This window comes from Leptosomus discolor, chromosome 9, assembly GCF_034619465.1.
Source record: "Leptosomus discolor isolate bLepDis1 chromosome 9, bLepDis1.hap2, whole genome shotgun sequence".
NCBI lineage: Eukaryota > Metazoa > Chordata > Aves > Leptosomiformes > Leptosomidae > Leptosomus > Leptosomus discolor.
The window spans coordinates 847,318-986,903 of NC_141399.1; the positions used below are offsets into that span (position 1 = coordinate 847,318).

General features: G+C 51.5%; 2 protein-coding genes across 3 annotated transcripts; both read left to right on the forward strand.

Annotated features, from left to right (window-relative positions):
* The first annotated feature begins 4,683 nt into the window (after nucleotides 1-4,683).
* SRGAP3 (SLIT-ROBO Rho GTPase activating protein 3) lies at nucleotides 4,684-50,238 on the forward strand. 2 transcript variants are annotated; one of them, XM_086470344.1, is made up of 19 exons: nucleotides 4,684-4,740; nucleotides 10,446-10,631; nucleotides 12,112-12,240; nucleotides 24,413-24,634; nucleotides 25,133-25,234; nucleotides 25,478-25,675; nucleotides 27,002-27,086; nucleotides 29,458-29,485; nucleotides 32,702-32,804; nucleotides 35,479-35,539; nucleotides 35,950-36,027; nucleotides 37,139-37,273; nucleotides 40,732-40,837; nucleotides 41,131-41,358; nucleotides 42,834-42,913; nucleotides 45,827-46,007; nucleotides 46,599-46,748; nucleotides 47,116-47,443; nucleotides 49,822-50,238. In XM_086470344.1, exons 1-19 carry the CDS (start codon nucleotides 4,699-4,701, stop codon nucleotides 50,236-50,238), a joined length of 2,859 nt encoding a protein of 952 aa, XP_086326470.1. In that variant the 5' UTR covers nucleotides 4,684-4,698. The 2 variants fall into 2 exon arrangements, with proteins under 2 accessions (XP_086326470.1, XP_086326471.1); XM_086470345.1 differs by lacking the exon at nucleotides 32,702-32,804 and adding an exon at nucleotides 34,794-34,824.
* A 34,972-nt stretch (nucleotides 50,239-85,210) lies between these two features.
* RAD18 (RAD18 E3 ubiquitin protein ligase) lies at nucleotides 85,211-139,142 on the forward strand. The gene is made up of 13 exons (XM_086470232.1): nucleotides 85,211-85,270; nucleotides 85,756-85,837; nucleotides 89,927-89,988; nucleotides 91,421-91,491; nucleotides 99,752-100,107; nucleotides 102,179-102,278; nucleotides 104,259-104,443; nucleotides 108,236-108,312; nucleotides 108,992-109,052; nucleotides 116,186-116,320; nucleotides 119,591-119,747; nucleotides 130,947-131,009; nucleotides 138,903-139,142. The coding sequence occupies exons 1-13, from the start codon at nucleotides 85,211-85,213 to the stop codon at nucleotides 139,006-139,008; spliced, it is 1,515 nt and encodes a 504-aa protein (XP_086326358.1). The 3' UTR covers nucleotides 139,009-139,142.
* Nucleotides 139,143-139,586: the final 444 nt, after the last annotated feature.

Sequence of the window (139,586 nt, forward strand, 5' to 3'; positions counted from 1 at the left end):
GATGCAGTTCGGAGTGGCTCCGAGTGGCTTTGTTTCGGTGGTGGCTCAGCCTGCAGCTCCTCCGCGCAGCCTCCCCTGGTGTCACACGTGGCTTGAAAGGTGGGTGGTTTGGGTGGGGGGTACAGAGCTGCAGGATCTCCGGGGTGAAAATTGGGTTTGACTCTCCAGCACTCCCTGGTTCGTCAGCACAGCTGCCACCGGGACTGGCTCTGGAGGTGGGCTGGGGTTTGAGGGATTTCCCCTGCTCGCTGCCAGCCCTTGACGCTGACACTGAGGTGGGTGTGCGAAGGTGAGCTTGGGAGCGTGTGGCCTCTGTGGTATTGTCTCCTCTTTCCCAGCAGAAGCTTTCCTGGGAAATGTAGGACCTGGAGAAGGAGTGCTGCTCCCTTGGGTGAGGAGTGGTGTCCCATCAGCGAGTACTGCGGAGCTGCGCAGAGATTTAAGGGCATCGTGGGGACCTGCAGGCCGGTTGGGGAGCTCTGCAGGCCGTGCAGGGCACCAGTGTCCTCTCGCCGAGCATCCCTGGCCTGCAGCTCAGCCTGTGCCATTGAAATGAACAGCCGGCCCCCCCGCCTGCTCCGGCAGACAAGCCCTGCTAACGAGGGGAGCGAAGGAAGAAAACTCAATCGGGGTAATTCCCCTGGAGCTTCCAGTGTGAGTCACGTCCCTGGCGCAGGAGGAGATCATCGAGGCGAGTGTGTTAATGTTGCTAATGGGCAGGCAATAAATGGAGATGCTGAGGTATGTTGCTGTGCAGATCCGACTTGCTCTGTTGTCAGAGTGAGCCTCCGTCACCATGGGATCTCACTGCACGTCCTCCTGGTAGAGGTGAGCTCTGGGTGAGGGGCACCCCGCCGGCCCCCTTGGCCAGGCACCGGGTGTTTTGTCCCCTTCTTACCTCCTGCTGTGGCAGAAGGAAAGCAGTTTGCTGCTGCTTCTAAGTATGGAATACAGGAAATTATACGTTTGAGAGAGAGCATCGCGATGTCCAAAATAACCGTGCTGAGTTATTCCCCAGCGTGTGATTTAATTACGTTCCGTGGCAGTGAATTTAATTATGCCCCATACTGCAGTGTCCTGGATGGAGATTTAATGAAGAAGTGGTGTCTGTCTGGAAGGGAGTTCTTTTCTTTGTCTTTGAAATAAACATTCTGCGTTGCCAGTAGTCCATGTTGCTTCTTCCCCATACTTTGTCTGCAGCAGCAGGAATTTTAATAAACCTGCTAAACTGAAGCTATCCCAGCCAGCAACTGTGTTTTTTAGTAGGAACGGAAGGCGCGAAGCAAGCGGCTAAATTGGAATTTGGGTTTTGCGGATGGTACCAGGGAATTGGAATGACGCTTTGGCATTGTTCCCTGTAGAGACAGAAATGTAACTTCTCTGTTACAAAAAGGGGAGGCAGCAGGCTCGGGGGAGAGGCGAGTCCTTCAGCTTCTTGCCTGCCTGCGTTTGGAAGAGGCTCCAGCATCAGGAGGTTGGACGCTGCCCTCTTGGATGCTGGGAGACTTTTAATGATGCCAGAGGCCACTTTGGTCTCCAGCAACGGGATGGAGAGTGGTATAATGTCTGTGAGCAAACGGGTGTTCAAATGCAGTACCCACCTGTGGTGCCCCCCGGCCAGCGTGACTCATGGGAACGACACCACACACTGCTGACAGCCGAGCCGTTTTCGGTTGCTCTATTGAGGAGTCTGAAATTAGGTTTGAAAATCACGGCTTTGTGGGCTTCGCCGCCGCCGCACAGGAGACCCGGGGCAGAGGCAAGAGCTGCAGCTGGCTTCGGGCCGTTGCTCCTGCCGCAGGCCCGTCCTCCTCCGTCCGCTTTGGGAAGGCTCGGTTCGGGGCTCGCGCTTCCACTCGCGCAGCAGGGCCCGCTGGAGGGTTATGTGGGACTGAACTCCTGCGGGCTTGGGGCCTCTGGGGTCTGAGACCCCCAGTTGTAGACGCTGGCTTGAATGACTCGTGTTCTGGATGGAATGGGGGGGAGGTGTGCACGCTTTTAGCAGCTCTGTTGCTTATTAGCAGCTACAGTGAGATTTCTGAGACCAGCTAGTGACTGCTGGTGTTGGCGGGGAGAGGAGAGGGACTGGGGTTCCCAGCAGACGAGGCTTCCAGATGGCGGGGGGTGCTTAGCACCTTCTGGTAACTGCCATCTTCTTGGCACCTCGCACACGTCGGGGCGGGAGCAGCGTGCATCAGTCATGCTTCTGAAGATGGGAGTCCTCCAAATGCCCTGGTGCTAATTCACAGATAAACGATCATTACTGGATATTCACTGAATGCGGGGTCATTTTACTCTTTAGATCTCGTGCTTCACTCTTTGCACTCAATTCTAACTTAGTTACTAACCTCAGGTTAAACTTTTCAAGTATGTAAGTTGTCCACTTAACTTTGATTGGAAGATCTTTCTGTGTTGTGGGCTTCTTTAGCCACCCGACGGGATGTTGTTTTCCCTGACTGCACAAAAATGCATGGAGTTATTTGAGGAAATCGGAAAGAAACTCCTCGGGTTTCTGGTTTGGGATTTTTTTTTTTTTTTTTCCCAGGGGGTGTCTATACTTAGTTTAAACACATCTTCAAGCTGTAATAAGCGTTTCCTAGCCAGGAAGATTCTGCAGAGAGATTTGGGGTGTAATTACAAGGGAGGCAGGAAAGCCTAGTAGCGCCCAACCGCTGGATTTCTGAGTAGGAGCTGACTTGATCCGCAGCCAGGCTGAAACGTTCAGCAGCTCCCCGAGTTGTGGCCTCTGCCATGACGTGCCGTGTTCGTGCTGTAGGAGGTGGGCGACTGGATCTGCTTCATCCTGCCTGGTGAGGAACATGGAAATACAAACTGATAACAGGGTTTCAGGAGACAAGGGGGCGGAGGGAGGAAGGTGTCCTGAGTTTCTGCCCTCGCAGGGAGCCTTCTCTGACGCTGGCTGAGCTTCGGCTGTTGCGGCTGTGAAATGTGAAACTGTGTTAGATAACTGCGGTGCAGCTATTTCGTAATAAAATGTCCTTTTTGAGAGAGACTTTGCTTCACTCTGGTCCGATTAGTGAAAATGAGCTACTGAAGAGAAATTGGGGAGGGTGGGTCGTGGTCAAGGTAAGCCTAAAACCAGCCATGCTGGGCAGGGAAGCCCTAATGGTGTTTGTTCTGAGATCTCACAGTTGATTGGGAATTCCAAGTCCAGCAGCAAGTGTCTTTAATGAATCTCTCAAATCAAGGTAGATGGACAGGTGATACTGTGTGACTGAAAAATGCAAATCTAGGCAATTTGTGTCCCCACAACTGTTTATTGTGTGATTTAAGCTATTCAGGGGAGTTAATGTAGCATTGACACACAGCCAGCTCGATACGGAGAATGCAACAGCCCATCCAGTAACACAGGTTTTGCTGAAGAAGGGGTGAAGTCAAGCCATGAAACGCTCCTGGCTATGGAGCAGGCCCAGCTATTGCGCCAGCCTTAACATGAAACAAGTCCCCAAAAGGAGGGGGGGGCATTCTGTGTTAGATCCGCACAGTGAGGTGGCGGGGGGCTAGAGGTAAACAGTGCCAGCGGAGGGGTGAGGCGGTGTGGTCTGTAGCTCTGGGTTCATCCCTGTGTGTTCGCAGGGTGAAGCAAGCTAATCATGTGATGTCCCTCATCGTGGTCTCTGAAACCCGGGCTGGGTGATCCATGGGCAAACATCGACCTCAAACGAAAATGCAACAATTCTGAAATAGCATGAGGATTTGCTGCACTGTGTGTGTTCGTGTTTGTAATCACACGTTTTATTTCGTTAAGGATTTGTAGAAAATTAAAGGAAATCAAAATGCCAGTTTACTTTGAAACTTCACTGTCACAAGCAGATTGGAAGAGGCGGCCATCTGTATTTTGGTTGTAATGTTTAGAAGTGGAAAAAACAGAGCCCAGATGTGGATTGGCAGCCCTGCTGATGCTGTCTCTTCAGCTCCCAGAGCAGGAAGGGTATTAGACAGGATTTCTGACGTGGTGTAAATGAGGCCCCTGGGGCATTTCTCGTGCTGCAGGGTTGTTCTGCTTTTAAAAATAATATCTAGAATTAAAATGTACATGGTTTTGTTAAGTCCACTGCAGAGCAAAGAACGGCAAGTCTCGTGTTCGGCAGGGGGGCCAGGAGCGGGCAGATCTCCGAGGGGCCGGAGGTGTTTCAGACGGGCACTACCCAAAGCCAGTTGTGCTGCCGAGGTCCCCCTGCCCCACGGTCAGCTGGGAGGAGGACAGAAGAACCCAGTAGGCGTGAGAGGGGTTGCTGTGGTTTTGTTCTCTGTGGGGTGGGTGTGAAAGCCTTTGCTGGGGATGAACAGGATGCGCTTGGGCACAGGGGTGGAAGGGCTGGGAACAAGCACTGCTGGCTCTGTCAGGGTCAGGTTGGTCGCTTGGCTTAAGAGAGAACAACTCGCTGCTTCCCTGTCGACCAGCTCGCCAGTGTCCCCAGACTCTGTTCCTTCTGCTGGTGCCACGATGCCCCATACCAGTACTTGGGCAGCACTGGAGACCTTCCGTATACCTTTGGTCAGCTTGTCAGGGAAAAAACCCATCACCTCATTTCTTCTTTGTGTAGCATTTGGAAGTCGTGCAGTTTTGCTTTTCCCTCCAAAATTTGTTTTCCTTTCAGCAATGCACGCTGTGAGCGTAACTGAGTCTCCACTCTTCTTCTTTTTGTCTTCCAGAGTAAAGAGATTGGCTTACAGATGCATGAAGAGCTCCTGAAAGTCACCAACGAGCTTTACACAGTGAGTGATGACCTGACCCTACCCATGTCGAGGCTGTGCAGCCCGGGGCGCGCAGGCAGCGTCATTCGTTTGAACAAAACGTCCGTTCGGCGTTTCAGCGGCTCGAGGAGGCTCGCTCTCCCTCCTGCCGTCCTGCGGTGCAGCCTGTTCGTTCCTCTGGCGTCGGTTAGAGACGTTTCACTCCTTGCTGGCTTTGCCGGCGGCAGGGAGGACTTCCCAGAAGCCCTGCCGTGGAGGGGCTCTGCGGCCGCGTCGGGCAGGGGATCACGCCACGTAACCGCTTCCCTTAAGCGGAAGCGGAGGTGTTTGGGGTGTGACCCGGTGCCATCCCCGGTGTCCGTGGTGCTCTCGCCTGCCGGGCCTTCCACACCGTTGCCTTTAGGCCTGTTGCAGTTTTCACTCGGCTGGTGCTTCCTGCCGGGCGTTAATGGCTCCGAAGTCATGCTCCGACTGTGCCGGTTTGAGGCTGAGACCTGACCTGCTCGCGTGAGTCTGGTGGCCTGTGGCTGTCTGCCGAGCGTGGCTGTCTGCTGAGGAGTGCGTAAAACTTTTAGCTGGTGTGTGCTGGGCTTCGTGCGCCTGCTCCAGGGAGCCTGTGCCGCGGAGCCGCCTGTGCCTCCAGGGGAAGTCGTACGCTGTCGGTCAGGGCGCTGCTCTTCAAGCAGGTTTTCATAGTAGGGCAGTAAAAGTATTTGTGTTGCTTCTGTCTCTTGCCCTGTAGCGACTGGGCTTTTTTCAATTTTATTTGTGGTTTAGGATCAACAAAGCCAATAAAGTCTGTCTTGTGTTGGAAAATTGAGGTGATAGATTTGCTTTCTTTGGTTGTATCTGTTACTGGTACATAAATAACACTGCAGTAGGTGTATTCCTAAACAATCATTTTATTCCATCTTTTTGAAAAATAGGCCTAAACAACAGAGCATGAATGATACTATTTGAAATTTCAGCCATAAATCTTCTCTTAACAGGTTTGTTTCTGCGTTGGTTGTTGAAGGATTCCGTTTTTGTGGGACCTGCAGTGTGGGTGGACAGCCAGGTTGGATTAAAAAGCCTGTGTGAGATTTGAGAGTGCATTGTTGGTGGCTGAATGTCACAAGCTGTGTTCATGGTGGTGACTTAAGATTAATTACAGCAGCAGCATGACAGATGCAAGACAAGGGAAGAATAACAAGGGCTGGGCTGGCCCTAATAGCTGTGGACCAGTGTACTTGGAACCCAAACACGGGACAGGAGCATCACTTGAGGGACAGGGTTAGGTCAGTTTGAGGATCAGACGTGTCCTGAGGTCTGAAGCGTGTGCATTTGGCCAAGGAAGAGTGTAGGGAGTAATTTTGTTCCTGCTGAGCCTGTGGCAAAACTCATCTTTGCTGGAGCTGAGATTGCCCCCACATGCTGAGCAGAATGTGTTTGAATGGTGAAACAGACTGGAACGGCTGGAAGAGCTTCGTGTTTTCTTTGAACTGACCTTGCTGCTCCGATAACAAACCCACTGTGTCATCCAGCTGGGAAGGAGCAGGGAAGACATGCTTATTTCCGGAACGACGACGAAACATGAAGAAAAAGCGGGTCCTGTTGGGCAAACAAGATCATCTTCAATCTGTTCGGTGCAAACCAGCTCCCCTCCAGTCAGTAGCTTTCTGTCCTTGAGACGCCGGTTGCAGGTTGGTCCAGTGTGTGGTGGTGTTCTGGGACGTCTTCAGGACGGAGCCGGAGGTGGCATGGTCCTTGCAAGAAGCCTCACACTTGGTAACTGTGGCTGCTGACAAAATCAGATGCAGAATGAGGACCCTTGGCTCGAAGGACACCAAGCTGCTGCTTGTGACATGTCATTCGTCTGCCCTCAACGCAAGGGAGTCGTTTATCTTGCCTGTGGCCAAGGCCTGTATCCGCGGCACATCTGTGCCCTGGTTAGGCTGCTTTTCAAGCTTGTTGGAGGGTACTCTGTGCGCTGTGTGGAAACTATGTAATTTTTCACAGGCTTCTCAGGCATTCACTGTCTCAAACTTAAGCCAAAATAAGTAAATTGATTTTAATTCAGCCCTGTTGCTGTTCTGATGCAAGTCACCCTGTGGACTGTCTGTGTGGAAAGAACGAAACCCAAAACCCACGCTGATTTTAATGAAAAAGGAAGTAGACAACTCTCATTCTGAAGTAGCCGTTTCTTGTGAACAGTTGTGCACAGAAATAATTTAGCTGTGAATGAAAGCCAGCTTCATTCTCTTGATTCCTGCCTGCAGACTCCAGCAGACAGATGCCAAGCTGGAGCCCGTAAAGGTCGGAGGTTCTTTGTTCCTCTGCTCCCAGGTCCCTTTCTGCGTTGTATGCATTCCTGTCTGAAGAAGCCAGGGCAGAATATTAGGGTATGAGAAACAGTGACCCCAGAGCACTGTTCCGGGCGCGTTTTCTGTCAGCTCTGGCGATGATGTGCGATTGGGTGCGTGGCACCAACAGCGGGCTGTTTGATGGGCGGGCTGTTTGCCGTGACGCAGGGACGTAGCTACAGCCGAAGGCAGCGCCTTGAAGTCCCTGGAAGTTCTGTGATGTGAACCAGCGCGATTCTTTGTCACACAGCGTTATGGAAGAGGATTAATAACTGTCAAATGAATTGTACTAATTGGAATAATTACCTACAGATACGTTACCCAGGTTAAACATAATAATAGTAGCCACCATCCCCTGCGTAGCAGGACATGAATTGGCTGGAGGAAGCTTTCCTTGCCACCGGCAGCGCTGCGGCGGGGAGGCCGTACCTCCATGGTTAGCGGGTGTTTTCCAAGAGCGCCGCGCTGCAGAAATCCTTGACTGCATCCCGCAGTAGAAGCGCGTTGACACGTTGCTCTGTGTCACGCCGTAGAGATGCTCTGAAAGGAACGGGCTTGCTTTCCTGCTTCCTTGAGAGCCCAGGGAGATGGAGGTCAGTGTCTGTTGGCCCGATGGACGCGTCCCTTTCTCCGGCCTTACGCGATGGGTGTCCCTTAGGTTGTGCCACAGGCTGCATCCAAAGGGGAGGGGGCTGGGGTCTTTGTCAGGCTTTCACCTATGGCCATGCTCATCCCCGCTTTGCCCTGTGCCCTGGGCTTCTGTTTTGGTCTCCTCGGCTTCAGGAGGGCTGAGCCTGTGCTTAGCACGGGTCACCCAGTTTCTGATCTGGCTCCTCCGCTGGGTCAGAACCTTGAACGAGCTGATTAGCAATACAAAGCACTTCTAGCTGAAGACAGCAAACAGTGCCGTTTCTGGCTGGTATTTTGGCAATGGCCTTTATCCAGAACGTGTTATTAGTATTGGAAAACACAACTTGCGTTGTTAAATAACTAATGAACATTGGAACATATTTTTCTCCCTCCTCTGCAGCTAATTGACTTATTTGCAGAAAAGATCCCAGGGACGCAGCTGTGGCAGTTTTTCTTTATGACACAACAGTGTAGGACAGGGACAGCGTGACTCGCTTGCAGGCGCTGAGGAGGCACGAGGGAATTGCGGATCAAAGGGCTGACTGCTGCAGTGCAGGCAGTCCCCATTCAAAACTAAGGCAGATATTACACAGGAATCTCCCCTGAATTTCCAAGCACGAGCTGTGTGGCCTGGCAGCTGATGAGGAATACAGTTGGCACAGCGACCTGTTTAAGGCATCTGGTTCAGCAGCGTGGGTGCTGAGGTCTGGGGGGAAATCTTTTAATGGCTTCAGGTCCTTCGTGCTTTGGTGAAGAGGCTTTTGGAGGCGTCTTAAGCCTTGTTCCCACGTTACCTTTTCAGGTTCAAGCAGGGAGAAAACAGGGAGGAGGAAAAAGGGCCTTCGTTAAGGAGAGTTTCTCTGTTTCTTACCAAATAAGTCAGTAAGAGCCTGTGCAAGGGTACTGGACTGCAGTGGGGCCCGGACCCCCATGCTGCGCTCTGCGGTGGAGTCCTGCCTCGCGCTCCGGCTGCTGGTGTCCCCCTCGCAGCCGTGGGAGTCAGTGGGGTCCCGCAGCGTGTCCCCAGGCCTGCGGCAGAGCAGCGTAGCTGTGGGGGAACAGAGACAACTGATGAATTGTGCTGAAGTTTTTCTGGTTAGGTGACTGTCTCACAACCTTTAGATTTCACACAAATCATGCGATTTGGACTGCTATTTAATTGTTGGGCTTTCCTGTTGTGTTAGGGCCTCTCTGGGTGCTGGAGAAACCTCTCTCATGACTGCCTGACCACGCTGAAGCACAGGACTTTTCTTTTTGACTTTCCCCCGAGTTTTTCACAAAAAGATGGAGACAGTGAAGATGAGGAGGGCTCAACGAAGCCCTCTAGCCTTTTTCCTTAGGAAAAAAACCCAGAAATTGTGTTTTGTGTGTGTCCTATGACATTCACTGGAGAAACTGCAGTTTGAAATACACGGCTCGAATCTGTGTTAGGGTTTGCAGATTTTTCAGTAAAGCCTCTCAGAAGCAAGGCACAAACCTCTGCTTACTGTTCCTTGAGTTGCCTAATATTGTATCTCCCAGCGATGGCACATTTGTGCAGGCTTTGAGGCGGCATTTGGAGCTCGTGTGCAGCTGACGTTTGTGCTTGGCAAGAGGAGACATCATATGTTTCAGCCTAACCTTGTCCAAGTTAAACACTCCTGGTTCCTGCTGACAACCGCAGCTGAGGAAGACTCTATTTTCTTCATTAAGGCTTGTGCGAAGTTACTCGGCTTTTGTAGGTTCCTGTTCCTTTTTAACCCGGGGGCCTCGAGGCCAGCCTGTCCCGGTGCTGTTGCGGTGGTGCCCAGGCACTCTGTGAGAGACTGATCCGCAGCGAGAAGTCAGGCAGCTCGAGCCTTGTCAAGGCAATGTGAAATAAACCATCCAGATCCTGGAGGGAGATGATAAAAAGGGACAACGTGACTGCAGGCATAAAGAGAGAGGAGCAGATGTGTTCCTCTTGCCAGCTCCATTAAAATGATCGTAATGTGCCCTTTGGGCTTTTGTATCTGAAAGGAAAGGCTGTGGTAGAAGTTTTGCCTGCAGGAGTTTCTCTGGCAGTACATCAGCATCATCTATCCAGACTCACTGATGGCGATCTTGAATTTAAAGGATCAGCATTGTCTGTCCACAGCCACTGATGGCGATCTTGGATGTAAAGGACTAGGTGTTGCTCAGTCCGCCCTGGCGCTGGCTGCTTACCAGCAGCAGCAAGAGGAGAATTAAGTGGTGATAGGAGACAGACTCCATTGCTGCTTGGAAATTGCAGCTCCTCCACCTGCAAGACGGGATCTGCTGTCAGGATGGTAGAGCCGGGGTTAAGTTGATGGGTCGGCTTAGCAAGTTCATGTGTAGGAACAGAGGGGTTGGGTCAAAAGTGACTTCAGGTTGCCTTTGGCTTCCTCACAGTCTCTCGTCACGGAGACCCTTATCCCAGCGGCAAAGCAGGGGAAGTTGTTTCTTGTTTCCCTGTAGGAAGACAGGCGGTGCTCTTCGAACATGGGTGTGTGCTGGAGGCGCATCTCGGCCTGTCCCTGCGTTACCCGTGGGGGTAACGGTTCTTACACCAGCTCTGTGCCATTTCAAAATAGAGCCAGTGATGGGGTAACTTCATGGGCTTTTCCTTCCCGCCTTGTTCCTTCATGCCATGGAGGCCTCAGACAGCCCTGGCACGGCTGAGAGTGCTCCGCGCTGCCCGTGGCTGCCACGTCTCATGCTCTGGTGCTCTGTGTGGCCCTGGGGCAGGTGGCTCACAAACTTCTGTTTCCTCAGGTGATGAAGACCTACCACATGTATCACGCAGAAAGCATCAGCGCTGAGAGCAAGCTGAAGGAGGCAGAGAAGCAGGAGGAGAAGCAGTTCAACAAGTCGGGGGACATCAGCGTGAACCTGCTGCGGCACGAGGACAGGCCTCAGCGGCGGAGCTCCGTCAAGAAGATTGAGAAGATGAAGGAAAAGGTGGGTGAGAAGGAGGGACAGAGGAGCCAGGCTGGGGTTGGCGCTGCCTGCGGGCAGGAGGGTTTGGCTCCAGCCCTCTCCTTGTCCATGCAGCCGTCCCCGTGTCCCTGGGAAGGGGTTGGGGAGGATGGCAACTCGCGTGTTTTGCTGAAGGGCAGTCTGAGGGGCCACAAGGAGTCTCTTTAAAGCTTGCTGTCTGCGGAGGGGTGCCAAAACCAGCTGCTAGCGAGGATTTGACCCAAAGTTGGGCTGGCATTGCTCAGGAAACAACGGGGACGGGGGGACATTGGGCAGTGCGGCCTCGGAGGGGGTGGTAGACCCACGTGGGAGCCACATGGCCACCCGTGCCGTCTTGCAGGCTGGCTCTCTGGAGGGGGGGCTGGGAAGGGCGGCTGGAGGGGCCTTGGAGGCTGATGGCTCTGAGGGCACATGGTGGAGACGGGCGGTGGGAGGCGCTGGTACACCAGCGGCTGGGCTGGGGGCCGGGGGTCTCGGCGGGGGCGTCACCGTGCCCTGGCTGGGACCCGAGAGGCTGCGCTGAACAGGGAGGAGGGCAGCACACTGGTGTGTCTGGCTTGGCACGGGGCCCTGCCATGGGGGCTGCGGTTTGGTCATGACTTACTGCTTTAAAAAGGTGCTTTTAACAGTGAACCACAGCTGTCCCGGGGTTCCTTCAGTCAGGGAGTCATGGCAGGCAAAAAAACGGTGGGATATGCAAAATAAGAGTGTTCCTTCCTCCACAGACTGTCTGGGAGTTAAAGTGTAGCACTTAGTTGGCTTTGCTAGTCAAAACACTTCACTCTATTCCAGCTTCAGCCAATCCCCCCAGATCTCAATATCTCCAAAACTGTAATTTTTCTGTTAATTTTGGAGAAAAAGCAATAGCTTTCCCAGCCAGGACACGTTTGCTTACACGTTGGCCCAGCACTGGGACATTGTCTAGCAGCATGCTTCTCTGAAGGCTTAATCTTTTGTACTAAACCTTTAGACTAGTGATCTGCCTGAGCAAATGCCCCAGATCTGAGCACATCTGCTTTCCTACAGAGTTTTGAATTCTGGATCCTGTTCTAAATTTTGTAGCTTGGGCCTCTGGGCCAGATTCCGCTGTGATACAGCTGCATAAATCTGGAGCAAGTCCAAATGTATGTCAGCGTATCTGGGAGAAAATTTGGCCCTGTAATTCCGATTGGCGCCAAAACCTCCACGAATGCACAGATAAAGGAGGAGCAGCTGTGCTCGGGATGCACTGGGAACATCTGAGCAGAGTGCGCTCGTTGCGTGCTGGCTGACGGTGCCAGGGATGTTCGGATGTGATCTCCTCCGTCCTGGCGAGGGTGCCTGTTTTTATACCTGATACCAGATTTTATTAATTAACACATCACACCCAGGCTGCAGGGTGCTGGGGGGCCCTGCAGCAAGAGAAGCTGTGAAAGCAGCATCCTATTTGTGCGCTGACACTCACTCCATTTTGCTTTTTCAGAGACAAGCCAAATATTCTGAAAACAAGCTGAAGTGTACTAAAGCCAGGAACGACTACCTGCTGAACCTGGCAGCCACCAACGCGGCTGTCAGTAAATACTACATCCACGACGTCTCTGACCTCATTGATGTAAGTGCTTCCTCCCCCTGCCTGCATCCTGCCCGTTTTCTACCGATAAGCTCTCGGCCAAATCTTCAGCATGGTTTGATCCTTAAATGCACTCTCATGTTGTGGTCATGAGGGGGTATTTGTTGGGGCTTTAAAATAACGCTTGACTGGGGACTGAAAATGTGCTGTAAATTTGGATTCGTTTTGTTTCTCCCCGTGGTCCTCCCAGCTGCATTTGACTTTCCCCCCAGATGATGTGGGTCTATATGTGCAGAGCTAGAGCTGCCATTATAGGGGAGCCAGAATGGTTTGGGTGGGAAGGGATTACTGCTCTAAAGATCATCTAGTCCAGCCCCATGCCATGATCTTTCACTGGATCAGGTTGCTCGAAGCCCCGTCTGACCTGACTTTGAACACTTCCCGTCATGGGGCATCCACAACTTCTCTGAGCAACGCTCAGAGTCAGCCTTCTCTGAATTTTGTGGTGGCCACGTGATCACAAAGTAGTTGGTTCGTATTGATGCCGCGTACAAACTTCTTTCATCAGCGCCTGGGAAAAAAGATGGAGTTTTTCATTTTAACTGCAGGATATGAGCCAGCCTGAACCGAAGGCTTTCCTGAGTGCGTAAGCCGGGGGGTCTGGGTCGAACTGGATGGTTCAGGCACGTCTAATACGTAGTGACAAACTAGAAGCTGCTTGGATGCTTTCTGCACCTTTCGTGCTGTATCACCGACAACCTGCTGAGGTCTGGTGGCCGGTGCACGTCGGCTCTGCCCTCAGAACCGTGCAGGTGTGGTGCTCTGCTCCACGTCAAAGCGACGGCTTCGTCTGCTGTGGCTTCCACACAGCAGGGTGTCCTGCAGCTGGAGCTTCTCCAAGTCCAGAGAATTTGCCTTGGGGCCAGCCAGGTGGGCCTGAGGTTTCCTCCTGGCCCATCGATGAGTCTGCATTTGAAACTCTTACGAAGATCAGACACGTCCTTGTTCTTGTTGTTGGAACAAGAGGGGTTTTTTACTTTCTGCTACATGCATCTGGAGTTTCTATCAGTGTGAGCAGGCACTTTGCCACTTTGGTGGCCGTTCAGCACATGTGGAAGTGCTTTCCTGCCTAGGGAAGGCGCCTGCTGAGTTGTATCCGAAGTGCTCGTTGCATGAAATAGCCTCAGGGCAGGAGCTGCTGAAGCAGGTTTTGTAGCGATGGCAGGAATTGACCGCGTGTTTGTATTGGCGACTCCTATGGACTGCTCTTAAATGATGGGGGAGAAGGGATTTCCATCTCTTCTTTTAACAGGCATCATCACAGTGGTGTGGATGGCACGATGCAGAGTTTCTTCCTGCTAGAGTTGCTTCAATGAACACATGAATAACTGATCTATAAGTGCCAACTTAGTCTTCTGGCTTCATCATTGCCTAAATATGTAACTTTAAAATGTGCTGGAGTGTTTATCTCCTTTACTAACCCACTAACATATATTTATTCTTCTAAGCATTAATTAAAGTAAGTCTGATGCAAACCCCCTGGTGATGTCAAGATTTTGAGATACGATAAAAGATTCTTAGCATGTCCTTTTTGTTCTCTTTATTAGTTAAGATGTATTTAGCCATATTAGAAAACTAATAACTTGGTCATGGAGATGTTTGAACGGCAAGGTGTGATGACATCTTGATTTATCTGTGGCATTTCTGCTTTTGTTGTGTATATTCTCATTAATTTTTTTTTTTTTAGCAAGAATGACTTATTTTCCTGGAGTTATAGGGATTTGGATTTCCTGGAGAGTGGCCGAGTTTAATTTTAGTTCTGGCTTTTTATGTTATTCCTCCCAACTTTATTTCCTTCCTGACACTTCCACTGGAGTCAGCAGATGGCTTTTCTTCCTCACTCCAGGAATCCCTTCAGGGGACTTTAGCTAAAGCATCTTCAACTCTGTGCAGCTGAACTCCCCTAATGATCTGTTCTGTTCACCAAAGAAAACAAAATATTAGATGTGCGAGCTGCACACGAGTGTCCTAGTTTTAAATCCCCAAAGGAAGAGCAGTTTATTTGAGCGCTCTTGTACAAATTCAATGCATTTTGCACGAGCATGGCAAGAAGGGTTTCAGCGCGCCCCAGAAGGGGTTCCTGTCCACTGTATCCCGCTGGTGCTGGAAGTGGTTGAAAGAAAAGGCAGCCAGCAGAGCCAGCAGCGCCGGGCTTTCTGTAGGTGTGTGATCCATGGAAAGGAAAACGCAGAACCAGATATTTTTAGGTGTAGTTTTGGAGTTGGTATTTTAATCTTGGCGTGTTTAACAGCAGTAAGACGACGGTGCCTTTCGCTCTCAGGAGCGACAGTGCTGTTTGCGAGCACCGGGTCTGGGCCATGGCAGTGCCCAGGACGCGGGTCCTCCGCCCCCAGGGGCAGCCCCCTCGTTTCATGAGACGCAGCAGAGGGGCTCCGGGCAGAGAAGGTGAATTTTGCCCTCGATGGAGCGCCAGCAGAGCCCTTGGCTGCAGCCGCGTGAGCGGAGCGGGGCGATGCAGGGCCCGGGTGTCTGTGGGGGGAGCGGGTCTGCAGGAGGAGGGTGAGCGCAGAGGGGCCTCACGGTAGGAACAGAGTTTTGGCTCAGCCCCAAACCTGCCTGGCCATGCTTTAACAGGATCCTAGCCGTGTCCGTGTATTGCAGTTATGCAAATTCTCCCGGCTCCTCCACGGCTCGCCAAGGGGGATGATTAGCGATGTGCGGGCTGTCTTTCCAGGACATGGGAGGGGTGATGGGGGGCTCTCGCACACCCTTCGTATCAAGCACCAATTGCCACGTGCAGTTGTTGGATTGGTACGCAAACCTGAACCGTCAGGGTGCTGGAGCAGCTAATTTAGCAGCGTTTCCCCCAAATCCCAGATGGCTCAGTGTCATCTATTAGGCACAGCCTTGACATTTCTTGTGCCCTCGGCGTCACCGCGGAGTGGTGACTTTTATAACAAAGCCGTCCTGCTAATCTCCTGCTCTGGCGAGAAAGAAGGTCCCAGCTGCTCTGGGAGAGGGGGAGAGTCCTCCCAGGGCTGCGGTTTTAATGAGAAATGTAAAACTCGATCAGAGGAGCCGTGAAGTGGCACAGAGCGTGTCTGTGCCTCCCTCTGTCTCCAGTGGCGTTTTTGTTTTGGCCTTTAGAAAGGAAGAGGAGAATATAGAGACAGATCAAATTAGACTTGGACTTAAGGCACACTGTTGTGCCTCTTCCCTCGAAAGAAGCGTGTGTTTCTATTATAACGCCCGGGTTCGTCTCTCATTTCTCTCATTAACTATGTGACCAAGTTAATCTCTTTGGCCATGTATGTGAAGTGGAGATAAAGCTACTTATCCATCCCTCTGGAGTTCTGTGTGAAATGGCTGCAAAATATTTTGAAGTGGTCACATGAAAGATGTCACTAGATTTAGCAGAGTGAAATGTAAAGGTCGGTGTCGATATGTACTGAGCCACCAAAACTTGTTCAGCCTCCTGTAAATCACTTTGAAAGAGCAGCTTGCTTCTCTGTGGATCAGCGTGTTTGCCATATCAGAGGCAACAAGCAAGTAAAGGAGGGGAATTCTGGAGGAATTTAATAGTACACATTACCGCCAAATTGTTCAATTGTTCTGTCCCTAGAAAACTTAGCTGATGGCATTGTCGTTTCTCACATGGTCAGGTGATGCTTAGTCAAGTGAGGAAACAGAAACAGCAGTCAAAATTGTTATGCCAAAAATCTACAGCTGGCTCCACTAATCTCACAGTAAAGCTCTATGTTTTGCAGCAGCGTCAAGAGAGTAGAGGCCAGAAAATATAATATATCTTTAAAGAAAAAATGAGTTAAAAAGGGAATAGAGCAAAGCCCGTAAGGAGAGCTGTTTGTTTCCAGCTAGCACTGGGTACTGCGGAGGACCAGGAGTTAGGCTGCTGTTACCTGGCAAGTAATGGCAGCCGAGCTGGGATGCTCAGGTTTTACTCTGGGGTTTGCTGCTTGCTCGGGTGAGGCACGTGGTCCCGTCCTGTGGGACTGGCTGCGCTGGGCTGTATTTGGTGTGCAGGGCTCAGCCCCCTGAATCAGAGGGAGACTCAGAGGCGCTGAAGCCACAGACCAGTCTATTAGGATCTATTTGTAGGCTTCTCCTGCAGCTCGTGTCATCGTTGTTCCCATCAGTGGCTAATTGCTGGGGCACGTCTGTGCCTGCAGAGCCAGCGCCGGCAGCAGCTTGGCTCTGAGCGGCGCTTTCCTCGGGTGATTGCACGGGACGTTCCCCCCACCTGGGTAGCTCTGCGTGATGCCACTGCCTTTGACGGAGAGATACTGATTTATACAAGCAGAGGGTCTCTTCTGAGGGGTGGCTCTGTTGTTTGAAGCAAATTTTCCAGCATAAAGAGCCTTTCGGTTCCCAAGGGCACAGAGGTTCCTTCCACGCTGTCCTTCGAGCGGGCTTTCTGCCGGATCCCAGGCTCCTGGCAGCCCCAAGAGCTGGGTGTGCTTGTCGTGGGAACTCCACGCAAAGCATCACCGTCACCGCGCCGCCGTGCAGAGCAGCATCTTAGCTCCAGACTCGCCTTCTCCCGGGGAGCAGGGCCTGCGCGGCAGCTTACCGTGCTGCCGGCTGCCGCTGGGAGATCTGGCTTCAGGGCGTTTCAGGTAAAGCCAACAGTGCAGCAATAAAGAGAACAAACAGCTTCCGTCAGGAGGAGCTGGGCTGTCTCGGGAGGCTCGGCGCTCTTTGCCGCGTGGCTGCTGGGTCCCTGTCAGCCGGGTTCCCGCAGAGGCGGCAGTTTGGGATGCCACCGGCAGCCCACGGCACCCAGGCTGGTCGGCTCTCCCTGCTGCCGGGAGGGAGCTCTGGGAAATAGAAAATAGGTGTTTTCAGGAGGTGCTGTCACTGACTTGGCTGTGAGGCGAGGAGCTGGGGGTACCACGCAGCCTCCTGAGTGCAAGTGCTTTGCGGCGGGAGGCTGCAGCGGGTGCCAGCGACTGTCCGTGCTGCTCGGTGGCACCCCGGTACGTGAGCAGGGGATGCAGGGCTCGCGGGGTGCCCTGGTCCTGGGGTGCCCTGAGTCGGTGAAGAACAAAAACCTCAGCTGGTTGCAGAGTTAACCCTCGAGCTTTAACGGTGGCTGCAGCAAAACATGCCTGAGCTTGCGGAGAGCCCCAGGCGGCGCGGCGGTCCTGGCGTGTGGGTTGCCGGGGCAGGGCAGAGGTTGTCAGGGGAAATGGATGATAAAACCAGAAGTATCCATGTGCCATTAAAAGCTTCATGCATTTTAAAAGAATAAATGGAAGGAAAAGGATTAGATTTGTATGATATTTTTGAACACAGAACTTCTGTGGATGAAGAGAGGAGGGGAAAGAGATGCATTTGCATGATTTCCTTTGAGAAACTTGGCATAATTTTTTCATACACCAGTACCCAGTTTAGTAAACTTGTATTACTCTTCTTCTGTGTTCAGGTTGTTAATAATAGCTACCCGTTTGTAAGCAGGAACCATGAATCATCATACTCTAATAACTAAGCTGTTCTTAGGATGCTGTATTAAACTGAAAGAATCCAAGCAATACACATTTCTTGAATTTTGCCTGTCCTGGCTTTAGTAATATGGCAGAACTACATTTTTTGCCAGTGTTGGCACCTAGTAAACAATTTATTCCTCACGTGGATACCACAGGCATTGGAATTGGCTTGCTAAATTAATTAAGCACATGTGCTGATTGTTTTATGATTTAGAAGTGTCATGCAGTCTGTGAATTGTACTGCCTGAGGACTGTGATCAATCTTTGTCTGATAGACCTTGTTAGCTTGGGAGAAAAAGATCAACAGTATTTCCTTTAGAGAAAATAATTTCTTCTTGATACTCGGGGCTGCTTTTCTCAGTAGCTTGAAAGAATAGCCTTGAGGTCTTAATGTCCTTTAAAAGATTAATTTACCAATGCATTCATCTTAAAAACAAACCCAAACCAACGCCCTAAACAAACAAACAAAACCCCTGATCCCCAAAAACTCAAACCACCAAACTCCCAACAAACCCATTAAAAAGCCCTAAGGAAATACACGTGGGAGAGGGAGTTGCTATAGAGAGACTAAGGGGCAAAATAAAATGTAGGTTAAAAATCCTCCAGAAAGAATCCTACTCCGGGGACCATAGAGTTAGTTAACTATAGCTAAATTCAAAAAGGACTACATAATATTTGGCTCTGTAGTACTTATAGTTAAGGAACCTTTGATTAGGATTAATCCAATCTCATGCTTCAGGGCGTGAGTTGATTACTGTGAGGGTCAGGGAGGATCCTGTCCTTCCCCTGCTGTATCCGCACATCGTTCCCTGTTTGGCTGAAAATAAACCAGTTGTTCAGGAGTTTTTGTGTCTGGGTTGCTGCCTCAGGCAAAACTCTGAACTCGATGGACCAAGAGCATTCCTTTGGAAGAGATGTAGCTGTGAGCACTGCAAGCCAGGCCGTGGTGCGCACGGGGGACCCGGCCCTCAGTTCAGGAGACGCTTTGCAAACGTGTCCTTGTCAACGGGTGCAGGAGAACGCCAGCCTGGCAGCGTACATCACATCCCCTCGGCCTTACGGCATGGCCTTCCCGATGCCTGGCCTCGCACCGCAGGTAGCCCCCCGTTTGGCGCGTTAGGGCAGCCTACGTACCCTGCTGTAACGGCAGGCGCCGTCTGGCTGTCAGTCAGATACAGGGACCCCGGGAGGGAATCCAGGGCGGTTTGGTCCCGCGCTGTCAGGCGCGCGGGTCGCACCCTCGCGGTGCCGACGTCTGGAGCGTGAGGCCGGCGTTGGCATTTTGTGGGCAGAGGAAGGATTTTGCCGGGTGGTGCTGGGCTGCAGCACGCCTCTGCGTGGCGAGGGGACCTGCGTCCCGGTTGGTTTCGGGCTCCCTCAGCACCCTCTTCGTTTGGCAGAGGAGCTGCTCGTTGGGTCCGCATAGGCCTCAGATTGCTGAGGCTTAGAAGATGGGGTCAGTCTGGGGGATATTGCCTTTGTATTTGAAATAGCGCGCTTTCTAGGGCTGCACCCGCTTTCCAACGCGGAGAAGTTGAGCAACCCTCGAAGCCTCCGGGGCGCGGCGGGGTGCGCGCCTCCCTTGCTGCGCCGCCTCGTCTCAGCGCGGCTGCGCGCCGCGGCATCCCCGATAGCCGGCTCCTGCCAGTGTCAGACTGGCTGGGGAATACTGGGGGTAACAGATGTCAAAGGGAGACAGCCCTCGCCTTCATTTGCTTCTTCCCGTCTTTCCTGAGCAATTATTTGTGGCTGCTGATGCGTCTCAGCCCTTTCTGCTTTCTCCTGGTGTGGTTTAATTTCCTTTGCTGCCTGGATCCATCTCACAGCGTGCAGAGCCTGTTTGTTGTGGTGGGGTGTTGCTTTTTTACAAGCTTTTATCATGCCTCGCCTGGAATTCCTTTTGTAACAGGGTTTGTTTTGACACGGTTTTGCTTTGAGGGAAGCGCAGAGGCTGCAGGCTGCGAAGGTGTGACTGTTTTGTTTTCTGCATATTTAGTTCTTAGCAGATAAATATTCTCCATAAAAATGAATGAGAACAGCAGCAGTTTGTATTCTCTTTGAACATTCCTCCTAAGATCTGAAGATACTTTCAGGCAGGAGTTGGGCTCTCACGTAGTACTCGGCATTGGCATGGCCAAGCGTAAACATTATCCTGGTGAAACGTTATTTGGTGCTTTGCGACGGACGCAGCAAATATCATTTACCTCTTTAACCAGTGAGGAAGGGAGACAGATGCGTCAGCAGTTTGGAAAGCATTTCGTTCTCTCTGAGCCCAGTACTGTTGCGGCCTCGGCTGTGTAACAACCCTCAGCAGTTCTGCAGAGCTCCGTCACTCGCATTAAACCCCATCACGTTCCTCCGGACCCGCCAGCTGCCGTCCTCGCTGCTGTCGCCTCTCTTGTGAAAGCGGCGTCCAGCTCGTGGGGCTTGGAGCAGCTGGCATGGGGCATCGGGGGACTGCTGCCAGCCTGCCCGGACGAGGGCGAACGAGCCGCAGAGCTGTGCCGGGACGTCTGCCTGTCCCCTGGGGACGGCACAGGGCTCTGCCTGCCGCTGAGGAGCGACTGAAGGTCCCTGCTGAGCGCGGGGTGGTTTGGGCTCCTGTACGTTCCACCCGCTGGATATCGCTTTGTTCTTAGGATGCTGCTCGTTTACCTGTCCCGGTGCAGTTTGGTGCCTCGGTTGTGAGCAGCGGCACGGCTCGCCTACCGCCCAGCGGTTTGGACCCTCCCAGATTCTCACAAGAGATCACCCCTGGCACGGCAGCGTGACCGAGTGCCGGGGCAGAGCTGGCTCTCCCTTAGCTGCCTGATTGGGGTTGCCCGAGGGCGGACGTTGAGATGCTCGTACAGGAGACTCGGTGGCTTTCCTTCTGGCTTTGGGTGAACCTTCTAATACCTGTTTCTGCTCCTGTGTGTCTGAAATGGGGTGACTGGCACTGGGGTTAATGGCCAGCAGTGGTCTTGTGCAGCCCTCAGCCCCTCCTCTGGTGCAGCTCTGTGGGGGGCGGTGGGAGACACACACACGTAGTTGGCTGCTTCCACGGCGTTTAGGCCAAAACCAGCTTGCTTGAGCTCCGGGGTGTCAGTTTATTTCTTAAGTTGAACACTGTAATATTTCCACCCCTTGCAGGGGTGTTACCAGACTTAATGAATTAATAGGCGAAGAGCTTTGAGCTCTCCAGATGAAAGGCGCTGCAGAAGGGCTAAGGATTATTATTTGTGGTTCTAATTTATGTTCCATCAAAGGGATGAGAGGGGTGAGAAAATGCCGTTTGTTCTGGAGCCGGGAGCAGGGGTTTGAAGTATTTTTTTCTTTTTCTTTCTTTCTTTTCCTTTTCCCCTCCCCTTTGTGTGTTTCTCTGGGAATTTTGTGGAAGTCCCTGCTCTGCCTTTTCTTCTCTGGGCAGCAGCGTGTGAAGCAGCCAGCACAGCGCTAATCACCAGAGGTGTCAAGGGCCGTGGCGTGTTAGGAAGGCGCCTGCCCTGGTTTTCGGTAGCAACCGATCTCTGGGCGTTGCAAATAACTGCTGGCTTCAACGCGAGTTCAGCATTAAAGGAAAGGGAATGTTTCACGTGGAATTTTTTCTCAAAAGCACCTGGCAATACCCTGAGCCCCGTCTCCTCGGGTTCTGCGGCATTCAGGAGTTTTCCTTTGCAATACCTCGGTTTTGTGTGCTTCGGGAGTTCCCGCCCTTGAACAGTGGCAGATATTTTCTCCTGGTGTTATTTCCTTGCATTCAAGGAGCAATAATTTCCAAGGGGATGGGAGGATGGCAGCGAGGGGATGGGAGGTGTGCTGGGAAACGCACACAGTCCTGTTTTTGGGGCGCAGAACAGTGGTCGGCTGGTCGTGGCGGGAGAGCTGGTCCCCCTCCAGCGTTGGCGCGGGGCTCTCGGCCTGAACCCTGCTCTGCCTGTGTCGCAGCCCCTTGGCAATGGCTTGCTGCCTGCCCGCGCCCACACGAGCGGGCTGCGGGGGCCAGTCCACGCTCACGGTCCGAGCGCAGAGCTCGCCTCTCGTCCCCCGAGGCTGGGAGCTGCCCGGGGCACTGCTGCTCCCACAGCCGGCCCCGCGGGGTGCTCAGGGTGCACCCCGAAACACGGCCCAGAAGAGCAGGGCGGCTGCGGTGCTGCGTCGTCCTGACTCCTCCGTTCCTGTGTGCCACCTCGGAGCGATTGTACAGGCATTGATGCTAAAACTGTCTCGCGGGAGGCACTGGCAGCTGTGGAAACCTGGAATGAGGTTTTGCCCCGAGCGGTGAATAGAATTTTGCCCCCATACCTCGTTTTTTGTGTCGCTTGCTGGTTTATGGAGGCAGAGCTATACCAGCCCTGAACTGCCTGTGTTTTCAGCTGATAAGATTAGAAGCTAAATAGAAACGGGATAAATGGTGGGTTATGACCATTTGATAGTTCCTGCAGAAATCCTCATTATTACGTGTGTGGTTTCACTGCTTGGAAAGCCTGGATGGGGACAGGCAGGCTGCGCTCCTGTATCTGCGAGCGGGAATCGGCCTGTTGTGGGTTTACTGCTGCCTTCAGCACAGACTAAACCAGATACAGCTCTGCGTGTGACTTGATCTGAGCTGAGGGTTGTCTCTTCAGATCGACAGGAGGCATGAGATGACTTCTTTGGTTGGAGCTGCTTGTGACACCAGCTGAGTTTTCATATTTCACTTCAGGTTTATCAATACTGACATTCTGATGCAGAATCACTTTTTGTGCCTTTCTGCATCAGTTCAGTAATGCCTGTGGATGCTGTAGAGCTGGGGAAGGTGCCTCTGAAATGCCAGCTCCCAACAGGGAGTTCTGCCACTGTGGAAAAAAGTTGGTCTTGTTTTGGGTTATTGAGATGACATTAGCGATCTTTTCTTCTCTTTTCCATAGCTTTTTGTGCCATGCTGGTCATCCTGGCAGTGGTTTTGGTGGGGCTACACTGGGGTTGAAGCTGGCTTACTGCACACGTGTCCGTGCTGTGCTGGGGTGGTTTTGGATGTAGCTCAGACAGCGAGGACTTCCCACTCGTTCTCTAATCTGTGTGGCAGCAAAGCATCTTAGCTCCTGTAATACAAACTGTCCTGTGGTAGTTTTTGTGTAGTAAGAGTGATTCACTGACAATGGTGAGTTTGGTGCTACGTGCCACGGGAGGTATTTCTCACAGGGAACCTCTGTTTCTCCTACGGAGGTGTCCCTGTCACCCACAGCCCTCCTGCGCCTGGGTGTATCTGCCGATTGCGGCCCTTGTGCGCAGTGGTACCTCAGCAGCTTCAGACGGCGAGTGTGCCCCTGCCGGCCGGGTGTGCCCCTGCCGACCGCCTGTGCTGGCCCGGGTGTGCCCCTGCCGGCCGGGTGTGCCGTGCCGTGCCCCACAGCTGTACCCGTGCTGTGCCAGGAGACAGGGATGTGTGCACTGGGGGCATGTGATTACGGAACTCCTCACCGAGGATAAAGCCATGGTTACCCAGCTTCACGCCCTCTGTCAGGAGCTCCAGCCCCCTCTTACGTCCCAGCGTTGGACCGCAGACCTTCTGTTTCCCTGCACCCTTCTCGCAGCCCCACGAGCGTGGCTCGGGCTCGTGTGTTGCGCTGCTCCTGCTTCCAGCAGCCTCTCTGTCTCGCCTTTCCTCGCGGAACAAGATCTGTTGACCTCCAGCTTTTGGATGCTTTGGTTCCTGCCCGTGCCCTCCGCTCCCGGGGCCGCCTGCTCGCAGCAGAGGCAGCCGGTCGGAGTCGAGCCCTGTGGAGGTTTGCGCGGTCCCAGCGCTCCCGTTGGGCACTGGGAGGAGGGTTGCTAAGAGTTGCTTTTTGCTCAGCTGTGATTAAGTGTTCATAGCAGCAAATCCCTATGCTGTTGCTGTACTTAACATGCCAAACTCAATTATATTGAAAAGAGAGTTTAAAAACAGGCTTTTGTCTAACGTACAGTATTTTGGCAGCAATTAGCTCCAAGTTTTATCATTTATCCCCAAGGTGAACATGAGAATGATCAGTTATGCATGAGAAGCTGCTCCGTTGTGAGGGAGGAAGGAAGCTTCCTAGTGAGGATAAAAGGGCTTGCACATACTGCAGGGCACACTTTTCAGTGCTGCCTTGCTTTAATGTCCGTCTGTATTTGGTAACTCTGGGAAGTGGTTTCCTTGTGTAAATGGTGCTTGCAGGGCAGCTCACAAGGCGAGGAGGACAGTGCTGGGGACAAGCAGTGGCAACAGGCCCTCTGGCCGCTTCTTTCCTGGGGGCCTCTGTGGGGCACAGGTTTTGCCATTGGTGGGGCTGCTGTGGTCATGCTGGCCCTGGGGCTGAGCAGGTAGCCAGAGAGAACCGTGCTTTTGGACGTTTGTTTGTTGGGTTTGTGTTTTCTTTTTTTTTCCCCCTCTGTCCTGTCTGGGAAGATTCCATGCCCATCCCAGCGAAAGGAAGGGTGTGAAACCCCGGTGCCATGGCGAGGGTCCAGCGCAGGGTCACAGTACTGTCTGGCTGCTTGTTCCCTGGTGCCTCTGCTCCTTCAGTCCTCTTTCCCTCTTGTCTGTTCAAATGGTATTGCGGTATGCTGTTAAATATACCCCGGGACGACAGGGCTGGTGTTCTCTGGGGCAGACAGTGCGTTTTGGGGCGTTTAATGTACACGTGACCCTCCAGAGCAAGGGTGGGAGTGTTTCTGTGACCAGACCCTTCCTCGATGTTTCTCAGTGCTGTGATCTGGGATTCCACGCCAGCCTCGCTCGGACCTTCAGGACGTACCTGTCTGCCGAGTACAACCTGGAAACCTCCCGCCACGAGGGCCTGGACATCATCGAGAATGCTGTGGACAACCTGGATGCGCGGAGCGACAAGCACACCATCATGGACATGTGCAACCAGGTCTTCTGCCCTCCGCTGAAGTTCGAGTTCCAGCCTCACATGGGGGATGAGGTAGCGTACTCGCCCGAGGGGCTGCAGAGCTGCCTCGCAGCCTGGCCTGGGCTGGCGTCCTCCTCTTTGTAACCGTCGCTGTTAAATTATTCCTGACTCCTTACCCCTCTGTGCTGTCTTCACACGCTGCCATTTGTGTTTCCTTCCCTAATGAGACACTTGGCTCGTTAGGGCTCCTCCTTTCAGTCTGCTTCTTGCGCTGTGTATCCCCCAATTAGGAAGCCTGTGGTTTGATTCTCAGCTGAACGGCCCAACAAATTTGTGAAGTGGAGCTTTGATTTACCTGCTGTAATTGGAAGACTTCAGAGTGCAGCTTTCAAATGCTGGGTGGAAAATGCTTTGTGCTGGCCTGGGTCCAGGGCACTGCTGATTAGAAACTGGGTGATGGGGCTTGTGGGTGCTGTAGAGAATCCTTTAGGGATTTAAATGCCTATGTCTGGTCAGTGCACGGCCCACTGAATGCTCTCCTGTCTCTCTCTGGCCCCGCTCCTGCCTCAGGTGTGTCAGGTCAGCGCCCAGCAGCCTGTGCAGACCGAGTTGCTGATGCGGTACCACCAGCTGCAGTCACGACTGGCCACCCTCAAGATAGAGAACGAAGAGGTAAGAACTTGCTCTGAGTCTCGTAGGCAGCGTTGCTGAGCCTTTTGCCTGTTAGGTAGGGGGTTTCCTGGTGTGCTCCAGTGAGGAGTCCTCCCAGTGACAGTGCTGAGAGCTCCCACTGACTGCAGCTGGCACGAGAGCAGGCCCAGTACTTAGGAGCTGCCTGTTGGCCAGTTGTTTTGGCACAAGAGTTGTCACTTTCCCTGTCTGCTTCAAAACCGTGCTGTCTGCTCTTTCCGATAGGTACGAAAAACTCTGGATGCCACAATGCAGACTTTGCAGGACATGCTGACGGTGGAAGATTTTGATGTTTCAGATGCCTTCCAGCATAGTCGCTCCACTGAGTCGGTCAAATCAGCTGCATCAGAGACCTACATGAGTAAAATAAACATCGCCAAAAGGAGAGCCAACCAGCAGGAAACCGAAATGTTCTATTTTACAGTGAGTCTCATCTCATGCGATACAGGACACAAAGCATTAATTGCTAGGGCCGAGTCCCTTTTCAAGTGCTCATTAGTGAAGAGCAAGAACCAATTCAGTCTCTTTAAGTATTTGTCTTCTGTCTGATTGGGGTTGGAATGTGTTTCTCAGTGGCAGGGTAGGGCATAGGGACTGACAATCCAGTGTCTGCCTTGTTCTTCTTTTTGAAGGAACAACTGGAGCAACTGGTTGTGACCAAGGGCTCCGTAGGAATGGCTCAGAGCAGGGCAGCAGGCTCCAGCCAGCCTCACACTGTCACCCTTCGGTGGCAGTTCCTGGAGGCCTTTACAGTTTTCAGCCATCAGCCGAGCCTTCCTTTTCTCCCTACGCAGCTTAAATCTGCCCTTGGCCCATGGGTAAATGAATGGTCGTGGGCCTCTCGTGCAGGGTGCAGGAGGGAGCTGCGGCTTTGCGGCGCCCCGCTGTTGGGCGCGTGCTGGGTGGAGGCAGCTGTGCCCGGCCTCCCCTGCAGCCTCCGTCCGGGGCTTCAGGCAGATCCAAGGTTCTCTGTTTTAGTACCTGAAACGTGAGTTACAGGCCATCGGTTCAGCAGAAGTAGCCCTCCTTTGAGCACAGTCAGCAGGCTAGAGTTGATAGCATCTTGTGATACATTACATACACATAGAAAAGTGCCACTTTCTCTTAACAGTAGCATATTCCAGTTTGGGGGGAACTTAGGTCATTTTCATACTTTTTGCAAGAATTTGGTCTTTCCCATTCTCTGTCTTTCATTTTTTCATTTTCCATCCCTGTCTCCCACACTCCTCTGTAAAACTGCTTGCTCCGGAGCGTTGCCGGGTGTCAGAGTCCCCCGGTGAATTGAGGGGCCGTGCTGCGCCGTTGGTGTCGCCCAGCGCATTCGGCGTCTGACGGTCCCTGACCTGGGAGGGTCTCACGCGCTGGGAGTTCTCGCTCTGCATCGCTCGCTCGCACAAAGGCAAAGCGCCTGGCAGCGCAGGAAAGCCTCTTTGATTTTCCAGGCCGTTCCCAGCAGCCTGACAAAAGGAGGCTGCTTTGAACTCTTTTCTTGGGACCTCCTTGCGTTCCCAGGCAGGAGGTGCAGCACCAAGGAGACCGGGCTAATAAGATCATCAGGACTGCGGCTGGAGCAGCGAGAAGTGATTAGATTGTGCTCAGCCCTGCGGCGCGCCTGATGTCTGGTTTGTCAGAGCCTGTCAGCCTCGCCGAGCCCCCTCCAGCAGCCCCCCAGGCAAAAGCATACATCAGATACGGACTCTTTTTGCCAAGAGGCCTAAACCACCTTGTTTGCTTTATTTTTAATTCCAGAAATTTAAAGAGTATTTGAATGGCAGCAACCTTATCACGAAGCTCCAGGCTAAACATGACTTGCTGAAGCAGACTCTTGGAGAAGGTGAGTCGCGGGGTTAGGTCGAGGGAGAAACCTCCCATCGCATGAGATGATTTCAAACCAGTCGTCATCTTTCAGTCTTTCCTGCTGTCTGTGTTTTCCTGAGTGACTGATGGCTTCTGTGGTTGGCTGCTGACTTTAACCAGCGACACGCAAAATCGTTATTTCCCTGGAATAGTGCTCTTTTCCCACCTTTTTTGGGGAGCGCACACAGAGAAATTGTTTGACTCTTACACTGTGCGCCAAAGCGCGGTGTGACTTCTCCAGCAGCAAAGAGGTTCCCACCCACTCCAACCCTCTGCCTTTTTCCTTTCTCTCCCCCTTCTTCCCTGCTCAGTGCAGCCCTGAACACACGTGTTTTCTTGCCCTCGGTGCTGCGCTGCTGTATTACGGATTTGGCAGCCGCCCTGCTGGTTTGATAGGCCCCTTGCCCCCCTGGCCATGGGTTTGTGACTTGCTTTAAACCAGCACTGTGAAGTTGTCCTTGTGTTTAAAACTAACTTTCCATGTGACCCCGGGTAACTTCACACACGTGCAAACGGGCTTCGTACAACAGAGGGGCAGTAACTTCTGAGGGAGGCAGGAGCGAGGGGCTCCAGGTGGGATCTGCCACTGCTGGAGTAGCGATGTGGGACCATGTCCCTGGGAGAAGATTTTAGCTCTTTTAAAGGGTTTTAAAAATTGCATTATTTCCTGTGTAAAGAAGATGGAGATGAGTTTAGTGTCCTGATTTTCCAACAGGAGAGAGTATATTTAAATTAAAATATGCAAATAGTCCATGGTTGTGTTTTAACAATAGAAAAATTGGACTACTCATCTCGGAGTCAAAAGAAAAAAAGAAGAGAATAGCTTTTTGTGGGCTATTTTGCCAAACATATTTTCTCTGCAAAATTTATTTAGCTTTAAAATTGACCTTCTGGTTAGATGCTGGGTTATGTTCCGTGTGGTGAACACTGAGCCAAGTCGAGGCACCAGACTAAGCCCGAGGAAGGCTGCAGGGGAGATAGGAGGGCTCCATTAGCCTGTTTCTTTTCCCGGGAGTTTCAGTACTCCCGGTGGCTGCCTTAACCCCTTGTCACCCTGCGTAGCAGGTCGGTGGCAGCCCTTCTGCACCCTCGCCCTGGCAGCGGTTGTGCCAGGCTCGGGGGTTACCGCTGCCAGGCAGGGCTCCCAGCTGCTGGGTCTGAGTTCAGGCCTTGGCACGGGCGAGGGGGCTGGAGCGTGCCGTTCACTGAAACCAGACCCCCCCTAAGCCTTCCCGGAGAGCGCAGATCTTGGGAAGAAAAGAGCTGTTTAACGATTCCTCTGGATTGGTGCAAGAAGTGATGAATCCGTTGAAGATTAATTTGGTCTCCATCCTGGTCTCTCACACAAGAGCCATCCTAATGCCGTACTTGGGAGGAAGAGTGCAGGGTCAGGCATTTTAGTTCTCTAGAGCTGTGCATAAAGCAGCCCTGGAAGATTTTCACATGAAAGCTTTCTGAATTTCTCCCAGGCCATGGGATCATCCTGCTCTGTGGGCGTTCAGCAAATATTTAGCCCAGAAATGCCAAATGCTGTGTTTCAGCATGAGCTGATTCTCATTAGGAAGAAGTCTGGGTTTGCAAAACACTCATCTCTCTTCTTTTTCAGTGAGGAGTTGGCTGCAAGCTTGCTTTCCGCAGGTGCCAAGGGAGAGCAGGAAGGAGGCATGTGCAGCCAAATGCTTCCTTTTATGTGTTGTAGAAAAAGGAAGAATAAATCAGCATTCCTGGCCTTGGGAGAAAGACACAAATGGCATGTGAAATTAGTTTAGGTTTTTTCAGTGGATTGACAAATACTTTAAAAAGTGAACACATCTTATCAGTGGTGATATGCTGTTGTTTATATGCAATCCAGGCACTAAAAATACACGAAGGGAATGAGAATATTGACAGCCAGAATAGAGTCTGCCTGCTGGTGATTCGATGGGCTGTTATCTCTCAGGATTCTCATCAGACTGTCCCTGTCCTGCTTGGGCTGGGCCCCTCCCCAGCTGGTGTAAATGAGCACTTCTTGCCGAGGGCTGCAGTGCATCTGGGTATCGACGAGATGGGCTTCCTATCGCAGACAAACCTTTTAAGCTCAGTGGGAACTGAAAATGCTTTCCCTCTCTTGTGGCTGAGTCTTGGATTTCTAATGTGCCACTTAGTGGCGGGGGCTTGTACAGCGACCAGCTCGGCATCTCCCCAGCCCGCGGGGTCCTCGGGCGAGTTCAGCTGCTTTTGCCAGAAGCCGTTAGCTCGGGGCTTACAGACCCAGAAGTGAGTGTGCGAGTGCCTGTGCAAGTGTGTTTGCGCCGTCCTTCGGTGGTGACTGACGTCGAGAGATGATGGAAACTTGTGTTTCTTCGCAGGTGAGAGAGCCGAATGCGGAACAACCAGGTGAGCGTTTTCTTCCACTTCATCCGCTTTGGGAAGGGCTCGCTCCGGCAGGAGGGGGGTGGCCGTGGGAAGGGCGCTTTGCTTTGCTACTGATACAGCTTGGCAGGGTTCGGATTTAACCATCTTCCAGCCACCCTGTGCTGGCGGGCCGGGAGGGCGGGTAGTCCCGTGCTCCCCACATCGCTGCCCTGCTTCTCAGCTGCGTTGCCTGAAGTGGATTAATTAGGGTGGTGACAAACAGGCCCTTGTTCTTGCTGCAGTGTGATTTCTGGCTGAGTGGCGCTGAAGTGCCTGGAGGTGCTGTGTCAGGACAACGCGGTGCAGGGCCTTGTAGCGTAGCTGAGGTTGGGTTGTGTTCAGACAGCGCAACACAAGGGTGCCCGCCCGCTCCCTACCGTCCCTTTCACTTGAGGTCTTTGATACGTCCCTGAGAGCCTCTCCCAGCTCTGGTTGCTTTGCCTAGGAATGCTGAGCATTCACAGACTTCCATCCCGCTACAGCAGGAGATAGTGCTGGGGGTGAATGTAAGAGGGAGGAGGCTTTGATCTGTGTCCAGTCCATAAAGCATCTGCACAGAGTGCTGGTGGCTTGCTATGAGTGTGCTGGTTTCCTCACAGTAAGACACGAGCCAGCAAAGCCTCCAAACATCTCCCCAGAGCGTGTACAACTGCTCTCTGTGTTATCTTTTTACAACCCTGTTTCAGTGTTTAATAACATTTGTAATACCAGCGGAAACCCCTGACCATGTTAGAAATGCTGAAGCAGGTGGTGGCGCCTGGGCTGCCTTTGCAGGCAGGAAGGAGGCTGCCTGAGCAGCGGGCAGCGGGGCGGCAGGGTGCCTTGCTCCCTCGCCTTCTGGCTGGAGTGGGGGACACGCTGGTGCCAGGCTGAGTGGCGTCAGGGCTGGGCACCCACAGGGGCTGCAGTGCAGGGCAGTGAGGTGCCGTCAGGACACAGAGGGGCCTCCCCTGCCTCGCACACTTGCGCCCAAGTGCTCCCAGGAGCTGCCCTTGGCCGTGCTCCCCGGTCCCCTCTGGATCATCCGTCACGGCTGCTGCTCCCCTGCTGCCGTCGCTGCCTCTCCCTGCGGGTCCCCAGGGAGCTGCCCCACAGCACCCAGAGGCCTCGGTGCCCCAGGTGTGTTTGCAGGCTGGTGGGGGCTACAGAGAGCCCGTGGGGCGAGCTCCGGTCCTTGGGGTGTCCCAGGCAGGGCTGTCTGCTGAGCCGGTCAAGGAAAGCACACCCGAGCGGCTGGGTGAAATCACAGGGAGGGTTGGTCTCTGTTTATCAGGAGTGGGTGCCCGCGGGTGGTGGTGTCCAGGCCGAGGCAGGAATAACAGCCTCCTCCCTGAGGGGCGATGGCACGACTCCCTGCTGCTTCTCTTTCCTTTTGGTTCAGCAGTTGCTTGTGCTTCACAAGGGAAAACAAATGAGACAATGTCCTCCTTGTGCGAGGGAGGGCTGTGAGTGCAGCAGAACAACCTTCCCAGCAGGTAGAGCCGGGGCCGGGCACCCCCGGGCTGAGGAGGTTACGCGGCAGCAAACAGCACCGGGTCTCTAGTCTGCAGCGCGGGGCCGAGAGTCGGGCGGGCGCCTGAATGGACAGCAGTCGTTTCTGCTCCTCAGTTGAAGGAGGGGTTAGGAGCTACAGGAGTGTAGAGTCAGACTGCTTAATTAAAGGCATCTGATTAAGGAACCAGCAGATCACAACGGTCACCTTTGCATCGTAGCTCTCTGTACATTGTACGTGTCCATTCGGCTCTGCGCTGTGAGAACTTTTGCTTGAAGGCTCCTAGCACTCGTGTTTGTTGGCAGTTGTGTTCTCTCCTCCACAGACGTCAGTATAGCCTGGGGGTGGAGGACAGCTCAGAAATTGGTTAGAGATGTTGTGCTGTTTTTCTCCCTTGTCTAGATGTAGGCACTTCGCTGTTAATGTCCTTCACTGTCAGGAGAAATCAAACTGTGAATAGCGTATGAAGGAGCCCTCCAACGTCCTGATCGCTGCACTAAAATAAGTACCATGTTTCCACGGGCTCGTTTCCAGAAGCAATAGGTGTCTCTGGCACTTGCTGAAGTCAACAGGGTCTTCAGGGTCTGTTCCCTTGACTGATGAGGACCCTCAGTCACCAGCTAGTAGGGGTAGGGTCATGCCACCTGCTGATGCACAGGCCTACCTTTTCTGTTCTTACAGAGGTGCTGGTGGGTTTGCTCATCTGTGTTGACTGGGCTCACCTGTTTGTTTGGTGGTTTGAATCTTAGGAGTGCCTGGCAGAAAGGTGAGAGACCATTCCCATCCCTGTGAATGTCTCTCAGACAGAAAGTGCCTGCAGGGAGGCGGAGGTGTTCCCGCTTTCTGCCTATGAGCACCTTACTACTGTCTGGCTTGAATGAAGCAAGGTCTGCACGAAGAGCATTCCTGATCGCCCCTTGTTCACTCAAGCTGTGGTTGTTGGTATAGCTACTGCTCTGTCGCTGACTGATTTCTGGAGATGCCTGGTTTTTACAGGAGGAACGAGGACTCCTCAGGAGGCCTGTAGCACTACCTGGTTAGGTTGCTGCATGTGGCTGCAGCTGAGGTTAGAGCCTCTCTGATAGGGAAACAGTGGGAGATTACAGGGATGGAAAGTAATGGGTGGGCTGGCTTATTGCTGTTAAATGTTTCTGTTCTCAAGGTTCATTTGAATTTATGACTTAAACATTGTGGTCTTGACCCTGACTTGAAATTCTGTGTGCAGTGTATAGTGAACAGCTCTGGTTTTGCTCCGGGCTGCCTACAGGTTAGCTCTGCTGCCCGTTCCGACCCCTGCCAGCTGCACCCGGGCTCAGCCTGGCCTTTGGGACCGCCAGAAGCGAGGCTGTCGTGGCACTGGCTCCAGAATGGGTTAGCCAAGTTAGTGCCAGGGTAGCCTGACCCAAGCTGCTGGAAGGGGCTTTGCGCTGGGGGCACGATGCGCTGTGCACGACGTGGAGGTGTGGAGCCGATCTCTTTGCAGGTCCCCCGGCTCCCGGTGGAGCGGTGTCTGTGGGGGGACGCAGCAGGGGGGGACGCTGAAGCGTGAGCAGCTGCAGAGTGCGTGGAGCCACGTGTCGAGTCCTCACGGAGGGGGTTTTCTGTTTGATTTATTTCTTACTCTCAGTCATAACCTTTGAGATCTCACCCTGTCATTGCATTTATGTTGGTGTTTTGTTGATTTATTTTGTTCCATTTTCTCCCAGGCCCCCATGTCTTCCCCCTAAGCCACAGAAAATGAGGAGACCTAGGCCTCTCTCAGTCTATAATCATAAACTCTTTAACGGCAATATGGAAACGTTCATTAAGGTACTCGCTGGCTGACAGTAAGAGTTTATGAACGCTGTGAATGTAATGGTGGCTTTCCTGTCCTAACTGCCGGCTGCTTTCTGACCTTGGTGGGGTCTCTCCGCTCCACCCTGCACCCAGTTGACGTGGCCAGCGCCCGCTTTGCCTCGGTGACGATTTCTCTCCATAGCTGTCCTTGCCCCTCGTGCGTTCCTTGCGTTACCCCTCCCATCGCTGCCTGCGTGCCCCAGGGCGAGGGTAGCAGTGAGGACCCCCATGGCTGGTGGCCGTTGGCCATGCTGGCCAGCTGTGCGGCACGAGGCGCTCTTGGCTGAGCGTCCCTGTCATCTGGTGCTGCTTCCACCCGTCCTGGGAAGGAAGATCAGATGGCAAGGACGCCCCAACACCTTCAGAGGACCAACAGATCCCCCCCATCCCTTGTTCCATGCATTTTTGGTGGTTGTCTCCCCCCGTGGCTGAGGAGAAAGATAAAAAGACTTGTAAGCTCCCAGAAAGTGTCTTCCAGTTGTAAGGACTGGCAGCCTTGAGTTGAAATACTGTGCATATGGGTGGCTGCGTAGGAGGGCAGATGTGCTGTCCTCATCCTTAAAATATATAGATGATAACCAGCCCAGCTGGCTCGTCTCGGTGCCAGCTGCTGACGGGTGGCTGGTGCCATCTCGTGCCGCTGGGTACGTACTGGGAGTCGGAAGGCCCCTTCCCGCAGCGCGCAGAGGAGGGTTAACCTGCAAGGAGCCGTGTCAGCGCGGAGCTGTGAGCCTCTCCCGTGGGAGGCTGTTACCCCTGGACATGCCGGGAGAGGAGACGCTGCAGCTCGCGCGCTGGCTGTGACCCACGCTGCTGCCCGTCCCTCCTCGGCCGGGGCCGGGGCCGGGGCTCCAGGCTCGGCTTCCAGCGTTGGAGCGAGGTGATTCCTACACGGCTGCTGAGTGGTGTCCTCCAAACCATCGCTGATGGCGTGCAGCCTTCATAAATGTGGGCCAGAGGCTTCGTTTGAGCTGGGGTGAACTCAGGTGAACTCAGTTGATACTAGTGCAGTCCCGATGGAAGGGGGCATTTGGTGCTGCTTGTCCCAGAAAATTACCCAGAAGGAGAATTCAAGGAGAAAAACGAAGAGATGCGGATGTGGGATTTGTCCCAACGGGTACCTTCAGCTGTCTAGCTGCTGATCCTCCAAAATCCATCACTTTGCCATCACCTGGCTGCTGGAAGGATTTCCAAAGGAAGCGATGCTGTTCCAGTTGCTCAGAAGGTTTAATCCTGCGCTGAAGAAAGCTTTAGTGAAGACACTGTGGGAAGCAGCAGTGACAAACTGTTGGATTAGGTGCACTAATAGGCATTGTCCGGCTCCGATTTATTCTCTTCGGCTCTTCTAGCGCAGCCGTAGGCCTGAGGGCAGTGTTTATAAACAGCGCGCTGCCGCAAGTAATACACAGGCCCGCCTGACAAAGCCGGTAATCGCTTTAATACTTGTAATTATTCCTTACTTAAACTGGTTTTTAAAAACTTAATGCTCATTAAAGTCCAGCCTGTTCAGCACTGTGGAGGAGGAATTATCTGCAGAGGAAATCTGTCTGAGGGGACGGGTGTCCTGTGCCAGCGGAGGCTCCTCGGGGGATGGTGCCGTGCTGCTGGGGTTCTCCTTGAGGCTGGGGGCTGCTGCCCGGTGCCCCCGATGCGCGGCGCCTCTCCCCGGAGCCTCGCCCGGGCAGGGGCTGGCCCTGTCCTCGGGCTCCTGCGAGTGCCGCGGGTTCAGGGAGGGAGGAAATCCGAGAGGCTCTTTGTGCCGGTCGCTGAGGCTGGGGTGCAGCGTGCCAAACGGGGTGTGGGAGGGAGGGTGGGCAGCCTGAAGGCCTGGGTTGGACCTTGCTAAGCTGCCATTGCATTTGAGCGTTCATGGCCTCCGAAAGAGATGCTTGCCTCTAACCGAACTTATCCTTGCTTAATCTCTTCTTTTTTTCCCACTCTGCTGCTTTTTTGTGTTCTCAGAGGAAGGAGGAATGCGCGAACGAGAAATCAGGTATTTGCTGGAGGCCCGTCTACGAGACGGAGTAAATTAACCAGAGAGATGCAACTATACTGGAAACAACCACCAAATAAAGCCCCTAAGGAAAATAAATGTCCACTTAAGCAGTCGGGCATGGCTCACGTTCCCCCCTGAGCTCCTTCCACGAGGGGTCTGGAGAGAAGCAGCTTTGCAACAAAAGCCAAAGCTCGCTGCAGGTTCAGACGCAGGCAGCTCGTTTCATACACTGCGCTGTTTGGGGTTTTTTAGCATCTGCTGACAGTGGCTGTTTCTTTAGGTGGAAGTGTTGTTGTAAGCTCTGTTACTGGAAGCTTATTTCATCAGACAGGTACAGCACAAGTTTTGTTTCGGCTCAGCTTTACACCTCTGAAATGGAATAGCTGTGATCCCATTGCATCGGTCCCCTGTCTCAACCAGACAGCGAGCAGCAGTCTTGCACACCCTTTTTGTGCATAATTGACTGCACATAGTATACTCAGCACTCTTTGATGGCTTGATGTGCGTAACGCCTCCTTTTCTTGCCTGTCCTCTTACTAAACTCAATGGCACTGCTCTTCAAATCTCTATTTTTGCAATCTGTAACACGTTTTCTGTGCTTTGTTGTCAATAAACCAGTAATTTTTTACTTTTGCCTTTTGTTTCATGAAGGATTCGGGACAGGCTATTCCCCTTGTAGTGGAAAGCTGCATTCGGTACATCAATTTGTACGGTAAGTCAATTCCGTAATGTCACAGAAACTTTCTGCAGAGGGAATGAAGGACTTGTAGTTAGCGATGAAATACAGTCGGGATGCCGGCAGCCCTTGCTGCGTGGGCTCAGGTTGTAATTGCAGTGGCATTGGCTGTGCTGTAGCGTTGGGTGACTGGCAGATATTTAGGTCTTGTTAACACTTACCCAGGTTAAACTGTTTGCTCAGGCCCAGGCCAGCGGGACCCCTTCCAGCGCTTTGACATGGGGGGCCTTGATTGGAGAACAGAAGCAGAAATGAATTGCAGCAGGCTGTCCCCTTCTCGATTTGAGCCTTTGCGGGTGCATCAACTCCTAGTTCCTGCTGTTCTTTACCAGAAAGTACTGTGTAACCGTTCCAGAAATCTTTCCTAAGACGTTGTTCTTTTCCAGGCCTTCAGCAGCAGGGCATTTTCAGAGTCCCTGGCTCCCAGGTGGAAGTGAACGACATCAAGAATTCGTTCGAAAGAGGTGTGTGGCCAGGGTGTGCAGCTGTAGCTGGGATGCCGTGTCCGAGCAGAGATGGTTGGTGGGAGTTTGTGTGCGCTGGGTGCATTAGGCATCGTGTAAAGCCTGTGCTAAAGGCCTTCCTGCTACGGGACACGAGGAGGTTTTGTCCCCTTCTAGGTATCTCAGTGTTGTATCTCCAGCAGTGGTGAAGAGTCGCTTAGGGAAGGAGTGTGAGAAGTAGGGGCAGGTGCAGAGATATTTTCCAGAGTCATTAATTAGGAGCATGAGAGCCATGAAACAGTTTGTTGGGGATCCATTTTCCTCCTTCCTGCAGCAGTTTGTCAAGGGAGGAGCAGCGTTGCCACGTGTACCTGGTGGCAGTGTTGGTCCTGGCGTTGCCCGTGATTCTGTTAAGAAAATCCCATCGAAGGCGCAAGGCCGGCGAGACTGGGCAGAGCAATCCTGTGGTCACCGAGTGAAGGTGAAGCTGTGAAAGGGACAGTCTAGACGGGGTTAATGGCCTCCACGGCATTAATCTTTGAGCAGCATTGGAAGGATCAGAGTGAAGGTGGCCAGGCCAATGAATAAGGCGGTGGTGGGATTGTCAAAGGCTGGAGGATTTGCACATCCAATTTGAGAGGAATCAGCATCCAAATCCCTTAGGTTTTGAAAGCCCTTATAGGTTTAAGTCATACGATGCTATCCAGAACCATTCAGTCTATTCCAGAGGCATAATTGCATCCTCCAGCCAAGCCTGTCGTCTCCGGCTTTCACCCACCACCATTCAGATCTTCTCCACTCTCTGGGCTGCTGCCATAAATGCAAAAATGCACTGGGCTGAAAACTGTGAAGGAGAAACGATTAATGACGTCTTCAGGAAGGGCTTAGGATCTCCACGGTGAACTGGGTTTTTGTAGGTGGGGCTGTAGCATGTCTCGGCACGATGCTGTGTAACAGAGTACCTTGTTACACTCTCCTCTTGCTGGCAAAATGCGCAGCGTTGCCCTTGCACACACAGGAGGGTTTTCTGAGCTGCGGGAAATTTGGGGTTTCCACTGAGTTAGGAAAAAACACTTGCTGTGTTAATCCAACTTGACAGTAATGCTGGAAGTAAAAACTCTTCTCTGGGCAGGTGAAGATCCCCTTGCTGATGACCAAAACGAACGTGACATTAATTCGGTGGCTGGAGTCTTGAAGCTGTATTTCCGAGGACTGGAAAACCCCCTCTTTCCTAAGGAAAGGTTTCAAGATTTGATCTCTACTATAAGTAAGTACACGTGGCAGCTCCTCTCAGAGAAGAAGGTGGGACAAGAGAAGCCATAAACAGGGAGCAAGTACACCTGAGTTTTGCAAACAGCGGCTTGTGCTGCAGGAAGGGCTCTAGGCCTGCAATGGACGTTGTTGGGTAAAGGCATTAAGAGCGTGCATCGGTAGCGCTGGAGGTGAGGGAGAGGTAAAACACCTTACTATAGCTCTTAAAATCTTCCTAGCCTCATGAGGGTCGGCAGAGAGTCATCTCCAAGCTCAGGCCCGCGGGCTGCAGGTGCAGCAAGCCCGTGTACACGTTTGAGGGTTGCGCGTGGGGCCGTTAGTTGCTGGACCGGGGGCGGCTGCTGCCCGGCCCGCACAGATCTCCCTGGGTAGCGGCGGTTCCCGTGCCTGCCCCTCGCGTGTCGTGCAGCCGTGGCTCCTGGGACCCAAGGGGGTTTTGCTTTAGCTCAGTGTCTTCTGAAGGTGGATGGCTCCTGGCTACTCGCAAAGCTTCTCTGACCCTTGAGTCCGCGGGCTTGGCTTCAAGTCTCACTCCATCAGCTGTTCTCCAGGTCTTTGCTATGTGCATTTCTCGTCCCAAGGGAAACCAGAAAGTGCTTTGGGCTGTGAGCAGAGGGAGAAGCTGAGGGGTTTTAACCAGGCAGGTCTGGGCTTGCTGTCAGGGAGAGCCTGGCTGCTTCTTGTTCTGTCCTCAGTCCTCCTCCCAGCTCCACTTGTTCCTCTGCAACTGAAGAAACAGGTATCCCAGCTGGGGTTCATTTCAGTGCCTTGTAGTGATGACATTTATTTGTTGGCAAGTCATGGAAATCACTCCCCTGGGGGAAAGGAAGGAGAGAATGAATTTGATGTTTCAGAGATGATGGAGGAGTCTGTTGTGTGCTTTGGCTTTATTTTATGGGAGAGGTGTCGGGGTTGTTGGGGGTTCGAGTGTCGCAGTACGTGGGTAGCTTCAGAGGGACTGGCTGGTGGATGTGTGCTGAAGTCCTTCGTTTGGCTTGCGCTGCTCATGGCTCCTTCCCCCCTTCTTAATTTGCGTAACTGCTGGAGATTTAGTGATGTCAAGAAAGACAGATGATGTCTGGAGGGGGGTGACGCAGGGATGGGCTTGTTCCAGAAGGAGAAGAATGTGCTCCTGTTTTTCAAGAACAGAGCAGTTGTTCTACATGGGAGCTTTAGGAAAGCTGCTGTTCCCTTTCAGTTGCGATGTGTAAAACAGCACAGCACACCTGTAACACGGCAAACAGAGGAAGCTGTTTCTGCACCAGTTTTGTGCCCCAGAACAGGGGTTTTTCAGCCTGGCTTGTGGCCCTGGCCCCAGCTGCCCTCCCCAAGGGGCTTGCAGCAGGCAGAGCAGGGAGCCTGAGAGGGCACAGCCCACAGAGAAGTCCCCTTTGGCGCCGGGAAATGTCCCTGGTGCTCAGTGTCGTGACTGTGTGCTTGCAGACAGGCTTGTGCTTTGAAACCACCCTCAATTCATGCCAATTTGCACAATTTATTAAGCCTCTTGGAGTTTTTTGTTGCAAATGTCATCTGGTTAATTTTCTGGATAGTGTTCTCCTCTCTTTATTTTTTCTCATTTTAGCGAGAATCTTCCTGTTCCTCATCTTCCCTTTCTTTTCCTACTGCTGTTGCTACCTTTCAACTAAGGATAGATTTTTAAATTAATTGAAGTGCCTCGTTCCCAGTAATAATCTGACCTGAAGTGCATCTGATTTCCTGCCAGATAAATACAGGCTGTGTGACAGGCGTCCCGGCCTTAGCAGGCTGCAGAAACCCTCTTCCTCTGAGAGCCGTGGCTCGGTCAGCCGCCACCCGCGCTGTGGGGCGTGCGGTCTCGTCTTGTAGTTCCGTCGGGAAGGCGGAACGCAGCCGGGCGGTTTGGGGGGGCTCTGCCCCGCCGGGCATCACCCGGGCACCTGCGCTCCCCCGGTGCCCGCGCGGCTGGGCTGGGCTGCGCTGGTGCAGCAGGGCCTCAGCGGGATGGGGAGGCCGGGCTTGCTGGCGGCAGGTGAAAGGTTGTTTTTTCCTTTTGCTCGTGGGGACTGAGAGCTTACGTGGAAGCGTTTCCCAAATGCACATGAGGAACAGAAGGATAGAAAAGGCACTTCGCAAAGGTTCGTTCAGGGGCGTGCCTGTACTGCAGAGTGATTGATGATTACTCCACTAATTCCTGTGAATTACAGCCAGTTGAAACATTTTGCAAAGTGAAGAGAGGCAAGTGCTTCAGGACAATTTGTTCCTCTGGGTTTCAGAACAGATACCTATTGTAGGTTTTTATCCAGCTTTTATTTATTTGATTTTTTTTTTTGTTGTTAGAAACATCCTCTTAAGTAAAACCAAACTGAGGAAATAGAGAGCCCAGTAAGCAGTAACAGGGAACAAATGCATTCCTCAAAAGGAAGAATTTCCAAAATGAAATATTGTAAAGATTTCCATCTTTGTACTGAAGCCAAATTTTGCTCAGCACTCTGAACAAATGGCAGCCCAGCTACGTGTTGTCAGGGAATTTTATTCTGATTAGCAAATGTCAAAGTTGGAGCCAGCAGAGTGAAGTAAGCATCTCTTCCGTGCGTCTGAGGCTGGCTGCTCTCCGGGAGGCTCTGGTGCTCTCTGTCTGCCTTCTGCGAAGTAGAAGCCACGGGGCTGTCTGTCTGCACGCTGTGCTGAGCAGATACTACCTGGAAAGGCAGTCACCCTGGGGGCTGGAGCGGGCTGGGGGCTGCTGCGGGAGGGCGCTGAGCCCCCTCGGCGCGGCGGTGCTGCAGGGGCCGGAGGCGGGGGGGCTTCGGCAGCCTCCTGTGCGGGGCTGCGGGAGGGCGGGGGGCAGCCCAGGGGTCCCCGGGGGGGTGAGCTGGACTGAGAGCAAGGCGGCTCTGAGCCACCCCCCTTCCTGCAGAAGGAAGCTGGTTTCTGGTAGCAGCTGTGGGCTTTGTGCACTGCGGTGGAGAGAAGTGACTCTTAAAGTGCTGGCTCAGAGCTGGTTCGGTTTAAATTCCAGTTAAAACCAGTGGGAGATGGGAGCAGAAGGGCTCAGAAGGACCTGATGGTTAACCCATAAAAGTAATGTGAATAAATACTCATTTAAAAATCTGCACTAAAAAACCCAGCAGTGCTCCATTTTCCAGTGTCATATGGACTAAAGCTTTTGAGAAATAGAGTAGTCGTTGAGGAATGAACTAAATAATGCATAAACAGTTACTTTAAAAATGCAACTGTGGAAATGTCTTTATTTGTGGTTTGCGCTGAATCTGAACACAGACGCGAATTAGCAGGTGGAAGAGCACTATGCCCGATTCTCTGCTTGCACCTTGCTGCCAGACTAGTGGGTCTAAATCTGGAAACAGGCTATTGTTTTCCTTGCATAGTGGGCTACTAGGTCTGGAACAAGTCCCTCTGGTGCTGTGTGTGGTCCTGGGAAGGTCTAAGGATGTGCTTTCTATCCGTGTGTTCCAGAAATCGAGAACCCCACTGAGAGAGTGCACCAGATCCAGCAAATCATCGTTACCCTGCCTCGGGCTGTCATTGTTGTCATGAGATATCTTTTTGCTTTCCTCAATCAGTGAGTCTCTTTTTTTTTTTTTTTTTTCCTCCTCTCTTTCACTGGGTTTCTCCTTGCCCTCCTTTTTTTTTGGGGCTTCCCTGTCTTTGTTGCATGAGCCCTTGTTGGTATTGCCATGGAGAGTGGTATCTTGCTCCTTCCTCAGCCTCCGCCTGGCCGCGGCTGGGTGTTCGGGGGAGGTGTCCAGCTCAGTGGTGATCGCTTTTGGGGGCACTGGGGCTTTGCTGGTGGGAGACTTCTCCGAGCGAGCGGGGAAAGCCGGCCCCGCACCTCCCTGACGCTTGTGCTTGCAGCTTGTCGCAGTACAGCGATGAGAACATGATGGATCCCTACAACCTGGCCATCTGCTTCGGGCCCACTCTGATGCACATTCCAGATGGGCAGGATCCGGTGTCCTGCCAGGCCCACGTCAATGAGGTCATCAAAACCATCATCATTAACCACGAGGGCATCTTCCCCAGCCACAGAGAGCTGGAAGGACCTGTCTACGAGAAGTGCATGACTGGAGGGGAGGAGTACTGGTAAGGAGCGGGGCAGGACTCGATGGTTTGCAGAACTCAAAGCCAGGTGCCCTTGTTAGGGTTGTCTTCTGGCGCGGTACGGCAAGAGCGAACCTGTGACAAAAGCAGAGCTTTGGCTTGATTCCTGGCCCACGGAGAGTTGACCCCCGCTCACACCGGTGTAGGTGAAGGGATCCAGGGAGCAGATCCCTGAGAGGAGGGGGTGTGAGGAGAGCTTTGGGGCAGTTCAGACGATACTCGGGGCAGCGGAGCGCAGCACTGGGGTGGATTTGCCCCTCTGCAGAAGGGACGTGCCTTTTTGCATTTGTTAAACGTGATGGATTAGGTGTGCAAGTGATGCACGTTTGATACACTTGTGCTGTTTACACTGGTTAAGAATCTCACTCCGTACCAGGCTGTCTGCATGGCTCTTTGTTATAAATGCCTTCAGAAAACGAAGAGGATTTTGCACACCGAACCAGTTAGTCTCTACTTAGGTGTGTCAGTTTTGCTGTTGATTTTAGCCTTGCTGGTTAACACAGAGCAGGCAGTTTCACCGAGTATTTGTTTTTCTCGTGCTGACTCAGCATGATAAACCTTAATAAAAATTTCAGGAGAACTTTTTTTCCAGTACGAATATTAATATTTATGAGGATTCTTTTAGCTGCAGCTTCACAGAAGTGTGTTCCGAGCAAACCAGAATTTTAGGTCAATTCTAACCAAATTCCTCCTAGGCTGGAATTTTTGAGTACAGTCCCATACTTTCCATAGTTGGATGAAATCCCTTAGACCGAAGTTAACCTGAACCTTGCAGTTCCTTTAGTTCGGTCAGTGTTGGAGGGCAGGTGGGTCTGCGCTGGCCGTGGACGGGACCAGCCGTGTGCGATGGCCGGGCATCGCGTCCTTCTGGCGCGCCGCTCGCCCGGCTCCCTGTGCCCAGGGTAGGAAGCTCCATACGCAAACTCCCGCGTTAGCAGTGCAAGTGATAGGACACACTTGCCTGGAGGATGCTGGAATTCCAAACTGACTTTCAGGTCTGAGTTTTAAGAAACCAGCGTTTGTAACAGGCTTGAACCGATTTGTGTGCAAGTTTCATACGTTTCTGAGACCTAATCTTCCCTGGCGCTGATCCCCTCCCGCCGTCCTTACTGATGCAAGCGGAGGATAAAATGCTAAAGCGCCTTGTGGACAAGCGAGTGGAACATTTTAACTTGGTATCACTTTAGATTTGTTTTGCCACACGCGAGTAAAGTGCATGAGCAACAGAACGTGACGTTCTAGGCCTGAAGATGGTGGTGTGAGTGTCTGCTGCTCTCAAAGCAAGTTCAGAGATCTGCTGTGATTTAAAACAACCATCTTCAGTCCTACAAAAACTAAAACAATAACTCTTTCAAGTGTCGCTGGGGCCAGAATTTCCCTCGATAACTTAGGATTGCTATGTGCCTTAGCCACAGAACCTTGTTCTTTCACTGAAAGCACGGTGTATTTTATTTCAGTGACAGCCCACACAGCGAGCCAGGCACCATCGATGAAGTTGACCATGACAACGGCACGGAGCCGCACACCAGCGATGACGGTGAGCGCAGACGCGAGCAGCGGATACGGGGTCTGTGTTGGAAGAGCTGTGCCCCTTGCTGCTGCCAGCCTGGGGGCTGGACTAGTGCCTGGCGCTGCCATGGGGGTGCTGTTTTTGTGTGCTTGGTAATGAACATGTGTATTCATGAACGTCATGTGAGGTTTCGCCATAGGATGCGCGTGGACGTTCCCAGCGGTCTGACCCTGTGGCAGGGAACGTGCATTGGTTTTTGTAGAGCCGGTCTGTGCGATTCCATTAATCCCATGTATGGCTTTTTTTCCCTTCTGGTCACCTGTGGTTACACGCAGCCACGCGATGGGGAGGCCGCGCTGTGTGAAACAGCTCATGAGAACAGGAGCTGGGGTGACGGGGGGGGACACACCAGCTCCCTTCACTCCGGGCCCTGGAATGCATTGTGGGGAAAACAGCGAACGTCAGCGGCCCCGTTGGGGGCCCTCTGAAGTGAGGGGTCTTCCAGCTGACTTCATTAGGCTGTGGATCATCCCCTGTCAAGCAGCCGTCTCCTTGGCAGAACCTGCACCCCCTGTGTTGGAGGGGGCTGCAGCCCGGTGTTCCCCGCAGGCAGCTCCGTTTCCTTTGGGGACAAAGTACCCACCTGCTCCTGTCAGGCCCGTGGAGCTGGCGCCTTTGGAGGGCGAAGCAGGACGTGCTGTGAGCCAGGACCGTGTGGACGGGTGCAGCCGGCTGCGAATCCCGTGCCACCGGGAGCGTCCCCAGTGCCCCGTAATGCTCTGGAGGAGGCTCAGGCCCAGCTTTGTGAGGTCCTGTCTGCTGCACGTCTGCGTGGACCCGCTCGGAGCTTCACGTGCGGCTCTCGGCGAAAGCTTTGAAGCTCACGGCGATCACAAAGGCGAGCGTGGGAACGAGGGTGCTGGCAGGGCCGGGCAAGAAGCGTGTTTGCTCCCCGGCACGGTACCAAAGCTGGAGGAAGCCCTGTGCTACCCTGGCGGCACCAGCAGCTCGGCCACGGGGCGACTCCGGCACAGCCACCCCGTGGCAGCGTTGAGCGGCAGGACTGCGCTGTGTGGCGGGGCACCCACCGCGCAGCCGAATGCCTCCTCGGCTCTCCTGGTGGCCACCATTTCCTCGGCTGCCTCCTGCCCCAACAAAATGCCGACGCCTTCCGAGGCTGGTGGTGGTGGGAAGGCCTGCCCGGCTGGCGGGCACGGCGGGCAGCAGGGGAGGGGTGCCGCAGGGCCGGACAGCTCGGGACCTGCTTTCAGCTGCAGGCAGGAGCCGACAGGACTGGGAGATGGAGGAGAGCAAGCTGCTGCTTAGCCAATTTTATGCTCGGATGGTCACGTTAAAAGCTCTGATTGGAGTTTCTGGGTGATTAGCTGTGGTGCAAGGGTAGAGAAGAGGAGCGGCTTTATTTTGTGAGTGTACCCGCTCCTTATTCCCCTCGCCCTGTGCACCCTCCCTGCTGGGAAACTCAACGCTGTGTTGGGGCTGTGAGAGCCCTCCTGGTTGCCTCCCCAGCTGCGTTTCCTCCAGAGCATTCCCCGCTGATCCTGCTGTGGTGCTCCCAAACACTCTGCCGCTCCTCTTGGTGTGGCTGTGTATTTTAAGCTGGGGAAAAGCGGTGCTGAAGCGACCTGTCCTGTCCCACACGAGGCGAGGAAGGGGGCAGGGGTCTGATTCAGCATCTCCCGCATCTTCCTCCGGTGTCTCCTCCTCTGTGTGGATTTTGTCACCGAGCAGAGTGACAGGTCACATCCCGATTGCTGCTGATGCCGAGCCCGTGGTTGGTGACGAGGCAGATGGAGCAGAGCAATTGTCCGTGTTTTAATGAGCACGTGGCAGATCTGGAGGAACTGGGCGGATTTGCCCTGTTTAGCTTTGTTGTCCCCTGTCTGCCGGTCTCCAGGTGGGCTTTAAAATGATCAGGTGTCTCGGATAATCAAGGTACATTAACCGCTTGCTCGCTGGCTCTGATAGTGGCTAGAGGTAGCTGAGTGGTGGCAGCCTGCTTTTTCACCCCTGTCTCGGAGCGAAGTGAGGCGGAGTGCAGGTTGCTCCTGCCAGCGCGGAGAGAGATGCTGTTGCTGCCTTGCAGTCGCTGCAGCGGTTTCTCTGGGATTTGGTGCTCCCAGCTGGGAACAGCTTTGCTGAAGAGCTGGGCTCCCCCACGGGCTCCTTGGTGCCAACTGGCTCCTCTTCGGGTGCACCAGCAGCTCCCGCTGTGATGCCCTTGGCCAGGGGCTCAGAGGCTCCTGGTGTGCTCACAACCTCCCGAAGTGAAGTCCTGCCTCAGCCCTCTTGAGTTTCAGGGCCTGAGCTCCCAGTTTGTGAATCCCTGGTGTTTGGTAGAGCTTAAATTAGAAAAAGTGGAGAAGTGGTGAGGTAGAGTGCTGGAAGGTCTGCAGGTGTGGGGCTGTGATGGGGAGCAGCTGCCTGGTCAGAGCCAGTATCATCATTTCTGTGGGGATCCCCAAAGGGGGATTCGTTACTCGTCAATAATTCATACCAAACTGTCTGCAGGGTAAGAAAAGGAAGAGAAGGTAAGCGGGGCTTTGATCACAGTATCTGACACAGCTTAACAAGGGCCCAGTCTGGAGGATAATGGGGTTCTGTAACCAAAGAAATCACTTTATAGGTAGAAGATGGGAGTGCGGGTGACGATGCCATATGCACAAGGGAAACTTCAACTACTCCCCATCTGGTCTGTAGCTTTTTGTAATTGCTGGTAGTTTGTGAGAAATTCCAGGAAGACTGGAAGAACAAAAAGAATGATCAGTCTAAAAATAAGATGGTTTGTACCCGGTGTAAGATGGTGTTGGGAAGCTAGGGCAGCAGCATCAGTGCTGTTCTGGTGAGATGCCTCCTTCTAGGATGTGGTGCACCCTGGTGACTGTTGAACTAAACTTTTCTCTGTGCTTCTCTCCTTTGCAGAAGTGGAGCAGATTGAAGCCATCGCAAAGTTTGACTACATTGGGCGATCTCCACGAGAGCTCTCCTTTAAGAAAGGGGCCTCGCTCCTCCTGTACCATCGGGCATCAGAAGACTGGTGGGAAGGGAGACATAATGGTGTGGATGGCCTCATACCCCACCAGTACATTGTGGTGCAAGACATGTGAGTAAAGTGGTGTGTGTTGATCCAGGACGTTAAAACACACCTACATGAGGCCCATCTTTAGCCACCTGAAACAGGCGGTCAGATTTCCCCGGGTTTAATGACTTTGGTGAGAAATCTGGCCCTGTTCACGTCTGCCTCTCCGTGCATTGGCTCAGATTTTCTCGTTCAAGCTGACGAAGCCAAGCACTAAAGCCTGTACTTCGGTGTGCCTGAACCCCATCTGCTGTTGACTCCTCAAAGTGGCACGACCCAGGCTTCATATTGGCCTTGCTCCCTCTGCATTGTCCCGGCCTTGTTGGGTGCCCGCCTGGCCTGCAGGCAGGTCCCAGGGTCCTTCGCCGGTGCCACCTCTGTTACAAGCACCGTACCTGGGTTCGTTAAAAAGGCAGCACAGGGGGGTATGAGACGTGATGTTTGCTTTCTCCAGGCTCCAGGTGCTGTCTGCAGTGGTGGCCTTGGTCCAGCCCTCTGCTGACAAAGTCTGGAGCTGCTGGGGTGGTGGTGTTCAGGTCCACCTTGTGGCTGGGCCCCACCCAGCCTCTCTCCGGGGGCAGGGCCCTGTTGCTGATGGGGGTCCCCTTTTCCTAGGGATGATGCGTTCTCCGACAGCCTGAGCCAGAAGGCGGACAGCGAGGCAAGCAGCGGGCCGCTGCTGGATGATAAAGCCTCCTCCAAGAACGACATCCAGTCCCCGACGGATCATATTGTGGACTATGGCTTTGGGGGAGTCATGGGCCGGTAGGGAAGCTCTCCTTTTCCTGTGGCACAGAGGTGGATGCTGTGGCGTGCGGGGGCAGTCAGTGTGGGGTGTAGGGCCAGACAGAAGGGGAGGCTCCAGTAAGCACTGCAGAGTGATGTGAGCATGGAGGGGGTTTTCGTGCGCGTTGCTGATGCAGATCTTAACAAGTAAAGAAGGTGCGATGCTGTCCTTTCCTTGGCACTGGCTAAAATGTCTATCTGCCCTCTTGCCTTAATCTTCTGGAGCTGAAAGGCTCGAGTTTGGTTTGATCTGAACTCTCAGAGCTGAGCAATTGTCTTGCAGCATGCAACCAGACGCTTTCGATCTGACGGACGGTGACCTAGTCTTGTGATGGATTCTTTGCAGAGTGAGATTGAGGTCTGACGGTGCAGCTATCCCTCGCCGTCGAAGCGGGGGGGACACCCACAGCCCGCCCCGAGGGATGGGGCCTGGCCTAGACACTCCTCCTCGAGCAGCGGCCTGCCCTAGCAGCCCCCACAAAATACCTCTTAACAGGGGCAGGATTGAGAGTCCCGAAAAGCGCAGAATGGCGACATTCGGCAGTGCAGGCAGCATCAATTTCCCAGACAGGAAGGCCTTGTCTGATGGCCACCCGCTGAGATCGACCTGTGGATCGACTAGACACAGTAGTCTCGGAGATCAGAAATCTCTAGAAGCAGAAGCGCTTGCTGAGGTAAGAGGGGTGTGAAGTGGCTCCCGGTGCCCAGGGATCGAGAGGCCAAACCAAAAGGCACTGGGGGAGTGCCGCAGAGCCCCTTCCATCTCGACGCACTTCAGAACTACGGTGCTGTTGTCGCTGCGGTGGTTTAAAGATAAAAATGAGCAGCCAACAGCTCGCCTGCTTTTCCAGCCGTGTCGGTTGGCCTAATGAAAGGTACTGCCTCCTTCCACAAACCTGGTTTCTTTGAAACAGTAGACAAAAAAGCTCAATCCACCACCAAAATGCACTGGCAGCTCTTACCTCCGGCAGGGAGGGAAGCACGTTGTCTTCATCCGATGCTCCATCAGGAGCTTAGGTGGAGAAAACTGGATTTGCCAAACCAGACTTTGATGCTCAGTGTTTGGAGAAAAGTGCTTCAGGTTTGTTACTGGCCGTTTGTCGCTGGGACCTCAAGATGTTAGTCTGATCCCAGTGTGACACCTCCAGCTGCACAGCATCTTCACGCTAGGCCATCGGTTCCATGGTGCTCGTTAAATCCGTGTAACCTCCAGCGTAGCCTGCAGGTCCCCTCTCCCTGCCGCTGGCAGGAGGCCCCCAGCCAGGCGTCAGTCAGGTTACACCAAACCTTCCGCGCCTCGGAGAACGGGGAGAATTCTCCAGCCTCTCGGGGGCCACGTGGGTCAGGCCCAGTCCCCGTGGCTGTGTCCGAACGGCCGTGGGTTGGGCCGGTTCGGGCGCTGGGAGCGCTGAGGACAGGCTGCTCAGCCTCCCCTCTCTCGGCAGTTTCCCGGCGCTTCGCTTCGCGCCACCCTCCGGCGGGAGCAGCCGCCGGGGGGGCTGTCGGTGAGGGGTGCGGCTGCTGGGGAGACCGCGGCCCCCCACCCACAGCACCTCGTGCGCCCAGGGCTGGGCAGGCTGGTGTGTGTCGGGCCGGCCGCCGTCAGCGGGGGGAAGGGAAGAGCTCTCGCTGTCCTGTTTGCTTTTCCGCCAGCCGCGCTCCTGTCCTCTCGCTCTGCAGCACGCTGCCCGGCTTCTCTGTCCGCCCAGAGCTTGTGTAGGGGGGGTCAGTTCGCCCAGCGGTGGTCGTGGCGCCTTGGGACGGGATAACGGCTCGCACGGAGCCCCAGGGCTGCGCCGTAGCGTGGCACCCCGCTGCGGTGCCCGGGGCCGGTCCCCAGGCGCAGCGCAGGGCTGTGGGCTCCGGGAGCCTCCAGAGGGGAGAGGTGAACGCTGGGGACGGAGCACGAGACGCTCTTGGGGTTTGTGCTGGGTTTTTTAAACCTTGAGAAAGATTCTCGCTCAGCTGAGGTAAGTAAATACTTACCTTGAGGTCTGTAGGGCTGCTGGACTTGGCAGTCCTGAGGCTTGGCTCTGCGAGAATATTTTCACTCGTTATCTGAACAGCTTAATAGAATTAATTGGAGCTAACTTGATAATTATTTCCCTCTTTCTGATCCTCAGAACGTTATCTGAGGCGCACTGAGCATTTTTGACACGTTATAAAATTAAGGACTCGTCTCCACAAGGGCAGCGGGGAGAGTTAACTGGAGCTGCTTGTTACCCGATCGATTCAGTTGCTCTGAATCACTTTTCAGATGGTCTCTTTCTGAGTTAGGGGCCTTAATTCAGTTAGAGCTCAGTGAAGTGAAGGCAAACTGAGGCACCTCTATTTCTGAATGAGGTGATCAGCACTACAGTTGGAGGCAGTTTAGCTAATTTTCCTTTAAATGGGCACTTTATTTGAACTGAGTTCACCTTCTGGAGGATCTCCTCGGAGGGACCAGTGGACGCCGTGCCTAGGAGACATGACCTGAGGCAGGCGGGCGGTGAGGGGCTGGGGCTGATCTCGCCTCAGCTGCCTCCCAAGGAGAGGTCTTGTCGCTGCCTCTCTTCCATTGATGGGGGGCTGCCATCGTGCTGCTCGCTCCGTACCTCCCTGCGAGTTTCTGCCCCCATGCGTGCCGCCGCTCGGCAGGCGCAGGGACGGCAGAGCCCCCGTGCTGATGGAGGCTGCGGGGCAGCTGCTTTTGGGAGAAACCAGCCTCAGAGCTGCAGGGCAGTGTGGAGGTGCCCTGTCTGTGGAGACGTGGACAGGCTGGTGTTCACCCCATCGCCCGTGGTGCCGGCGCTTTGCTCCCTTAGGAGCTGGCAGCCAAACTCCTGTTGACTTGGGAGACACGGGCCGCCTTTGTGTGGCCAGAGCTTGGGTTTTACATCTTCTCCCAAAGCTCCTGCTTTGCCCGGAGGCCCCGTCTTAGGTCAGAGACACCCCCCCGCCCCGCACAGAGACGCATGCCAGGGCCGGGGGGCTTCTCCACGGGGTGGGGTGCAGGAGAGCAGGGTGATCCTGTGACACGGTGCTGACATCCCTTTGCTGGTGGCGTTTGCAGGACATCGAGAAGACCATGAGCACGGCGCTGAACGAGCTGCGGGAGCTGGAGAGGCAGAACACGGCCAAGCAGGCCCCCGATGTGGTCCTGGACACGCTGGAGCCCATGAAGAACCCCCCGATGGGCGCTGCCAACTCGGAGCCCGCCAGCCCCCTCCACACCATCCTCATCCGGGACCCCGACGCCGCCATGCGGCGCAGCAGCAGCTCCACCACGGAGATGATGACCACCTTCAAGCCAGCCCTGTCGGCCCGGCTGGCCGGGGCTCAGCTGCGGCCCCCGCCGATGCGGCCGGTGCGGCCGGTGGTGCAGCACCGCTCCAGCAGCAGCAGCAGCTCGGGGGTGGGCAGCCCCGCCGTCACCCCCACCGAGAAGCTCTTCCCCGGCGGCTCGGCGGATAAATCGGGCACCATGTAGGCCGGGGCGTGGGGAGAGCCAGCGCCTGGGCGGCGGGAGCGGGGCCGGCGGCTCGGCACAGCCTCGCTCGGCCGAGCGGGGGGTCAGGACCGTGCTCAAGAGGAACCTCTCCGAAAGGGGAGCAAGCGCGTAGCCTAGGCCTGAGGGTTGGTTGTACATACGTGTGTGTGTGTACATACGTGTGCACACGCACCCCCATCCGTGCAGAAACACTTCCCAAGCTTGCAGTCCTACGGCAGGAGGAGACGGTGGGTCTACGTGTTGGCACTGGAGAATACATGCTATATGTAGAAGTATATATTAAAAAAAGAAGTGTACAGAATTCAGTGACTTTTTAAAAAAAGTAGATTTACCTCAGAAACTGGCTCTGAAATGTCCTCTCTAGAGATGCTGGGTTGATTTGGGTTCTTTTTCCAGGCTATTTGTGTGCGTGCATGGAGGTACGTAGCGGCTGTGCGTCGAGCAATACAAGGCCAGTCCTGGAATTTATTTGCTGCACCTCTCGGCATTTAAAAATAAAAGGGGGGGTGGGGGGAGGTACAGGGGGTTTTGTTCGCTGCTGGCCTGTGGAGAAGAGCTGGAAATCGCAAATGCCGGGGTGCGTCGGGCCGGCTGGAGCGGCTTTTCAGGCTGCATCCCGAGACGCCCGGCCGGCGGCACCCGGCAGGAGCGGGGACAGAAAACGAGGCGGCTCCGTCGGCTTCGCTCAGGGAGGAGGACGGTGCTGCCCTGCCTGCACCACGGACCTCGTTTCCTTGAGGATTTCGGAAGGGACGAGGACTACGACAAACCTGCGGCGAAGCAGAGAGTAACTGGCGTGGTTTTGAGATGCTTCATTTCCCTTTCCCCACATGCTTCTTTTTTTTCCTCCTTTTTTTTCTCTCTTTTTTTTCTCCTCTCCTTTTCCTTTCCTTTTCCTCTCTTTTTCTTTTCCTCTCCTCCTTTTTCAAAAACCCTAATGGTACCTCGGCAGATGGGACTAAACAGGCGAGGAGGCTTTGGTACCACAACGTTCCTTTATTTGAAGTTGCACAGCAGTACGTGAGGGTCTTGATTCAGATTGCGTCGTCTTGCATGAAAAGCATGAGCCATATTTGACCATATCAGATGCAGAACCCGTCTGATGGGGTGATATTTTGCACTTTCTGTACTGTACTATGTAATACAGCAGTTTGAGTTTATGCAAAAGAATCTACTACGTTTTGTTTTCCCTCTGAACGTTTAACCCAGAGAAAAAACGTGCAGAACGAGCTGGGGGTTGCATGGTACCTTGTCTGATGATCAAGTCTCTGCTGTAAGCGCTGAACTCAAGACGCTCTGTGCTTCTCCTGCAGTTTTTTCCTCCTTGTACAGATTTCCACGGCAGTGACCATGGTTTAATTCGGTCGCTTCCACCTGATCACGCCCAGCCCCAGCGTGAAACGGGCCGTCGGGAGTTTCTCCGCGCTGGTGGCTGCTTCACCCTCACCCCTCCTGCTGCTGCCTCCGCTTTCCGCTGTCCTGTCTGGCCCTGGGCAGAGCAGCCCTGAGCCCTCCTGCCGCAGCCCGCGGTCGCTGCCTGCCCAGGGCGTCCCTTCTGTCCCCCCTCCTCCTCCTCCTCCTCCTCCCTGGCACCGCTGCGGAGCCCGGCCGGCCGGCGGAGCAGCCTGACTCCCAAAGGGCGGCCGAGCCCGCCGGTGCTGCCGCAGCTCCTCGGCCGGGCGGTCGCCCTGACGTGCCGTGGGACCGGCCCGACGTTGGCTCCCGCGCCCGGGCGTGTGTCCCTTCGCGCCCTCCCGCTCCGCCAGCCTGTGTATATATTGCTGTACGTGCTTAAATGCTGGAAGTAACTGTTAACCTGTAAACTGTACAAAAAATAGGCTAAGATTAGATGAAAGCCAATGCCACTCACCAAATCTTTGCACTTAGTAGGTAGCTCAATGTAAAAGTAAAACCCAACAATAATAATAAAAAAAGAAATAAAAAAAAATCAAAGCCGCGAAGCGAACCTTTCGGTGTACAGTGGGGAGAAGTACTGTACCTAGTGATCCTGTCGTCGTTCCTCCGTATGATGCTGTAAGGGGAAATGGTGTTTATGTACATGTCTACTAACATTGTTGACGTTTGTAATGACCACAGTCGGTCCATATTGATGTTTATTTTCTCCATAATTTCCCCCCTTTCCTAACTCGGGCTGACCCCGAGGTCAATGCCCCTGTCGTTACGGGCGGCAGATGTTCCAGCAGGCTGTCGGTCTGGTCCAGTAAGGAACCAGCAAACGTGCTTCTGGGGGAGGGAAGAAACCCATTTGGCACGAGAGCTGCGGATTTGTTGCCAGTAATTATTTTTTTTTTTTTTTCCATTTAGTTCCTGGAGAACATTCACTTTGCCAGTCTTCTGGTTTTTTATATACTTTCAAAGATGACTTGATAGCAAAACCATGTTTATTAGGGTTTGGTTTTTTTTCCTCCCTTCTTTCTTTTGAAGATACGGTACAAGTTCCAATGTCTTTCTGTTAAATTATTGCCTTTTGTTTCCCTTTGTTTTGTTTTGTTGTCGGTTTTTAATACAATTGTTTTCTTATCTTTAAGTGCCTTTTTGAGCACCAGAACAAATGCTTGGCGTTGATGTCCTAGGAGCTGTACACATCATGGTTTCCTTTGTGCAGTTGCGTTGTGCTGGGTGATGGCTTTTGAAGTCCTTCTTAATTCTTTTTTTTTTTTTAAAGGAGAGAAAACCAAGACATTTTGTTGAAGAATAAACCACCCCTTTTTAATACGGTATTCAAATTGTAGTTCTAACTACTGTAAATTCAAGGGAAGAAATGTATTTTTCTGTAAGCTACCTGGGCACAAAATGGAAACGCGTCCGTCGTAGGAGTATCACAACTGGAACCTGCTCCTGTTCTGTGAGTGACTTTACCCCGGTCCCCGGTACCTCTCCGAAGGCGTGACGGCTGTCGGCCTCCCGGCGCCCGCAGAGCTTCCACTGTGAAAACTCTCGGCCGAGCAGCTGAGGTGAGTGGGCGCTGGGAGCCCTGCCTGGGCCCTCCTCCTGCTGCCCACCGCCCTGGGCGAGGGTCCGGGGGTCCAGCACAGCCCCCGCGCGGGGACGTGGCAGCCGAGAGGAGGGCGTCTTCACGGGGCCGTTGTTTCTCTGCCGTGCAGAGCGAGTGCTGACCTCCGCCTCGGCCCCCGCCGGCTCCCCGCGGGCCTGCCCGCTGCCCTCCCGCCCCGTGGCTGCCTTGGGAAGGGGCGGCGTGGCGCTTGCCCACCCTCCCCGGGGCTCGGCATCGCCTCCGATGGTGCTGGCTCGACAGCGATGGCACCCGCGGGGGTCTCCTCTCTGTGTGGAGGCTTCAGCAGCGCACGCGGGTGTGTCGGTCCCGGGGTGGTGATGGCGGTGCACTCTCTTCCGTAGGCTGGAGTACCCCTGGTAGGTCATTTTTGTAAACCCTGGGCTGTGTTATTGAACTAGCAGTGTTGTGGTTTTCACGGTGCGGCAGTAGATGTCCCGAGCCTGATCTGTTTCCGAGGGGCTGGGCTGCGTAGTCTGGTGGGGATGGGTTTGGTTACGCCGGGAAGCCGTAGGAAACCGCCGGCCGGCTGCCCTTTGTAACGGTCGTCCTCTCCTCTGGTGTTGTCTCTGTAACGTATGGTGAGATGCCGTCCAGCTAGAGTGTCCGGGTGGGTCCTGTCGTGTATGCTGATGATGCCATGTAGATGAAGCCACTGGTTGGGTGTGGACTCGTCCCGTTGAATAAAACTGCTTAACTTTTCTCAAAAACACTGGCTGTAGTTTCAGAGTATTTGCTGCCTCCGGGAGCTGTGTGGGCCGGAACCCCTGCCTGCACCCCTGCCTCTGCCTGCACCCCTGCCTCTGCCTGCACCCGTGCTGGCAGCTTCCCCATCCTTCATCCCCTGCAGCCCGGCTGGAGGTGATGACCAGGGTCCTCCCCAGAGCCGGTGGGCGGTGGCGGTGGTGCCGCTGGCCACATCTCCTGGCTGCTGCTCCCCGTAGGCGTGAGCCAGGCCCGCGGTCACTCACCGTGGCCGACTTCGTGTGTTCCGCTGTGTGTGTGTAGGTGAACCGCTGAGGACACAGGCGGGCTCTTTCCTCAGCCCTGGGCACATGGTGAAAATAGGCAGGGAAGAGGCACGTAGGCCAATAAAAAAAAGCAAATTGCTGCCTCCAGGCGGGTGTAAATTTGCCTGTTTCTAGGAGTGTGGGAGGACCGGTGCTGATCTACACCAGCCAAGCTGTCCTCTGCCTTTCAGAGGTGTCATTTCTTCCTCTAAATGTTATTTGAAATGCATTTAGGTAAAAGCAATGGGAACCTTCTTCCCTTTTGTTTGGAAGAACTCTGCCTTGAAGCTCACTGTGCTGAGACCGCAGTGATTAAAGGCTGAGAAGGGGCTGTGCGGGCAGACCGGGCTCCTCCCGGGGCGAGGGCTGGTGGGGAAGGGCCACTCCGTGCTCCCCCAGCCCCTGGTGCAGGAATCCCTTCCAGCTCTCGGTGCCTGCACCCGTCTTCAGGCAATGAAGTCCCTTTGCCAACCTCCTGCTGCGGTGAGAGCGGGTTTATTGCTGGCCCACGGTGGAGGGCTGCCTCGGGTGGGGAATGGCAGGGTGGCAGCTGAGGAGCCGTGCTCCATGTCTGCTCCAGAGAGATGTCACTGTCACCTCTGCCTGTGTGAGCTCCTTGGGACCTCGGCGTGTCTGCGCTTTAGGAGGAACGTCGGTGAGGCCAGGGGGACACCAAAGCGAGACAGAGCACAGGGGCAGGGACATGCTCCCCGTGACCTGCAGCCTTCGCACGGTGGGTGGGGGTAATGCCCGAGAGGAGCTGGGCTGAGCATCCCCCTTGCCACCCCTGCTCGCCCTTTGTGCGTTTTGGGGGGCATCAAGGCTCGATCTCCTGTCACTGCTTTCCCCTCACCGCAGCTCAGCGCTGGTGCTCGCCCCGCAGGAGCGGCCGGTCAGCATTGCTCTGGACAAGCGAAGCGCTGGAGGAGCAGGCTGGCTTTTCTTTATGAAAGCTGATTACGCAGGCACCACTTGTCCCTGCAGGGGTGGAGAGGGGACCACGACACGGCGCTCTCGTGTCCCTCCAGCCGCTCGCCGCGTGAGCCCATTCACGCCCGTAGGCTCTCCAGGGACACAGATCTGCCGTGGGTTCTTTATTCTCATGTTGAATGGTGTTTTTCTTCAGGGGGTGTTCCTCCCCTCCATCATCGGTCCCCCCAAGCAGCTCTGCCCTGGGGGGGATCTACCTGCTGCCCCTACCCCGCCTGTGGACGTGGCTCCCTGGCACTGCTCTTCCAGGATTAGCTTGAGCCAGCTAAGCAGGTATGAAAACCGTGGCGAGCGCAGGAAGACACGGTCTGTCGTGGCCCACTATGTGCCCGGCTCAGCCCCGTGGTGCAGCCGGCGTCCCGCCAGGAGGTGCCTGGGCGGCACAGCCCTGCCCAGCCCTGCCAGCTCCCAGCGTCGGTCACCGCCTCGCCAGCGGCCGCAGAGACTGCTCGTTTGCCACGTACCGACCCGCCGGGGCTGGAGGGGAGGCTGGGTCCTGCCGCGGCTGCACAGGGCGAGCTGGCAGGTTTGTGTGCTTGTCCCTGGGGAGGGCAGGAGGGAAGGGGACGCCCCGGTTTGCTGGTGCCGGGGAATCATGTCCTTAAAGCCTTCGGCATGATGCTTCAGAAGGGGGAAACGAGGCGCTTTCTGGACACCGCGGTTCTATCGGGGCTGGGGCATTGCCCAGTTGTCACGTCAGGCTGCTCCTGCTGCCACCGCTGCGCAGCGGCACGGCCAACCTGCTCCTGTTGGGAGCTCTCCCGAGCTCTCACCTATTCCCTCCCGTTCATGTTGCCTGATGCTGTGGCTCCAGGTTTAAGGTTGGGCTTCAGTTCCTGGGCTGAGGTTATGGGCAGCTTTATATCCTTGTTCTGGTAAGGCTGGTTGGGAGTCGCAAGGCTCGGCTCGGCAGAGGCCGAGTTCCCTGGGGGTGCTGGCAGCCGGGGCCCGCTCTCTCTCGGGGCTGCCCCTGCTGCGGAGCCGGGCGGCAGCTGGTGCTGCTGGAGCAGCCATCGGCCATCGGCCCGGCTGCCATCCTCAGCCACCGGCTGTCGCAGCAGGGCGAGGAGCACCGGCTGGGACGGCGTCACGCTGCGGTCTGGAGAGCCAGGAGTCATTTATTCAGGTAGCAATCGCCTCGCACGTATGTCTTGTGTGGCCTCGCTCAAGCAGGCTGCTGAAGAGAGATGTGCTTGAGCGATGAGTGGCTATTAATGTTTCATTTCATCCCCTCCGTGTACATCCTTAATTCAGCCCCTGTCATAATTCTTCCTGACTAGTTGCCGCTTCGCTGACCTCTGCCTCGCGTGGTGCCGCAGGCATGACGCTTCAGCCTCCTTCCTGCGGCAGAGACCACCCCCGCGGCCCGGCTTGGGGGGCAGCAGGCTGGGGAAGAGCCACCCCAAAGCAGGCGATGCTGTAGCCTGGGCAGACGGGGGACCCTTGGCCCCTGCCGCCGGCCTCTGCCCCCTCTCCACAGCCCCTCCAGCTCCCGGCACAGGCTGCCGAGGTGCGAAGCCCTCCTGCGTGGCCGGAGCACCCTTCCCTGCCCCGTGCGGTAACAAATGCCATCTCCTGCCCCAGGAGAGCCGGGGCTCTGGGTGGTGTTTCGAGCTGCCGAGTGGATAAAGAGCTCCACATCTAAATAAACACCTCCCGTGAAGTCAGAGCGCGCTTCACGCCGAGCCGACGAGAGGCTGCGGCCGGCCCTTTGCCAGGGGCTGTTATGTTTGTTTCCATGGATTTTGTGCCGCCGCTGGCTGCCGTGTCCAGGGCCGTGGGTGGCTGTGTCCTCTGCCCTGTCCGTGGCCGTGGGCTGCCGTGTCCACGGCCGTGTCCGCTGCCGGCAGATGGCAACAGACCCCGCGCTGTCGGGCTGGAGGCCGAGCCCAGCCCCTGCCGGAGCGATCGCGTCCCGCTCGCGTTGCCCGTGGGGACATCGCGCGGGGATGAGGGACCTCTGGCAGCGCAGCCCTGCTCTCTGCAGCTCTGCTCCCCCCTTCCGTGCGCTGGCAGCCGGGGCTGCACGGACGGGGCTGCGCCGTGGGCTTTCCTCCCACTCTGCTCCTGCGCTGAGCACCCGTCGCTCAGCGGAAGGTGCTCTAAGAGGTGTTGGTCACTGACAGCTGCGGAGCACCCTGCCTTCAGGAAAAGTCTGTAACTCTCTAAACATCCACATAAACGGTCGCTCTTGAGCGTGAAGGTTTATGTTCTTGCCCGTGCAACGCGCCTGCGGTCGGTCTCTTCGGTAACATGTGAGACACCAAGCGCTTCTGGGGTAACGCGCTGTTCAGCCTGAGCAACAGCCCCTTTTCTGGCCGGAGAAGGGGCGCAGACTCCTTTTTTGTAGCTGTTTGTGGGGCCGTTGTTTCAGAGCAGCGTGTGCTTGTGACACCGAGGCGGTCGGAGCTGACCTGCACGTTCCTTACCCACGGTGGGTCCCGGGGTGCTGAGCGGGTGTTTGCCCAGGCCCCTCAGACACCTGCCCCGGGGTTAAGCGTTAGATACTGTCTAAAACGCCAAGTGGCCACATCTGAGCGTGTTTGTGCTTAGCTGAAACTTAAGACCTGAGTAATTTCTCTCCAACAGGTCTAGTTACCTGGTAATAATCATTAACTTTAAGCATAAACAATAAATTGGGTATATTACTTCATTTCTACGGAGCAAATGCAGCATTTGCATTTAAATTAACTTTCCACATTACTGCACGCTTACATATGTGCTGATTTCTCTCTGAAGTGAAAAATACACACAAATATGTGTAAGTACTTCCCAGGCTGGTGTATCAGAGATTACAGCACAGACCTGCTACATTCCTCCACCGCTGGAGTGTGCCGGGGCTGGGATGGGGAAGCCCATCACAACAGCGTGGGGTTTGGGACCGACGGCTTGAAGATGCCCGCCGTGCCCTGGAAGCAGGCTGGGGCGCTGGGCTGGGGCGCTGGGCCAGGTCGGGGTGCGCCGAGTTGCTCTGTTCCAGTCTGCTGCTCTGCTGCTCCGTGCGACGTGCGGGGGGACAGAGCAGGGGGCTGCGGGGTGCCCGGCCGCCCCTGCCCGAGGCAGCCGCCGAGCAGCAGCTCTCTCCAGAGCCGGGACGTGATGGTGGCGTCTGAGGTGGCTGCGCAGGGTCTCTGCTGATGCCCCTGGCTGGAGGATGTTAGTGCGGGGCTTTGGAGACAAGCCACGCGGTAGAAAAGGAGGCGGAGGTAAAATCACGTATCGACGTCTTCCTTCCTCGGCGCTCAGGTAAAAAAGTGGTTTCTGCCGAAGCTGCGTTGAGCCTGGCTTTGTGGGTCAAAGCTGCAGCTGCCGAATTACCACCTCTGGAGAGTTTTCTGCTTCTCTCCAGGAGCCCCATGTCACGGCAGTGGGGGTGGCCGGAGGGCTCCTGGTGGGGGAGAAGGGCTGTGCCGTGCCGTGCCGGGGCATCGCAGCACCAGCAGTGACCCCACCAGCAGCCCCAGAGTGACACCGTCCCACAAGGCTGTGTCGTGGCGGCGGCCCAGCCTCGTCCTGCTCTGCTCTACGCGGTGGTTCACTGGTGGTTTGCGAGCAAGAGGCGGCAACAGACCCGCCGTGAAGTTGCTCCTGTGGGCGTGCTGGGGGCGAGCTCCGTTTCTTGTTTGCTTTTTTCTTTTTTTTTTTTCCCAAACCCACAAACTAGAAGGGTCCCATGAAGGGTTATTGTACAGGTGGGGGTTAATCCCTTGCATTATTTTCAGGTAGTATTTCCAAACTTGAAGCCGATTGAATCACTAGGGACCATTAAGGAAGAATTCACTGCATTCTTGGGAAGGCATCCTTCAATCTTTCTCTCGACTGAAGCTGGTGACACTTTTATCTGAGGAAGGCAGGGCTTGAGATAAAGGTTTCAAAGCGCTTTACAAAGGAGCGAAGGCAGGGCTTTGAAAGACGGATGCTTTTGTCTGCCCTGTGTTGCAGAACCATTCAGAGGTTCCCATCACTGAGACCTGTACGAAAGTGCTGTAAGAGACTTTTTTGTGCACCTGCATTTCTGCCAAAAAGAAAAGGGGGGAGGAGACTGGAGGCAAACTCACCATTTGGGTGTTAAATACCGCTCGGCTTTTGGTGTTTACAGTCCCGTTGCGCCTTTCCCTTGGTTTACTGCCTCGCTAGTCACCAGAGAGGACGTTAAAACGTGTATTTATGGCCTACGCATTGCACCGTACTTACCTGCCGGCTCTGCTGGAGCACCGCCGCCTGAATCGAGCAGCAGCATCTGCAGATCGAAGGAGAGTGGATTCGTGTGATGGTTTGCGCGTGCCTGCACAGTTCCGACCCCGGGCGCAAGCTCGTGGCACACAGACGGACGGGATCCCAGTAGCCCGACTAGTGCCGGGCGCGAAGGAGCAGACGTGGGCATCGGCTGCGCTGCCCCGGCTCCCCTCGGGGCGGGGGTCCCCTGCGACCCCAGGGTGGGGGACACATGGGATGGCTCCGTGCAGGCCCGGTGCTGCCCACGGCGCTGGTGAGCTCCGCCAGCCCCCGGCCGTGCCTTGGTCGGGGTGTGAGCGGTGCCCCGCTGCCCCAGGGTGCGCTGGGGGGCTCTGCCACCCCGACCCCGGAGCGGGGCGACGCCTTGCGGCTGCACCTGCCTGAGATCCTGCACACAAAATAGTGGTGTGTTTAAAATACACCCAGTTTGGCTGTTTCCGAGTGTTTTGCAGTGTGTTTTTTGTCCTGATGCCAGGGACAGGTATTGCATTGCACAAGAACTAAACTTTCTCTGGAACTTGTGTCTCGGCATTTCTTAATGCTGAGATTTGGGTATTTTATTAGAAAGGAAAATCAGCAAAGAAGATACGAAGAGCGTGATAACAAACAAATGATTTCTAGATAATTTTTCTTCAAGCTTGACTTATGCCAGACAGTTATTACAGCTGAAACTCGCTGTCCTTGTCCCCAAGATCGGAAATTTGATGTATTTTCAGTGGAACTAACTCAAACAATGGTGTCAATGGAGGAGTGAAGCTGATCTGTAATCTGGGAGGGGAACTTAATATATTTTTTCTTTTTTGAATAGGCTGCTTTAATGGGAGCAGCCTGTCTTCTGTGAAATATGTGCACCATCGCAGATCAGCTCTGCTGCGATATGGTTTTCATAGAAAATTTGATGACAGCATTTCTGTCGGGCGATAACGTGAAGAGGGGCCAGGGGTTGCTGCATGGCTGGGCAGGAACAAATGCAGTATTGCACGTGAGGCCGTGCCTTTGGTTTGCAGCGGGACCCATCTGTTTTTTAGACAGTATTGACTGGGAAAGCAGCTCCCATCGATTCCTCCTCGAGGGCTCTTTTGTTGTCTTCTTTTCAGTAAGTGGCGTTTCCTTGTGAAGCACCGACCGCTCCTGAGATAAACCCCCGCCTGCGGTGGTGAACGGCAGGGTGACTGAAGGTGTTCCCGTCTGCAGCTGGCCACTTCGTTAGTGGTTACCGCACGGACGTGGTGCCTGCTCGGCCGGGTCAGGGGCTGGCAGAGGGTCCGGCACTGTCACCCCACGTGCTGGCTCTGTGCCGCTCCGCGGTGCAACCCAGGAGGCGGCAAAGAGAGGGCAGGGTGGCAAACACGGACCTAACTGGCCCTGTTCTTCGCTGGCAAAGAGGAATAGCGCAGCACTTCCTTTTAACTGTGCGAATGCTGCTGGATTTTTGAGCAGCCTGCTCTAGCGGGAGGTGTCCCTGCCCACGGCAGGGGGGTGGAACGGGATGGTCTTTAAGGTCCCTTCCAACCCAAACCGTTCTATGACTCGATGAAACTTTGCGCTGGTGCTGAGAGCGTGGCCGTGCCCCGACTCCGTGTCTTGGCTGCACCGAGGACCTGACAGTCTAACGTGAGACTGCTCTGAAGTGCTGAAATGAAACCTTGGCCTCCTCCAAGCGTCTCTTGGGTAATTAACTGTCAAGAAATGCTCAGAGGGTCATTCACCTCCTATTTAGGTGGATCCAATAATTCAATACTTAGATGGATCCAACAACCATTCACTGTACGTGCTTTAAAGAGGCACCTAAGGGCAGTCTGTCACTTGTCAGGCTCGTAGCTAATGAATGAATGAAAAAATGATAAAAATGAGATATAAAGGAAATGGTGGCAGAATTTAGAGTGATTAATGCTTTGAACCTGGACTTGAAGTGCAGCAAATGCTTTCAGTCTTGCTGACTGAATTAAATAATCCAAATTAGTAATACGTTTTGGGTTTTTTTTCTCCTGTGTAAAGACATTAAAGTGCTTTTAGCAAATGAGGTAAAGATTTTCCATCCCTGTTTAAAGCAAAAATGGAGCACCGTGCCGTGGCACGCCCAAAGCCTGCAGCAAGCTCACAGCAGGGGCCATGCCTGGCTGTCCCGTCCCCCACGCAGCCTCTCCTGCAGCGCCCGTGAGTCTGACTGCCCTGAGAACCATCTGCCGGTGCTACTGGTGACAGCGGTCATCGAACCTGGGGTGGTCGTTCGTCCCTTGGAGAGAGGAGCATCCCCTCCGGGGAGAGCCAAGGGACGGTCTGGGGCCGCCTGGGGTGGGCAGTGGGTCACCCCGGGCATCCCAGTTCGGAGGGATCTTACAGACCCTGCTGCTGCCTTCAGCTCGGGCACGTCTGTGGTTGCGGGTCCCTTCAGGCAGCATCAAGCTCCCGTCTCTGCTCCCGCCCGGAGCTGCCCCGTCCTGCTGGCAGCTGACAGACCCCCCACCGCGCCGGCTCTGTCGATAAGCGTGTGTACCAATCGCTAAGGGTACAGATCAGTCGCGCCCTCATCACTTGCGGCCGGACCGCGTCTGCCTTGGGCCACTCGGTGCATTTTTTTCCTCCCTGACGCCCTCTGTCCATGGCACACCCGGCGTCCAGGGCTGCCCCGCAGCCGCGGCCCCCGAGGGGCTCGCTGCCGCCGGGCAGAGCTGCGGGAGCAGACGCAGCCCCGGTCACGGGGCGGGGGTCTTCCCCAGCGGATGCGTGTGTGTGTTGGAGACCTTCCCTGCGAGCACGTGCTTCTTTTCCTGCGCAGAGGGGAAAGGCTTCGCCAGGTGAGGTTGGTTCTTCAAACTGGCAAAGCATTTTTGAAAAAAGGAAATTCCCCGGAGCCTGCCGGGCGGTAGCCAGCCAGCGCGGGGGCAACTGGCACCAGTTAGCGCCGCTGCGGTACGTGCCGGGCCTCAGAGCATCCTGGTTTTAGTTTTAGCTTCAATATTTTTCTCTGAGGGTCTCCCTTCCCGCGCCAGCACGTAACCAGCACAACACCCCCCATCTCCCCGGCGCTGCAGCCCTTCTCTTGGTCCCCAGTGCTGCCGTGGGCCGGCTGCGTGCTGCGGGCGCGCGGGGGAGCCTCTCCGCGTGGCCGTGGCCCCCGTGCTGCCGGCGGAGCCCCGGCTGCCTCCACCCTCCCTGGCACCGGCTGGGCTCCAGCAGGACACGGCAGCAGTGCGGGGCCAGCTCTGCAGTGCCGGCTCCGGTGGGTCAGCTGTCCATCCTCCCGGCCGGAGGAAAGCATCTCTGGCAGCCGTGAAATCCTCCTCCGTAGGGATGGAGAAGTTTTTGCAGAGCCAGCCCCCGGCGTGGTGTCCACGTGCCCGAGGTGCCTGCGGGACAGGGTTCACTGCTGCGGTGCGTCTGCTGAAGCCCTCCCAGCCAGGCCGGAGCGTGCCTGCCCCAGGGAGGAGGTTGTATCGTATCCTGTGCCCAAGCTGGCTGCTGTAGCAGAGGGGAGAAAAAGAGTATTTCCCCAACTTTCATTAACTTCCCCCTCCCCCACTTAATACACATCTACAGGCTCGCTCTCTGTAGAAACTTTGGAAACCAGATTTTAGCAGGCCTTGGGGACTGCAGCGTTATCCATCTTCTGCAAACACTGCAGAGCTGTGTGGAGTTGAAAACCCTTTTACGATTGCAGCTCGGCTGAAAAACAGCGCCACGTTCCTGGTGTGATTCAGGATCTCGTCTCTTGTCGGCCGGGTGGAAGGCACCAGCTGTTGGAGCGTTTTGGTTCAAGTGTTTCATGAGAACAAAGTGCTTGAAATGGAATTTGCTGAGTTTTAAATACGTCCCACACACCAAGCAAGCGTCGCAGGTAAACCGGTATTGCTCTGTGCCACAGAGACGCTTCTTCCCTCCCCAGAAATCTTTCAGAGATGTAGGCTTTGAGCACTTGATAGTACAAAATCAACGGAGGTTTGTCTCTTGGAAATGACGTTCCAGCACTGGAGCAAAACTTATCCCAACCCTTTAAATCTAATCATGCCCGTTGTCAGCGTCCAAAGGCCAGACACCCTCTTGACAGCTCCTAATTCCACCCGAGTGGCCATCAGTATGAATAAGACATGTCTCTGTGGACATGCAAATGTGTTCGGTCCTATTTAACAAAGATAAATGTCTTAATTAAGATAACCAACCGCCTGGGGGATTTCAAAAATTAGATGAGCATGAGCTCCACAGCAAGGGCTTGGCGCAGATGCTTTGGCTGCTTTTCCAGAAAGCTCGAGCCGCCTCTGAGGACCGTGACGGGACACGGTCGTGCAGCTCTTGCAAGGCCCCGCGCTACCTGGGAGGCTCCCCGCGGTGAAGGGGGGTTGCTGGCGCTGGCCACTAGCCCAGCCCTTCCCACACTGGCTCAGAGCAAACGTGCTCCTCTCCCACCCCGGTGCGTCTGAGCTGGCAAGCAGTCAATGTTCTTGACAGAGCAGCTTTAACCATCCTCTTACGTGCTGTAGGTGAAGACTGACGAAGCTCTTGATGAATTTCTGTCTTCAAAACTGTCATTGCAGCCATTTTTTTTCATTTTCTTTATAAAAGCCTTTTCAAAAATTACATTTTTAATCATGACTAGGCAAGTGCTGAAGCCTGCCAGAGCCTTGGCGTGGAGCTGGGGAAGCGCTGAGCAGCTCAAAGGCAAGAGACCAAGAGCACCTCTGGGGTGGGCGAGTGGCCGAGCCTGCAGGGAGCCCGGCCGGGGCGAGTGGCACCGCTGCAGGGTGGGAGGGACGCACCGGTGAGACAACGGCTGCAGAGCCAGTGCTGAGGGCACGGGCGTCGTTGGGTTTGTTCCTTGGCTTCCCGGTGCTCCGCGGGGCTCGCAAGGAAGAGTGCGTTGGGCGCCTGGGACTGCGGCCGCCTGTCCCAGCAGGAGACTTTGTGCTCCGGTGTTTCTCCGAGGTGTTTTTGCACGGGAGGTGTGAGCCGGCTGCGGGCTGCGAGCCCCGGCAGCGCCTGGCTGCCCATGGGAACCGCAGGCAGAGCCCTCCGGCCTGTGCCACCCTTTCTGGGTGCTCACGGCCGCTGGAGGAGCGGAAGGAAGGGGAGGAAAGGGAGCGTGGGCTGCTGGCCAGGCGTGCTTGAGCCCAGGACCGAGGAATGGCGAGCGGGGTCGGGATGCGGTGTTAAAGGCGGGGGACGGCACCGCACCAGAGGGAGCAGCAGGGACACGGAGGAGGGGACGTCTGTGTCACATCGGAGCGACGGAACGGAAAGGCACGGGAGGACGTGTTTGCGTCTGCTGGGGCGAGAGCATGGAGCCCCGGCCTTGGCGGTGCCGGGGTGGCCCTGCGCGGTCGGGAGAGAGACGCCGATGCGCGCCGAGGTGGAGGTCACCTCCTTTTTGCTCTCCTCACCGCCTTCGAACGCGAACGGGTTTTGTGCCCCGTAGCTGGCGCACGGTCGCGGGGAGTCCCGGCGGGGTGCCGCGTCCCTCTGAACGCGCCCCTCGCCTCCCGAGCCCAAACCACAGCAGGCGTGGGCTCACCTGCAGAGCGTGCCTCGTCGGGGAGAGGCTCCCGGAGCCAAGCCTGCTCAGTCCCTGAAACGGGGGCTCGCGTTCCTCGGCGGTGGTTTAGAAAGCTCTGCGCCTTCCCGCCGTGGCAGCTCGCTGTGCTGCTCGGCAAAAGAAGCTGAAGTTCCCGTGCAGGAGCCGAGCCCCAGCTCAGCAGCTTTCTCTGCAGTCCCGAGACCTCCTAACTGCCCCGCCGCTGACATGACTGAGGGCGAGGGGGCTCTCAAGGAGTCCCCAGGGTGAGATTCCGCCTTTTTCTTAAAAGAAAAAAAAAAAAAAAGGTCTTACATAAGTCAAAACATCTGCTAGTGCATGACTAATGCCTTCCCTGCTCCCTCCTCCCCGGCGTGGTAACAGGAGCTCACGGGAATTAGAGAAATGATTGTTTCCTGTAAAAAGTTATACATTGTTCATAGGTCTTTCGGGGACAAACCTCACATCCAGCAGTCCGTCGCCTCGCGCCGTTTGCTGACAGCTTTGGGCCCAGCTGACGGACGGGCTCTGCTGCCCCACCACGTTTCTGAAAGGGGCCGATAACAACCAAGTCCAAACCTCCTGTCCCCGGCGAGGGTGGCTTATTCCTGCCAAAGTCGGCTTAACGGGGACAACTATCTGCATTCTAAAGCCGAGGTTACGGATGTACAGCGTTGACTTAGCTGGGCTCCGCCGGCCAGTAACGGCCCTGGGGCACGCATGGCGCCCGTCGGGATGCCGGCTGCGGCCGTGCCCTCCCAGACCGCCCTGCCCGACGGCAGAGGTGTCCGTGCCTTGCCCGGGGAAGGGCCGGCTGGCAGCAAGCGCAGTGTTGAACCGAGGATTTGCATTTTTTTGGTTGGAGGATGTGTATTGGCAAGCTCCTGGAAAACTGTGTTATGGTTGGTTTGGCTTATGAACAGTGCAAGGAAATGTTTTAAGGACCTGACAGCTAAACCGGCCTCGAGACATTCTTTCAGTCAAGGCACACTTTCCCATTCTGGCACTGCGTCTCTGCAATATATTTTGAACTTCTTTGCTCACTTTGCCTCCTGCTGGTGTAGACCTGTGATGGGTCCTGCGCAGGCGGCCGGGACGGGAGGGCAGCAGCCCGGGGGAGGATGGGGGGCTCCCTGCCCAGCGTTCACTGCCAGCAGCAGCCCCAGCACCCGGCTCCGCAGTGGGAAACCTGCAAAGCCCCGTGTGGGCAGGTGCCCCCTGCCCGGCCAAAGGCTGCTGACCTCCCCCCATCCCCTCCTGCACCCCAGCGGGAGCACTGCTGCTGCCAGTCTGCCCAGTACTGCCCGGCGGGGAACTGGGCTGAGTCACTTCCACGCTGAATTTTCAGTCCTACGGCTCGCTTGCCCCTGTTCTGGGGGGCTGGAGCAGGGACCTCGCTGCGGCCGGGCACGGGCAGGGCTGGGGAAACAGGGCTGGCTCGCTCCTCGCAGCCAACGCCTTTCCACCGAGCGCTCGTCTTCCCCCGGCCGTGGCTGAAGCAGCTGGACGGACGCAGCGTGTCTCTCGGTTCCCAAATACTGCAGCGCCACAGGACACGCTCCGGGTTTCTGCTTTTCCATGGTCTGGGAGGCAAACTGCTGCTAGCGTTACTAATGGACTTCTGCTTTTAGCCTGAGTGCTGCAGGCTTCTGCGCCGAGGTGGAAATCATGGAGTCAATTAAGTAATTACCTGGTGCTTCGGTTGTCAACACACGAGGCTTTTTGTTTCTCACCGTTGGCGTCAAACCCTACACGCGCTTTACCCCAGGCTCATCAGCGATAATTTCCCCAAACTGCTCTGCCCTGTGGGTTCGGGGGGGATGCGTGAGGTGATACGAGGGAGCTGGGGCGCCCTCCTGCCCTTCGGGGCTCACCCTCCCCCTGTAGCTGGGCTCGACAGGCAGCACGGGGCACCGCGCCGGCGGCCGCCGGCTGACAGCACCCAGCCAGCCCCTGTCCTGGCACCTTCCGACCGTGGCCGTGGGGCCGTGCTCGCTGCGGTGCGGAGCGTGGTCCTTCGGATGGCAGAGCGGGGCAGTTGTGCTGGCTGGGAGAATTTAGTATTTCAGTCAACTCCTGGACTTTTGAGTAGAATGGGCATCGAACCCGGAGCATTTCGTCACTGCCACGGGCTGCAGCTCATCCCGGGGCAGCTCTGACGGAGTCACCCAGCAGCGCTCAGGCGAGGTGTGAGCCCCGAGCCTGCCGATGCTTTGGCGCATTCCCGACAGGATAAATGCGTTAACTGATCGCCCCAGAGTGAACGAGCAGGGTCTGCCTTGCGCCAGAGATCAGCTCCTGGGTTTATTCAGGGGAAAATGGGACGCACGTCTGTTTGCCAGGAAGGTCCAGAATTCAGCTTGGTTACATCACTTAGCGGGATATGTACCGACAGCCTTCAAGTCCCAGATCTGCCTGTGACAAACGGCCCATTCCTGCTGTCGCTCGTCTGGACTCCGAGCAGGTCCCGGGAGCGCCTGGCCCCGGGTGGGGGGTGGCGGATGCGAAGGGCAGCAGCTCTGAGCTGGGGAGCAGCACATTCCCAGCTGCTGCTGGTGCCTGTTCCCAGTCCGGGTGCTGGGACTGGGGGGAGCTGGCAGCAGTGATGAGCTGTGCCCGGGGCTTTGCTGGTGCCTGGCAGGGGGGGCAATCAGAAGTCATTTCAGGGAGGAGAACGGCTCTTGTGCTGTGGCTGGGGGAAAATCACGTTAGGTTTGCTGCGAGATGGGACCCTGGAGAAATGGGTCCCTTCTGCTTAGTGAGATTATCACAAATGAACAGACGTCACACTGTCCTGCTCCTGTTTTCTCTCTTTCTTATCAGAACGGGCTCTGGAGCTGCATCTCCGCAAGCCTGATTAAAACGTCTCCTTTGGACTCGCACGACTGTGAAAACCAGAAGGCAACCAGCTGGCTTGCAGGCAGCAGAGCAGAAAGGATGGGCCCATGCGCAGGAGGGGTAATCCTCAGAGCCTTCCCGTGTCAGCCAAGGGGCCACGGGATGTATCCTACCATCCAGCGGCGTAAATCCGTCCGTACGGAGGGGGCTCCATCCTCCCCCTCCTCAGTGCTCACTTCAGCGAGTCCCTTTCTGCTTGCCCTCGGCGGCTGCTGCCTGCCCCCCCTCCGCCTTCACCCCCTCAGACACTGGCCAGAGGACTGTGATTTACTCCAAATGAAATTTTAGTAATTGAAAGAATAGGGTCACTCTGGTTGTTTTCTTCCTTTGAAAGCGGGACAGTGAGTGACATTGTTTACCAGGCTCCAGTTAATCTGGTTTTTAGTCTGTTTTGCAGTTACTCCTTAACCATGTTCTTCACTGTAGGTGGGAATAGTGGAAGAAATCATAAACCTTGCTGCATGCCATTCAGCTAAAGAAAACCCTGTGAATCGGTGGTGTTGGCTGGGACGATCTGAAGCGTTCCCTGATCTGACACAACCCCCTGCACACCAGGTCCCCCCCAGATCCGCTTCTGTGCCCCTCGGCACGTGGTGGTCTTGGTGTGGGTGCTATAGCTGAGCCAAGGGGCTTAAATCCCAGTGGTGTAGTGTGGGCTGAAAACCCTGGTGTCAGGAGTGGGGAAAAGAGATTTCCAGCTTTTTCTGGAACAGCTTAGAGAGACGAGGTTTCCACAAAATCAGTCAAATGCACGATTTCTCCCTCAAGGTCATATGGAAAAAGAAAACACCAGTAAGCACTGCTAAGGAGGAGGAACTTGCTTTCCCTTTTTTTTGTGTCTTGGTAGCTCAGTTCTCCAGAAGAGACTTCCAGTACGATAACGAAGTGTTTTATAGCAAAGACCGTTTTCAGCCTACTGCCAGTGGGCTGATGTATGGAAAAGGAAGCGCCCGGTAGCGGGGCTGATTAGCCCCAATAAATTATGCAATCTAGAAAACATGTCAGCCACTGAGCGTGCAGGATGTCTGGCGGGCGGAAAATCTCATTACTGAGCCGGGGAGAGCGGCCAGGCGCTGCTTCATTCAAAGTACAAATGTGCAAATTAGCCACGATGAAAGGCCAAGCTGTCGGAAGCACGAGCTGTTTACATCTCACTGCAAATGTGCAAGTCGAGCCCATTTTAGCATGAAAGATGGCACAGGCTGGGGATTCGTACTCAAAGACAGGATACTTTCCCAGGGGGGAGCTGAGGCTTGTGGCCGTGGCACGGGGCGGTGCGGGGCTGGGACGTACAGGCAGCCAGCCCGCTGCAGAGCCGGCCTGAGCGGAGCCACGGGGGCCAGCAACTACAGAAACGGTTCTGCTGTAGAAGATGAAGCTGCAGAAATTTTCCATGTTGTGACAGTAATTCCTCTCCTCTAGAGCTGGGGCTAATGGGCTGGATGAAACCACCTGATTTGTCCTCATTTCTGTGGGCTCCGGCACCTGCAGTGACCCCGGTGCCACTTACAGCCAGGTTCAAGCACTTACAGAAGTGGTAGAAAAAAAAACACATGTGGGTTTTCTGGGCTTGGGTCTCTTTAGCAAATAATAACCACCCAGAAACAGCTTTTATCAGCCCCAAATTAGTTGTGAATTAATTTCAAATGACACAGACAACTTCGGTTGGGGAAAAACCTCTGAAGCGCTCTGTGGGGAGGGTCTCTGCTCGTTCAGCTTTTCAGAGGCTTCACCCAGGGCACTGGGTTTGGCTCCCTGACCTGCCCCGGGGCTGCCACGTCCCCCTGGTCCTCCCCGTGCCATGGGCACCCACTGCTCCAAGGCGCTCCTTGGGCTGCAGAGCCTTCGCCCACCCGGTGGGTGCACAGCAAAGCAAACCCCCCAAACCTTTTCCTACTCCTGGCTGAAGCCGGAGTCACGCCTCTCTCTCCTTTTTGGTGCGGAGGGTTGGCAGCTGACCGGAGAAGAGCTTTGCAAATCCCAGTCGTCGCCACTCCTCCCGTTCGTCCCAAGCTGCTAAAGACTCACACCCCATTTTTAAGCAGTTACTGTATTTCTCCCCGGAGTCAGCTGAATTTCAGAGCTGGGAGAAGGATACCTCCTATATAAAATGTCCACATTCAGTTAAATTCAGCAAGGAACTCCCTATATAAATGTAAATGATATCCAGCAGTAATGCAGGAGTTATGTGCCTTCAGGTCTGCTCTACAGGAAGGGACCGAATGGTTTCTTGGAGGCTGGTGCAGTTGTCTCTTGTGGAGCAGCCACAGGAGTAGCTTTTCCTTTTAGTGAGAAGCTCTGAGCAACATGGAGAAAACTGGCTTAAGTAAAAGAATGTAATTTTTCTTACCCCGTATTGATGCAGAGAAGGAAATACAGTTTAGCAGGTGCAAATTCATGGTGAAATTATTTACAGAACAAGAGGCACAACCTCTGTGACCCCCACTGATTTATGCTTCCAATAGGTTTTTTTTTTTAATTAATACCATTATATTCTTTCTTTTTTCTTCAGCGATGACAAGCAGAGGGTCAGCTGGCAGCGAGTACTGCAGAGTGCCTGACGGCGGGAGGAGCCGCACAGCCCGGCGAGCACAGCTCTGCGGTGGGGACCAACCGTGCAGGCCAGGGTTTATGGCTGAGGAAGGTAATAACGCAGAAGGGTGATAATGAGACAGAAAGAATGCAAGAGCTAGCTATGCTTAAGGGCTGGCAACGACCACAACAAGCTCTTTCTGCCTGTTAAACAATTTGTGGGAGTCCCAGACAACATGAGACCAGAGGAGAAAACAGACGATTCTGGGACTGTATTGGAATCTGTACTGGGAGGCTTCATTTCAAATGATCTGGCTGGGATAAGCGGTGACAAAGGCTCTTGCTCACCCAGAAGATGCACAAACAAGCAGGGAGCGAGCGCCTGTTTACGGGGCCATGAAACGTTGGCAGCCGCTTTGCCACAGCCTCCGAGGGCCGATGCAGGTCACTCGCGCCTCTGACGGGTCTGGCGCTGAGCAGAACAACTGGGACGGGGATCCGGCCTCGAGATGCAGCTGCCAAGGAAAAGGAAATTTTGCCCAGAGCCGTGTCACACTGGCCGCCCGCGGCGTGCCGCAAGGGATGGGGCCCGCGGGGAGCTCCCCGTGTCCTTGCTGCCATGTCCCGGGCCGGTGATCCCAAGCTGAGGGGTTCCCCGTCGAACTGCTGGCTGGGCGCGGGTGCCCTCGCGAGAGCAGAGCAGAAACACCAGGGCCACCCGGGAATTAACCTGTGGCTAATAAATTGAACAATGTATGGCAGAGCTTTTTCGCACAATGAGAGAGCAGCACAGAAAAGCCAGGGAACATCGACATCACCTCCACCACATCACAATAGGTCATATGTTAGTGTAGGAATATATTGGCTGCTGCTTGTTCGTTCATAGATACTTCATTAGCTGAGATGTCTGATTAAATTGCAAATTAAAGAAGGGCACACATCGTACAAGTTCATGTATCCTGGTTTTCAGAAAAAGCTGATATTGAAATTTTTCAGTGACATTTTTGGTGGGGAAGTGAGTATTAAACATCTATGACAGTTTATAGGAAGGGCACTCACTCTCACTGGACACTGAATCAGAAAAACACTTCATTCTGAATTGATCAAAAGAAAATATCCTCACTTTTTGTTGCAAGACTCCTTACCTGGAAGACCGAATTATAGGAATGTAAAAGGGCAAACGAGAAGCAGCAGCAGCAGAAGTGCTTTAAATTATTGTGGCAATGTCTGGTTGATTCAAACCAACCCTTTTTAAAAACTGTGGATTTCTGCCCCTAGTTGTACACTTCAGTCCCATTGAATTTGAGTCTGGAAACAGCCTTTGAATCTCAGCTCTGCCCAGGTCAGGACAAGAGTTTTCTTTGCAGGCTGAGTTATGGATACCTATTTATCACCGCCCAGAAAGGAGACTCGCTTCTGTGCTGCAAGTACCACAAAGTGGCTGGAGCTGTTTTTTCTGCAGGTGCTCTGGTTACAAATTGCTTGCTTTCCTCGTTTAGTTTCACTGCTGATGCATAAATCCAGGCATAAAAAGGCAAAGCTGACCGGGAGCCAAAATTGCCGGTTCATAGTTCTCTTGTTCTAGCTGTTTTACAACCCGTTTATTTGATGAGCCGCAGTTAACCCAGCAAAATGAAGAGATAAACGCCTTGTAGGTGACATACGCAGCAGCATGACGAGCAGCGAGAGTCTCTGCTGAGGCGCAGGAAGCAAAGACGTGATTCAGGGAAATGTGCCCTCAGCGGCTGCTGGGGACTCAGCAGCATCTTGGCCAGACGGTGCTGGAGGCGCTGGGGACCGCTGGGGGTTGCGACGAGCGGGCGCGCTGGGACACGCTGCTCCCGGTGGCACCGTGGGCTGGCGGGAGGGACAGGGCAGATTCCTGCCCTTGGGGAGCTCCAGGCAGAAAGTCCATGATCAGCTGTGGAGCTTGACGGCAAAAATTATATTCCCAGTTAAACCAGAGCTGGGAAGGGCTTCAGGGGGGCAGAGCCCAGTGAAAAGCCATCCGTCCCCTCTTGCACCTCTTCATAACTGATGGTGGGAGAATGAACAAATGCATTATGGAGCAGTTTGGGGAACGATGTCTTACTCAAATGGCCTTGCTGTCGACTCCTTCCTGCTGGTCGACTCCTTTGCCTGCCACCCTCTGTTCTTCGGACTGCCTTCAGGGGAAGGGAAATACCAGCCAAAAGAGCTAGAGCAGCTTGTGAAAGATTTGTGCAGAATACTTTGCCGATCTGGGAGGACCTCCTGACATCCAGCCCTTACGTGTAGGGTCGGGTGCGTGGCTGCTGTTATTTCGTCCGTTTGGAGGTTTGCTAGAGCAGTTTGGCTGAGGGATGAGCAGGGCCAGAGCCAAAGCAAATGCTGCCCTGGGAGGTTGCATGATAAATCTTGTAGAAACCAGAAACGTTGATCAATTTGCTGAATTACATTCCCAAAACACGAGGTTTACTGTTAAGACAAAGATCCCTTGATGAGGATGAAGAGATTTCTGGCTTATGTGGGGAAACGGCAAAAGAACGGTTCCCCTCCCGCCGTAGCAAAGCAAGCTCTCCAGAGCTGCCGTGCTTAAACAGTCCAGAAACGTTCTCTCCCCCTCTGGTATGTTCACCAATACAGCATTTCGGACATGTCTTGTCTTCCTCCAGAGCACCTTATTTTGGTTACTGTAAGACTGAGCTAGGTGAAATGCTGCTCTGCTCGACACAGTACTCACTGTGTTTCCAAGGCAAGGGAGATGCTCTCGTGGTTGCTGCAAGCATTTCAAACACAGCTGTACGGCAGAGCTTGATTCCCACGGATCTCACCTCAGGGATTTACAGGATCTGCAGTGAATCTGACCCCCGGGCACTGTTCTCCCCTCCCCATCACAGCATCCTCCACCAGTGCATGTGCTGCCTGCCCCTGCCTGGTGCTGCTCCGGGCAGACACACGCCCCTGGCCGGGGGCAGCAGACCCCCGCCCGGCACTGGAGACGGAGCAGAGGGAGCTGTGCTGCCCCAGCACTACGAAGGCTCAGAACGGCTTAACGTTCAGGAACGGGGAAGGCGCCACTGAAATGATAACTGCAGCAGCAGAGTAGATCAAACACCATCTTTAGCAAAAGGAGAAAGTCCCGGCGGTGAGCACTTTGGTGGCACATCAGCAGACGTGTGGCACAAGAGGCCGTGAACAATTTGTATCCAAACTCTGATCCCAAGTCCTTCAGCTGAGAAAGGCTAAATCTGTGCAGGAGAGCTGAAACACCACCTGAGAAACACTCCAATTAGTGTATCGACATTTTTGCCTTCGTATTTCACCTATTTTACCCATTTTCCCTCTTTATGGGCATGCAAAATGTTGTTTCCTGTTTGATAGCTCCTCTCTGTTACCTTAATTGCAGCTCTCGCTGTGGGGGGGATACAGGGCACTGAATGTTCTGCACACCCAGAGACAGGGAATAACTGCGTAGGGAATGACTGAAAGAAGCGCAGCACTGGGAAGTAAAGTAATCTCATGCTGAGAAACAAAGGGTCTTAGCGCTGCCTTTCCTGGCGCTGGGATGCTAATTATGGCGTCTTTTGCTGGTACTAGCTCTTGAAAGCACACAGCATCCTTGCTTTTCTTAAGTAGCTGAATTAATTTTGTTCAGCTTATTTTTGGGGGAAAAAAGGAATTGCACCCAGGCTGAGAAGCAAGCAGCCAAACAGGGACTCTAAGCCGAAAAGCTGGCAAAAAAATAAACTGCTGGAGATGATCAAATAGAATGGAAAATATTACAGACCTACCAATGCGTCTGACTGTGCACAGCTTATCAGTTCAATGGTTTTGATATTGGAATAATTTAGATCTAGTGAGATTACTCATGATTTTCATGACATTTACTGGGTCAGCATCAGTGTCCAAATGGGAGGTATCTGCATGTGCCAGCACAACAGCTCTCTAATGTCAACAAGCATCTGCTGTGGCAGGAGACCAAAATCAGCGAAGGCTAATTCATCGATGGCTTATTATTTGAATTTGTGTCCCTGCCTCGAGTCAGGGCGGCGACGAGCTCGTCTGCTGCCTCCTCTCCCCGAGCTGCCTGTCAAGCAGTCGCTGGCATTTCGTGCTGCCCTTAGGTCAGGTCCAACTCGATCAGCATCGGTTTATTATGAAATGCCCAGAGTGATTTTACTCATCGTGTCTGTCTCAAAACAGTTCAAGAGAAAGTTTAAATATTATTTCTGGCTCCTTCAGCAGCTAACTCTAACAGCTTTTTCATGGAAGTTTCCACGCTGCTTTGTAAAACTGTGAGATTTTTTTCCCACTGATTTACGTTGGCCTAAAAACATCGAAGTAGACTAAAAAAAAAAAGACAAAAGGATTTCATTTGTGCTTTCAAGGCATTTCTGCATGAAACGACCAGATACTCGCAGACCATGGCACAAAGAGCAGCAGAAGGGAGCTGACTGCGGCTCAGCGCTGTGTTACCTGCCAGCATGATCTCCACCGGGGGTGATAAATACATTTCAGCACACGGGCCGTGAACATTTTGACTAATGAAAGGTTATTAGCATTTCCCGGGGGGTTTTTGTGCTCGGAAGGCAGCGACGGAAGCTCTCAGTATCGCTGGCTGCACTGCTGAGCACGAGGCTGCTGCACTTTGCTCCCCAGGAAAATGGTAGTGGGGTGGTGGGACCATCACTAAACTGGAGGCTTTTAGCCAAGAACCAAAGACATGAGGAAAAAAATAGCACCTCTGAAGCAGCCTCTGCTGTCGGCTTTCTTTGGATCTCACAGAGGTCGACGCACGTTCAAAACAACAACAGCCGTTGCAGGGCTGACCCAGCACCCCCTCCGATACCCCACCCCTGTGAAACCTCCTCGGGCCCTTTGATCTGTGCCCGACTCGTCCCTGGCAGAGGAGCACCCGGGAAGGGAGCTCAGCCCTCCAGCTCATCCAGCCCCGCCACTGCCTCCCAGGGACGTCCCTCCCAGGCGACGGGGCTGGAGTGGAGCCTGCGCCCCCTCACCGCCTTCCAGAGCGGGGTCCTCTACCACCCCGCTGCTGAGCGCGCGTGCGTCTTCCCTGACGGCGCAGTTAGTCTAATTGCAGAGATTAGGACATAAAAGTCAAGCCCAGGCTTTGAGTGGGAGGTACTCTGTCTCACGAAAGCTGCTGTTTATGTTTGTAATTGCTCTTCCAAGGGTTCCCGGTTTCCCCCTGCAGCAGATGCAGGCTTCGCTGTTTCATCAGCGCCAATTAGGAGCCAGCTGCAAACACCAGAGCCTCATTAACCGTGCATTTAAATCCCATTTGGGCGGGGAGGCTTGGCCTGGTAGAGTTTGGGGAGGTTTGGTGCTGTGCTGTGCTGAGGTGAGTGGGATGTGCTCATTTGGATTTTGAGGAGGAAGATGGAGCCTGAGGGTCCTTGTTCGTGTCATGGCAGCTCTGGTGGGAATTGAGGCTCTGCTGAGGTGGAAGAGAGAGAGAGAGAGAGAGAGAGAAGGAGAGCCAGAGGGAGGGAAAGCCCAGGGTGGGAACGTGGACCTTCAGCAGCTGCGGCTGCTGCCACTTGGGTTGGCAGAGCCATAGCAGGAGGGCGCGGGGGGCAGGAGCACTTTGGCTGCGCCCGCTGGCTCTGCTGAGGGCAGACCGGGGCGGGCAGAGGCGATGGTGGCCCAGCGGGACCCAGTGCCAAGAGAGGGCGAGGTCCTTTGTCTGCAGCTTACGGCGAGCTCTGGCTGCGACTCCACGTCTGTCCTGCCCTCACCTCGCTCCCTCGGACAGACTCGCACCATTGCACACGCTTCTCCCGCGTGCGAGGGACGTTCTCACCAGCACGTTTACCCAAGGAGGACCCTGTTGGTGTTTACAGCTGCCGAGCAACCTGCCTGAGCTCTGCTGCGGGCAGATCTGTTCCCCTCGGCTGCTCAAGGGAAAAAAGCCTGCTGTGGATCGAGGAGCGAGCCGGCGAGGCGCACGGGCTGCTGCGGCTCCTGACCTTTTCAAAGCCCCGTCACAGGCGGCGGCTCCCCTCCCCGCTCTCCCGGGCTAGCCCAGCCAGGTCAGCCTGAACGTGCTGCCCGCTCCTGCTCAGCGTGGGCTGGAAAAGAATGAATTTGTCATTGCATTATGACTTGAATTTGTCTGTTTGTCCTGCAAAGAAAAAAGTGAGGTATAATTAGAAAGAACTTTCCTAGATTTTGGGCCTTTGCATCCTATGCAAAGAAGGGATTCTGTGCGAGTGGACTATGATACGGGTCGCAATCCAAATATATAATTTGCTTCTTATCCCAGCTATGAAGTTCCTGTGTTTGACCCCTCAAGGAGGTGTTACAGCATTACAACAAACTTTATTCCTTTTGAAAATGAATAATACACATCAGGAGAACTTTTCATGGGAGGGCAACGTACGAAATGTTGTACAACGCAACGGGTTTGTCCTGGTTGTGTGTTCTGCTTGCAGCAGCTGAGCAGGTGCCTGCCTTGGGCTGAGCGCTGAGCCCATCGGAACAGCGCTGGGAAGCAGAAGGTCCTGGTGTCGGCAGACGGAGCTGGGCCAGTGCGTGCGCGGGATGCCCCGCGCTGCCAGCCGCCGGGGAGGGCCGGGAGTCACGACTGCCCCCGTGCCTTGGTCACTGTGCCGTCCGCAGCTCGAGCAGGGTCCCTGCTGCCAAGGCTGCCCAGGAACCCTGAGGGGAAGGAGGCTGTAAAGCGCACAAGCGTCTGATAGGGCCCCAGCTGGAACTGCCGCTCATCGATTTGTAAGCTGCCACTGAAGATGAATGGCAGTTTAAATTGGATTTTGTAAAAGCAGCCATAAAACATCTTGCCACACAATGCCAGCTCCTTTATAAAGCGCCTCGTTGTGCAAAATGCCCCCGACGCCGCGTGCTCCAGGCAAAGCGGTGTGGATCGTCGCTGCCTGGCGGGTCTGTCTGCTGGCAGTGCTCTAACTTGCCGAGTTCACGGCTCTCCGGGGAAACGAGGGGAACACAGCATAAAATGCCCTGGTGTCAGGGGTGCCCGCGCCCTGCTTGTGCGGTTCTCCAAGGGCAAAGCAGGTGGAATACGGTGATTTTTGGTCAGGTTACTATGCTGAAACAAATAGCACCAGAGGCTTAGGGCAGGAGCGTTTCCTGACAGCCCCTGCAAGGAAACAAACAAGCAGCATTCATGAGGTTTAACTTTCTGTTCTGCCCCATTACTTCAAAGCTTAATTACGCCATTTAGACGACACCAGATCGATGGCAGGAGCAGAGGGCAGCGTCGGCTTCCCCAGCAGAACAGCCCCTTCTCTGTTCTGCCCCACCAAATAGCTTGTTTGGCCGACGTCCCCTTTGCCGAGTGGGTGATACAGGAAGAACTAAACCATTTAATCAACAGTCAGAGGATGGAAAGGCTTGTAATTTTTGCCCTAATATACTATCTCGTTACAAGCCTTCTATTAATTTCAGGAGGCGTTTCATATACTGCTCGTTTAAAAAACAGAAGGTCCACAGCTGAGAAACGCCGGCAGAGCTGGAGGCCTTCCTGCGCCTCGTGCGCTTTGTTCCCCCGCCCTTTGTGGGGCTGCCAGAAACACCGTTAATGGAAAACGTTCCTGGCTCCCTCCTCTCCAGCACAACGGACTCCTCTGAGGTGGACTTTGACCGCCGCAGGTCTGACTCCCCCGCATCCGCCCAGTCGGTCCTGGATTTGGCTGCTGGTGCCACCGTCATGCTACAAACCGGTGTTCTTTCCCCGGTGAAAAGCCCCATGTGAGCTCATTTTCTGTTTGCTAAGGACAAAGCACTTCAGATTCATGGTGATGTACATCAACCTCCGGATTTGCTATTTACATTTTTTTTTTTTTGCGCCTTTGCTTTCTTTAAATTAAAAAGATCGAGCAGGGTCTTTTATACCAACGTAGGCACATTTTATTCCATGCTGTTCTTCACTATGTGCCGTTGTCAGCTAAAATCCTCAACAATTAAACGGCTCACACGCACTGGACAGCGGGTCCTTTTCTTACGGCGCCGGCGAGCCCAGCGCTGCCGTGATGCCCGCCCGCCCAAGCCGACCCATGTCGCGCGTGTTCTGCCCACTGACCCTACGGGCTGCTAACGGCCGAGCGGCGCTGATCATCGCGGGCTGACTGACAGCGTCTGGTCCAAGGACCAAACCGCACCATCTCACTGCTCTGCAACATCCTTGAAGCAGAAACGTTAAATTTCTTCAGTGCCTCCTGTCTCTGAAGAGGGTACAACAGAAAGTGATCCTGCACAATCTTGTTAGACTAATGCTATTATTTTTAATGAACCATTTCAGATTGTCCTTTGAAGAAGGGGAAAAAGGATAAAACTTCCTGCTCCTGATAGCTTTTTCTGTCTCAGAAAAGAGAACTTTGGCACAAGCACTAGGCATTTGCTAGGAATTAGATGCTGACAGTGAGCATCGGAATGTCCCAGTTTTCCTGCCTGTGAAAACAGAAAACGCTGTCTCTGTTGCAGGAATATGAAGAGGATAAATACCTCGATACTAGCGCAGTACTTCAAATATTTACGTCCTGGTCTTGCGAGGTGTTAATGCACTGTGGTCTGCACCGCATCCTGGGAAGGTCACAGAGAAGTGTCTGCACCCCTCGGGGATGTGCGGGGGAAGAACCAAGCGTGGCCACGCTTGCGGGAGTTCGTTCCTACCCCACCCCGGGCCAGTCCTAGCGCCGAGTGCCCTGCTGTGGTATGCGAGAGAGAGAGATTTAGCCTCGTAAAATAATACCGTACCTCCAGAGTGAACTTTTCAGTGAAGTAATTTATATGTCTCATTTAAACTACTCTCTTCAGCTTCATGCCCGAGGAGTCTGTCTGCATTTTTTCCTAATAGTCGATAGGAGTTCTTAAATGACAATCTGGGTAATAGTGACTATTATTAGAAGCTTAAGGCAGCCGAATTGAGTACACTCTAGAGAGACTTTTGATCCCAGCTTTATGCACTTCTTTCCATATAAAACTCTAACAGCAGACCTTTCAAGAAGCGCTGGCAGCGTGCTTCAAAAGGGGGGTCTGAAACACCACCGCAGCTCTCAGCCAGAGTTACTCTGCTACCTCCTGATTCTGACGCTGCGGTGTGGACAGACAGGTTCTCCCCAAATACCATCAAAAATGAGAAGATGAGCAGCGAATCCCTCTTGTGCTCGGCTCATTCTGGGAGCTCCTCTGCGGCTCCTCAGCCTGTCCCGCCCCGGCGCGAGGCCCCGCTCCCCACCGCAGCCCCAGCTCCACAGGCCGGCGCGTCCCCCTGCTTCCAAGGGCTGCGCCGAGCGTTCGGTGGAAGAGGGGGGAATGGTGCGATTTCTTTCACTTCCGTGGTCCTGAAAGGTCTGATTTAGAGGGGAAGAGACCGCAAACGGCTTCCTGAAGGGAAAAAAAATAAAAAATGTTTGGTGCTACCAGTTACTAACGCAGTAAATGTCACAGCTAGATTACAGTTTACTTGAAGCATAAAACTAGGGTAGAAATGTCTTACTAGACACTGAAAATATATCCCTCTGCCTCCAGCAATGATGCTAAACCCTTGTGTTTGCACCCTTCTGACTGGCTAAATGACAAAGGTTGTATGTATTGACTAAAACATCTATGTATATATTTGCAGCTCGTCATCTTGATTGCTCACAAAACTTTGAAGGTAGGAACAAGACAAAACATAAATTGCTGATGACGTTCAGGTGGTATTGCTTTTCAGCTAAATCTTGTTATTACAACCAGATGATGCCAGCTGATGTGCTGGCTATCCCGTAAGTAACCTTTGACGCTAACCAGTGAGCTCACGCTGTGGTGCTGAGCCTTGTCGCCCGCCCCCAACTTACCCAAAGGCTGTCACACGCTACGTGTTTGCCACGTGGCCGCAGGCTCTCGATCGGTGCTGTGCATTTGGTTCAGTCCAGGAAAGAATGAGTAAAGCTCCTTGGACGAGTGCTGGGTCTTAGCTGTGTTTCTGGGCCAAACCTTGTCTTGGTTAACTTGTGCTGGTCTGATGGGCTGCTCAGGCTATCTGCGCTGGCAGATGCTAGATCTGAAACGCTGTTATTTTGGTTGGCATGGTGAATATTTAATTCAGATTGCAATTGAAAGTATTGCTTTGACAGCAACTTGTATAGTCCCATCTCAAGAGTTAGTACATTATGGTGGGATTTTTTTGTTCTAAAATTCTCAACATCAGGCTAAATTTAGCCATGTAGAAATCAATAAATTCCCGCCGACTTTAACATAAGGGCAGAGCTAGGTCAATGTTAAATGTTTTTGAACAATCTTACACATGGTATTCAGGCTCTTCTCCTCTTTAGCTGGGAATGACATGGTGAGAAACTTTCCACTGCTTTAAACGTTAAGGAATCTCTGAAAATATTTAGAAACAATCAATTCAAACTGTTTTATGGTCTGGGTTTTGAATTTTTTTTTTTGAAGTACAGTATGTTCTTCTGCAGACTTTCATCCAGTCTACACGCCTGTGTCCCAGAGGCTTGTTTCCATGGTGCACTTGTATTTCTATCACAGAGTATGTCCAGTGACACATACACACCAGAGGCAGACCTTGGTGGACTATTTCATTTTAAGAGCACTCTACTGAGGGCAGCTGAAGATGAGCCATTTGTCTGTCAGAGCACAGAGGAAAACAGCAGTTCTGTAAGCAGGGCTGAAGCTGGAGCACCATCTGGGAACAAGCTCTTTTTACATTATTAAGTTGTGCACAACCAGCTGGGAACTATGTAAAACACCACCTAAATGTTTTCTTTGTCTCAACAGTACATACAAAAATAAGTGGCTTTTGGAGATTTGCTTCGTGTCAGGCTATGCCACCTCCTACTAAGCTTTTCCACACCCTTCCCTCTGCTAACAGAGCAGGGCAACAAGCTTACAGAGATGCAGGTCGGTACCTACGGCTATCTTAATTTAAATGAGTATTTCAGGGGGCTGGGAGGAGGGTATATGTTCTCTGTTTTGGTGTTCTGTGTACAAGAGCAAGTTGTAACTTGGTAGCTCAGCAAAATAAACCCGTTCAGTACTGCCGCACCAAAGCCCAAAGTGCCAGTAAAACAGTGGGAGGCATTCCTACGGAGGAGGAGAACTGTCCTCACCCTGCAGGGGTCTTTGGGTTTGAATCTGCTCCCCGGGACCGTCAGGCTCAAGCAGGCTCCAACTGAGCAGGCGGGAGCGTTTTGCCTGACCAAATCCCCCCGCACTCCGGTATGGCTGGAGGGGGGGGCCAGAGGCTTCCCCGTCCTCTGGTGCTTCTGACCAACGACTGCCCCTCCGTGGGGCGAGACCCCCGGGTGATAACGGCACCCAGCTCCGTCCCTGCCGCCCCACCGTGCCTCTCCAGATCCCCCAGCGCAGAGCCACCGCCAACCAGAGGCACTGCGGGATGGCTCTGCTGGACGCTGCCAGCGAGACGGAGCAGCCCTGAGCTCACCCCCTCGCTGCAGGCGAAGGGGTAGCCTGGCCACGCTGCCTGAGAAGGTGGATGATCTCCAGCTGCTGAGTCGTACGGTTTTGTTAGTATAATGGAGAAGGATTCAGGTGAAAGCACCCGTTTTCCATTTTTTTTTGATATGGTGCTTTTACCGTGGAAATAGTTTAAGTTGCTTTTTATTCAGTAGCAGCCTGTGTGGATGGTGCTCGGCTCTAAACTCATTGCCCTTTGCTATTCATCAGTCTACCAAAATAAAAAAATAATCATCTTGCTGTAGTAATGAAACCCTTGTGTCCGTTCCTGGGGAGGATGAGAATTGCCAACCAATTTCTGACTCATGTCAGAAAGTGTGTGAACCTGGAACGAGATCTGCAGAGTGCGTGAGGGAAGAGAAAGAACAGAAAATTGAAAAAGAATGATAAGAGATTGATATATTAATTTTTCACAGCTCGCAGAGAAAACAGAAGAAATGGATTCCTTAAGGAGGAAAGAATGGGCACTTAAATGGCAATGAAATTATTCTGTAAATTCTAGCACTTTCAGCAAGTGTCAGGCAGTAATCACATCCATTCAAATATATAAATTCAGAGATTCATAATGTGTAAGGCCAGCAGAGGCCATTACGATGATTTCTTCTGACCTTCTCCATCAGGTGGGTCACAGAGTACCTTTTACATATATATAAAAAAGAATTATTGAATGCCAGTTCAGGGCGTTGAATTTATTGTATCTGATTCAAAAATCAGACTAGCACAAGTCAGGACTAGGACCGTGGAAATTACACTGCTACAAAAACTCATATCTTATAGGAAAAATCAGGCATGCGTGCGCGTGGTTTTCAGATAACAGCACATTTGTGTCACCAGCAGCTACAAAAGTGCTTAAACCTGTGAAACAAAGGAAGCAAAGGGAGGCATTCTCGTTCTGCAGACCCGTATATAAACCAGTTAAATATGCAGTGTGTGTGTGTAAAAACCTCTGCTACAACAAATTTAACCAACAGGAGAACTGGCAGCAGTGTATCAGCGCACGGCAGCGGAGTACCTGCGAGGGGCTGACGTCGTTCCCCTTCAGCGGGCACCATGTGCGACGGGCACGACACGAGCACCGGCGGCATCGCCTTGGTGCAGCCCTTGGTCAGTAGCTTCTGAAAGCTGAACTGCACCGAGACCGGGCGATTTGTTTGCCATCTCATCCTACGTGACTTTGGCAATGTGCTAAGTCCCCCCCAAACTCCCGGGCAATGACTAAACCTTCCGAAACCAGTGGCGGCACTCAGCCACGACCACGGCTACCTGCCGGCTCTTTGTTCTTCATCCATCAGGCTGTGCATTTTCAGCCTGGGTTTTGCGCCGTCCCCTCTGCAGAAAGCAGAGCCCGATGTGGCCGTGCCCAGGACGGAGGGGATGGCGATGATGCCCGTTTCCATGGCCGCCCGGCACAGCCCCGTGCAGGAGGTCGTTCCCATAGCAAAGGGCTGACGTGCACCTGGACGGAGAAGCACAAACAGCCAACGGGAGCGATGGCGAGGCGGTGGAGCAGGTGAATCGCAGAAGGGAAGTTAGGCAGGGACTGTTTTTCCGAATCTCACTGCTGCAGTGTCTTGGATGTTTTTAAAATGAGCATCTCCCGGTGAAGACTCTCACCGCTAGCTTACGGGAGCACTCAGTGACACACCTCATCTGTCACCCCAGTGAGCAACTGATCGCAGCGTGCTGCACCCGTAAGCTCTCCATGGGAGTTCAACGAACACGACCAGTGCACAGAAATCAGTGCCATTACTTGAGCTGCTTTGGGGGTGTCTGTGTTACGAGGAAACTGCCAGAGGTGCCTCAAAAGGGCAGAGGAAGGCGTTGAAACTGCCCGGTGACGTGGTGCGTTTGGCGCCGAAAAATCACTGCAGTTAATATTCATCCGCAGGATTTTAAACCTTCCCAAGCAGGCGTTTAATGAAACGCCATTATAAATGAAAACTGAACGTATTCTAGCTGCGGCGCGAGCAGTTCACCCATTCAAAAGGCGACTCGGCCGCCCAGCATGGAGCTCCCGCCATGCCCGGGGTGCGGGTGGGCACCTCTGCCCGGCCCTGTGTCCCAAAGCTGGGGACGGCGGGTCGGTGGCACCCCCAGGCTTGGTTTTGTGCTGACACCTTCGTTTCCCCCCGTTCCCTTCGGGAGCGGGGAGCTGCGGCCGGGGCGGGCTCAGTGCTCGGCCTCCACCTGCCCTGGCCGCCTGCTCGGCGGGGCCACGGCTGCCAGCGTGGGGCGCGGTGCTGGGAGCAGAGGCTGTGGAGGTCAACCGCAGCGCACCGGGGTGCCGCAAACCTGCAGGGGTCAGAAAAACTTCTCTACACCCAGTTAGAGAAGTAGAGACGTCCTTTATTAACGATGCGCACCGGGGACATGGGATCCTTCCCAAGGATGTCCGCCTGCACATTGCAGCCAACAAATATTTATATATTAATTCATACATATTCAGTCTATACAATGCATATTCATTATCATTCTCTTGATGACTGGTTCTTTTCTCGCTTCTGATGCAAATCAGCGCTCAGCCTCTGTCGTAGTTGTCTGTCGTTCCCTTGTGAGTAGGGGGTATAATTTGGGTAGGTGGTCCGTGAGCCGGAGGTCTTGACCGTTCCTCGAATTGACCAAGTATGGTCAGGGAACATGCCCTTGGCTCGCAGGCTCTTGGCTCGTACCTGCTCTGGTCACGATTCAAAGGTTATACGCAATGGGTGCCATCATAAATCCTGTCCAGCAGACATCTGGGACTGCAACACGTTGTCCTTGTTTCTAACCACTAACAGAGCATTGGTTAATGAATACCTCAGGGCTGGGACTTTACAGGGGTATGTTCGCGGCATTGGCAATACAGATTTTATTTTATATTTGATCATTTATTCCATTTGAGACTTATCTTCCCCAAATAATCATAGTCTCTCCTACTAATAGCCACTAATTAGAATTCTTGATACTTAAATCAAGATGGGAAAAGTAAGGGGACTTCCAAGCAGGATCCTAAAATCCTAAATCCGGTGATTTCTGCAGCAGGGGCGCACGCTGAAAAGCCAGCAGCACCGGCCGAGGCCCCCGCGGGCTCCCCCGCGGCCCAGCCTGGCCCCGGTCTCTTCCCGGGCGGGCTCGCCGCGGCCCCGGCCCCGGCCCGGACTACAGCTCCCGGCAGCCATCGCGCCGCCGGAAGTGCGGGCCGGTGGCGGCGCGCAGGGCTCAGCGCGGGGGATTTGGACTCGCTACCGGCCGGGCCGGGCCGGGCCGGGCCGAGCACGGCGTGAGGCGAGGGCCGGGTGGGGCCGGGCGGCCATGGCCCTGGCGCTGCCAGTGCCGGAGCCGCCGTGGCCGGCGAGCCTGTCCCCGCTGAAGGTGCGTGAGGCGCGGCGGGAGCGGGCGAAGGAGGGCGGGAGAGCGAGATGGCGGCCGGGGTGTCAGCGGGGCGGCCGGGGGAGCGTCCCGCGGGGCGGCCCGGCCGCAGGCAGAGCCGCGCCGGCACCGCAGCCCCCGCTGCCGAGCGGCGGGCAGGCAGGCAGGCAGGCAGGCAGGCAAGCAGGCAGGCAGGGCGGGGGAGGCGCCCCGGCGGCGGGACAGGGGCCCGGCCCGCTCCGCTCCGCTGGGCCTGGTCGTGCCCCCGCGCGGGGCCGAGCGCGGCGGGCCCTGCCGTGGGGCGGCCTGCCGCCGGTCCTCTCGGTGCCGCCGGGCCCCGGCGGGGAATTCCGGCCTCGCCTGATGCGGGCGAAGTGCTTGATGGCGGGTTCTCTGAGAGCGCACAGCGAAAGCCCCCGGGGCTGGCAGAGCCGTCGCCTGGGGCGCCCCGCCGTGAGCTGCTCGGTGACCTCGGCTTTCCGTTGCAGGCGGTGGATGACTTGCTGCGGTGCGGGATCTGCTTTGATTACTTCAGCACTGCGATGATCATTCCACAGTGTTCGCATAACTGTGAGTACGGCGGCAGCAGCGCGGTCGCTTCTCGTGCGGGATGTGGGACGCGTCCCCTCCTGCTGCCTCGCACCCTTCTGACTTCACGAGTGCGGAGTTCACGGAGGTCCACACGAAACTGTTGCTTCCTTTTTGTTGTACCCCTGTGCCTCCTGTACTGTGATTGACGTGTTCTATGGAGGGTCAATTAATACCTCACTCTTGACTTGGTTGTAGTTTAAATTTACTTGAGTTTTAATAAAAATTGCACAGGAACAGCAGTTTTAATACAGATTGCTCCAGTAGGAGCCAAGGTAAATGGGGCGTCTGTGGCAAGTCAATAAAGGGGCGGTGAGGTCGTTTTTCCCTCTGTCCTGTGACTTTGTGGAATTTAGAATTAACGTATGTCATGTAAATGCACCTTGCCACACGCTCCAAGGAGCACAGGGGTGGCTGTCATGGGAGTGTGACTTGGCCCTATGACTGCGTTTAAGCCTGACTTGTCATCAAGTTGGCGGATTAAGGCAGACAGGTAGGGCCGAAGGAGGGGTACTTGGAGAAATTTTCAGCGAAAGTTTCGGTCTTCAGACCTCTCTCCCAGGAAACATGAGACTGGAGAATGACCTGGTGGGCCCTATGGGCTGGCAAAATCCTCTTGCACCTCAGCCGAGTGACAGAAAGCTACTGAAAAGTGTTCTCAAAAAAAGAGTCTTCTCCTTTAGAGTTTCAGAGGCAAGTCATCGTTTGACCGTTTATTGTTCGCTGGCACGTAGAGCAGAGGTTACCAAGCCTTCAGCTCCTTTATAAACCACGTAGCTCTTCTGCTTGTGGCTGAGCCAGCAAGGGCATTTGCCTCTGAGGAGCTCCTCCGGGTAGAAGCTGTGAAGCAGCCAGCAGCCTTTCCCTGTGCGGTTACAGTTGTCGCCTTCTGACAGCACAAACACATGTTGTCTGGAACAATGCCCTTAAATGCCGCCTATTCCTACCATTCTTCATTTAAATATTTTCTGTAACACCCTGAGGGCAGAACAAAATGCAAAGCTGTGTGGCAGAGAGCATTAAGTGTTAGGAGCTAAAATTTTCCGTGCTGCTCTGTCTGCCTCAGGCTGATATCTGCTGGAACGTGGTAGCGAAGCAGTTTACTGAAAGCCAGGTTAGGGGGAGGTACATTGCCTTTTCTCACGTTAAAATAAAGGCTTGTAATTGTTTTGTTCAGAAACTATAACACTTCCTTTGGCAGTGAAATTTAGTTTAGCTTGGCAAAACTATCACCATTGAAAACAGCATATTTATGGTGGGGAGCACTGGAAATTCTCCACAGTAGCTGGTGTTACAGCCTGCCTGTGAAACAGCTGGGTTCAGAGGTCCTTAACTTTGAAAAGAATCTGTCTGCCTTCTTTTTTTTTTTAACAGATTACACATGTAATTTCTCCCTGCATATTGTAGAAACCTAAGTTTTCTTGCAGATTCAAGATTTTTTTTAAAGTATTTTCTACTCTGTTGTCTTTGTGTAATCTCTCCAGTCTACTGAGATTGTACAATTGAGCAAAAAGCCTCCTGCCATTAATGAGTAATTACTTGTGAACAGATCAGAATGAAATACATTTGCTTGCAAAATTTTTTTTCTGTTCTTCTTAGTGGTCTATTGCATTAAGACAATAATGGGGTTTCTAGACACCTCTAACCTGTTAGCACCTATAGCCGCTTGACGTTCTTGGGTGATGGGTAGAATTCAGCAGCTCACTTGGCAGCAGTTGCGTAACTGCCGCAGAACAGACGTGCCGTTGGTATTTCTTTCGTGTAAGAGAAGCGGCTGGAGGTGAATGTCCTCTCTAACGTGGCCGTCTCACCAGGGGCAGGGAGAACTGGGGCCCCGAGATTTCTCATGCTCTCAGTCTGAGAGGACAAACTTGGTCCGTTCGTGCTGAGGTGGTGTTGGAGGTTATCGCTGCCGGGTCTGCTTCTTGCGGGGGTGCCCGCCGGCACGGGGGTGCTCAGACATGCTGCACTCCTGAGGAACCCGCCAGGGCTGGTTCTCCCCAGCACAGCTCTGGGGGAGTGTCCTGGTGTGGCTGGGACAGGACACTGGCCCGGCCGTGCCAGGCGGGCGGTAGCAGACTGGAGCCAGCCAGGGCAGGTGCCCTGCGTGAGCTCCGGGGGTAGCCCACACCCGAATGTCACGGGCAGTATGAAGGGGGAAGGTTGGCTGGGGAGGGGGAAGGTCTGGCCTGTGTTCCTCACGCTGCTCCTTCCCTTTCCCGAGGACTGCGCGGACCAGACGTTCTGGGCTGAGTGTGTACTTTGTTTTCCTGTTTCATGACATCTGTCCTTGCTTCAGCCTTCAGGTCTGCTCCTCTTGTCCCAGTTCCCCTTCCCAGCTGGGGAGGGTTCACGGGGTGGTGGAACACCTGCTATAGTTTAGGCCCTGGTACGGGCTGAGCACAGGCAGCGAGTAGGGCTGTGCAGCCCTGGCCTGGGGGTGCTGTGAGGTGGAAGGTGGGCAGGGGAGCCTGGATCTGTTCGACTGATTCACGTGGAAGTGGCTAGTGCTGTTGGAGGGAGCTCTTTGTTGTCACCCAGGATTTGACTTTCTTAAAATCTGTGTTGAAATTACTGCTGTGCTTCCAGTAAAGCAGGTTTCAGAACTGCTTGCTCGGTTAAAAAACACCTGTGGGCTTCGATGTGTGGTGTGTAAATTGTGGCATTACTGACTTTTCTCGTGCCAAACTTGTTTTGTTCCTCTTTCTTCTCACAACCTTGCTGCTTCCAGATTAAACTCAGAGATTATTTGCTGGCAGTGACTTGGGTACTTCTTTTCTGCTACTGTTGTTAAGCATCCTGTGAGGGCTGTCGGCTTGGATTCACCCTCTGGGAGGTGTCCTGAAGTACAGTGCTGCGGCCGAGTCTTGTGAAGCGGTTGGTGGGTGTGGTTTGACGGGTGGTTTGTCTGTCAAACTGCAGATGGAAGTGGACTTTATGGCACCATTTAGTTGCTGGGGTATGTGCTGGCTGCAGCAGATGTTCAGGCGAAGAGCTCACGTGATTTATTACCCTGGGACGTGCTTCAGGCTACCCCGGCTAGGAGCAGCCGTGGCTGCAAACAGGCCAGCCCTGCTCCTTGCTGCAGGGGCCTGGGTGTCGGGTGTTGGCAGGCTACATCTGTAAGTTCGTTCGTAATCATTCAGTTAATTTTTTTTTTTTTGGAAGACTCCTCCCCCCATATCACATCTCATTACATGATGTAATTTTTGAGTATTTAGATAGATTTGCAGTTCTAAGTGTTGAATTAGTGCATTAACGCTCCTGCTGCTTTTCAGGCTCCTTTGCAGAGAGTCTTTGAAATACAGCTGCTTAGGTAGCTCTTGCTGAATGGGTTAAGTGCTGGGACTGACCAGTAGTGATCTAGTAAGTGAATGTCTGTTTTGCTGGAGAGTGATGAAACCTTTTATGTCTTGAAGAGGTTGGGAAAGCTCATAGATAAGTAGAGAAAGTAGAATATTTTCAGGAATTTACTGTGGCAAAATTATGCTTGTGGCATATTTCACCAAAGAGTCTGTTGAAGCAGCCTGTGATGATGATACGACTTCCTTTTCCTGGGAAACATTTAAGCCATCTCTCAGTGTTCCAGTGCTGTTTCCCATCGCTTTTAGCATTTTCCATCAGCATCAGGTTGGTATTGTTTTGGGAAGGGGAAGAAACACCTGGGAAAAAGAGAGGATAGAGGGTTTGTCTGGGGCTATGCAGGAAGATGAAAGTGATCCAACGTTCATCATGGCGCAAAAAAAAAGCGGTGTGGGGGAGTGTGCAGTGCAGATGCACTGCTTGTAGTGGTGGTGGCAGAGTGTGGCTTCCGTGTCTTGTGTTAAAGAAATGAAAGTAAACATCTGCTTTTACAGAGGGACTGAGATTGAATGTTGAAAGATGGTTGCATAAAATACAGGGGGTTTTGCTACAATGGTAATCAATTCTGTGGAAGAATGGTGTGTTTTCAGTATTGTTGTATTGTGGAATAGTTTGCATGTATTGTACAAAAAGAAAATCTAGCAGTAAGGATGTTGAACTGCATTTGGAAGAATGTCTGTTTAAAAATGATGTATTTCCTTTTTCCAGATTGTTCCCTTTGTATACGCAAGTTTTTGTCCTACAAAACGCAGTGTCCAACGTGCTGTGTGGTAAGTGTTTCCCTCAGCTTGGCTTTTGGCGGGTCTCAGGACCTTTTCCCTTTGGACTGTGCTAAATAATTAATTCTGGTCATATATTGCCACTTTTCCTTTTGCTGAGCTGCTCTTTGGGCAAAACGTGGTGCTCTTGCAACTGGAGTCCTCCTGTTGCAGAGCTGCTCTTCTGTCGGCACGGGCAGAAGCAGATGGAGCATCAAACTTGGGTCTTGGCTCCGAGCTGAGGTGTACACAGTCTGTCAGGAAACATTTAACATTCCTTCCTAATTTGTTAAAGCACACCATCAGTTAAAACACGAGTGCTGAAAGTTACACACTTAAATTTTCTGTGATTGGGTGGCCTCACTTCACCTCTCAGGGAGTCTTTAGAAGTGCCTCCAGACCACCCAGTCCTAACACTTGCTGGCTGCGCTGTGCAGCCTTTTTGGGGACGGGAGGACTGTGTCATGCCCCAGGGAGAGGAGGCCTTTGCCGTGAGAACTAGGTTAAACGTGAGAAGCGCTAGAGGAGGGTTCGGCCTGCGCTGCAGGTGGGCGGTGGTTATGATCTGGCTGGAAGGACTTTTTTGATTAAAGAACACTGAATGCAATTTATTCTGGGCTTTAATCTAACTGTTCATCTGAAGCCAGTTGGGTTTATTGAACTCCTAACAATGGCTGGCTGCCCAAAAACAATGAATGGCGCTGCAGGAATATTGGCAAAATAGAAGTAATTTTCTTCTGTGTTTCTAAATCATGAACCAGACTAGACTTTTTCAGGACTGGAAAACAGATCTATTTGTGGCTTTGCCAGTTTTTAAACATTCAAACAAGTGCAGACTACTTGATGGAGTACGCTTTACTACTGCCTTCTTAAAAATCACAGGTATCGATATGAGCAAGACTAATAAAAACTTTGTAAAAAAGAGCAGCGGAGAGAGACAGCCGGAGATAAAAGTCAGAAATTGTTTAAAAAGAATGAATTGAATGCACAAGGCCATCTCATAATTCATATTTTCATTCCATAATCAGAAGATTAACATTTCCCTTCACCAGTTTTCATGCCTCAGTGCTTAAGGTTGTTATCACATTCATAGGACCCTTGGTTTGGTTTTCAAAATTATTAGAACTGGGCTACAATAAAGCCTCGTTGGAGGCCGGGTACACTGGATTTTGGTGCTTTAGCTTTATGCTTCATTTTTAACTATTACCTCCCATTTCCCAGACTTACAGTTCTCAGGCAGTTATTGTAGTTTGAGATATTTTTCAGGAACAAAGGTTGACACTTTATGCATCTTCATCCACATAGCAATTTAGTGGGGGGTAGTTGAGGCATTGATCCAAGAAACAAATTATTGATCACTTGAACATTTTCTGGTACTCGCTGTTTTCACTGCATTTGAATGTTTGTTTTGTTTTTTTTCCCCTTTTCTTTCTTTTTTTAATAGGCGGTCTCGGAATCTGACCTGAAAAATAACCGGACATTAGATGAACTAGTAAAGAGCTTTAATTCTGCAAGGTATACTGTGATTTTATGAATACTCCCTCTGTTTTGGCAGCTGGAAGGGCAGGTGTGACGTACTTTGTGTGGCCAGGCTAGGAGTCCTTGTAGAGGAGTGGTATGAGGACTGAGTGGAAAAAAGGGCGGTGTCACAGAAATGTCCAAGACTAATGTTTTTGCTTTTGGGAAATTCCTACCGTTCTCTGGCTGAAGGTGACTGTCTGCTCAGGTGATGTGTGGAGGTTGTGTAACCTTGTTTTGGTTCTGGTTAGCTGCCACGGAAGTTACAGTCTCTCCCAACAGGTAGGAGGTCAAACAGATGCGTCGGGATTCTACAGCGAAAGTGATGGTAATAAAGGTTTGTTTAAGATCCTTCCTGAGTGTGCTGGGGAGATTCCAAACAAAGATTTTGTCCAGTGGTAGTGGTCAACTTGCAAGAGAATTCTCTTGATGAGGTCATTGGGTGGGAAAAATGTAGGTATTGAGGGACCACAAATGTGAGTTTTCCTGGATAAGAGAAGTCATGGAGCAGCGTGCTTTCACTTGGATTTCTTACCTACTTTTCTGTTCATTTTTATTCATTTTTGATCTCGTCCATTTGAATGACAGGAATAACAGAATAAGCATGATTTGGTAAACGCCTACCACAGTGGATAGATGAGATTTCTTGTATTATCCCTCTGTTTTCTTTTGATTAGAAGCAGATCAGTGATTTGCTGGGTATTTTGTAGGTGCTCCTGTGTCTATGGGAGACAAATATGCTTTCATCTTTTCCTCTGAAATGAACTTGGAGCTTGAAGTCCATGATATTCTTGGCTTCGTAAGCGATAGGAAGCATAGTTCTGTTCATGGCTTTGTTTCTTGAGAGCATTTCTCTGTGATGAAGATCTCATCATCTGTATGACCACTATTCAATTGAGTTGATTTTATTTGAAGAATTGAAATTCTCTAGTTCCATTATTGTAGCTTGAACTCTGTCTTTGGTGTTTCCTAGTGATAAATGGATGATTATTTTTTTTGGTAACATCTAATTTTGTAGGGAACAAATAGTGCTGACTTGGATCCATTATGATATTGAATCTTAAACGTAATTTTTTTTTTTTGACTGCTTTAATGGATCAGTATAAATCTTACCGGTCAGAGTAGTTTAATTCCTTTTGTGGCTTGGAGTTCAATCAGTTTCTCCACGTACAGTTACATCAATAAGACAAAAACTACTGTGCCCTGTTCTGCACTGGGTGAGGTGGGAGAGAGCCAGTGCAGGGTTCTTTCTGGATCTCGGCAGGAAAGGCCTAACAACGACTGAGTTACTAAGAGAACTGCTGTAATAAGGCAGGGATACAGGTAGTGAGGAGATCTGGCGTCACTTCAGATGCTGGGCACACCGTGTTCATGCTTCTCTCAGCCTGGGATTGCGTTTGCTCTGCAGATGGCCCTGAGATCAAGGGGAACGCTGCTTGCCTGGAGAGCGTTAGGTGGTGTGACTGTCATTAAATCCTAACAGCGCTGCTGGTTGCTGCCCTGGCGATGCTGGTGCAGGACAAATCTGTCCCGTCCCTGCCCCCTTGCTTCCCCAGGTTTCTTTTTGGCCCTCCCTGAAACAAATCCGAAGTCCAGGGGCTGAATTTTGAAACGTGCTGAGCTCTTCAGGTCCCAGGTCCGTCCCGACTTGACTTGGAGCCTCAGGTAGTTTAGTGTTAATGAAAATTAGGCCTTAAATCTTTTCATTATTTCACAAAATGCAAACACATTTCTTAGGCCTGTAGGGAAAGAAAATGTTAATGTTGGTAGTACTTAGCGAAGTAAAAGCTGTGCTCCAAGGTCAGTGTGTGCATGGAATGGAAATCATTCTAAACAGACCCATTTATCCCTCTGCTCAGCGTTTAACAGAATTGGAGCCTTCAGGATAATTTCTGCGCGGTGGAGCACAATTTGTCTTGAGTCCTGCTTCCTCCCTGTGGAAGTGTGGGCTCTGATGTTTCCCAATAAAAGTGAAGATGTTGGGTCGTTCATTCAGGTTCTAGCCTGTGTGAGAGGGCAGAGGAGCAGTTTTGAATAGGCTTTAGTAGATCGGAGTGCACGTTGCCCTGCGGTCAGGCGCACACAGAGATCCTGAGCAGGGAAGGGGTTAAGGGAGCGCACTGCTCTGATCAATTCTGCCCCTGGGCTGCTGTCAGGGTGAGAGCAACCTTTGCTCAGCTTTCTCTGCTGCTTGTGCTGGGCTTTGCAGGCAGAATTCATCACTCTGACGAGGTCAGGAGAGCGGGATATGGGGCGTGCTATTTGTGCCATCTCTCCTTTGTGAACAATATTTTTGCCGGTTGCAATGAGGCTGGCGTCTTCAAAAAATAATAAGTGTAAGTTTTAGGGTTGAAATCAATTTTGTTGTTCTCTATTAAAGAGATTATTTTCATGAAAATTGTCGGTTTCTGTATCACCTAGTTAGAAAATTTAGCAATACAAATTAGAGTTATGCTTGCATAAATAGAAAACCAGTCCTAGCTGAAAATGATCTGTGGGTTTTTCATTCATAAGGAAGAAAAATATGTTTTTACTTTCAAGTGTATATCTTAGTTTCCTAATCGGGGTTACTTGACAGCTAGTGAGTCAGAGGAACGAACACCTCTGCTCTGAGCGCTTGAGCGAGCAGGTCCTGCTGTTTCTAATACAGCGATTAAACTTGCAGGAGGAGTGCAGAGGGAATTCCAAGGACAGAAATTGTCCTTTAGCACTGTTAGGACTGTCCTGTGTGAGCTGTTCCTAGGAAGATTCACGACTCCATCTCATCCCTGGAATTTATTTCTGTGGAAGCACTAGATTCCCACCTATTTTCTCTGCTTTGTATCTGCTTTGGTAAGGGAGGAGTAAACGGACCATAAAGCAGCAACCGGGGTCTTGACGGAGGAGGATGCTGGAATTTTTTTGTGGGTCTTGTACATGTGAAGAAAAGAAATTTTGTGTGATGTTTATACTGTTATTAAAGCATGCCTGGCAGAGAGAGCGTGCTCCGTACAGGCTGTTAGGGTGACGGTCCATTTTTGGTTAAACTGAAAGAAGGGTAACTCCCTGCCCTAACCCAAGCCAGACACTGAAGAGGAGTGGCCTCAGAGGAGGATTTGGTAGTGGTTACAACAGTGCCGGTTAGGACTCACTAACACCTTGTTGGTTCGTCTCTCAGCCTTTAAAGGTGCTGCTCCTGCTCGTGAACTGGGGTTTGTCAGCTGGGAGGCATTTGCTGCTCTCGTGCTGGGAAGGTGAAATGGGGTCCCCCTTTGGGAAGGGACAGCAGTCCGTGCTAAATGCTGAAGAGTGTAATGATGATGTTGAACACTGCATGCAAAACGCAGAGCTTTTTGAAAACTGGGCTGTCCCGAGGTTTACCGGTGGAATCAGTTTCTAGGAGAGCTGGACGGTCTGGTGGCGGTAGGGGGTGGACGTCTCCATCAGCTGCGTCCTACTCTCGGCTCTGCTGTCCGTCTCTGAATGACGGATGAATCTTCCAGTTGAGTCAGGCTTGTCTGAATCAGTCCAGAGACAACTATCAGAGTTCTGTGAATAACGAGAAATTTGAGTAATTCACTCGGGCATCGAGGGAGGGGAGCGGCAGTTGATAAAGGTACTGTTGGAGAGCCCAGGGCTGCACGGGGAGTCCCGGCGGTGCTCCGGTTCTCCCTTCCCTGGGGCGCCGGGGTTTGGGGCGCCGGTTGCCAGGGCCACTAGATGTCATCACGCAGCCAGTGAAGCTGCTTGGTGGGCCCAAAATACCACATTCTGGGAAAAGCCAGTCTGGGACTTTTCTCTTTTGAATTTAGTACTAGCATTTTCTGTATTTTCCCACCAAAAAAAAAAAAAAAAGCCATACAGAGATTCCATGTGTGTTTTGGCAAACAAGTTTTCATATTCCTGTCCTAGTGTTCTTTCCATTGATTTTGTGCCAACGTCAGATCCCTTCGGGAAGTCTATTCGTACGTCTTTATCCTTCAATACGAGGAAAACTCTGTATGATTATTTGTAGACCAATGGGGTAATTAAAGCAACCTGTATTATCAGATTATTGCTAGAATAGATTTTGGGTTTTGTATTGTTTTTTCTAATTTCTCTCTTTGTTTTATAGCAGATCATATTTTATTGAGACAACTGTTATTACAGAATCTGAAATTCCTGTTCTGAAAACTTCTCTGTTCTGGCTGCCTTTGTGCAAATATTAACAACTTGCATTTGGTCTGTTTGGGTAGTCCATCCTGCCAGGGCTGGAGCAACTTCTGAGCTCAGAAGTCTATCCTTTTGTACAGGACACATTGCTAAAATGCTGAGCTTCGCACTCTGAGCCTTTTGCTGTGTGCCTGCCCCTCCTTCTGCTGGCCACGGAGCTGCCTTCCTCCCTCCAGCCTTCCTCGGAATTGCTCAGCTGCCCCTTGCTGGCTTTCGCGGTCCATTTGGGTCCAGGCCCACGTCCAAACATGTGTTTTGGCCTGGTCGCCTTCCTGAGGGACAGATCAGACCACTAAAGACTCTGCTTCGGGGAATTTGAGGTACTATAAGCTGCGTTATTATGATACTTCCTGAGAAAGAAATGTTGAGAAAAAGATAAATAAACCTTAAGTCTGGTGAAAAGGTAAACTGATGGGAAGTTTGAATTTTAGGAGTGTTGTCAGCTAGGGTGAACACACTGAAAAACACATTTTAGCTAGTGAATGTTGTGGAAAGATAAACAGACGTAACTGGTGGTTACAAATTGTAGAATGTGCTACTTTGCAAGAGGAGAAGCTCCCAAAAGCCATAGGAAATGCACTGGAAAGAGGAGGGGGATCAGTTGTGTCCTCTAGATAATGGTTCAGGTATTTTTTCCTTTTGGGGCTATATTGTCCTTTATTTTATGGGAAAACTAAAGTGATACGGTGCCAAATGATGGCATTTCTGGATCTGTTTGATGTTCTCTGAGCCATGCAGAATTTAGCTTGCTGTGGCATAGGATGCTGGGCTTTTGTGTGAAAGTGGTTGCTTAACAGCCGAAAGCATAATATGATAAGACTATGTGTTGACTTTGATTAGCTGCTTTAGTGGCAGGCTGCCTGTTTGAAAACCTGGGGGACTCTGAAGAAATAGATAATTTTTACATAACCAGAGGATAAATTCCTTGTTCAAAAAGGTGAAAAAACGTTAAAAAAAAAAAAAATTGATCTTTGGTAGAACACCCAGCTGCATCCTTTTGGGGATTCAAGTTTGCTTAGGTGTATTAGGAATAAAAGACGAGTGATTTGTTTGCTTTTGAACTCGATTGTAGAATATAACCATCTGTGATGTGACAGGTCCTCTGAGGCTGCAGTTTGTTACCTTTCTGTTGGGAACACCGCGCGTTTATCTGCAGTAGAGCGAGATGCTCTGCCTGCCGGTTGTTGGTGCTCGCGGCCGTGTTGAGCGGCGCTACGCTGTCAGACCGTTCCGGTGCTTCTGGGGGACACCCACCCCTTGCAAACAGCCGCTGCGAGGCAGGAGTGGGCAGGGCTGTGGGGAGGCAGTCTGGTGGCGTTCCATTAACGAGCTCCTGAGCTCCCCGTGAAGTTGAGCCTGCGCCAGCAGTAGCTCGACCGCTCTGTGTCTGTGTCGGCCGGGGGATTAACCTCCGTAAAAACTTCCAGTCCATATCTAGGCATGAGCAGACAGGAAAACATAGCTTTGCTGCCACACTTAATTGCACTTGTTTGCACTGCTGAAAGCCAGAGAGTCTTGGGACAGAGGTGAGCTGCCACTGACAGATGTGGTCAGTACGTCAGTAGTCCAGGAAAGTCAAACTCCAGATCAGGCTGGAAGATAACCACTGCAGAGCAGCTTGGTGCGGTTGCTCACCAGGAACTTATCTTAAACTGGTATAGTTGTGGGGTTACCTGGTGACTTACATGAACCTGTTTTCAAAAGATATGGATACAGACAGTTCTTGGTTGTCCTTGTTGGACATGAAAAATCTTTACCTTAAAAGACTGACAAGTTTTCTCAGTAGTTATCCGATACTGAAATGGCTTCAAAAAAATGTGAGGGCATGGCTGCATTTCAGACTTCTTGTGGGTCTTGTGTCTTCATGGAAGTGCTGTAAGAAATAATGTTAGAGCAGTGCGCATTCTGTAGGTCCATCACCCGCAGTTGCCACCCCTCCAAACTATTTCAACTGTTATTTAGCCTTCCTGAGTTAAAAGCTTTGCAAGTTGAGGTCCCAGAGCTGTGCTGCTTCCACAGGCATGGTCAGCTCAGGGGCAGTGTGTCGTGTCATGATCAAAGCTGTAAAGCGGTGGCGTTTAAATCAAGAGCGTGCGCTTGCTGAGCAATGGCAGTTGTAAAACCCCTGGTGTTTGAGAAGGCTGATGTGTGACAGATGGGGGGGAGGAGGAGGAGGAGGAGGAGGACTCTGGTGTTACAGACTTGTTTCTGCTCTTTTGGGGCCACACGCTCGTGTCTGAGGGTGACCAGGCATCGTGTGCAGTGGTAACCAGCAGCGCACGGGGCTTGTCCCCCAGAAGAGGGGCTGCCATCAGCACTGCTCTGGGCTGTGGATGGCGGGGCGGAGGCACAGCGTGCCCTGCCGTGTAGAGCTTCTCAGACCCCTCCGCACCTCCAAAGCTCTCTCTGTGCCTGTCCCTCCCTCCGGTGTCACCCTGCTGCAGAAAGAAGCGAAGGGAAGGCCCTCCCTACCCCACTTGGGGACAGAGCATCTCCTAGAGGTGAACCTGCCTCCTTCATTCACTGCTGGACAGATGCTGCCTTTCCTTGAAGATTTTCCAGTTTTTGTAAGCTGCCCCAGTTTGCCAGAGCTTGTGGGTGGTAACATGGGGTTTTTTTGCAATTGCCTTTTTTTTTTTTTTTTTTTTTTGGTGGGTGGGACTTAGGATGCAGCAGGCTGGGGCTTGGCAGGCGGTGGTGGGAGCATGGCAGCAGGTCGGGGAGAAAGCTGAGGAGCACCGGGGCAGCTGTGCAGGCCCCGTGCTCTTGGAGAGCTCGACAGATGAGCGGCGTGCAGGTTGCCAAGGGGTGATGGAGCAGTGAATTACAGGCGATTAGGTTAACGACTGCGTGTGTGCTTCTGCTGGATGATAGGAGCTTCATTGTGACCCTCAGGATGGGGAGGACTCTTGGCAAAGTAGCAGTGGGTAAGCGTGGGACGTGTGGTTTGTCCGTCGTTGGTGTTGGCTGGGAAGGCCTTTGCTCTGCCTGTGGTGATACAGGAGAAAAGTGAACCGCAGGGTATGTGGGCAGGCTAGACAGCTGCACGGCTGTGCCACCTCCCTGCCAAGGCTGCAGGCTCTGGCTTAATTTATCTTGGATTGAGCTGTATAAAGTACATGGTAAAGTACACAGGATTCTGCAAAAACCCCTGGGGCAGGAGTAGGAATAAAACATGTCTGTAAGATCTCACGCAATCGCTAGAGTAGGACAACTGTGACTTTGCAACTCTTTGTGTTACCTCAAAGTTGGAAGTACTAACGAGACAGACAGGAGAATGAGCCTGCTGTTGCTACTGTGTCCCTACTGACGTAAGACAAGTTTATTTCCTTGAAAAGAGACTTGTGTTTGACTTGTGTCGTGACATTTGCTAGCCCTGAGGAGGGCAGGGAATGCAGTGCCTGTGTAGGTGTGTGGTAAGTGTTCTGGGGGAGACTGAAGTGGGCTGTTCTTGAGGGCAGTTATGTTTGCATGAGAAGAGAATGGAGGGTTGTGCTCTTCGGCTGATAGTTGCCTGACACTAAACCTGGAGACCTGACAAGCGTGCAGTTGTCTCTTGGGGTTTGCTCAGCTGGGTGGGCAGTGGGCAGCTGTGCGAAGGAGACCCACAGTAAGGAGGGGCAGAGGGAATATGGCAGTGCCTTTGGCTAAGCTGTTTGGTTCCAGGAGCCTCTGTCACAGCTATGTGACGTGATGTTTGAAGCACTCCGACTTGAAAATGGCCATCTGCCGTCTTCAAGTAAGGGAGAAAGCTTTTTGCTCTTTACTGTGTTCCGTGTGATGTTTTGAGAGGCGTTTTATTCCATTTGCAAAATGGGATTTACTGTGTTTGAAAATCAAGAAGATGATTCTTAGATTCTGTAGAGCATGGTGAGGCGCAGCTGGCGTGCTCCTGCTCCTGGCTGGTGCGGGCTAGCCAATTCCCGAGTGCTGCATGCGAGCGAGGGGGAGAGGGGGGAAGGAAGGGAGGAAAAGCTCCATCTGGTTTTGGTCTGGTTTCTTCTCAAAGAAAAAGCTAATACTGTCCAATGTAGCTAACCGCATGTTGTCTTCTGGATGCTTCTAGACAGCAGCTGTTCCAGTTGGTCTTGGATACTCCGCTGATTTCATCTCCGTTGGCCTGTAGCAGGCGTTCAGCTGGCAAAGGCCACGTTAGGAGTCCTGTTTCTTGGCCAGTTGTAAAAGAAGAGGCGCCAGCGATTGACAGTTTCTTGAGTAAGGAAAAGGTTTGCACCTCAACAAAGGCAGATGGCCTGGCAGGAACAGATCAGAAGGTTCTCAGAACTGAGGAGGACCATAACCTTTACAGCACTTCTGCAGAGGTGGATGGTAAAGACAATGACGTGGGATCACAAAAGAGTCCTGAGTGCACCAAAAGCCATGAAGAGCCTTCTACATCTGTGGTAAAAGTAGTCAAGAAAGGTGAGATGCTCAGTTTTTGGCTTTGTCCTGTTCTCTTCCCCAAGGCCAGGGCTGTGGTGGCTGTATGCACTAGGGTACCTTCAGTACGTGGCATTCCTCTCGTTTCTCTGCCTTGGCACGTTCAGATGCTCCCGTCTAACTGGACTGTGCGTCGTTTGGATTGCTGCTGCTGTGGGACAGCGCTGCCTCAAGCGTGTTCGTGATGAGGAAGCTTGGGCTGAGGCCAAGTAATGAAACGGAGTTCAACGCTTACGGATTCCTTTGCTTTGAGTAACAGCTCTAAAAAACAATAGTTGCACAACAGACTTACTCAGTGAAAAATGAAGTCATTTTCTCTTCCCCTTCCCCTTAATGACTAGGCAGACAATATCAACAGTCATTCTGCTCTCGTATCCTTAAGTAACCGGGAGCAAGGTATTTTATAGTGTGTTTGTTACTTGAGGGGCGTGCCCACAATCAAAGTGATCATGGCTTCAGGTTTGTTAATATTCCTGTTCATAGACTCTCCAGAAGAACGTGATTCCAACGTAATTCTACAGTGTTAACATTAATTTATTCTGAAGCATGAAAAGTCCCGTTTGTACGAATCAACTACAATAAGGTGACAGAATCCTCTTAGTTTTGACATGATGGGAGCCATCCTATTGACCCAATTAAAAGCCTAAATTGAAATAAAAGACCATGTAGGAGTGCAGCACTGATTCTTTTTAGTTGATATTTATCTGTCCTTTTCTTTAACAAGTCATTCAACAGGAACTCTGAAGTTCATATTTATTCATTAGCTGGGTCAATACTGCTTGAAGATGTAATACAGCCACGAAAGTAGCCACATGAAAATGGCATCAACTTACCCAGGAGCTGCATTTCCTGGTTTTATGCATCAGACTTGCTTGCGTTAGTAATTTAAAACGCGTATGAAACTTTACTGCTCGTTTATTCTTGAACCATTGAAATTTTCACTTGCTTACCATTTTATGGCCTTATTAAATCCTCGAGCATGCATTACACTGAAATTATTTCCTCAAATGCAAAGTAGCTGGTCAAACAATAGAAATGAAAGACTCGAAGTGAGGCAATGCTGAAGTGGTTTTAGTAAGTGTTGCCTGTTCCTGGTTTAGAATGGCAAGGTTAACTTCAAGTACAGTAACAGGCTGCTCAGGACTCTTGTGTCACGTCACTGGCTTTCACTAGAATGCGATGTCACGGGAGTCAGGAATTGCAGTGCAGTGTTACCAGATAACCCTCTCAATTCCCCCATTTCACAGCGTTTTTCATAGGTGGTTGGTTGTTTTGCCTTTGGATTCAAACCTGGCTTCCTCCATACTGACACAGAGGATGCCAGTTACAGAACCTCTTCCTCGTACCGCTCATTTGAAGTTAGGCTTTTAGTTTTGACGTAACGGGATTGCTGAAGACGAGTATTTTAAGTCTGTGGTTTTTAACTGACTTTACAGGTAATGTTTATTGAAAATATGATGCAAGAAGAATTCTGGGTTGGGTGGGACCATGCTGTAGGGCGTCCCTGAGCCTCTGAGCCCAAGTCCCAGCATCCAGTTACCAGAAATGAGTATGAGGTGTGGTTGGGCATTGGATTCCTGTGAGGCCGAGTTAAGTCAGGTGTCAACAGTCCTGTTGAGAGCCATGGACTGGGGCCACGATGTTGATGTGAATAAAGCTTGTGCTAGTCTGTGTTATCAAAATGAAGCAGCTTCCTTTATTTAGGAGTGAAATTCTGCAAAAGTGAAAAACATTAGCATGGAAATATGCTTATGTTTATATTAGCCCCCAGGTTTCCATGTAGTGTGTATGTTATTCTAGATTTTTATTAGAGATTTCATTCCATCCGACTGCAGGGAAGATGAGATTACATAGAGAGGGAAATAAGTGTTCTGGGATGAAAATGAGAGCTAAAAATTAAGATTCTGGATAGACATGACCGATCTTTCAAAAAAACAAATCTGGAATTCCAAATTTTCGTTTTCTTCAGTCAACAGTTCGCTTTTCAGATGAAAATATTTGCTCCTTGCTGTAACACACGCAGGCTAGTGAATTCCTTCTCCCTTGCTTTCAGTGGGTTGTCCTGTTTGTGAGGTTGCTGTTCCAGAGCAATACATAAACAAACATCTGGATAGCTGCTTGACAAGAGAGCAGAAGAAGGACAGCCTCAGAAGGTAAGAAGCAGCCTTAAGAACTTTTATATGCATGTAGCCATCTTTCTGCACTGCTGAAATAGTTGATGGGTTATAATACAGCAGATTGTGGTGTTCCTTGGTTACCTGCTGAATAGATCACTCTCAAATCACTGTATAAATATGATAGTGGTGATTTTCCCCTCTCAAGAAGGTGTGTGGGTGGCCAGCAGAATTCCTTTTTGGCTTTTAGTGGCAGGAAAACACTGGACGATGTTTTAATAAATTCAACACAGGGAGTAAAACTTAGTCTGTATGTTACTCGCACCATGTTTCTGCTCAGAAGCGTTACCATTCTGTTCAGGTAACGCGTGTTCCCGTTTTTCACTTGGGGAATGACCTGCTTCCCTCAGTTCAGGTGGCCAGAAGACAATTGCTTCACTAGCTGTCAAGTTAAAAACCAAGAATTGCACCTTGCTCTGCTCGCGGTGGTTCTTCTCAAGTGGCCCCAGTCAAGGTTGTTCCTTTGAGACCTCCATCTCCCCAAGATTAATGCAGGCCTTTGGACTTTCTGCCTCCGCCCTAGGATATGTCACGGTCACCACAGTCACATCACGAGTGCGTAATTCCGTTTGCTTTACCTCTAGCATGAGTTTAGGTCGTTGTTATTTCTAACTGATCGCACTTAGGAACTGTGAGAGACCTTTGCTGCATGTGGTTTTACCGCATGGTCGTATTTCCAATGCCTCTGAACCTTGAATTCGAATGTAACTTTATGTTAAAGCTCTTACTTTGCCCAGTCGTGCTTGGGAAGCAATCTGTAAGCTAAAGGGCTTTGGAGATGAATAAATGGTAAATTAATACTGAAATGTGATGTTACATTTTAGTCTTTATTTGGGATGTTTTTAGTGTTTTCTTTGTTCTTAATGAATGGATATAAAAGCCAGCTTGCTCTTTGGTGTCAAGCCCATGTCCCTTACAGAATTTTAAATTTTGCTTATTTTATATGGACCGCTTGAGTCTTAAGAAAGTATCATGCACGGTGCTTCTCCTTAGGGACTGGCTGTTGAGTGTTAAATGCTGGTTTCCTGGCAATGTGTTTGTTTTATGGCAGTGGTGTCTGGGTTTCGGTAACAGCACATCTCTGGTGCTTCTCTGAGGAGTTTTAGCTCTGTTTATTCTCAGATTAGGAGCACATGGCGTGCTATGTTAACAGTTGAGCAGTATTTCAGCAGAACTGATAATTTAGCCCCCAAAACCTGCACGGGAGCAATTACACCAGGTAAGTGTAATCTCTACGGCAGTTTCCTGTGACTAAGATGTTCTCCCTAGCTATGCCAGGAACGTGGAGTTCTTCTGACACAAGGCAGTGTGAAGGAGTAAATTTTGGTTTTGGCTGTTCCTCACGTGAGAGCACTATTGATTCTCTTTAATGTCGCTTTCTGCATTACCAGACCACCCTTCTGTTAGATGGCAGCTACAGATTTGCTCTCAGGTACATGACTATCTTTAAAGTCGCTTTCCCAGAAAGCTGAAAAATCTCCTAATTCGAGGTTTGGCTTGCAGTTTTAGTGCTTTTCGAACTTCAGCTGATTCAGGCAGGACATGGCCAGTACTTGGGTGGAAACCCCATGTTTCGGCAATCCGAATTCAGTACCGTTCCTTCTGAATTCAAGGTGAAGGCAAGGCTCGATCCTGATGAAGGTGAACAATACTGTGCTTGCTGATGTGATTCTGAAGCCCTTGCTGTAGATACCAACATCGGAGCCGCAGTGCTTGTTACAGGAGTAGTGTTTGTGTCACTTCCTGAAGAAAATCAGCCGAGACCTGTCGCTTTCTGCACGTTTGAAAGAAGCTGCTGCTTCTGTGATACACTGTGGACTTGGTTATGTGTCTGTCAGGGCTGAAATGATTCTTTCGGGTATTTCTTACCCAGAGTGGGTGGCGTAGCATGTAAAAATGCAAGTCAGTATTTTGATTTTTCACAGGAGCTACAAAGTTTGTTTCCCTTTCCTTTTGCAGCTCTGCTCACAAAAGGAAGCCTATGCCTAAAGTTGTTTACAACTTGCTCTCTGACCGTGATTTGAAGAAGAAGCTAAAGGAACATGGTCTGTCTGCCCGTGGCACCCGACAACAGCTCATTAAGAGACACCAAGAGTTTGTGCACATGTATAACGCTCAGTGTGATTCTCTAAATCCCAAATCAGGTAAGTTAGAAATGCCAGGAAAGTTGTCAGCATCACAAACTATTTGTATGCTTTTCTGCTTCTCTTAGTTCTCAGGGTAGGAATGAGACTGGTTTGAATATTTGGGAAAACTGGAGCTGGAAGAACTTATCTTCTATATATCAAGATTAATGCAGAAAAGGAAATTCAATGAAAGCTAGAAATGTGGTGCTATACTCTGGAAGTATCCAGCAAGGATGTAAATTTGTGTTGAAATACTTTCATACCTCCTGGTTGACTAACCCTGTTCTGAAAAATGTTCTGTGTTTTTATTGACTTTGCATTTTAATGAGTGCTTCCAAATTAGACTCCAAGGCTTTTAGTCAAAAAACTGGAAATACCTGAGGTTCTTAGTAAGTGAAAGGATTATTAATTTATCTTTTGTTCTGAATTTGTTCTCTTCTTCCTATACACTGAGACTTTTGTATTTTTGTTGGATTTAATTTCAAAATTGGATTTCTTTTTGGAGCTGATAGGTAAGGCTGGAATGAATTAATAAGAAAGTGTTAATGTTTTGCTGGAGTTAGTATCAATTTAGGTGTTTGGCAGTGATTTAATACAATTAGACTGTATGTAGCGTGAAGCAGCTGTATGGGAGGAGGAGAGTGTGTTTTAGTCTCTAAATGAGTGCAATATAAGCTTCCTTTAAATGGCAGGCTGTTGTTTGCTTGGAAATGCCAGGGCTGGAACAGGGAGGGTGAGATCCGAGCAGGGTGTTTGGGGTGCCTGGGTTTGTGGGCAGTGTGCCCATTTCTAATGCTGAATAGCATGTAGGAGCTGGAGGGTGAGTTGTCCCAGCTCATCTTGTTATATTCTACTTTATTCAAGATGAAAACATGGATCTCTTTTAAAGGTGAGCCATCTGTCATCTCTCAGTGCAGCTCTGCAAGTGATACACGTTACAGCACAAATACACTGGTGTGTGTGGGTGAGAGAGACACATCAGATTTATAGTTGTTATTTTTTTCATTTGATTAGAAGCTTATGGCAAACTGTCCTTTTAAAGGAGTTTCAAACAGGATCATGTTCTGACATTGCTCTCCTGGGAGCTGGGCAGCCGTTAGCGTCCTGGAAATTCTCATAGAGCTGGTATTGCCTGTTCTGCGCTGGCTTCGGGATTGAGCTTGCTGTCTGCTAGGTCTGCGGCCTCGGTCAGTCCTGCTGCTGGCCAGAGCTGGTCTCGGTTGTTCCGGAGGCAGAGAGATGAGAGGCGGTGTTCCTCACCCTCAGTTTGATCCCTTTAATTTTCGTGTTACTGAGAGGCTTCAGTCCTGAAGCCCAATTTCACTGTTTCTCCCAGAAGCTGTAAACAATTCTGAATGTGTGCATTGAAGGGCTCGGAAACTGTTTGGACCAGATAAATTTTTGCTCTCGCTGGCAGCAGGGCTGTCAGGAGCTGAACGAGTGGGCAGGACACTGAGCCGGGCGCTGGGGAGCCGCTCGTGTGCCGCGGGGTTCGGCGTCACCGCGGTCGGACAGCGTGGCACTGCGGGTGCGCGGCCGAGCTTCACGCCTGCTCCCTGGTGCTTGTCTAGAGCAGGGGTAGGTTGGGGCCGGGAGTGAGGAGTACCCTTTGACGAGGCTGCCAAACTTCAACACAGTAAAAAACCACGTAATTTGTCAGTCATCGTTTAACAAATTTGACAGTGTAGAGGAGGGTTTATTTCAAGTGTGTTATTTATTTCAAGAGCTCGTGTGTTAACTCCGTGCACGTGTGGTTCTTATGTGCGAGCAGACGGTCAGCAATGCTAAATATCCACAACTTCTACTGTGGCATTTCAAAAATAAAGTGTGTTTTTGATGTTCAGCTCCTTTATTAAACAGGCAGAAACACCAGATGTGGTGCTTTTTAAAAAATAAAGTCATTCGCTGAGGGCTTTAAATGTGAATTTAGCAGCCAAACTTCAGGCTCCGGCCCTTTGATATCTTGATTTCACTTGCCAGCTCTTGGCTTGGATTCTGGGAGCAGGTGTATGAGAACAGTGAGTTTGCAACCAACACTATTAGCTTTTTCATTTTGTTCCTTTAACCGTTGTAAGAACTGGACTAAGAAGGTTAAATGCCCGAGTGATTTAGGTGCCAGATGTCACTGCTTGGTTTGTGCCTGAGCAGGTCTGAAGATAAACATAAATGCTTTCAGAAATTGTGCTCTAGGACTTCAGAAAGTCTCTGGGATGAGAACCAGCACAGAGTTAAGATTGTGTTTGGCTTCATCAGTGACAGAAGTTTAGAAAGTTTGTTCTCTAAGTCTGTGAGAACGACACTTGCATCAGGATTTCAGTCCCGCTGATTTATGTTAATCCTGGAAATTGAATGAAATGCTCCCAATGCCCCTCTCCGGATTCCCCCCGCAGCAGCAGCAGACATAAAGCTCTGCGGGGCGTGGAGGGATGCTGTTGTCCCGTGGGAAAGGGGAGCGGGGCAGTTCCGAAGCGCGGAGCGGGCTGGCCGCGGGCACGGCTGCCGTTCCCCGCAGCGAGGGGGGTGCTGGTTCGACCGGAGCCCCGTGCCGGCTCGGGGCGCGCTGGAGTCGCGCCGTGCGGGACAGGCGTTCTCGGTCAGCCCCGGTGACGGCGGGGAGGTGCTCGGCTCTCGGGGCGATTCTTCCCTCGGCGCTGGGGCTGGAGTCGCAGCAAGTCTCGGCCCGCGTCGTTGGTCCCAGCTGGGTCACGGGGCGTCTTCCAACGGGCCGCAGCCAGCCTGCCCTCAGTGCAAAGCTTCTGCAGGGGTCTGGCTCCCTACCTGCTTCTAAAGGGTGAATTATTAAGCTCGAACTTAAGATGCAGACACGCATTTTCAGTGGTAGCAGTGGACCTGAGGTCGCTGTATAATACGAATGGCTGAGCTTCTGAGGAAGCAGAGGTGCCAGATTCCTGGATTTTGCTTAAACCAGTTTTGAACAGGTTTTATTCCTTCACAGCTTAATAAGCTTTTGCTCTCTGGCTGCTTTGCTGCCTAGTGCAGGTGTTTGTTTTAATAAATACCCAGAGCTACCACGTAGCTCTGTGAAAATGATGAAGTGTAAAAACAGATTTGTAAAAGTAAATGTCAAAATAAACCACGCAGGGTCCTGCGTAGCTGGAGTTTCAGCTGAAATGTTAACAAACGCAGTTATGGCTGTTTATATGCTTTTGAGGTGTCTGACTTAATCATTAGAGTAGCTGGTAATTCATCTTTGGATTATGGGTTTTGGACGTAAGCCTGCAGACGGTTTTGTGTTGCCTTGGAGGGTAGTCCTTGGAGGTAAAAGAAAGATAAACAGTAGATGTCATTATTTTATCTTCCATTGAAAGAGACATTATAAAATGGAAACTCTTTTAATAAGAGACGTGCCTGAGCACCACAGGAACGCTACAGCATGCTGGAGTAAGGTTCAGATGTGCTTTGGGAAGGCTGTGTTTTCCCATGAGTGTAATACAAAGGGAACGAGAGCCACGGCCCGGGAGGTGGCGGAGAGCCAGCGGCCGGCAAGCACGGCCGGGCTGGCTGCGGGGCTCCTCGGCCACGGCCCGCGGCTCCCCGCCTCGCCCCCTGCTCCTGCGCCTCGGCGCCGCCTCTGCGGCTCGCCCGCCGCGAGCGGGAGCGGGAGCGGTTCCTCTGCCCGCTGAGCGCGGGGTGAAACCGTGCCGCTGGAGCCCGAGGTCTCGCTGCGGGAGAGCCAGTGCCGGGGCGTCTCCTTGTGATTTGAATTCGGGGGAGTTTCGTTCAGTGCGGTTGCATCTTTTTGTTTAACAGCTTCTGGTTTAGTGACCCCTTTCTTGTGTTTTCAAACAGTTGCGGAGGTTGTGAAAGAGCTGGAAAAGAATGAGAAGATTCGGGTTCAGCTTGAGTTTAATAAAACCGGTGAAAATGTAAGCTAATTATCTTTGCTCTTGGAGAGGGGGGTGGCTAGGAGGAATTGCAGAGTGGGCACTGAACGTGTTTGCCCGTCACTCTGTGACGGGAATTCCCAGGTTGCATGTTGGAATTTGCATATACCATCTTATAATCAACGCGACTTTTCTCACACCGCTCATTTGTCGTGGGCAGTTTTTCGTGTTTCTATGCCCAAACCATTCACGTAGGAGCATTTTTTTGATTGCAATAAAAGCTCTTGAGAAATGTTCTCCTTGGTCATGTTGGAGGATTTTGACCCTCCATGGCAGTGTGGGGAATATTTGCTTCCTAGAATTCTCTAGGATTTAGCTAGCAAATTCCTTGCTTCCGTATCAGCAATAGCCCCTGTTCTTTTCCCATGACATACGATACTTCTGTGACTTTCAGAGCATGTTTGTTGCACAGAATTAGGAAATATTTTATGGTCCACACATGCTGGGTGTTACATGGGGTGGCTTAGCTTAGTCCTGTTGACTTTGTGAAAGCCAAGCAAGACAGTGTGTATATGTACTTTAAACATGTGTTACTGTCTGTGGATGAGATGGTGAGAGCTGATGGGGGAAAACCAGGCGGCTGGTCCTTCTTCCAGTTTTAAAGTATGCAGCTTTATCATCCCTTTGTTTCTGTAAATAAACATTTGTGTGATTTCTGTAGGGCCTGACCTTCACGAAGGACCAGACAGAAGAAGAAATAGATGAGATCCACACTGATTACCGTAAGTAACATGCAAGTTTAGCTTCATTTTGCTTTTAAATTCCCCTTCTTTTCCCTTGTCCTAAAACATACCCACAAAAGTGATGCTTTTCATGCGTGTGTGCTTCCCCTGCCCCCCCATTTAATAAACCAAAGCTGGAGGTTCTCTGTTTGGGCTGAAACTTCCTCTTTGAAACTCAGTCTCTGTTAAGTACTGACGTTTGACAAAACTCACTGCCAGGGCTGGCTAAGGTTGAGATGGAAGCCGGTTGCCTCCTTGGCACGTCTCCGTTTGTGCACTTTCTGCTTACCTTCCTAACGGTCCTCCTGAGTTTGTTGGACATGAAGAACAGCAAAGCAGAGGTTTTTCTGTCTTTGCACTGGACGTCGATGTGTGGTTGTACGGTTTCACCGGGAGCCCTCAGGCAGAAATAAGGAGCAGAACTTCCCTGACGGAACTGCCAGAGGCCCCAGCAGTGCCGGGCACGCGTGCCGGCTGTGTCCCGGCGAGCTGCCTGGCTGCTGGTGGAGGTGGGCTCTGTTTCAGTGTCCTGCTCTGTGGGAGACTCTCTGTGTGATTCTTGTGATGCGGGTCTCGAAGAGCAGAGGAGCAGTTGTGACTGTGGTGAGGGCTGACCGTGCTTTGCTTTCACCCTTCCTTACCCCAGATTTTTTGGCATGTTCCCTGAGAATAATCTGAATCACTCAGAGGTTCATGTGGATTGGTTGTTTAGTTTGCCAGGTCTGTACTTTGTTAAAGCTTGGGCTCACGGCGTATGAGTCTGTGTGGATCAAGTCACTCACTGGTTGTAAAAAAAGCAGCTTATTACCTGCTGTTGCGTCCCTGTGAACAATGGCACGCACTGCAAAGTGTTCTTACACGTACAGAATTTTCTCGGGTTCAGGTTTGATGTTGTTTTCTCCCTTTTCTGAGGCTCTGGGCACTGTATGGTTTCTGCTGCGCAGGCAGTTCTGCTGGCTGTGAGCCCCCCAGGAGCACCAGGCGCAGCTGGGCCAGCGCAGAGGGGGGCACCTCTGCCGACGAGCTGTGTGCCACGCAGGCAGGATGGGCTGAATGCTGGCTGTCTTGGCCCTGTGTGCACCAGTATACCCAGTAACACAGATACTGTGTTTTGTTCCCTCCTCCCCTACGCTCTTAATGACCAGACATGGGCTTTATTTAAAATGCGCCTGTGTTCTGGTGGTGGTGGGTCTTCCCGAGTCCCCTACCTCATCCTGTAGCAGATAAGTTTGTATGAATTTATTCTTTCTATATCTTATTTCTCCAGTGCACAGTGACGTTAACTGACAAGCCCTGTAGCCACAGGAGTTTATACTTGATAGGGCATTTCTAAAATACTTTATGGCTGCAGGTTTCCTCAACTGTGTGGTTTTTTTACACTTCTGCAGTTGTCAAAGTGGCCCTTAAGCATGCTTTAACCGAGCCAAAAATGCTTTGTCTATATTTTATTTGTATGCTGTGATTCTCAAATCACCCAGGCTTTCACGGTGCTCCTCACACCCGCTCCCTTCTTTCGTACCTCTCTACAGGAGCACTTTCCCCTCCTGTCCAGCCCTGTGGTTTTGAAGTGATCACTTGGAAAGAATACTCTGCTTGTTGGGTTGGCCTCTTCCCCTCCATCCTGTGCAGGCACCTGGGATTCAGTGCAAACTGGGTGGCTTTTTTCTGGTTTTGTTGTTGCTGTTTGTTTTGTCTTCACACTGAACCCCCTCTGTTTGTGCAAGAGACCCGGGCCTGTGTTGGTTATTGAGCCTGCGTCTGCCCTGACAGAATGACAGCACTTGTTTGGGGAAGGGTGACTGGAATAAATACTTAAGGGAAAGAAGAGAAGAGACAAAGTAAGAAAAATGTCACAAGGAGAGCTATAGTTCAAGGATGCAATTTTTTTTTTTTTTTTTGGTGTTTTTGGGGGATGGTGATGGGTGGTGGTGGTTGGTTTTTTGGGGTTGGTGGGTTTTTTGTTGTTGTTGGTTTGTTTGTTTTCCAACAGAGAACTGATTCCTGCTTAACTTGATCCTGGGAAAGCACAGTATTTTAAACTGTCTTTCCCCTTACTGTGCACTTAAACTTGAGAGTTTTCTCTCTCCATGGAATCATCTAGCCATCTTTATGGTTAGTTGAGAAGTAAATGTTTGGATTGCAGGACTTGCAACCTGTTATAGTAATTTAGTGCAGAAATGGCTAATGTACACCGATTTTTACAGATGATTTCCTGGCCCTTCTTTGTGTGTGTGTACATCAGATTTTAAACACCATTACTTTGTACTTAGCTCCCTAGTGGTGGTTTATTATTCCCAATGTCTTCCCTGTTGTTTCCCACTCACGTTGCTTCACCTGCGCTCTGCTTGCGCCCTCAAACGTGGTAGGTGGCCATGGGATGTTAAAACAATGTTCAGTGAACACTAAATTTCTCTGCTTTCAGCCACCGAGGAGCAAAGCAATGAAGGGACAACTTGTTCTGATTAGACTTGGGGGTGTATTTAAATCTGCAATATGGTCATATTTCCTGTGTTGCCTTGTGTTGCTTCAGGCATATAAATTATTCCATAATGCAGCTAGATTTAGCCCTGTTGATTTTAGTTGGGTTTCTGTGAAGGCTAAATAAGGGCCTAAATCTTTAGCAGATTTTTCCCTTGCTTTTTGTTGCTGTTCCTGAGAATATGTTTGGTTTTTTTAGTGTGCGTGCACTGTTTGTGGTTTTTAATCTTCAGCATTCTACTCTAGGTCCAAGTAACTGGTTAATAATTATTCTCTTGCCATATGCAAATCTCTAGCAAAAAAATAATAAAACCCCAAGAAGTAAAATAATTTAAAAAGCATTAATCCCAGATTGGGTGTTTTCCCCCACAAGGCTTTAGCAGCCCCTAAGGACCAAACCCCGCGTTCGGCGGCCGCAGGAGGCCCCGAGCAGAGCAGGTGCCGTGTAAGCGGCCGTCGCCGCTCCGCTCGCGGCCTGCTGCCGGGCGTGGGAGGTGAGCGAGGAGGGCGCCCAAATTCACAGTCAGCTGTGAACGGGTTCGCCCTCATCCTTCTCCGTGCGGGCGGGGAGCGTTCGGGGGTGGCCGGGCCGGCGTGGGGCGACGCGGGGGCGAGGGAGCTGCCGCGGGGACGTGCCGCTCCGGTGGGTGCCCGCGCAGCTCTTTGTAGGGTGGTGCTGTCAGCCGGGAATGACCCTGTACGAGGAACCCTCTTGGCTCTCTTTCTTTTAAATTCCGGATGTGCACCAGTTCCTTGGACGCCGGGTCCCTGGTTGCGTTCCCGGTGCAGACGGTGGTGGTGCAGGAGCGGGGCGGGGAAGGAGGAGCTGCCCGCCAGCTCCGTGCCCGGCTGCTGGGCGCTGCAGGCGCAGGGGGCTGGCATTGCCGGCCCTCCCGCTCTTTTCTCCATCGGTTGTGCACATCTTTCAACAAGAAGATGTTAAGTGCCGTCTTAATTTTCCAAACCAGGTATTCTATTGAGTTCGTATCGTTAAAACGATATGGCTTAAGGTTATCAACATCTCCAGGTGAATAAATTAGCCCCAAGCAGCGTAACTGAATGTTTAAAAGTCTTGGGGAAAAAAAAAAAGATTAAGAAAGAGAAGACAGAAAAATATTTTACTGGGAACATATGGCTTTATAATTGATAAAAAGTGATGACCAAAGAGGTAGATGTTAAGTAGTATCAGCAAATTATTTCTCATAAAAGCAACAGGGAAGAAATCACAAGCATGAAAAAAGAATTTTACATTAGAATTAGAGGACAGTTAGAGGTTAAAAGAACTTTTATCAAATGCCATTTTTTCACTGTAGCACAGATGGACTAAAAAGCTTTATTATACAATGAAGAGTTTCTTATTTTCCTTCTAATTTACAAATTTTGCACCCTAGTTCCCTAATTCACAGCTGAGTTAATGAATTAATTCATCTGGCATAAGTTCTGAATGAAAACCCCAACCATATACTTTTTGTGCTGTATTTCCATATGAAACACACGACACGTGGCAGCTGTGTAACTGCCTTGTTGAAAAGCAGGATAAAACAGCTGTGATAAAACTTTTTTTTTTCTTCTTATCTTCTTTATAATTTCCCAGGCTCTTGGCAAATTGCAAATTACGCTGTTGGAGTTTTGTTGTGGTTGTTTTTTTTTTTCTTTTTTTGTGTGAAGTGTTTTTGAAATACCAATTAATATTTTGGCTGCTGACCCCGAGGATGGTCTGTATGCTAGCTGGAAGCTCTGCTTGAGTCTGTGCCTGGAAGGTACGATTAAGTACGCTGTCCCCTGCAGTAGCTTCCTTCTGCTCCTCGGGAGCTCAGTGGCACCCTCAAGCCAGTGTCAACCTCATTCTGCTTTTTTCATGGTCAGGCCTTGATTTAAAGAGTTAAAAAATCTGGGGGAAAAAAAAAAATAGAGTACAGTTTGGATTTATTTTTTTTTTTACAAATTGCTTTTTCTGCTTGTAAATCTTTTCATTTGCAATGTTATTCAGAGGCTTACTGATTTATGTCTGTATTTTAAATATTTGTAATTAGATCTGCGGTTGTTTTATTATTGAAATGCCTGTAGCCTTATGAAATGTGCGCGGTATGTCATTTCAGCGCAGCAGTGATTTACAGCCTATCTGAATAGTGCCTCCTTTTGCCAGGACATTGCTTTTTTACTTGAAAATCTTTGTAGTTGCACCGCAGAACAAAACAACAAAAAATAGTAATGCTGGAAAAACTGAAGCGCCAAAGGAATTACGTAATGAATGTGCAGCGGTTCGAACAAACGCGAGGGTCTGGAACAAGAACTTTCGTTTTATTAAAGGAGTTGTTGACTTTATGTGGCGTTTTCAGCTACGCAGGGAGAGGGAGTCGGTTTAGATCTGTCCCCTTCTGTGGGGCAGAACTCGATCTGATCTTGCCTTGGCTTTTCCTCCCTCCCGTCACTGCAGCAGGACACAGGTCTGGTTAGATGCAGCGATTATTTATGCGTGCGGTGCTCGGCGAGGGGCGTCTGCTCCTCGAGGCGCGCTGGCGGTGCCGAGCGGGATGCCGAGGCCAGGTGGTGCTGTGCGAAGACGTGCCATGGTCGAGGAGGAGGTCAGGGGTGTCCGTGGGGGAAGGCAGACCCCGCTGCCGAGCCGGGATCGGGCGGGATGGGAGACTGGTGAGCAGGAAGGAAGGAGACAGAGAACCGCTGCTGCGCGTGCCCATGGCTTGGAAACCCGGGGAGTGCCTGTGCTGCGGCTGCGGGGAAGGTCGGGGTTGTCCCTGCCTCTCCCCACCCTGCAGAGGTGGTTCAGAGACCGGTTTGAAAGAAGAAAACAGCAGCAAACCAAGCAAACAGACCAGTGGGGAGGGAGGTCTTTGTTTCAGCGGGGCTCGGAGTTGGTGTCCACGTGCCCCGACTCACCAGACGTTTGCTAAGCGGTTAGGCGTTGCTGTCGGCACTCGTGGGGCGCAGGGGGAGCTTGAGCGTGCCCCCCCAGTGCGAGGGGTGCCCGGGCAGACTGGGCCAGGTCTGCAGCGCCAGCGGGCTGGGTGGGAAGTGGCCCAGCTGGCCCATCCCTAGCCCTCAGCTCTTGTTTGTCCTGAGGGTTCCCGTTCGCTTTTCTGCCCGTCCTCTGTGCTGGGGTTGGTCTGTCTGTCCTGCAGGTGTAACTGGGGCAGCGCGTGTGTGGCTTTTGCGGAGCAGAGACTGCAAACGCCGTTCTGTTCTGCGTGTGCAAAGGAGGGGAAAGCCTGCGTGTGCCCAGCGGCGTGTGCAGCCCGAGGGGCACCCGTGGGAGCTGCCCTGTTCGGTCTGTCGCTGGGGAGCCTTCCTGGCTGCTGGCACGGGTGTGCTGCCGGCCCGCTGCTCTCGGCGGAGGAGGGAGCCTGGTGGTCCCCCGCTCCCCGTGAGGATGGATCAGGAAATGCTCTGGCTGGGAGCTGGGATTTCACTGCGTGTCGGACCTCCGAAGGCTCCCTGAGCAGGTTGTCCGGAGAGGCAGTACGGAGCGCAGAGGAAGGGCTGCGTGTGCTCCGCTTGCTCGTGCTGGTTCAAACGGTTGCTTTGCCCCGAGGACATTTCGGATGTACGTTGAGCCTTCCTGCCTCTGACTTCGACTGCTTTTTCTGTAGGCTAAGAATTAGGCTAAAGGTTTTGACTGAAATACTTTATTTGTCTGAAAAGGACAAATGTGTTTTTCAGAGTGACTTTTGGTTGAAAGTCCTTCCGAATAAAGGAAATTCGCATTTGCTGCCCTCACTGTAATGTGTTGACATAAAGCCGTGTGTCAGGGCTGACAGACTTCCGTGCTGTACCGGCTGTGGGTAGCTACAGTCAAACGTGCTGTTTCAGCAGCAATTGCAGCGTTTGGTAGGGAAAGCAAGGCGTGCCCTTCGTGCCCAGCGAGGGTTAGGTAATCCGCACCGTCTGTCGGAGGAGACCGGGTATTTTCCCAGCCGCTGAGTAAAGAATCTGAAGTATCTCGATTCAAGACCAACATTGCTTTGACTGACTACCAGAGGATTGCTTTTAAAACATACAAAGTGATTAAAAGTGCAGAGTATGCCAGAGAGCAATTAACTGTGATTTAGGGGATCTGAATCACACCAGTATAATAAGCGTGACAGGAAAACTTTCGGTATTGCTTTACTGCAGAAACGGGGGGAAAAACCCCAAGGAACTCTCAAGCAATTCGCAGGGTAGTGGTGAGATTGTACTCTTCCTCTCTAGCAGAGCGCTCCTTGCAGGACTGCCTGGAACTAACCCCTGTGACCAAGAGCGTTGTCCGGGTGCTCCGGGCGCTCTGACCGGCTTGGTGCCGGGACTGCAACATTAAAACGTTGTCACAATGGGGACTGCACCACTGAACAAGCTGAGGGAAAAAGAAAAAAAAGACAGAGAATATAAAGAAGAAACAAACACACTTCTCTGCAGAAATTAAGTTTTCATCTGTGCAGGTGTTCTTGACTACTGGGTAGCTCTCTAAAAGCACAGCCAGAGATTTGGATCATTAATAGAATGTGGAACATATTGCAGTGATGAGCTGGTTTTCATTTGCTGTGATGAAAATGTTTCTAATTCAGTATTTTGTGTTTATTTCTGTTCACATCCTTTTTGCTGTTTATGACGTAGCTTAAGAGTCCTGGGGCGTTGATCAGTAATGCACTGTTACGTTTCAGGAAACAAACACAGAAGTGAATTTCAATTTTTGGTGGATCAAGTAAATAATCGGTGGAAGAAAACTGGTAAGAGGAAAACAGAAAGTGCCCAAAACAAAGAAGAAGTCACTGTCAAAGAACTGCCAGCGGCCACAGGTTAGTGTTGTTGTTTAATGTAGACTCTCTCTTCGATCCACACTAAGTGGGGAGTTTCCCAAGGAAATGTTCTTTCCTCCCACTGTTCTTCTGCAGCCCATAAGGGGGAAAAAAAGGCATAAAAATCAAACAGACCCAAAAAAGATTGTCTGCCATTGATTTTAGTGTGATACGTAAGCACAACCCATAATAAATATATGATTTGCTTGATTTTAGAGGGATTGTGCATAGATGTGCTTTACTTAGGTGCATGTCTGAATTGGCTGGTTGCAGAGGGATCTTGGGTTCCAACCCCGATCTGCTGAAGTCGCTGAGAGTGGGCCCGTGTCTTTGAAAGAAGGCGATCGGGGGTCTTACTTGCCAGGTTCCAGCTTTTCTGTACCTCTGCTGTGATAGGGGGTTGGTAATTGGGACCTGCAAAGCTATTTGTGTGGATTGGAACAAGGATTTATTTATCCTGAGGTTGAGGCAATAAAATACTTCAGCTTCTTTTAGACTGTTTATACAGTACATTGCCTCTCCTTTTTTGACTCACTTCATTTAGTGTTTATATACTTCAGCACAGTGCGAAGCGGGAATGCACAACTGCAGTGACTCAGCTCTTCAGGAGCTGGGAACAACTCCTGGCGTCTGTTTATCCTCACTGCCCGCAACATCAAAGGAGTGCTCTCGTGTGCTTCTGCTTGTTCCCCGCAGGCTCGTTCAGGCTCGTTGGGTTGAGGTTACTGGTTGCTTTGGCAGTGGACGTGTGTCTGAACGTTTGGTTTAGGAGAGCGTTCCGTAACCTCGTCTAACTTGTGGAGCTGTAATCTCTTCAAGATACTAAATTTTGGAGAGAATTCCATTGACCAGGACTGGCTGTGCTGTTGTCCGTATCCTTGGGAAGACGGGGCAGTTCAGTTCCTATCGGCTCTCGCAAGTCCCTGCTCTCTTGAGTCGAGCTGCGCTGAGCTTTGGCTGTCTCCTGCAGGGTCTCCTCTAGTGGAGCTCTCAAGAATAAAAATAAATGAAAGTACCAATATAATATTGTGAATTTTGTCCTTATCGTTTCATGCAGACCTCGATGCAATGTGTAATCCATTCCAGGATTGGTTCCAGGATGAAGGATAAAAATTAAGGAATCTCAAGGATAAAGTTTATCTTGTTGGGCATAATTTGCAGGGATGTTCCTCTTCTATAGCAGAGGCAGAAGCGATGCGTTATTAGATAGCGGGATCACAGACTTTGGAACTCTAGTGTCTATCCATGCTCTGGAGAGAGCGCTGCCATGGGTTACTGGGTTTCTGTCTTCCCTGTAAGGTTTTCTTTGTGTGCTGACCCGCGGACTTTGAGGAGCTGAAGCAAAGCCGTGTGGTTTTTCCCACTTCTCCCAAGAGTGCTCAGGCAGAAGGTGGCGTATATCAGGTGTGTCGTCCTGTGTCGTGTTGACTCCGGCACACGACATCTCCCCGTCTGGTTCTGACAAACCTGCAGAACTTTCATGGTGCTCTTGGTGCGCTGAGCTTTCACTAATCTTGGAAATTTCAGTTTCTAGTTCTGAATGCCAAACATTGCACCTGCCTGACTGTTTGTAAACCGTTTAAAAGACAAAACAAAACAAAAAGGTGATTTATGGGTGAAGGAACAGATTGCCTAAAGCCTGTGTCCTCAGTGTTACTTGTTAACAGCAATTACCCTGTTATTAAACTGAGAATTATAACGTGTGAAAGGAAGACGACCAACAGTGGTCTGATGGGTTGCCATTTGAAAGCATAACTGCGGAGAAGAGCGACGGCTTTGTAGGCATTCCTGGCCTGCTTTGTTCGGATTCTCGTGGAAGTAGTGGAATTGTACAGAATTAAAACATACTTCTTTGTTGTTTGTTATTTTTCTTGTTTGTTTGTGTCTCCTCCTAAACCCTTCCTATCTCCCCTTGCCCTCTGCAGCGGTGCTGGTTGATGTAACTTCAACCCCTCTAAAAATCTCGCTCTGTTTTTGGTGATGTTTTAATCATCTGTTCCTGAATTACACCGTCTCGTTTTGCATCTTTAAATGTTTGATTTCCAGTCTGCATATTTTATAACTTTTAAACAGAAGGTTTTGCTTTGCCTGAGGGGAAGCACCATGAGAATTTGATAAATGTTTGTGATACACCTCTTCGGGGTTGCATGACTGCCCAGAGCCTGTGCTATTTTTAACCTGTTAATTCGGGAGCTCTCTTTCGTTAGCTGGACAACTGACTCACCATCATCTGCCGGTTGTTTTCAACAGACAAAAATACGCTCCTGATATTTCATTATGCATTTTAGCGGAAGAGAAAGGGCAAGCTGTAGCGCGTTCAAAGGCTGCAGAGCTCCTCCGCACTCTAATTACCCTTCTGTTTGGCCATTTCTGTCCAAATCATTTCTGGAGGGGTAGAAAAGTCAGAGTGGTTTGAGCTTGGGTCGTGTGGGTGGACAGAACCTGCTGTGAATGGCCACGATAAGGATTATTAATGAGACGAGTCTCAGGTGGTTTTCATGTCCTGTGCAACTTTCGAGTTGTTAACTCATTTGAAAATATTTGTGGGTGTGGCGTAGGAGTAGTTTATCTTGACATCCCATGCTTTCTAGTCTGTATTTGTTTTCTGGTTGGAGAGGTGGAAGGTCTCTTTTCAGAGAACTGTTCATCTTTTCATGGATGAAGACACTTGACACAAAAATAATGGGATGTTTTTACAGTTTGTGTTTGATATGTGTTGTCTAGAAATGATTTTTCCTATTAAAAACCAGAAGTGCCTATTAACTAGATTGACATGGTCTTAGAGGCGTAAGGAAATAAATTGTAATGCTTCTCTTATTGAAAACAAGCCTATTAACTTGATCTGTAAAACTTTAAAGCCATCAAGCTGTCTCATGCAGTGGATGAAGTGAGTTTGTAGCAAGAAGCAGAGAACGGCACTGTTTGCTAATTCTGAAAGAGTTTCATCTTCTGGAATGTGACAAGTGTCTTTACCCCTTATTTCTCCCCTTGTTTGTGTTTGAAACTCATAACAATGAAACACTTCTGTTTCAGCCTCTCCTCCTTAGAGGGTGGGGTTTGTTGGGTTGTTTGTTTGTTTGTTTGTTTGTTTTTACTATGCAGGAGAAACTAAACCTTTGAGACTGTGAGAGTTTTGGGAAGCAAGTGGGAATGAGGTGTGGGTATTTAAATGTTTGTAACTTCACTTTTTCTTAAAATCTGTCTCCAGGCTTCAAAAGTTAAACCAAATGCTTTGTCATTCTTGCTAATCTCTGCCTTTCTCCTGGGTAGACCATAAGGAAGAGCATCCCACAGCTGAGGTCCTTGGAAAAGCCCAGGTACTCAAAACAGAACCTCCTGATGGGAAAAGAGATGAATCTCGTTCCGTGGAGGAAGGCCAGAGGTCAGCCTCTCCTGCGTTCTCGCTGTCATCTGGATCAACCAGCAGGTTAGTGCAGAAGAGTCTCTTCTCCCTGGTTTGTACCAGTTAGGCTAAACATGGAAAAACTTTGCCAGTAGCCTCGGGCAGTATGTGTAACCTGTGCACAGGGTGGGTTCCCAAGCTGTGGTTACTGATTCGTTCTCCTCCCTGTTTCTGGCTGTTCGGTTGCTTGAGGGATGGAGCTGAAATTCAGTTGTTTTGTGATGACTTGACAGAGGGGTGACGGGGTAAATGTTCCTTTTGGTACAGAAACGGTGAGCGGCGTGTCTGTGGAAGCGGGAGAACGTCTGGTGTTTCTCTTCCACTGCATCGTCTTCCCTTCTGTTTGGGGTTTTGTTTAGAGAGGTACAAACGATGCAGCCCGAGTCTTTTAATAGTTCTTTGAGTACTGGTGTAAGAAATAGAGTTTAACTGACACATTATTGCAGTCACTGGTGGAATGGCGCTCAACCTTGAAGCCCTGACAGCTGTTCACTTTTCTTTCTTCAGGCATTTAGTTTTGCTTCCTGCACTTGCCTTACTTGGCTTCAGAAAAGGAAGGATCAAGGAAGGCTTTATAAATAATGTAAGATTTGATGCTTTTGATAGCTCAGTGGTAATTTTATTGGAAAGAGATTCAGCTGTTATTGCTGATAAGATTTGTCTAGCCTCTGAAGGTAGTGTTTGTATCTGTTTAAGGTATTTACTTCATGGATCATAGTTGGCTATCTACTACTGATCACTTGTCAACGATGACGATGATGAATGCTTAGATAAACATTCTATCACGATGCTGGTTGCTGTGGCCCCAGGTTCTGGAGGAAAAGTGAAAAAGTCATTGACAACGAATACAGAATAACTGGGTTTTGATACGCGTCTAAAAGCAAGAGAGCTGATCTTGAAAATGATCTCACTATCTTGTTGATAGCAGAAATGAGAGGAGAAGGCACCCTTTGCAGGTCCACATTGCTAGGAAGAAAGAGGTTTCCTATGTTTAGAAGTGGGAGATAATCAGAGGAAGTAGCTGAAGGTCAACAGCTGAGCTGGGAGTGACATCTCTTCATTTCCCACCCATTGCACCCATGTGCCTCTTCCTCCTTGTTCTGCAAATGTTAAGAATAATACAGTGCTTGGCTTCATCGTCGTTTATTGAGAGAACAATTTAGTTGTTGAAAAGTTTAACAGAAACAAATTTTTCTAAATTCATTTTGGTTCACAAAGCGTTTTTAAAAGTCTGTGTGGGGATTAAAGATGTTGCCTTTGAGAGCTGTAAATATTAAATTGTGAATGAAAGCCTCGGAAGGTGTAGGAAAGAGGAGATCAACTCAGGGGATTAGAGAGCATCAAATGTTAAATGCCTTTGCTTTACGTGATCAGGTTTTGCTGCCTGTCTCCATTTACTTGAACAAAACGGGAGCATACAGTAAGCATTTGTCTGCGAACAGCAATATGCTACCTGGGTGGAGGCAGAAAGGGTCTTTGCTGTTTCAAAATATCATTCCGTTTCTGTTTGGCTCCAGACTTGCGTTACACACCAATGAAGACATTCCCCTCCTGGTGGCCTTTCCCCTCTTTGCTGTGTGTGCCTTTCTCCTGAACTGTCACTGTAAAATGGATAAAAGTAGCGTATCATTGTATTTGCTGTTTAACGTGTGACAAACCTATTAAGATTAGAGGTATACTAGTTTTATCTCAGTTTCTCAGGATGTTGTGCCAATGCTGATAGTTTTTCTTTCCCTGTGGTGCAGGTAAACTGTTATCTCGGTGATTCCTTTACTTTTAAAATAGGGTCCAGCACTCTGGACTCATGAAGAGACTTCCACATTGTGATACTCAATATTTGGGTGTCTTATTTTGGGGTCTGTGGTCTTCAGAGCGGAATCCACAGATCTCAGTAGGACATGCTGGATGACAGAGGCTGGGCGATGCTCTGGAGATGGTCTAGCAGAGCAGGGTCAGCTGTAGCAGGCTGCTCAGGACCTTGTCCCGTTGGGTTTTAGTATTTCTAGGGATGGAAACTCCGGACCCTCTCTGGGCAACCTGCTGCAGTGTTTGGCTGCCCCCACTGTACAAAGCCTTTCTCTGAAGTTCCAAGGGAATTTCCTGTGTTTTGGGTTGTGCCCGTTGTCTCTTGCTCTGTCACTGGGTACCGCTGAGAACCGACTCATCTTTGCTCCCTCCCAGCAGGTGTTGGTACGCGGCGGTGAGATCCCCCTGAGCCTTCTCTGTGAAGGCTGAGCAGTCCCAGCTCTCTCGGCCTCTTGTCTTGAATCTTAGAAGGATCAAGGGTGTCAGGGTGTGCGAAGCGGTGTGCTGAGCGGTGAGCCCTGAGGGCAGCGGTGTGCTGAGCGGTGAGCCCTGAGGGCAGCGGTGTGCTGAGCGGTGAGCCCTGAGGGCTGAGGGGGCACAGTACAGGTCCGAGTGAATTCGGCGCTGGGCAGCGTGCGGGTGCCTGGCGGAGCAGCATTGCCTTGTCAGCCGCAGCCAGACCCCTCCTCACTTTTCACACCGAAGCCCTCTCCGAAATGGACCAAGAACTAAGCCCTGGACTGGAGGGGGCGATGCGCCTCCTGCAAGGCTCTTGAGGCTTGCGCTTCTCGGGGTTGTGGCTGTCTCCTCTTCTCGAGGCTGCTCCACTCCAGATCTGTACCGAAAGGGGAGATGAGCCAGGGAAAACAGCTCTGAGCGCTCACTTGGAGTGGAAGAAACTGGCCCTGCGGCTTTGTCCCTGGTTTTCTGTGCCTGGAGCCTCAGCTCTCCAGTTCACAGCTTGGGCCGTGGCCGCCCTGCCGCCGCGGTCGCCCTAGAGCTCTGGTCGTTGTTTCAGTTCCACAAAACGAATGCCTTCAGCTCGGCTCTTCGTCCAGAATTTAAACGAGGTGTTCCTGTTCTTCCCTATTTTACTTAATTTATTTTTTTGATTGCAAATTAACCTTTTGGCATTAAGGACCTGGGAAAATTTGGAATTTTAATTTTGCAGAGTGAGTTCTTGGGAGCTAGAAAGGGCTTGTGTCACCTCATCCAAGGTATCATTAAATGGCTGTTTCGCTGCCAAGTTGGTGTGTGAATGATATTATGAATGGTTCTCCCCGTGGCCTTGGACATCAAAGTTAACTTTTATTCTTTACCTTTTTCTGCGTGCAGGCTCGTGTGTCTCGACTTAAAGCCTGGATGAAAGTGTGTCTGAGAGACTGCAAGGAAGTTTGCTGAAGGGTGTTAGCCTGTGGCAGTTACTGATGATCTGAAGGCGCTTTCATGATCCGCATTGGCAGATGTTGTTGGGAAGGCTGCGTTTGTTTGCGTTGTGTCTGGCTCAGGGGAGGGTTGTTTATTCCTTCTTGTTATGCATTCGCTCTCTCCAAGCAAAACATTTCCATAACTTCTTGACTCAAGCACAGAGTTTGTTTGTTAGTTGTACAGACCAGTGGGTATACATCACAGATATTTGGACCTTCTTTTAAAAAAACCATGCTTAATAGCTCCCTGTGGCGTGCTCTTAAATTCAGCTCCTGTGGAACAGGAACAGAATTACCAGAGTCTGCACAAAATTGTTTTTTCAGAATCTCTCTGGGATTTTTCTCTTCACTTTGCTACTTTGTGCATATTCCCTGGTTTGCGTGTGTGGTGTGTTTTTTATTTATTTTTCTTTAAATATAGGGCAGTTTGCTTAACCTTAAAAGCTAGCTACTGCACTGCTCAAGAAGTTCCCCGACGTGATGCGTTTTCTGTTTGGGTTATTTGGGCCTTAGGGCGTTACACACTGTGCGTCCTCATCCTTTCCATCCAAACCCTGGTTTTGTACTTTGCTCAAAAAGAGGAGAAAACAGCAATGATAATAATTGTTATTAAAAAGCTTAGCTAAAGTGACAAACGATGCCTTGTGACGCCTGGAAGGCCCCTCTCATCTGGCCACCGTGTTCTGGTGCCCAACTGCACCTTTCTGAAGAGCGATCCGGTGCTTTTTCTTGTGTTTTCTGGGAAACAACCAAAGGTGACAGGGACCACCTCCTCTCCAAATACTGATGGGGGGGAACGCTTATGAAAAGGCGTTCAACGTGCTTTTTCGTCTGTCCCGGTCCCGATGGCTCCCCTGGGAAAGCAGCCAGGTCTGTGGCCCGCGGAGAGGCGCCGGCTCCTGCCGAGCCCCAGACAAACCCTCTGCAGGGCCCTGGTGGGCGCTGGCCCGCGCGCCCAGGACGCTGCTTACCCATTGCTGGTGTCGTGAACAGGGACCTGAAGTGCGGCCGGACTTGCAGGGGTTGTCAGAAGTGGGTGTAGTGATACAAACTGCCCGAGAGGTGTTTGTCACTCGGTGGGTACCATGGGGTTAACGTTCTGTTAGTTGTAGTGAAACAAGTATAGCACAAGTCAAAAAAAGAATGATTTATATTTTGAGGGTTTAAGTAACACTGTGCTATTGTACCAAGTAATGATTTTCTGAGGCTTGTATTTTATTTCTGATAATAAGAGGATATCCTTTGACAAGGGCAAATGTTTTTCACATTGAAATGTCAAAACTTGAAATATATTTGGAAGTCCCAGTCTGCATGCTCTGTTTTTATGAAGAGAGCGCTTCTAAATTGAGGGCCGATGTTATGATGGATTAGAAGAAAATTAGGATTTTGAGCAGCAGATAGAATATAACAAAACGATCTTGAAGACAGAGACTTGATTGTTTGCTCTGTAAAAAAAGATGCTGCAAGTAAATTAATGATTCTTATGTTTTCTCCTTCATAAGACCTTCTGCTTTTTGTCAATCCAATACCGATACTTGCTAAGGGAGCAATTGGTCAATATTAGAAATTCATACATTGTACAGTAATCACTGATGTACTGATGTTATTCAGAAGTTGATATTTTAATTGAGAAAATTTTAAAATTTTATGCCTGCTGGAAAAAAGGTACAGGCCACGCATGGAGGTTATAGCACTAACGCAGACGTGTTTGGTCTCTTCATACACTGATGATCCCACCAAGAGAGCAAAATGTGTGCAACATAAACACCAAAACCAAAGCCATGAATTTAAAGGATAATTTTTCAAAGCTATGAAGTTGTACATAAAGCTTTCCTAGTAGAACTTTAGTGCTCCATATAAATAGTCCCATTGCGTTGTTTTACTTTCTGGGACTGAAGCCAAATTTTATGCAACTACTTAAACAATAGGAAAATTAGAAAAGAAACTAGGTGGGACAATGATAAGCCAGTTAATGAACTATGTAGAGGAAGTAGTCTATTAAAAGTATTTTATATAATGGGGATAATATTCGGATTTTTAAACAAACTATTTCTCTTTAAAGCTGTTAGAAGAAAATGTGTTGCAACAGTAGACAGTACATACTGTTGGCCTTGTCTAAGATATTAAGGTGTACACGGAAACACAGGGACTTATTTTGAAATCCTGGTGGAAAAGTACTATATCCGCAGCTTGTATAAATCTCTCTGCTGTTGGAATACATGGAGCAACTGCAGTGTCTGCCAGGTGAGATTCGTGCCCAAGTCAGGGGCCTCATTTGCAATAAGTGGGGCTTTTTGGCACTGAGTTTGGGAGCTATTGATCAGGATCTAAGGTCTGGATTTAGCTGGTCATTTATTCTTGGATTTATGTGCTTTGCCGAATTTGGGCTTTAGTTCATCAGCAGAAGAAGAGGTGGAAACAGGGAGCTGTGCTTCAGTTAGTCTGGAGTTCCCTGGGTGGCAGCAACCCTCTGAAAACCTCTCGGTAGACATTGGTGTGTCGAAGAGACTGTTGACAGGATGGAACGGCTGAAAAAGCTGTGTAAGCTCTTCCCTGGCAGTTGCTTCAGTCTGGGCTGAAAGAAAGCGCTGTACTGATCCCTAGGCTAGCCATCACTGTCAGATGAGAGAAGTATATGAAAATGTGTTAGTCAGGGGAATAACTGCCTTTTCCAGTTCTTTAGTACATTTTTGACTTAATAAATCTTGAACTACTTTGGCTCAGAGATGGTGCGATTACGATGTTAGATAGGAGTGTTTTATCTGTGAGTTTTGGCCTCAAATGTGGGTTCGTTATGGAAGGATGATGATACTTCTCTGCTATGTTGTTGATTCATACCTTCCTTCCAAAAGCTGTGATCTGTAAGAAAAGGCCAAGAACTGCGAGGCGTGGCGGAGAGCGTCCCGGAGAAGTCATTTCAACAGTAACAGCTGATGACCTCAGATGTGTATGGGGGACAGCGGTTCTGTATGGCATGTGTCCAGGAGGCCATCAGTCCCTAGTCTAGAGCCATGGGGTCTGGACATCTTTGAGCCTTGAAGACAGAAGTGGTGGCACACCAGTGCTCTCTAGTGCCTTAGCTTGGCTGTCCCAACAGTTGCCAGACTGTGAAGGAACATCGTCACGGTAGATCTGGCAGATCTTTCCCTGTTCTGAAGGCAGAGCCTCCAAGGCGAGCGCTCGAGCTCCAGAGGAGGCCACTGAAAGCTGGGACAGAGTCAAGAAAAGCGGTGAAAACCTGGGTAAGGCTTAGTATGGATGAGAGCCCCCCATGGGGAGTCCTGGGGAAGGCCCGAAGCTGGCAAACCTGCTGTCCTCCCAAGACAGGAGTGTGAAGCCATCCTCCGTGGTGCCGGGGTGCGTGGCTTGAAGAGGAGGTGCTGGGAAACCAGGGAGGACTTTGTGGTGAACAGTTCATCTTGGCTGCTCTGTGGCCACAGCAGCGGCGAGCTTGTGCTGTTTGTCACGGGCAGGTCACAGTGGAAGCAGGATTGCAAGGGGGAGAGAACCGTTCTCCCTCGCTCCTTGCAACTGAGCGTTCACCTTCAGATGACATTGGTGGAATGAGACAGGCTGTAGCTCGTTTCTCATGCCAGCGTTGGGGGGAAAAATGCACGTTGCACGTGCCAGAGCTAAGTACATAACGCACAGCAAGATGGACTGATTAAAGGGCACGGGCTGTTCACTGTGAAGCCAAGAAGGAACTTAATCTGCCTTAAAATAAACAGACTCAAAGAGATATTTGCTCTTTTCATTTTTAGAACGAGACACGTTATTCACACTTACGTCAGCTTTTTTCTCTCTCTTTTAAGGTAGTGTGTTTATCTTAAAAAAAAAAAAAAAAAGGGGGTGTGTGTGTGTGCAGTAGGAGTCAAATCCAAATGATGGTCAAGAAAGGAATCGTTTACTCTTGGTTGGTTGTCTATAAGCGCTCAGAAGAAACTAATCCTGCAGAAAAGTGAGAGTTGGGGAATTGCCCGAGTCACTGGAGCTGCACTTTCCTCACATGAGGAGGTCCAGGATGTGAAACCTCTTCACGCCCAGTCACCTTGTCTGTCAGGCTATTGCCTCTTGAGCAGTTAAGTTTCACGACTTTAATGATTTTGCTATAAACGTTTACTCATCTGGAACTGATACATAAAATCTTAGGAGAGAATAATGACCTTTATTAAAGAAAAGGACAGAAAACCTCTTGTGGGAAATTGCCTTGGATTTGGAGTCTGAATAAAGTCTGAAGATGTGTTTTGCTTTATCTGGCCTCAGTGTAGGGAGATATGGGGTATTGAAAAGGCAGAAAATACTGAAGAAATGAACAAAACTATTCTAAATTCTATTATCCCTGTGGGCCCCCTAGGCTAAAACTTATAGAAACAACGTACATGATGAGGTAGCTGTTTCCTGGTTTCGTCAGTTTGAAGGCTAGTTGTTCAATGATAAGGAGAGCCTAGGAGTTGTCTTCAGGGGACGGAAATATTTTAAAATATGAATTCAGTTGGTGGTCAGAATTTCTTTTGCTTAGCTGAAAGTGGTTTTGATAGTTGGTTTTCAATGGTCTGGTGTATTTAAGGAGGGTTTTTTTAATTTGTAAACAATTTTTTTTCCCCCCTGCACGTGGAAGAAAGGTGCATAGTTCCTTCAGCTCAAAATCAAGCATTTGCTCAGTCTTTGTAAAAGAAATTGGTGTTTAGGAGCGATGAGATGTAGAGAACGATGGCATTGAGCAACTGGCTTGGAACAATGGATTGTCTGAAGAGGTTCTGAAACAAAGGGCTCTTCAGCTCCAGCCGGGGAGTTCCCGGCCCTGCCGCCGGGTTTCGCACCGGGTTTCGCACCGTTCTGCACAGACATCCTCCGCCTCTTGGTGCGGTTACGGCCCAAGGGCTGGTTTGGTTCCCTGGGGGCCTCTGATTGCTCCGGAGTTGACAGCCCACTCGCACCTACACATGGAGGCTGAGGTGGCACCTCGCCCTAGGACATGTTGTGATCGGCTGTACAATCATTTGGTACGCGTAGACGGTGGATTGCACAGAACTTGCGTTATTGGTCTGAGTGTTAGCCAAATTTTTTCACTTTTATTGTTTTGCTTGTGACAAACGCAGTTGGTGATAAATGATGATAACGCTGCATTTTTCAAGGCAAGGAAGTACATCATGTTCGGCATCAAACCTGTTCTTTTTCTATTTTAGGGGACACAAAGCACACAAACAGCCCCTTGTCCTCCCTCTGCTTTTTTTTTTTTAAATGTAACTGGAACATTGGGGTAGGATTTAGAAATATGATAATAACTTGTTGCTTGGGCATCCAGTTTGTGTACTGAAAATGAGGTTTTGATGGACTTATAATATTGAGAGAAAAAAAAAAAAAAAAAGAGTAAAACGTAAACAAAACTCTCCCCATCCACCATTGTTTTTATGGAATGTTTTGCCATGTTTTTCCCTTGAACATTTTGTATTAGATTTCATGCTGAAATAAGAAATTTCACTGGTTCCTGAGCCCAGGCTATGGCAGGAGGCAAGCTCGGTAAGCAAGGAGTGCCGTTAAGTGTAACGGACCCAGCAGACCAAGACGTAGCCCTCATCAGCTCACGCTCTGGGGAAGGTACAGTGACCTCTTCTTTCCCTAGGCTGTGTCTCAGGGCTTCCTCTCTAGTGTGAGAAGTGTTGTTTGTCAGAGCTCTTTTGGGGCAGAAAGACCACTTGTAAACCTCAGCAATTGCCCGTGCGGTCAGGACTCTGCGTTGCCGTGCTGGAGCCTGTCCTGTGAGAATGAGTATTGTTGGGCTGTTTTCCTTAATACGTGTTTTGAGCAAACCTATGAACACGCTGATGTCTGTGTATAAAGTTGTGACTTGGGGGGTGTGTTTTTACAGCTTGTGTCTGCTGTCTTCTGACAAACAGCGGATTGATTCTGTTGTAAAACCTTTAAAGTGAATCCAAGAGAACTGGTGTCCAACTGCTGTCCCACGGTTTACGCTAGAATCTCCCAACTGTTTGTGTAACATAGTTTGTTATGGGATTTCTGCAATAACGTACAGGCTGCTGGAGCTGACAGATGTCTTTGAAACAACATAGTTTCCAGAAAATAACATTTTCCATCTTGTTAGCCGATTTCTGCAACCCTGCGATTTGGCACATGCTTGAGAACTTTGCAATAGTTGGTGTCGCGGAGCCTGAACGTGCCATAGAAGTTCTTTATCAATAACTGGCCAGAGTGTTGTGTTCAGTTAGTTCAGACTTGACTGAAATCAGACAAGGTGCTCTCATTTAAAATACAGTCTGAAACCATCAGTGTAGTTGTCTGGTTTGTTAACGTGGAGCGTGTGAAGAGGTTGATGGACGTCACAGCTCATACTTGTGGTTAACGAACGTGTGTGTGTGTGCGTGTGCGCGTGCACCTGCACACACACGGACTCCTCCAGTGTCGACGCAGTAGTGCTGGCGGGATTTGGTAGTCCCTGAGGTAAGCAGCCTCTGTGACTCCTGTGAAGTACCTGCGAGTGTGGCAAGCCTGGTTCTGCTCCGCCGCTGAGGGCACGGCTGGTGAGCAGCCGTGGGACACCAGTGGCCCGAGGAGACCCGCCGGACAGGCGCTGGGGGCTGGCGGGAGCCCCTGGTTCTGCAGTGGGAGCCCGTCAGCTCTGCGGGGGGGGCCCGGCCGCTGGGCCAGCGAGCGCTGTGTGACCCCTCGCTACTAGGAAGGCTTTAAAATTACCCGTACGCTGCGTACAGGCATTTAAAAGGAACAGAACAACCGCGGAGGCTTCCCGTGTGTGCGTGCTCGCTCGTACCGAAGCAGTCTGGGGTGACGTTGTGGGCTCTTGTTACTGCCACAGCTTGAGGCCTGCGGGGTGTGGACAGGAGCTGCTGGGTTCTGCTGTTGGCCAGGCTGGCGGCTTACTGCCTTGAAAGACGTGCTGTGGGGTGGTTCTTAGGTATGTACTTATCTAGAGTTGCCATCTTTAATCCTTGACCTGGAAGCTTCTCGCCTGTCCAGCACTGGCACTGGGGTTGACCTGTTGTGTTCTGTATTGTAAGTGTTTAAATACTGGCTTGGAAAATAAATATTTTCCTTGTCATGTTAGAATGTAAAATTGTGTGTGAAGATGAAAAACTAAATTATATTTTCAAGCAGGTTTTTTAAAAAAAAGCTTGGTTCAATCTTCCATTTGCGGTATCCAAGGCACAGAGATGCTTTTTTTCCCCCTTTGCCTAAGAAAAGCATCCATTGAAGTTTTGAATTATTTTAATTAAGAAGTAAATAGCTTTATGAAAGAATTCGTTCAATGGTCAATTGTATTCTTTTCAGAATATGTGATCAAACCTCAGAGCAGAATCCCTTGACTTCAGGGCAGATAGCAGCTGCTTGTGTAGCCTATGCTTCTGTCTCTTTTCTGGATTGTGCCTGCTCCTCGGCAGGCGGGTTTGACCAAGAGAACTTGCTTCAGGCAGCTCGAAACGAGCCGCCTCTGCTCATGGTGGCTGGCAAAGCACGTTTCACGTGGATGTCACCTGGGTGTGCCAACAGTCAGGGCAGTTTGGATTGTAAACCTTAACAATTTCACTGTTAAAGTTTTTTCTTTGATGTTGATTCGTTTTTTTGTTATGGTCAAAGTGTAAGCATCCACCTAAGCCTTGAGTTCTGAGGTTGAAAGCACCTTTACTCCTTGACATGTTGTACTTTACCCACCAAAGTATCTTGCAAATCCTCTCCAGAGAAATTGTCTGGTGCCTGTGGGTATAAAGCTATTGTAGCTGTCAGAGAGACTTGTCTGGTGTGTTAAAGAATGAAAATGAGACCCAGTAATAACTCTGTAAATCGTGTGGTGCAGAGAAAAGGACTTTCTGGGCTGTGCTGTTGGTTACTTCTCGTTGCCAATGCTGCATGGAGGGGGCTGTCTCATTTACAGATTCTACTGCCTTTGCTAAGTAGAGCCCGACTTGGCTGTGGGTGTTGCTAAAATAATTTACATCTGTTTTATTTTCCCCTTCAGCTCCAGTTCGGACATCTTGAGAGACCTGCAGGGGCCCAAGACGTGTGCAGCATCCTCTGACAAGTAAGTGGGATGTAGGAGCGGTGGAGTCTTTGCGACTGTTTCCAGTTTGTGGAATTCTACACGTTTTCTGCAGGAGAAGCTAAGGCCTCTGAAAAGTCGGGTCTGTGGAGAATCTCCCCAGCTGTGGGAGACACGGTTCGGTCAGCGTTTTTGGATCCTTGGAAAATAATGTCTGGGTGCTCCAAGGATCCACAGATGACCAGTTGAAAATCATTGTTCTCAGGTATATTGGAGTATGAGTGTATATTTAAAAAAGGAAAAAAAATAATGCGGGAGCTCATTTTTATGGAAAATCAAGAGAATCTGATCTTCTATTTTATTTCAAGTTAAATTGTTGTCTGTCTCACCTGCATCTCTGTCAAGTTGAACATGCTGGAGTTGCAGCATCTGTTTCTGTTTGAAGAGAGAAGAGCATTTTCTTGTCTTTAAAATCTTATTTCTTAAAAGCCCAAATCCCCTTCTGTTTTTTTAATATATATATATATAAAAAAATATAAATATAAAAAAATATAAATATAATGTGGGTCAAGCTGTGCAAGGTGTTGTACAAAGAAATACTAAGAAACCCTCTGGGGATTCCTGAAGTAAGCAAGTGAAATACACGAGGATGCAGAGGAAATGCAGTGAGCTATGCAGGTGCTGCAGCTGTAGTGAGGTTTGGGGCACCGTGGTGTTAGATCAGCTGAAGAGCTCTGTATTGATGCAAAGAAGCAGGAGCAAGGTGTATGTTTTAGAAACAAACTTGTGCTTAATGGCAGAGCTGTAATAAATTACCACGGGGAACTGTGTACTTCCTCAGTATTTTCTGTAAGAATTCACCACAACCTCTTTTGCTGAGGGAAAAGTTAAGTTTTGATGATTCTGTGCTTCCTGTAGGAGGATATTTAACGTGCTTCTGATGAGATTTTAGTTGTCCATGTAATGCCTGGAGTATATGGCTTCTGGTTATTACATCTGGCTTTAATTCTGTCGGAGGAGGCTAGTCTACCGTACGTGTTAAAAACGTCCAGTTTAAAAGTATTTTTGAGACATTTTCTGAAAGCGAACGGCAAGGCTAACAGTCTTCACCATCCCAGTCGTGTTTTCCGTCTCTTTGGAGACTCCCAGCTCCCCCCTTGCAGACAGTGGACTGTAACTTGTTTATCAGCAGGTGGTGACTTGCAAGTAACTTTGGTGACGGTACAATCGGGTTATTGTCTGCTCCGTTCTGGTGCTCCCTGAACTCCGTTCTGGAGGCGCCAGTGGGCAGGATCGTCCTCTGCAGAACAGGAGATAACACGCTGTGGCGTCAGGGTTTGGCATCTGCGGCCTCTTGCGTGAGCTGGAAAAAAGAGGGCCCTTAGCAGAAGAAAGGGGGGTGTCGATACCGAAACCCGTACCAGAGCTCCTCAGCGGAGCGTCTGCCTGGCAGCGACGGGTGTCAACGTGGGCCCTGACGTGCATCCCCAGCACAATCACCCGTTCCTTCGGTGACTTCCTTCCCGCAGGAAACGTCTCACTCGTTTGGCGGCTCGCTGAGGTTGGGGGTAATGAAGGCTGGCCGGGTTGGTACGTGCAGACGAGCGTGAAGTGAAGCAGATCCCCGGCTTCGGTGGGAGTTACTCTTCCTGCCCGTGGCAGAGCGGCGTCCTGCAGGGTGCTGGGTGGCACGGTCGCTCAGGTGAGGGCTTTGCTTTGGCAAACCTACCATGGGGAGGCGCAGGGCAGCCTCCCGAAGAGCAGACAGATGGTGTGTTTCACAACCAGCCCAGGGCAGCCGCCCCCTCCGTGCGGGTGTTGAGCTGAAGCTGGTCAGACCGTAACAGCTTCTCTCGATGCGGTTGTGACTTAGCAGGCAGGGAGAGACTCGTGTGACAAAGTCCTCAACCAGGTTATTGTGCCTTTTTTGGTGGGAATGGTGATTTGTGGAGTGTTTTCATTTACGTGCCAGGTCTAATAAAGAAGCACTAAACGTTCATACTCTGCATTTAGAATAAATAGTCTATTTTGTCAAGCTCTTAATGAAAATTGAAACATTACATAAACTCCCTAGAGTCATTTTTCCTTTCTACTAATTGTCTCATTTTGACACAAAGCGATTAGAATGTAGTACATAAAAATAAACCCAAGTGTTTGTGTGTGACAGCCTTGCTGTTTATTTGTAACGTGCACAAACGGAGCAGTGTAGGGATGTTTTAGTGGCAGTTTGGAGTATATTTTTAGCAAAACCTCATTCCTTCCCTGGAACTTACTTAAGCACAATTTCAGTGCTCTGTGAGCTTCCAAAAGCATTTTTTTTCCCTTGCTTTTCTCATCTGTTAAGTAACAAATCCAAGGGCTGTACAGTAATCTAATTGGGGCGCCATGAGTTTCTGTTGCTCTGTGTCTGTGAAACTGAGGCAGCGTTTCAGGCTTTCGGTGACCTCCTGGCGAGCACTTACCGAGAGTCTCGCGGTTCTCTGTGTGTATGTCACATAGGCCACTGATGATGCCAGCCTCGCTGCAGGTTTGGGTCAGTTCCTTGGGCGGTACCAGATCTGAATGCCTGAAAATTGATGTGGGGTTTGATAGAAGGCTTTTGTAATGACCTTGCCATCCAGTCCTAGCTCAGTTTCACCGAGTTGGAGCTTTTCTGTATGAAATGAAATTCCAGAAGTGTATGTTTCCTATACGAGTACTTTGTGTGGAGAAAATAAATTAAAAAAAAAGGACAGTTGGTCACTAATTGTGCACTGTTGCAATGCAAGATCCCTCCTACCTCAGAGCGTACCTTGGTGCTGGGAGAAACAAGGTCACTTCATCCCTGAGGTAGGGTAGGGTGCGGGGGGTGTCCTTGCAGCATATCTGTGCCTGGCTTGGCCCGAGGTGGGGATGAGCGGCTGTGTGGTACGTAGTCGGATCTTCTTGTCCCTGGGCGAGCAAAGCTCATTGTTACAAAATGCACCATAAGATGTGGGAAGGGATCTGACTTACCAGACCCTGGCACTTGCACGCCTCTGTAGGAGGTCGAGGACATTGGCTTTGCGTTTTTAATGTTGGTGGCACTATGCCCTGCGACCAGCGGATCCAATCTGGGAGTACAAAAATTAAAATTAATGTAAACCAAAGCTGAATCTGCTTTAGAACCCCTGAAGTACCCAGTCTTACGTCCTTCCCGCACTGGGAGATGTGCGGGGAGGGGCCAGGGGGCTCCCAGCAGCTTCCCGACTCGCCGCTCCCCTTCCCGGGGGGGCTCCTTGCCGCTCAGCTGGTGCCTCCCCCTTACAGGTGGGCGTCCCGGTGGGCTTTGGGCGCTCGCTGTGCAGCACCAGCCTCTGCAGCAGGTACCAAGGACCTTCCTCTGCTCGTGGATGCTCCGGCCTTCTGAGATGCCAAGCAGTGCTGTGCGGGGTTTGGAACGCTTCTGAATACTGCCTTAACCCTTACAAAGAAGGCTCTCGGGTATGGGAAGCATATCAAAGATCAGAACGTGTTGGTCGTTGTCCGACTTCAGTGTGTCTTTTCAGCCGTGCAGTGGAGAGAACGTCTTCTCCGCGTGCTTTTGAGGTATCCCGCTGTAAGACAGCTTGGAGTTAAACGCTCCTTTGCTCTTCTGGCATTAGGTGTTAAAGTAGTCACCTGCCTTTTTCTTTGGGCAAAGAACGTACCTAGCTGAATCACAGTCACCCTCAAGTCTTACCTTTCTGGAGACTATTTAAGCAGCAGTCCCCCATTAGCAGGACACTGGGTTGTTACCCAGGTTCGGTTTAGGAGGACACTTGCTCTGTGACAGTTGACTCGCCGCTTTCAGAAGAATGCGTTTGCTTCAGCCCTGCCTGGCTCCACACACCAAGTCCTTCAGCTGTTTCAACCAAATCTGTTTTTTTCTGTGGTCTCTGCTTCCCATTCCCCGAGTTGAATAGGTTTAGCCAAACCATCGCCTGTTTTTCCCACACTTATTTGTTAGTCTGTGCTGTTGGAGACCGAATTATTATTGGCAGACAAGTGGCTTTAAGTTCAAGTTCAGAAACAGAGTAAGGTTTTAATCCTTCAAATATAAATCAAGTTGCTGATCCTGAGCGGGCATCTTTGTGCAGGTCAGTGTTAGCAGGTGAGGCATAAAAGTTTGAATCGCGTGTGACCTGCTGCTGGAAGCAGCCATCTGTCTGAATAGCTCTGACTTCAGGGCGCTGCTGGCATGTGGGATTGTACACAGCCGAAGACTCCGCAGGTTCATGGCTTGATAAGCGTTTAGCATTATGCTGGCGTGGCCCCGTGTTCAGAAGTTGCCTGAGGAGACAAAACCTCCAGGCAGCAGCTGCTGGTTTAACCCGCTTCCCCTTTTCGGCCGTCTGGGTATCTTGCATCCTCCACCAGTTCCCCATGAGACAGCGGAACCTCTTTAACCAGCGTGGGTTTGCACGTTGTTACCCGTCTCTGTAGTGAAACGTCACGCGGCCTCAGAGCAGCGGTTCCCCTGCAGGGACGCGGTTCCTCAGGCGTGTCGCTGCCTGGCTGTCGTTCTGCATGGGCGTTTGAGGCACAAGCGGGGTTTGGGCTCCTCGGGAGTCACCGGGGCTGGTACTGGGCGCACATTCTGTCCTTTTGGCCAACCTAAAATGTTACTCACTGGGAACTGGTTCTTGGTGTGTTTCTGGGAGGCTCGATGAGCGTGGTAACTGCGGTGAGATGCGCAACGACGGTGGCGGTGTCCGGCTGAGCGGGGTGACGTGGGGCGTTGGAGGTGGTGCGGCTGCGTCGCTACCTGTACCTCGCGGCCTCCTCGGCCGCCACCGTCACACAAACACCTTGTTTCAGCACTCTCCAGACTTGCGTAAGCCGCTGCAAACCAACCATGTGGGTCCTCCCAGGGAAGGCAAAGGGCAGAGTATTTGCAGGGCGGGTCTTTAGATTGGTTTTAGTCAGTTATTTCTTGGAGTAGGTTTCTGTGACCAGTATCTTCTCTGGCTTAGTGGTGGTTACAAAGCTTTAGATTACTCAAAGTTGTAATTAACTTCCCTTTTTTTTTTTCAGTTTCCTTTTAAATTTTTTTTTTATTTGCATGGAAAATAATTTGATTCCTCATTCAATTCAATGTTGGTGTTTTTTCTAATGTTTGCATCCTATCTTAAATTCAGCAAAACAGGTAGAAAATGTGAGAGAGTTCATTATGGAACAAAATCTGGATATAATAAAAGGAGAGTAGAAAGGGATGTCTGTAAGGTCATTATAAAGTGGATGAAATAGAGGCAGGCTTGTGAAAGTATTCATGGAAGAAAAAAATAAAAATCAGTTGTCCTCAAGCACTTCAAACTCAAATAAATACAATTATTTTGTCAGCGGGATGTTTGGTATGAGATGAAGGCTGCTACGGAGAGTTTATTTTGCCATCACGAGCTACAAGGGCACTTGGAAATGCTTTGAGATAATGTTCCCTGGATTCAATAAGTAATCGAGTTCGGGTTTTACTTACTGGGGCGGGGAGGACACTGACGGACGAGAACGCGCTGTGCCGAAGCGAGCGTAAGGCAGCGCAGGCGAAGGCAGCTTGGAGTTTCCTTCCGCAGCTTCAGGATGTGCCGCACAACCCCCTCAGGGTTTCGGGTACTCGGCTGCGCCTGGGCTGTCCTCTGCGGCACGCCCCGGTGCCGGCGCTGCCGGGGTCGCCGGGCTCTGGCCCCCTCCTGCCACGTGGGCTCCGTGACCCGGGAGGGAAGGTGGGGCCCGCGGGCAGGAGCTGGGAGCCGTGGGCGCAGATCAACCCCTCCCTTGGGTTTGGTTGAAAATAGCCGCTTCTGAGCGCGATGTAAAGGAAAAAAAGTGATTTGTACAATGGCACCCTGGAAACTTCTGTGTGTCCGTGATGAATCCTTCCATCTGAAGCTGAGAAAACTCAGTGACAACTCAGTGTTATCCAGCAGGGATTCTTTATCGCTGCGCCGGGCAGCCCGGGGGATGGCTCCTTCCATCCGTGCGTGCCCAAGCGTTAGGGTTCTGGCCTTATATTTACAGCTTTCATGTTTATTCATTACATTTCTGAGAAAAGGTTGGGTTATTCTAATTATTTCCAGGAATTCATTAACATACGTTCCTCCCACAGTCCTGCCTCAGCCCGCCCAAGTTACGCCCCCGTCGGGGGTCCTCAGTGGTCGTTGGGGGTGAAGGTCCGAGTCTTCCTCGGGGTTGAATGTTTGAACTTGTCCTGTGGCGCCTGCCCTGCACCATCCTGGGGCTTTTCTAATTCACAGAACCACCTCTTGTGAGCTTCCCGCCCTGTCTCTCCTGCTCAGGCCTTTGTGTTCCTCGAGCCCCACAGTCTGACGGGAGGATTCCACTGGGTGTCCTTCGCTGGGCGCATTCTGCTTCATTCTTATCTTTAGAGCGTGTGTCAGTCAGCAATGGATCGATGCGTAAGGGTTAGTACAAATCGGCCTCCCTCCCTGTCTCTGAAGGCTGGGCAGCAGTTCTTTTCTGAGGGCTCGTTTTCTGAGGGCTCGTTTTCTGAGGGCTCGTTTTCTGAGGGCTCGTTTTCTGAGGGCTCGTTTTCTGAGGGCTCGTTTGCCATTCTTTATTACACATCGGTCACCCGGCGCGCTTTGGTTCGGGGTGGACCTGCCTTGGCAGCGCGTTCCTGCGCCCGGGGCGTTCGCCGAACCTCAGCGTTGGCGCCGGATTTCAGCCGCGCGGAACGGCGAGCAGCAGCAGGGAGCGCGGCCACGCACGGAAAGGGGCTTTGTGAATCCCTGCGTCCGCCGACTTCCAAACCCGTGGGCGCTTCCAGGCCAGAGCGAGCGACCCTCCGTGCTGAGCGAAGGCAGGGCTGCGGCTGGGGCCTCGCCGCCGCTCCTCGCGCGCCGCGGGGTCGCCCTGGTGAGGTGGGCAGCGCCGAGGGCCGGCAGGCTGGGCGGGGGGCGCACGGGCATCGTCTCTTCCTCCTGCGCCCCGCAGGTGAGTCCCGGCGCTGTCTGCGGGGCCGGGGGCTGCCTCTGCGCTGGGGCTCGCGCGGACCCTCCTGCGCGTGGGGGGTGGCCCGGGGCATGCAGGAGCGCTTGATTCCACCGTGGTGCCGAGCTGAGCGCTGGCATACAGGTTGTCCCCGTTGATGGCTTGTAGTGTGTGTCGCGTGACGGTCAGCAGGGCCACGGGCTTTGGCGCTGGGGAGTTTTCCGTTGGTGTTTCCAGTTGTGACTTCGCAGTTTAAGCCAAACGAACAGGCCCTGCGGGGCGGATTCGTCCCAGCGAATGGTAAAGGAAAGAGCGCGTTCATAAGGAATGCTTAATTAGGAGTAGCTGTTGATGGATGAGTGAGATCTTCCATGTCAACACTAGGTGGAATTTTAAGCTCCGAGGCTGAAGGATGGAAACTAGCTGCTTAATTGAAATATGGCTAGTTTAATGGGAATTTTTGTTTCTTTAAAATTAACTCTATGGCTAAAAAGAAAACACTTCTTTGAGCTTCCAGTGGAAAATTCTTTGTCCATAAATGAGAGGAGCCTCTGGCAAAGGGAGCCTGTTTAAAGATGGGAGTCCCACACGCTTTCCTTCTTGGGTAACCGTGACCAAAACCCCTCGTCCTTTTTCTCGGCGCTGCTGAGGATGGCTCTGCTTCAGGTCAGCCTTTCCTGGTACAACCCAATCGTGGTTTCACCAGCGCCAGGGGCTCTTCTCATTTATGGACAAGGAATTTGGAAGGCTGCTGCGGGGCCTTCCCCTTCCAGGCTGGTCCCTGGTGACGGGAGGAGAGGCAAGCCCCTGGGCTCAGGGTGGCCGGGATGGCTCGTGGGTGCTGTCACCCGCTTCGAACCAGACGAGCGGCGTCTCCCTTCGCCATCAGCAGCAGCACACGTGCCCACGTGCCGCTCACAGCGCTTTCACGGGATCCGCCGTATTTACAGCATCTTCAAAACCCTGTTTTCCTTTTGCCTTTTTTTTCAGCATGAGTTTTCTGGATCTGAGAGTTAACAACAAGAGAAACCTGCGTCGGCCCCGAACGCCGGAAAACAACCAGCTGCTTCCGAAGAGAAGGCGGAAGAGGAGCTAGCGCTGCCGGGGCGTGAAGCCTAGAGCCGAGCAGAGGGCTTGACGCTGAGGAACGCCTGGTAGTTCTTCCCAGTTTTCACTGTATCTGGGCACTTAATAAACCGCTGATTTTTCGCTTAACTGTCGTTCAAACTGCCTTAAAATACCCAGGTCGGTGTGCTGATGGTGTTGGTTACAGCCCTGCAGCCCTCTAACCGGGGGGGGCCCGCGCTGGTTCAGTGCTGCAGGACGTGGGGCTGTGCCTCGGGGCTGCTCCTGCCCGTGGTGGCTTTGCTGCCCTGGGAAGCCGTCACGGGACGGGCTTTTGCTTGGGGCCAGCAGATGCTGGTGCTCCGGTGACCTGCCTCGGCGGGGGGAGGCGGGGGGGGCTGAGGGACGGGGGGTGCTTCTCTTCTACAGAAACAAGCTTTTCTTTTTGAGTATGTCTGTGAACTTACTCCTTAGTGTACGTGTCATTATTTCAGTTTAAAGTTATTAAATTGGTAAGAAACTGGAAGGTCGCTGGACATGAAGTATTCTAGCTCTAAAATAAATGTTAGCATTAAAAAGTCTTCCTGGAAGGTGATGAAGTTTTGTGAT

Coding starts and splice junctions, on each gene's coding strand:
- SRGAP3 (XM_086470344.1), top strand. CDS start 4,699: ATGCATGAAGAGCTCCTGAAAGTCACCAACGAGCTTTACACA. Junction 25,676..27,001: donor CCGAAATGTTCTATTTTACA/GTGAGTCTCATC, acceptor TTTTAATTCCAG/AAATTTAAAGAGTATTTGAA. Junction 46,749..47,115: donor TTTGGGGGAGTCATGGGCCG/GTAGGGAAGCTC, acceptor GATTCTTTGCAG/AGTGAGATTGAGGTCTGACG.
- RAD18 (XM_086470232.1), top strand. CDS start 85,211: ATGGCCCTGGCGCTGCCAGTGCCGGAGCCGCCGTGGCCGGCGAGCCTG. Junction 104,444..108,235: donor TTCTCTAAATCCCAAATCAG/GTAAGTTAGAAA, acceptor GTTTTCAAACAG/TTGCGGAGGTTGTGAAAGAG. Junction 108,313..108,991: donor TTAATAAAACCGGTGAAAAT/GTAAGCTAATTA, acceptor TGATTTCTGTAG/GGCCTGACCTTCACGAAGGA.